The sequence below is a fragment of the Pantherophis guttatus genome, chromosome 3 (genome assembly GCF_059756535.1).
Source record: "Pantherophis guttatus breed Tessera chromosome 3, ASM5975653v1, whole genome shotgun sequence".
Classification (NCBI taxonomy): domain Eukaryota; kingdom Metazoa; phylum Chordata; class Lepidosauria; order Squamata; family Colubridae; genus Pantherophis; species Pantherophis guttatus.
Window position 1 is genome coordinate 69,454,057 of NC_142065.1, and position 118,478 is coordinate 69,572,534.

A 118,478-nucleotide genomic window follows, 5' to 3' on the forward strand; every position below is an offset into this window, starting at 1 on the left:
CTAGGACAGCTCTTGAAATACAAGAGGATTTCATTAGTTATGATGGATAAGGGGGAAATGTTGAAGGTCAGTTTTAATTCAACCTGTCACCTGATATTAGCCAGACGTTCTAACATGTGCATTTGTTGTTACATTAAAACCTAACAATGCAGGCAGAGGGATCTCTACACAGTTAACATAAAACACTACATTACTTTACCAAAAGGTTGGAGGAATGCATTTATCCCTGAGCTTTTACAGAGTTTGCTTAAATCTGGTTTTGATTCCCCAGACACCCTGATTTTTTTCCTCTCCCACAAATTAAATAACAAAAAAGAGAGGGAAGGTCAAAGTTTGTGAAGAAGTTCGCTCTCCATTTTTAACACTTTTTCCTTCTGAAGTGTTTAAAAACTCCAGATGCTTTCTTAGCTCTCGCAGGTCATTAAAAAAAAAAAAGACTTAGGAATAACTCTGTATAATATAGCCTTGTTGTGGTGAAACATTAACCCACTTTCGCTTCAAGGCGTTTTTCCCTTATCTTGGCCATCTCGACGGCCACTTCCCTCAACTGCCTTGACACGCAGCTCTTAAGGAGCGAAAGGCGTCAAGCTTATTGCTCTGCCGACAGGATGCCAGCCTTTTTTTTTCAAACCTACGAATCCAAAGTCCCCGGATAACTCAAGAGCTGGCTAGCGGGATTTCTAAAGGGAGGCGGGAGGCGTCTTCATCCCTTTCTCAGGCGACCGACGCGCGGGATCTTTCGCCCCGCAAGCATCCCTCCAGGGCAAGAGGGAGCACGAAGCGCGCCCAGGAACTTCAAAACCCGGGCAGAGGGGGCGCGCGAGCCCCTCCTCGCGCTTCCTTTGTGTCCCAGGCGGCCGCGGCTGACCACCGCCGGCTGCGGAGTTTTCCTTGCCCCTCCCGCTCCGACCAGCCCGCCCTGGCTCCCCTCCCGCCCACCGGCTTCCCCTGCCCTGGCGGAGGGAGAACGTGTTCGCCTCTGGGCCGGCAAGATGGCGGCATCGGCGGGGTCCGGCCCCGGGGAGCCCGAAGTGGGGGCGGGTGTTGGGGAGCCCCGCGCTCTTTCCCCGGAGGAGATCGCCCGCAGGCTGCAGAACACAAGGCGGGAGCTGAGCAACAGGCGCAAGATCCTGCTGAGGAACCTGCCCGCCGAAAGCAGCAGCCAGGTGGGTGGAGAAGTAGCAAAAGCCGCGGCGGGGCAGAGGAAGGCGCGGAGCCCCGGCGGTGAGGAGAGGCGGAGGGCCAAACCGGGAGCCGGAGGGATGGTGGGAACCGCGACGGGGATCTCGGGAAACAACTTGGTGCCCCCCAGAACTACAATTGCACTACCATTCCCTCAAGTTTCCACTATGATGTTTGGGAATTATGACCGATAGTTCAAAGATCCGGATCGTCCCAGTGTTGGAAAAGAAACCTTGAGCACTTTCCATATTGAGTCGGGAAGAGAGAGTTTTCTATGGGGAGAGATGACACCCAGACTCTCCCAGGTTCTTTGATCCCTGTTAAACCCGACTAGTCAATGGGGCAAGTGCCCCTCATAGAAGAAGAGTCGTAGGTGCCCAAGTTCCTGGAAGGAGAGGAGGAAACCTTTATCCTAAAGGTGCTTTTTTTCAAGAGGCAACTGGACTTTCTGGTTTTTCTTGGAAGACGTTTGGCTTCTCCTGCAAGAAGCTTCTTCAGCTCGGACTGGATGGTGGGGAAGAGAAGAAGTTGAAGAAGCTTCTTGGATGAGAAGCCAAACGACTTCCAAGAAAAACCAGAAAGTCCAGTTGCCTCTTGAAAAAAAAAAAAGCATCTTATCCAGGACAAGGGTGACTTGGATGATTGAGAATCTCCATAGACCTTGAAGAAGACGTTGGATCTCTGGAAGGGGAGATTTAGATAGCAGGAATCTACTCATGAGAACAGTTAGGAAAAGTGCTAACCCTGGAAGTCAGAGATAGGGGAAAGTAGTCCTGTAGGCAAGCTGCACTTCACAGTTTCTTGTAACAGAATGCAGTGTGTCAAAGAAACTATCTCTGCTTTAGTGGCAGCAAAATATACACAGCTCTTGCCGGCTCTCCCTGTAACTATAGAGTTCTCTGGCAATAGAAGAGCGAGTGTGAAGCATTATTATTGTGTCTGATGACACAGTCAGCCCCTATGTTCAGACTGGATTTGGCATTTTTATCGCTCTCAAGTCCTTCCCAAGGATAGGCAGATGTTGTTGTTTGATAGCATTAAAGCTATCCTTGCAGGGTGTAAGGTATTCCAAGTATAGCTGCCATTTTCCTTTTTTAAAATAATAACTTCTCTGTGTTTGGGGGATTATGCTGTATATTTTGTTGAATAATACAAATAGGAGTCGTCGTTCCCCTTTAGATTGAGACAGACATCCCATAAATGGAAGCGCAGTCAGGCGCTTAGACTCCTAGAGTAGTAAAAAAAAAAAAAGAAAGAAAGAAAGAAAGAAAGCAAAAGGAAATACTTCTGTTCTCTTGTCTGGATAGCAGATGTAACCAATATCTGGACTTTATCTTATTGAGTCTTTGGAAATGCATCTTGCATGTTCTCCTTCTCTCCAAATAAAACATTATTTATGCTGTCTGAGACCATCTCTTTCTAATTCACATTAGAGATACAAATTCTCAAGACTTCTATTTATTTTATTTTTCATGAGTGAAATGTTAATATTGATCAAGTTTTTAGCTCCTACATGTCATTTTTCTTCTATGTGATTGTGAAATATATTGGTAATATAAAAATATTCAAACTTACAGGGCCCATCTGTATAAAAGAATTTCAGAGTTGACAGGTGCTATTACATTACAATTTGAAATAGTAACTTTCTTCTAAGTCTGTTATAACTAAAAATTAAAAGTGCAGAGAATCTTGGCACTAATGCATTATTTGTCTCTATAAAGGTAATTAAATTACTGATGAACAAACGTTTTGCTATTTCTGGGTATTTAAACATGTGTTTGTAATTGGTGGCTCATCTTTTCAGATGTACAAAAATTATTTGTTTTATGTTTAGAGAAGATTCATAATCTCTATGAGCAACCGGAGCAAATCTGCTTTTGTTTTTATTTTTAAAAACAGTGTGTGTGGGTTGTACTAACAATGTTAATCCACAACATTTTCTTCACAATATGAAGTGCTTGCACAGTTATAACCTCAAGAATGATATTTAATTTTTGCAAACTTTTATCCTATATAGCAAATGGCTTTTAAAAACTCTTATTTTGGAAGAGATTGTGAGACATTTAAAAAATGTATGCCTGAAGTATGGAAGTTGTTGTACAGGATATCCAGGATAAAGGTGAAGAAAAAATTCTGGTTTTAATAAAACCAGAAGATTAATTAAGACAAAAATTGCAGTTAATTGTTCACTTTTTCCAGACCCTTATGGTTCTATTTTTTTTCATAGTACTATATTTTATTGTGAATGACAATAAAGTATTTTGCCTAGTACTTTACACAGTACAATGTTTTATTGTGACATTGCAAGCACCCAGGATGGAGAGTGTGAGTATAAGGTCTTATAATATCTTTTTCCATTAAGTACCAATTGAGTATCTCTGTAGGGATATGCTGAACATAAGAAATATTTCCAATGGCTTTCATTTCTTGTGAACACTAGTTCAATTAGCTTTTTTGCCTGACTTTTTAATATTGGTAAAATAATTATAAAGGTATCTTACTTTGAATTTTAAAATTTCCATTACAATTTTATATCACAATAAACTGTTCTGTATTCCCTCATAATACTTTAAATATTATTTAGTAAAATATAAATGCCAGTGCTACCAAAATTGGTCGATTAGGTTTAGATTACTTAGAAGAATTTGAATAAACTTCATTTTTAGCCCTACATAGAATCACAAGATTGCCCATTCTGAAGAGGAAGCACACAGTTCCCTGCTGACCTCAGGTGCTTTGGCTCATGAAACAAACTGGAACATTAAAACTATCTAAATATCACGTTAAAGGTTTATGCTTTCTGCTTTATGACTGCTGACACTTACAGGAAAACAATTTCAAAATACTACCTCAGAAATGGGAACCAGTAAAAAGTTAGCCTGGCAGGATGTTAAACATACTGCATAGAAATAATGATAATTATTTTTTTAAAAAAACCCTGAATCTTAAGCCTCCAATAAAAATTGGCTGGGAAACTTTGGGCCTGTCACTGTTTCTCTTAACCAATGGTGGGTTGCTACTGGTTTGCCCTGGTTCAGGCGAACCAGTAGCAGCAGCAGCGGAAAGCTCCGCCCATCCACCCGGACGTCTTCCAAGTTCGCTCGCGTGCGCGCACAAGAAAACCGGTAGCAAAAGTAAGTGAAACCCACCCCTGCTCCTAACCCATCTCATAGGATGGTTGTCATGGGGAAACAGAGGCAGGGGTATTAAGTATGCTCCCTTCCTTGAACTGATCAGTCTTTTGTTTTTAAAGTAGACTTAAAATTAACAGCAGCAGCAAAAAGCAATGATGCTTTGTCTGCATAAAAAACCTGTAGCCACTATTGATATGACCCAGAGTACTCTAGCTGTTTCCTTTCAAAGCCCAAATAATCAGACACTTGATGATAATAGCAGTGAAGAATCATCACATTTTTAGAATGATCCCTTGGAAAGAAGAAGACAAAGATTCCACATCCAAAGAATCTCTTTAGGATAGCTGCTTTCCAGCTTGAGAAGGGGAGACAATGAACCCACATTTCTTTCAATAATCCTCTTTAAAATCCTTATCTTCCTGCTTCTAATGGAAGGGAGAAGGCAATAATCTGGAGCACAGCTGATGGAAAGGGAAAGGATGTGGCTGAATCTCTGCGGCCCATGGCAAACACCTGTTGTAGCCACTGGTTGAAGTAGAATTTCATCATTAATTGGAGCTACTGAGTAGCTGTTTTAAAATATAATTTGACACAACAATTTTCCTGTGAAATGGGATTTAGATTGCAAATTGTAAAAAAAGAAGAGTTATTTGCCAGATGTTTGCATTTTTATTACCTGTGAGATCTGAAAACACTCATATGGTACTGTAGTGTATTCTTTATCAAAATTGTTTTCCTGAATATGGATTTAAATATTGACCAGAAATAAGAACAAATAATTCATAGCAAACTAAATCTTGCACTATTACTACACCACTTCAGATGATAGTTAGAATAATTTTATTGTCACTTTAAATGTACGCTAACTGGCATAGATTAAAATGAAATTTCATTGTATACATAGTTACGACAGACTGTTGTTTCCTGTTATTTCAAAAACATACTTTAATCCATCATATAAAATTAATATATGTTGTACACATGTGCGTGTGTGATTAAAGCCAGAGGAAGACAATCACAATTAGATATTGTGAGAAAATTGCTGCCCCAAAAGAAGTGCTGGAGTTGTATATAAGACAAAAAGCACATGTTTTTCCCTCTTGTGCATATTGCATGATTGATTCATTTTCCTTTAGCAGTTTTTGATCTAACAAGGAAATGTACAGTTTTTTTTTTTTTTACAAAATCTATAACTATAATCTCATTGTACATAAACAAATAAGACAAGTCTATTCCTATTGAAATCATGACAATTCAAATAGGTACGCATGGGATTAGTTTGAATTCTGATGCAATCTTGTTTTAAGAGTGTCCCAAAGGTACACATTGTAGATGGTTTGTGTATGTTGTTCATTTGAGAATTTCTCTGCTTTAATGAAATGCATGGGGGTAGGGGGAGCACTGGCAGACAAACCACCAGATGCATATATATAGAAAAGAATCCCTATGGGTAGATCTGTCCAGAGGCCCTTAAGGACACATTGGCCCAGAAAGACACAAGAATTTAACACTTATGTGGCAATATTGGTCTGTTTAATGGTTAAGATGTTGTGTTGGAATAGAGGAGGCTCAAATCCATTTTTCTCTTTCAAACACTCTAGATAACTTTGGCCCAGTCTTGGCACGACCAGTCTTATAAATTTGTTATGTGCATAAATGGAAGACGAAACGATATTTATTCCAGGTTAAACTCCTTGATGGAAAATGTCACATAACTCTAACAAATATATAACAGCAGGGAACAGACTGAAGCAGCGGAAATGGGCAAAAAGAGACATAAAGGGGGTAGAAACCCCCCCATTAACTCCATTGTCTGACCTATTAACTTAAATAATAATGATTGCAACAATTTGATGTTACATCTTCTGTGAAGTATTTCTTTTTCTAGTTCTGAAAAGTCAGAAATTAAAAATATTCTTACATTTTATGCTGAAATTGTATAATTCAAGGAAAGAAATCTTTCTGAAAATATGTAGCAAAAATCAGGAAGTTCCAGTTTTAATATAATCTTTATTAAAAATTCATGGTTACTTGGTGATTGAGGCAGAATACAAACTGATGAATAAATTAAAAAAAGAGTCTACTGAACCATGAGAGGGTGGCAAATAAATTATAGGTAGGTAGGTAGATAGATGATAGATAGATAGATAGATAGATAGATAGATAGATAGATAAATAGATAGATAGATATGAATTCATAGATAGATAATAGATGGATAGAGAGAGAGATAAGGTAGATATGGTAGATAGATAAATAGATAAGTAGGGAGAGTGGGGAGGGAGGGAGGGAGAGAGCTCTGAGACATGTCTAAATGACTACTTGGGTTCTCAGAATGCAGAACAATGTTAAATGTTTTACCAGATTCTTGTATAAATTCTCATAGCTGATTACAAAAATGCAAGACAAGGTACAGTTAGTGTAGTGTCATAGCTAAAAGTGCTGAACCTGGATTTTCCAATCCAAGTTTAAGTACCCTTTGAACTTGAAGCTTGCTGGATGACTTTGAATCATTTATTTTCTCTCTGGCCATTCTATTGTTGTGTGGATAAATTTAAAAAGATTCCAAATATATTATCTGAATCTCTCATAGAAAGATGGTTATTCTTGCTACCTTGCAAGATTATGAAAAGTCACCTGTAATCTGAAAAGGTTGCTAATGGTCTCAAGGAAGTTGTTGTCTCTCAACTCCCTTTTCTGCAATATAGAAAATACAATATTGACATAGGCAGTGTCTCCCCTTGCGTTGTATACAGTCTTACTATTAAAGCATCAATGGCAGATAATTTATTAATAGTATTTGCTTTAGAGATAGGTAGTTGTATTTTTAGAATAATAGAATTTGAGATACCGTAAATATCTATATATTGCTAAATATGCATTTAAGAAATGTTTGGAAAATGTTCTGTTTTAATATAGGGTTTTATTTTGGTTGCAAAAATCTTAATTATGATAGAAACGAATATAAACAAAAAAATTCAGAAAATAATATTGTAATACATTATTGATATATATAACGTAATACATTATGAGTTGCTGAAATACAGTCTATATTATTTTATATTTTTGCTCATTTTCAATATTGGGTTTTTTAAAATAATTAAAATATTTGGCTCAAAAATGAAATTGAAGGTCACTATTGCCCAGCTGCATTTCTTTAAATGATTTGTGGTTTTGGTTCACAAAAGGTAGAATTATATAATTTTGATATTGCTTATCTTATTATTTCCCTAGGGCACTGAGGAACCTCACATAGTATAGCAATAAGTAGCACTCCAAGGATCTTTAAGTAGGATAATAATAATTATTGTATACATGAGATTTCTCCCTTTGTAATATTTAAATAGTTTAGCTTTGAAATGGAAAAAAATGTTCGTCTTTTTCCTGTAAGTTTTTTCCTGAGTGTGTCTATTAGCATTTAACCTATTTAACTTAATATAATGTTTTTTATCCCAAATGCCTGGTTGAGTAGCTGATTAATTGCTCCTTAAGGCCACATTTTGTGGATTACTTTTCTTTTATACCACTACAATAACTACCACTTGATCTATGTATAAATGAAATGCAATATGTTAATAATTTAAACAAACAAATACATACATAAATCACAGTTGAGACTCTAAAATGGGTAGAGCTGTACTGAAGGGAATAGAGTTAACATCCTAATTCCCAAGTGACTTTGGAAATTTTCTTCTCCTTGTTCATAATAGCTCATGAGAATAAAAAAGTAGGTATAAAAAGTAGAATAAAAAAGGAAGTATAAAAAGTACCAGTAAGGTAGTTCTGTGCAAGTATAAACTCTAAAAATATTAATAAATAATTTGACATTTGTTGTGTTTCTCCATCATCCATTAGTTTATATCCCGGTTTGTTTCAAAGAATATGAGAACTTTATATGGTATTTTTCTACAAGCATATCACACTGAGATACAATCCTTGATTTCTTATGGTCCCTTATTTGGAACTGTTGAAATAAAACAGGCAATCTGCAGTTCAAGAGTTGGAGATTCTGACAGCTATATTTGTAAAAACACAATGACTACCAAGCTGTACAACATTATTTAATTACACGGAGAGTTGCTGAGTAGCAGAGTGTATTTTCCATGATCTAAAAATAAACTTAGCAGATAAGTGTAATGTACTTTGTTAATCCCTTTTTAACATTTGATTTTATAGATGTCAGCTGGATATTGTTTTATTTGATGGACTATCCTCAGAAGAATGATACATGGTAACAAAAGCAGTTGTCCATTATGCAAGTTTCAGGCATGTCTTTAAATAGTAAATAGTTCATCATAGCATCAAGAAGCTGTTCTGTAATTGCCTTTCATGGAAAGCATTTTTAACTCCTAACTTTGCAAATAAGATTTCCCTTTCTCTTTTAAAATTCTGCCCTCTCATAGGAAATTGGGCAGGTCTGGTCGATTACTGAATAAGAGCAATAACATAGTATCACTGCGTAGATCCTCCAAAAAGCAGCATCATGTTTTATTAACATGGCATTTGACAGCTGTTAACCGATGAAATAAGAGACCAGTGTTCAATTTGACTAAAAAGAAGATACTTGATCCTGCCATTAAACTACATATATTGAATTAGCAGATTGGCAAAACAAGAGTGCATTATGATCTTGGACTCAGGTCGTTCGTTTATTAGAACTGTATCTGGAGGCATATGCATATGACCTTGAAGATGTGCATATGTGTAGACAATATACCATCGTTGGCATCAAAGGTACTTTTAGTTAGTATACATAAAACTGGTCATGTAGGCTCTAGGAGCCTTATCTCTACTAGGATGTGATACATGAAAAAAATGTAAGATACATTACTCTTGGTTGCACCAGTTTTCCTTTCAAAAATAATGTCATTAAGTTGTTGCAGGTAGTCCTTGACTTACGATCACAATTAAGCCCAAAATTTTCATTACTGAGACAGTTGTTAAGTGAGTTTTGCCATTTTACGACCCTTCTTGCCACAGTTGTTAAGTGAATCACTTCAGTTGTTAAGTTAGTAACATATTTGTTAAGTAAATCTGGTTTCCCCGATGAGTTTGCTTGTCAGAAAGTCACAAAAGGTGATCACATGACCCAGGGACACTGCAACCCTCATAAATACATGCCAGTTGCCACGTGTCCAAATTGTGATCATGTGACCATGCAGATGCTACAACAGTGTAAGTGTGAAAAACAGTCATTGGTCACTTTTTTCACTGCCTTTGTAACTTTGAATGGTCACTAAATGAATGACGGTAAAGCCAGGATTCCATGTACTTCTCTCCAAAATTATGTGTTGAGGTATGAATACTAACTTTGGAACTGCTCTCTAATAGGTAATATACAGCTTGTCTCCTTCTTTCCATTTTTCCCTGATGTGATTTCTGTATTGTGTCTGTGATATGCAGTAAAATGTGTATTCTGGTTATGCTGGAATGAACATAAAATATCTCTCTATCTATCTATCTATCTATCTCTCTATCTATCTATCTATCTATCATCTATCTATCTATCTATCTATCTATCAAGTTTATATACATTTATATATTTTTATTAGATAAGCAATGTTTTTGATTAAAGTTTCAGCTTTTCACTATGCACTTAATCTGTAACAATACAAGCTAAGTCACACAACACACTCAGACAACATTTTTTATTTGGTGTTGTTTTTTAATGTCGCATAGGCTAATTAAATCAGGGTTTAATTTAGCATGCTATGTAAACCGAATCAGTTGTTGTTTATTCAGTAGATCATGGTTAAACAAACCATTGGTTAATACAGTGCATTTACCCAATCATAATTCATTGATAATGAAACTTGATCATATCAGTACTTGGAGTAGGTATTGTTTTTCTGCTACGCTCTTATAATGGGAGTTATTCAAAGTACGAATGGGTTTAGTTGTCATCAGAGACTGAGGATCTTCCCACCATTTTTTGGCCCTCCTTGCAATATGACCAAGTTTCTTCAGCTTGCACATGTGGACATTTGTATAATTCTGGCCATTTTTTGGATTGTTATCCTAATTAGAAACTATACAACATTTAGCTTATTTTTATAAACAAAGAATCTCAAAATACTGTATATGAACTTGTTTGCTTGCTTAATTAGTTTATTATTTATTTTTTAAATGATTTAGGGTCTTGTTAGGAACCTGCCCGGTTATGTTCTTTCCAGAGAGATGCATTTAGCTCTCATATTCCCAGCATCTAGGAAATGATCAAATGGCAGAAATTTATTTCTTGTATCAAACTTTAGTTATTGATACTATTGATTTTAATGTTGTTTGTACTGATTCTTCTTAAGTGGTTGAAATATTATAAAACTGCTCTGAGTGCATATATAAGAAAAAAGACATGGTGTAAAATTAATACTAATAAACATACAAATAAATAAATAAATCTGTACATACCGGTACTTAAATACGGACCACAAGGGAGCATATTTTTTGAAACAACTCAAATTTAAAAATTCCTAACAATAGAAATCTAGCATAACTCTTGCATTTGACAAAATTTAAATGTGCTTCTTAATCTGAACTAATGCTGCCCATTCTTTTACTTTAGTATTCTATCACACACAGTCATATTTTTGCATGTGAAAACCTATTCTCAACTCAAGTATCCTAACCTCATCCAATTCAATCCAAATCCAATCTAACCGAAATACAATTTATTTTGCTAACACTGTTGAATAAGAAAACAAATTAGTTTATTTGTATTCTGTGAACTGCAACTACTCTTGACCAGATATCTCCTAAGCTTTTTAACAGATGTCCCAAAAGTGCTTTTTCAGGAGGACTTCCTTTTTTTTGTTTGAAGATATTTCGCTTCTCGTCCAAGAAGCTTCTTCAGCACTGACAGCATAGTGAAGAATGCAAGGATTTATATACATTTCCCCACTATCCTGTCAGAGCTGAAGAAGCTTCTTGGATGAGAAGTGAAATGTCTTCAAAGAAAGTCCAGTTGCCTCCTGAAAAAGGCATGGGACAACCATGACCTGGATGACTGAGAATCTTTACAGACTTTTTAATAGATAGTTCCTGTCATTTTCGCTTCTGGAAATCGTTCTCCAACTTTTTCAAATTGCCTATCTTAAGTATAAGATGTACAGACTTTGTTTCTCTAAACCTCAAGATTACTAATTCATTTATTATAGGTGCTTCTGTGTCATTTCAGTTAAATTGCAATCTATCCAATCTACAAACGCAAACGTGACCAAAATGACATATAATATCAAGAAATCACAACTGTGTAGCAACTGACTTTAGGATTTCTAGTTGCCAAAACAAATCAAGAAACACAGAGTATAAAACAACTTACATTGTCTGTTGGCACAAAAAGTATCTGGTGAACAATAATGATCATTTGATGAAATGGAATTTCATCAAAGAGCACTAAACAGCTTAATGAGCCATATCACTTTACAAAAATAAGTCACCATTTATTAACCAGGCCATTTGTGTATTGACCTCTATTAAAACAGAATATATAACATAAAAACTTAATTCAGTAAAGACATACCTATAAGGTATATAAAGAGGCGGTAGCCAATAGATAATTCCTCCATTTTGCAACACCCAGAGCAGCCACAGATTGCACTGTGGCAAAAGCAGAAGTTTTCAGCACTGTAATTTAATAGCAGAAAGAAAATAAGAGACAAAACTTCCAATCCTCAACAACACTAATGACATGTGATAAAATCCAAGTACATATTTATTGCTTATTTTAACTAAAGGATGGGGTCCAGGTTACTTACAAGATGGTATAAACAAACTATCAAGTAAGGCTGCTCTACTGTTTACTATCTTTTCTCTCCTGGACTTCAGATGAGGTTGACTCTCATCCAATTCATAATCACACAAACTAACAAATATAAGAAAGATACAAATTTTGAAATTACTGTAACGTTTGAAATTTTGTATTCTCAGTAGAACAGAGTGCTGTTTGTTCTACTTCAGTGGAAGCTGAGTATCAAAGTCAGATTTGACTGTATCTTATCATTTATCTTTGAGATTAACTGGATAAACTCAGTTAGAGGTCTGATGGGTACACCATTGGAAAACCTGAAGAACCAGGCTTACCATGAAGAACCAGGCTCACCATGGAGAAAATCTATATGGTTGCTAAAAGGTGACACTGACCTGATGGTACATAATTTGTCAATCAAAAACTTTAAAGCTCAGGCCCAACCCACATAAAAAAGACAGATGTTTTAATAGTTAAAGTGATGGACAAAGACTAGAGAGAACCCAAACACATTAAATCATGGAAACTCATCTGGTGGGTTTGCATTAGTCATTCTTTTTCAACCCAGTCTTCCAAAACTTCTAATGGAGATAAGATTAAAGAACATTTCCCAATTGTCTGTCTGGAGAAAAGGTAGAATGTAACTCCAATAAAAAAATCAATTAAAAAATAATAATATTCCTTCTAGAATTATCTTAATATTATCACCATGACTATGTTAATCACATGAATTGCAACAAGTACACCAGTCTATATAACAATAACAGTGGTAATTCATAATGGTATAAGTGTGACTTTTATGAATTATGGACTCAGTATAAAATCAATATTTAGCCGGAAGCCTAGCTCTGGAAACTGCAGCATTGAAATGTTTTTCTCTGCTGATCCTTTTCTTATCAATACACTAGAGAAACAGGATGCAGATGCTAGTTATTGTATTCCATGAGGATTTGCACAATACAACTAATTATAGAGGACGAAAAATGCTTTACAGCAGAAGAGAAAGTTAATAGAAATGGGGGGAATTTTTCTACTGCTATGCAGCCTTATTTCACAATAATAAGCAGGTTTTCAAAATTCAATACTGATATGTCAAACGATGTTAAATTCTGGTAGCAGATGTTGTGGCAGTTAATTGGCTTGAGCTTTAATTTCATACATTTCATGAAACATGAGTGGTTAAGTTTAGATTTTGAGGATTGGTATTTCTGGTATTCTCTTTCTCCAAAGAACATATAATGTAGCTGACAGAAAATATCACTGTGAGGAAATGCCTTTCAACTTCAAATTTTTGTTTGAAAGCTAATCTTTGGCAAATGTTGGCATTTTTTAAATAAGATGTTTTGAATTCAGCTGTTCAGAGGGTCTTGCTTACTGCTGAATTGCATCATGCTCATATTAATACTTAACTAATATTTTCTGGCAGCATGTCTCCAGAATAATTTTTACCTGGAATGTTTTCAAGTCTCTAAGCTGAAATAAAAAGAATCATTCCATTGAGTTTGTATTTAATCATGTATTGTTTTTCTTTTAGGAAATCCATGAGTTATTAAAAGACTTTGAGCTGAAGTATTGCTATGTGGACAAACATAAAAGAACAGGTAAAAACTTGCAATATAATATTTATGCTAATAGATTTGGCTATTTTGATTAATTTTAGATTTCACAATTTAATAACAATTTAATTTAATAACAATTTAATTAAATTGTTGCTTTAGTGTGCTTATGTGTGTGTGTCAGAAACTGACATTTACCTCATATTTTTTTCTTGCACATTTCTTGCACATTGATTCTTTTCTTAATATGCACAAATCATATTGTACAAGTTTGTTTGAATAACAAACAATGGCAAACAAAAAATATATTTGAGTCAGTCTAACATGATTAAATCTGAAGTTATACTCTTACATAAACATTACAATAAAAAAATTTATAATACGTTCTATTTTGGATTTGAAAGGGGTTAGGAAACATTGGAAACTCTTTTTTAAAAAAAAATAGGGACAAATTTTCAGCCTATAATATTTATTTTACAAGGGATCAGTTTAGAAATGCATATTCATAATTTAATTGCTCAGTGTCAATAATTTGAGTGTGCTGAAGGGGAAATTCTATTAGCAAATTATTATTGATCAAATTTATATAGCTGCCTATCTCACCAATGGCAAATCTTGCCTCTAAGTTAATGTTACATTGAATTTTGTAATTATTAGGTTACTAGGAATTTTAATCTTTGTTTAAAAAATTAATGAGTGACAATCCATTTTAAAGTGCTTTTGCATTATTGATACATGAGAATAGAATTCAATGATGGTTAAAATTGTGTAAGCCTTTTACAGTTCGGAGGCAATAAATAGTTGAAACAGGGGAGTTGTAGTCCAGAACTTCTGAAGTGCAAGTTATTGTCTACCATTGTTACAGTTGGACAGTTATGGTGGGTAACTTAACTATCAAAATTAACTGACACTATTTTTGTAAACTGCTCTTGTTAGCTTTTTGAATATTACTATGAGAAAAAATAATTTGAATCTATTTGTTTAGGATGATATTCAGTGTCAAGGCCAACTTCTACAAGAATAATCCTCCTCCTCCTCCTTTCCCCCCTGCCAGACTTTTTAAAACTCCTCTCCAGGGGACATAATAGATATCAGAGTGGTATTTTATAGGGAGGTAATGGAAATGAAGAATTGTTTGGCACTGAAAACCTTGCCTACAATCCAAAATATGCTGCCTGATTTGGAGTGATTCTTCTTTCCCATTGTATTTCCATAAGGTAGAGTTTCCAGTAGAGTTTTATATCAAATAAATCTGGATTGTATATAAATGGTATAGTGGTTAAGGCATCATGCTAAAAGCCAAGAGACTGTGAGTTTGAGTTCCGCTTTAGGCACAAAGACTGACCTTGGGTCAGTCACTTTCTCTCAGCCCTTCAAAGGAGGCAACGGCAAGCCACTTCTGAAAAACCTTGCCAAGAAAACTGTAGAGATTTATCCAGACAGCCTCCGAAAATTAGACATGATTAAATGGAAGAAAAAAAAAAACATTTTCCAGGATGATGACTTGTTTGGTCTTTGATTGACATATTGGGGATGAATTCCAACAAGAATGTGAATAGGATAAAAAAAATTATATTAAATTAAGTAATAGTAATATGATTGCTTGTTGGCTGTTCTTAGAACTTTAAGACTTGATTAGAACTTAGAAGACCTCTGGAATTCAAAGGTAGTAATCTAGACTAGGAAGTTGAATGAATTGTGTATTGCTGTTTAAAAAAATTATGGTTGTGCCCACATAGCTGTTATGAGCCTTTATTAAAAGAATTACTTCCTACGTTTTTTAAATGTTCTCATGCTATATTCAGAAGTCATTTTAACTATAACTTTGAAAGGACTTTAAGAGTTCGGTTGCACAGCTCTGATATAAGAAACTTGCCTTTCATTGTAACCAGTTCCTCTATGAGACTTCCGTTTATATTTTATTTAGTAAACCTCTTGAGTAGACTACAGGATAGTATAACCTTTGATTATTCAGGCTTGAAAGAAGATGTTAACATTCCTGATTCTCAGTAGTATTGTCTTACCATTCTATTTTGCTTCCACTTGAGTTTTAGTGTTCAGTAGAAACAGATGATTAATAGGCATGCAGGAATAAAAGATGTTTTTGGTTTTAAACAATAATCCTGAAACCAGAGCTTTCTGGAATTGAATTTCAGGAAAAGTCTATCGAAATATGATATGTAGGCAATAACTTTAAAAGGTTATATGTGCCAGGCAACACTTTTACCTTCCAATGACATCATGCCAGTTTTTAACCAAACGTAATGAGGAGGAATGTATACCTGAGGAGAATGAACAGACATTAATGTTAGTTTAGAATTTGGTTTATTCCCAGAATTTGCCTGAGAGTATTAAAACATGAATATAATTTTATTTTAAAAATCAGCATTGTTTTATACTTTGATCGTAAAATGTCATATCATAAAACTGCAAATTGTATGTTTTTGGCCAATGCAATGGTCATATAAAAAGGTTTTCTTTCCTTCTTCTGTACTGTGCTCCACCACCATCCCATCCCATCTATACATCCCATGAATTTGATCTTGAGATGGTTCCACCTCTTGACCTTCTGGTGAATCACCAGGAAATGATGGGAAGAGTAGAAAATCCTGAAAAAGTCCAATGGAGAGGATCCATCTGAGCCAAGTTTCCACTCTTTAGTGAAAGAAAATGGCTAATATCGTGAATTTGTAATATTGATTTTAAATTAAAATCAATACTATCACAGTGTTGCATGTTATGCCTTCTGCATATATTGGAGTTTCACAAAAGTTAGTCAACTAATCTTTACGAAATTACTGGGCTTTTCTTAGTCCAACAGCAAACAAAAAAGTTGTGATAGCACAGTTGAGGGTAAAAAAAACCAGAAGAAAATAACACTACCTTTCCTAAGTCATAATAGCTGAAATGGAGAATGCAGAGAAATGGGTTTTTTCTGTGAAAGGGTTGTGAAATAATATCAGTTTCAAGACACCTTGAGCTTAGAAATCACAAGGCTTGATAGTTCCCAAGAGCTTAAAACCCAATCCAGTCACGGAGTTTACATAAAACTTTTGTCTGATTTGCTGTTTTTCAGCTTTTGTTACTCTGTTGAATGGGGAGCAAGCTCAGAGTGCAATACGGCTATTTCACCAACATTCCCTCCGAGGAAAAGAAATATCACTGCAGCTTCAGCCAACCGATGCCCTGCTCTGCATTACCAATTTGCCCCCTTTCTATACGTTACAAGAGTTTGAAGAGCTAGTGCGACCTTATGGGAATGTTGAGAGACACTTCTTGGTATACAGTGAAGTCACGGGCTATTCCAAGGGCTATGGTTTTGTGGAATACATGAAAAAAGATTCTGCAGCAAAGGCTAGATTGGACCTTCTTGGGAAATCATTAGGTGAAAATGTCCTTTTTGCACAGTGGATGGATGCTAATCAAATAACTTCAGAACTCATACATTCAAAGTGCCTTTGTGTGGAAAACCTTCCTATAGACTATACTGGTGATGACCTCTTGCAAAATTTCTCAACTAATTATAAACCTGTGTTCTACCAAGTAAGTAAAATTCATTTTCTTCAAAGTGAAAGCTGTCTTCACAGATGTCGTGATTTAATGACGTAGCATGGACTTTTCCTTGATTTGCAGATGAATATGGTCACATTAATGAGTAATTATATATTTGTAGCTCTATGCAGTATTAATTAAGATTTGACAATGATTGCCATCTATAACTCACCTGGAAATTACATAAATGAATATCTCAACTAATATGTCATTGACACAATAGTAACTTATTTAAACATATTAAAATTGCTATTCAAGAGAAATGTTAGGAATCGGGAAAAAAATAAATCTAGGAAAATCTGAAGTTCTGAGGGATGGAGTAGGAAAAAAGCTTCTTCATTATATCAAAATATTACATTTGTAAAACTTGTATTTTATTTTGATTTTTTTTAATTTTAATATTTATTTTTTAAAATGTATTTTTGGCACTCACAACACTGCACAAAATTGTACAATGATACCTTCTTCCTAAAATGTTATTGATCCCTTTCTTAAGATACAGTAACACAGCATGAATTTCCATTAAAATATACTGGGAATCATAGCTGGAAGTTTTTCCATCCAAAATGAGTGATGGGAAATGCTAGATTAGAAAAATCAATGGTTTATGTCCATTTAAGGCAGTTCCTACACATAGCCAGGTTTTTGTTCCCAATTTAGAACATGTGATCTTTTCTCTGTTCTTCCAACAGAATAAATTTTTATTGCAGTTAGTGCTATTTATTTTTTTCCTAAATTATATGGTTAGGGACAAACAATTGGAATTGAAGAGATATAAATGTTGTTTTGTTAATTGCAGTTCAATATTAAGGGTTAACAAGTGAAATAACAAACCAAACTCCCATTTATATACAGGTTGGTTGTGACCTGGCTTTGATTTACCAGAAAAAGCAATGCTATTTACTGTATAACCACTTGCAATACCACATAGTGTTCCATTACCATGACTCAGAAACTTTTCTTCAAAAACAATCTAATGCAGAAGGGGGCTAAATGTTAAGCATAAGGAATCAAGAATAGACTACGACAGAAAACGTGAAATTAAGGGCCCTTTGGAGGAAAAAAAAATAAGGAGTTTAATCATACCATAGAATAAACAAGTGCTGTCCAAAGAAACCGAATGCTTCACTGAAACCTAGGAAATTCAGGATAAATATGGAGAAGTGCATCTTGATCAGGATAAGTTAGAAATAGTGACATTCTTTGCTACCTTCTGGGAGAAAACTTTGTGGTATCCGACGCAGATCATCCAACTTCAGCCACAATTTTGTTCCATACAGAATCAACCTTGTGAACTCTCAAACTTCCTCTTTCCGCTATGTATTAAAGATGGACAGTGATTAGTATTTATATGTATTTATATGTTAGGATGTAGGTATATACATATGTAGGTATATAGCATTTCTATATGTGTGTTATGTATGTGTACATTTTTGAGAGCAGGCAACAGAATTTCATTTTTAATGTGGGCCAGAGACCCACAGAAAAAAATGACAATAAAGATTTTTGTATCTATTTAAAATTACAAAGCATAGTGATAGAAATATTCATGGAAGATAAGATACTGATAGTTGCTAGTTTTAATGTCTATATGTTGCCTTCCATAAATGGAGGCAATGTACATCTTGGTGCCAATAGTTGGGAAAAAGTGTAGAAAGATGTCCCTGCACTCATGTTCTGCTTGTGTTCTTTCCAGAGACATCTACTTGGCAACCGTGGGAACAAAATATTGGGCTAGATAGACTTACATATGATCCAGCTGTCTTTGCTCTTCTTCTGGCACGTTACAAAGATATTTATCGTAACTGTCCTTTCAGCTGCAGGCTGTGTTATTTCACAGTTGTTATTTTTTTAAACGTTATTCTGATTTTGTTTATAGATAGTGTTTTGTTCTGTGGCAGAATGTTATTATCTGAGGATATATTTTGCATTTTTTCCCAGTAATGTTTTACTTGTGAATCTATTTTGGAACAATCCTAGTAGCTGGCATTGTTTTCTAGGAACTTTCATCCACTTTGACAAGATTTGCACAGGTGGATTATACCTATTTATGTTTTTATATTGTTCTAGAGAGAGTTTATAGGGCTGAATGAACAGCTGCTACTTGTTTATCAAAGGGGAAAAGTTCTCAGTTGGCATGAAATGAGTATTGCCGAGCTCTATATTTCCTGTGGGGGTTGAGCGGATGAAGATTCTTTAAGACCTTTTGAAAATGATGGATAAATAAATTGCTGTGACATTATCAATCATGGACTGGCAATATCAGTACAAATATTGACACTTTTCACTTCCCCCCCCCAGCTGTTTTTATTAAGAATGTTTTAATTCTCTTGCTAAATACTGAAACAGGAAGGGGAAGCACACTTTTGAACAATGTCTGCCTTTATTAGTTACCGTGTTTCCTCCAAAACAAGACCGGGTCTTATATTAATTTTTGCTCCAAAAGATGCATTATGGTTTATTTTCTGGTTAGGTCTTATTTTGGGGGAAATAGAGTACTAAACGCCTCTGTCTGCTGACGATCTTAACTGGGGCTTATTTTTGGGGTAGGGCTTATATTACGAGCATCCTGAAAAAAATCATGCTAGTGCTTATTTTCTGGTTGGATCTTATTTTCGGGGAAACAGGGTAATTACATAAAAACAATGCCATTCATACTTTATTTGGAAACAGAATGGAACAGAAAAAACCCAAAAGAGAATCTGCACCTTCCATGAGGAAAAATTAAGTATAATTAAATAAATATGCATGTTGCAAACATATTTATACATTTTCACACAAATGATGGCTCTATGGTTAAAGATGCTGAGCTTTTCAGCTGGAAAGCTGACAATCCAGGGTTCGAGACCCAGGCGCCGTGCAATGAGGTGAGCTCCTGTTACTTGCTCCAGCTCCTGCCCACCTAGCAGTTTGAAAGCATGCAAATGTGAATAGAAAAAAAGGTACACTTTTGAAGGGAAGGTAGCTAACAGTGCCTCAGTGTATAGTCATGCTGGCCACATGACCATGGAAATGTCTTCAGGCAACGCTGGCTCCCTCAGCTAAGAAACAGAAGAGCACCACTCCCTAGAGTCAGAACTGATTGGATAGGGAAAACCTTTACCTTTTCTTTACAAAACAACTATTATAACAGGATAAAGTACAGTCTGCTGTCCACATGCTATGACAATAATGAGCAATTTCTCAAAGACCACAATCTTTTTTGTTGTGCTTTTTAAAAAAAATTATAAATGACCCTCAAAGAGTTTTTGGTTAATCTTCTGTTGTTCTTTCTTAGATCTATCAGACTTTCTTCCAAGTGGAAGATTATGAGGCTGTTCAAGAATTGAACCTCCAAAGTGAGCATATTTAGCATCAAAGACTAGGGAGGGAGAGGAAATTGGGAGAATAAATATGCATGCGTTGCTTCTTTGGTATTTCCACTCTTTCCTGTACATTGGGGTGGGAGACAGACTGAATTTCAAGTGTTTTCACTTGACTTTCACAGACTGTTTTCAAGTGGGTGATGCCCGGTGAAAAAATGAAAGCATCAGCAAGGAGTAGTGAAGTGAATATGAAACAGGGAAAGCTACAGAATGGGGGGCGAAATGATGTGGGTATTACTCCCAACCACGTTCCTAGACGTTATTCTTTTTTCACTTTGAGAAATATATAAAATATATTTTCATTAATTGTGTATGAATGCCTTAGACATAGAGAAAAGATGAAAGAGATTTACCTCAGGAGAACAGAAAGTGCAGTTGCAGCCTTATTGCAAATCAGTCTTTGACCAGGAAAAAAAAATATCCTTATTCCCATATCTAAGAGAGAACAAGAAATATGAGTAGTTCTTGCATTCTGAGCCTTCCCTCAGAAAGATACTAGTTTTCTTAATATTATGCGTCTTATCAGCACATGCTGACGTTACTTGGGGGGAGGGGCAGAAAAGGGAAGGACTGCAGTTATAGATTACCCAGAAGCTGGCCACTAACCCCACAGAATTTAACTTGTTTTTACTGTCTTTTTTCTTCCAAAAAGCTGAACCTGCTATTTATTTGCTGTTACACTGCTTTACACTTCAACCCATCTGCTGTAACCAATAGGCAGGATACTTCATCATCATCATATTTTATTACATATAATAAAGTTTATTGTCATTGTACGTGTATACACAGTACAATGTACGTGTATACACAGTATAACCATACAATGAAATTCACATAACACCCAGAGACCAGACCCAACTCGCATGACAATCCCCAGACACACCCCCACCCACCAAAAATTCCCCACCCCTAAAGCCACCCAAGCATCCACACAACAGACCAAGTAATGCTGTCCCAATAGCTCACTGATGGTGGCCCTTTATTCAGGCAATCATATGATTCTGCTGCTTAACAAACCATAAACCCTATAAGCATATCTATGGGATTGCTTACTCCAATAGTATCTGCCACTGATAAGATCAGGTAGAGTGGGGTCCTTCCAATTCTCTTTACTCAAGGAATGACACCTCCAGGGACTCAAAGAACCAAGCTTTCTCAATTGCTGCTCAACTTCTGTGGAAGAGGACTCCTTCCAGATATCAAAATGGCTTTTTTCCTATTAGTTTTTCTAGAGCCCATTAAAATGTGGTTATTCCATTAGACTTTGGAGTTTTGAAGATTGTGAGCTTTCTGGCTGCAGAAAGCTTCCTTTTTGGCTGACTGAATTGATTAACTTGTTTAAGGTTCTCAATGTATTTACTAGCCGGCTTTGTTTTAATGTTATTGTTTTAGGCTTATATCATTTTCAGTCAGGTGTCCTTCTGCGCGTCCCTTAAAATAATAAAAGCATTTGTCTCATTATTTCAGGGTGCAGATTGCTAAAAATCCCTAAATTGTAATGATAAACTCCCTCTTCACCTATCTCCAAATCAGTGTGGAGAAGGGGAAGAGAAGAAATGGATGGTGAGCACATAAGGAGGTCCTGTCCACATTGCCATCTTGAGAATGATGGCCTAAAATAAATTGGAATATATGTAACTCAAAGTCATTTGTGATTGGAATGGTCTATGTGTCCAGGAAAAAAATGAGAACGTAAATATTAACATATTTGGCAATCTGTGTTCATTTCAAAATTCATAAAACAAATGCAACTGAGGCTTATCTTTAAAAGATCGCAGTTTGACATGATCACTCAAGTGGTGCAGCCAGGCATCACTTCCAGTGAAACATTTGCTCTATATAGATTTATTGTGCTCTGGCAAGATAAATTATCTTCCTTACTGAATTCAAACATATTCTATTATTAGAGTATTTTGATTCTGGTAACTGTTGGGGAGATATTTCTACTGTAATGCTACAAAAGAAACAAACAAAACCTATACCTTGCACAAAAACGTATGTAGATATTAAAACTAATCAAGTAAAATTTAATTGTATTTCATGCTTTTAAATAAGAAAGTGTGTCAATACAATTATGTTTAAAAGCCAGTATGTATTTCATAGTAAGAATAAAATCTCAAGGAAATATATGCTCATGATTACAAAGTTGTTCCTAATTCTGTTTCTTCTTGCTCCATAACTGCCACCAAAAACAATATTATAGCTCAGGTTATTCAGTATCTATTGTTTTCATATATATTTTATTATATTTAGTATTTATTGGGGGATGAATATCAGCCGATATTTGTGTATTAGATTAACTTTGAATCGAGAAATAATCTGCATATTAATTTATCAAATCCAAGACATACCGGTTATACAGTTGGAATAATGTAATGGTTTTTGGAACAGCTGAAACAGAACAGGCCTCTTTTCATGGTGTTGTGAAATGTCCTTCCAGCTTGCTCAGGATGAAGACAGCTCTGTTGGTGGCTTTGCAGTAATTGAGTATGAGACAGCAGAACAAACAGAGGAAGTGCAGGAAAGCACAGATGGTTTGACTATCAACGAAAAAAGAGTCCATGTGTCGTATTGTGCTCCTGGAGCTCCTGGCCGCAGTACTCTTGCTACACTTATAGCAGCACAACGAATGGTAAAAAAAATTATACTGTAAAAGCAAACACAGAACATTTATTAGATTAATTGTATATGACTATTACCACATTTATGTGTAGCCCGAAGTTAATGGATCTGTGATTCAGGTTTTGTTTCCATGTAGACTTGTGACTTTTCTCTGTTTGATGGTCTCTATGAATGTAAGATTTGCTCTGTGTCTGCATAACAATTTTCTTTTATCAGTTTCTTCTGAGTCAGAACTGCTTCTGCAAATTGAGTGAAAGGCAAAATATCCTGACAATGTTTGCCTTTCTGGTCTGGGTTTAGCCGCAGTTATCATTATACTTTGTCCATATGATTTTATTTCTTTATTAAATTTTTGTGCTACCCAGAATCGCTTTAGATAGTGAGATGGATGGCATATAAATTTAATTTTTAAAAAATGAGATCCAATTTGGTGTAGTGATTAAGGCAGAGTAGAGCAGGAAAATTACTTCCTGCAATCTGGACCCTTTGCTCTTCTTAATGTCCTTCAAGATGTGTTGGCCTTCTTTGCAGCTATATATATATATTCCTTTTCTTTTCTTACTAATGGCATGACTTTAAATTTCTCCCTGTTAAATGCCATTGTTATTTGTTTTTTTCTACTGTTCTAGCCTGTATTTTTGAATTCATTCTTTCTCCTGACAAGTATTAGCCAATCCTAGCTTTGCATCAACTGCAAATTTGGTAAGCATTCCTTCAACTCTCTCATCCATATCATTTATGAAAAACATCAAACAATACTGGGCCCAGGTCAGAGTCCTTTGAAACCCCAATTCAAGATGTTCTCCAGGAAGATGTGCTGTTTATAATTATCATTTGACTACAATCATTGGAGCCAATTGTGGATCCATCTAATCACTGATTTGTCAGACCATATTGGTCCATTTTGTTGGTAAGGATCCTATGAAAGACTTTGTGAAAAACTTTGCTAAAATCAAGATATATTATATCCAGAGCATTTCCCTGGTCAACCAGTCTAAGGAGATCAACTTAATAAATGCTAATGTTAAGCTCCCAGGTCCAGGTTCTGTTTCTTCCCCTTTCTGAAAATAAGTCCTTCTCTAGTCTTCTGGGAACTTCCCTTTCTCCAGGACTTTGCAAACAGAGAGTGGTTCTGCAATTAGCCATGTCAGTCTTACTTCTTTCCCTCCCCCCAAACCTGTTTGTGTAATGAAATGTTGAAACTTGAAAGCTTTGTTGATTCTATAGTTTCATCTATCCTAAATTTTGCGGGTTTTTTTGACACTGCTGATTTTGGATTTTTTCATTGCTATTTTGTGCTATTTATGCACAGTGAAACCACTTGAAAGGAATAGATATTAGTATCCTTTTATTGTGAAACTCAATTTCTTTTTAATTTCTCCTTTGTTCAAGATGAAAAATAATCGAAAAGGGTTACTTCCAGAACCAAATGCTGTGCAAATCATGAAAAGCTTAAATACTCCAGCCATGTTGCAGATGTTGTTACGGCATCAGATGCATGGATGTGCTAATAAACTTGGTAAGGTTTGATAATATGTACTCTGAAATAATTTAGAATTTCCATTGTACATAAAGCAACAGTGTTGGGTGGGAAGGAACCAAAGCAATTACACACATTTTCTCTTTTTCCACTTTTTAAAAAAATGTAAATATTTATCATTGATCTCAAATAACTTGAAGTTCCCACAGATTGAGTGTGGAAAACCTGAATTTATCTCAAATGATATTGAAAGATTTTCAGGGGACCAGTTGAAATATAAGCAGACCTGAGCCCTGTTTTTTTTGCTCTAAAGGAGTGAACATCCTTTGTCTCATAGGCACCCTACTAAAGCTTCCTCCAAAAGGTGGAGCTGTGAAGCTCTGTGTGAAGCTCTGAGTTGTTCCTATATTGGAATAAGAAACTAAATGGAAATAATACACTTTTACAAAGTTTGAAAATTAAAAATGAAGTTGTCAGTCGGGCTTAGAAATTAGCTATATAGGTACAGAAAATTTTACAGATGGCTAGAGAAAAGGAAAATATAACCCAAATTAGAACAGGAACTATATGTATTGAGAAACTTATATTATACGAGTAAAGTGAGGTCGGATAGACCTAATTGTTTTATAAAGATATGTAAGATGTTCTGTCTTCTCCGGATTATAATATAGATATACAGTACCAAGTACTAGGTTATCAAAGTACTGTTTATAGGTATGCTAGCTTTGTTGGTTTTTGTTGTGTTGTTTTGTATATTTTGTTTGTTATTTATATATTATGTTGTTCTCTTTTTGCTTTTAATGGTAAAATGTAAATAAAGATTATTTTAAAAAAAAGAAGATAAATTATCACATATGTTGCTGAAGCTATAAATATGAGCAAAGCTTGCAGAATTCGCTTTTTTGTTTCGGTTTTTTAAAAAAAGCCTTTCTGCTTCTTTAGGGAGGGAGGGGCAATAAATAGTACATAATTATATCCATCTCTCCAGCTTTTAATATGTGTATCCTTAAAGATTTGGGAATATAGGAAAAGGTGATGCCTTATCTTCCTGGCAAAAGCCAAACCTAAATTGTACCAAAGTTCCCTATAAAACTGTGTACATTATTTCAGCATTATTGCACTGCCATAGACGTAGTGAGGATGGTTTCCATGTCACCTAAGAGAAATTATAATGTCTGACAGTCAGCCATTTTAGACAAAAACAGACTCAAGCAACTCTGCTGAAGCTCAGTTATTTACATGTCTGATTATACAGAATTATTGCAAAAGATAAGCCCTTTAAAATAATGTTTAGCTATTCATACATTATCTTAGCATAGGTATTATAAGTAAATTTACGATAAATCCGGTTATTTTTTGTTCTTCCTAAAATAGTCCTAGGAGCTCCCATGAATGTGCCTCATCTTGTAAATCCATCAGTCGGTCCAGCCTTTTTGCATTTGAATAAAATTCATCAGGTATGTTTATAGATAACATATATTGGTGAAGCAGATGTATGATACCAGTAAGAATTAGAATTTTAGTGTATTATCATAATAATAGCAATAGGAGGTAATTAGATGCTCCAGTATGGAATGGTAAATTATTACAGTATTTATCTTGACTTCTTAATTGAAACATCTGTTTTATGTATTCTCAAATTTAATTTCTAGAATTTGCTCTCTAGAGAGCAAAAGAGACAAAACATGATCTTGATTTTCTTATTAAAGTAACAGATACAAGAAACACATGAGAAGTTGTTATAAATTAAACTGAATTATTGATTTGTCTCTATGTCATATTTGTGCTCTTTCTAGCTTGAAGGAAAAAAACACTGTACATAACAGAAATCATACTGCTAAGGTTATTATTTCATCACCTTACTTGCATTTGATATGCCTTACACCACAAATAACCTTTTTTTTTTTTTTTTTTTGCAGTAGAGCAGTAGAAAGGAAGATTTCTGGTGTTAAAGATATCTAAAATCTGAAGTTAGCTATTAAGGCTATATTTTTTTTTCATAGCACTCTTGTGATACTTTCAGAGAAAGTTTTTATTTTTATACTTATACTGAAAAACCTGTCATTCAGATTTCTTTGGAACTCAGTGACTCCCCATAATTGGCCAAATAAGTGCTTTGCCACAGTGTTACTTTGTTTTAAAGTGTGTTTTAACCAGGGGTAAAATCCAGCAGGTTCTGACAGGTTCTGGAGAACCGGTAGCGGATATTTTGAGTAGTTCGGAGAACCGGTAACGGAAATTTTGAGTATTTCAGAGAACCGGCAAATGCCACCTCTGGCTGGCCCCAGAGTGGGGTGGAAATGGAGATTTTGCAATATCCTTCCCCCAGGAATGGGGAAGGAATGAGGATTTTGCAGTATCCTTCCCCTGGAGTGGGGTGGGAATCGAGATTTTGCAATAGCCTTCCCCTGCCACGCACATCAAGCCCCACCCACCAAGCCATGCCATGCCCACAAAACCGGTAGTAAAAAAATTTGAATTTCACCACTGATTTCAACTATGCATGGGAAACCTGCTGCCCTTTCAGATGGTATTGGAATCAAACTCTTTACCAATCCCAAACAACAGACTTATTATTTCACTCTTCTTTAGAATGAATGGTCAATTAATACAGTAGTGGATAACATCTATTTTCTTAATCCTTATTAACCAAGATGTAGAATAATAAATAACTAGACCCAGTTTGGTCTAGTGATTAAGGTGCCAGGGTACGCATTGGGAGAGTGTGAGTTCTAGTCCTGCCTTAGCCATGAAAGCAGCTGGGAGACTTTGGGCCAGTCTCTTAGCCCAACCCACCTCACAAGGTTGTTATTGTGGAGAAAATAGTAGGAAAAAGGTGTGTTGGATATGTTGGCTGCCTTGAGTTATTTGTAAAAATAATAAAGGTGGGATACAGATACATACAAATAAACAAATAAATAAATGTATTTTCAAGATTATATAGTGACATAGTATGCAATGTACTTACTTAATAATGTAGAGAATATCTTTCCTTAATCTCATAGACTGCATGTAGTACTACCCCAAAGTTTGTCTTGGTGAATTTTGGCAGCAAAATAGTTTTCTTCTAGCATCATCTTTTGGAGATTAAAATTCTCCCAAAAAAAGGGGGGGGGGAGAGAATGGGATTCAAAGGACTCTGGGAAATGAAATGTTTCCCATGTAATCAACCCTTAAATCCATTGAAAAGAACAAAAAGCTTTTCTTCTGCCACTTCTGGTAATGGCACCAGAAAGCTACTAGGAGGCTACTAGTTGGAAGTTGCAGTCTCTGACATAGAAGAAGTTGTGCTGGTTTCTTCTCTGCACTAGAAAGAGTGCAGAGAAGAGCAATGAAGATGATTAGGGGACCGGAGGCTAAAACATATAAAGAATGGTTGCTGGGATTGGGTATCTCTAATTTAACGAAAAGAAGGACCAGGGGTGACATGATAGCAGTGTTCCGATACCTCAGGGGTTGCCCCAAAGAAGAGGGAGTCCATTCTCCAAAGCACCTGAGGGCAGGACAAGAAGCAATGGATGGAAACTAATCAAAGAGAGAAGCAACCTAGAACAAAGAAGAAATTTCCTGACAGTTAGAACAATTAACCAGTCGAACAACTTGACTCCAGAAGTTGTGAATTCTCCAACACTGGAAGTTTTTAAGAAGAGATTGGACAACCATTTATCTGAAATGGTTTAGGGTTTTCTGCCTAAGCAGGGGGTTGGACTAGAAGACATCCAAGTCCCTTCCAACACTGCTATTCTATTCTATTCTGTTCTAAACTTTATAAAACAGGGATTTTTTGATTATTTTAAATTATGGTTTGAATCTTTGTTTGTTTAGTTGCATATATTCGGAAATAGATAGTGTATCTATCTTAAAAAGTAGTTCCTCTCAAATTAGGCCCTTGTTGTTTTCTTAGCAATACAGGTAGACTTTGACTTACAACCACAATTGAGCCCAAAATTTCCATTATGAAGCAAGGCCGTTGTTAAGTGAGTTGTGCCTCACTCATAACTTTTTTGCCTCAGTTGTTAAGTGCATCACTGTTGGTATTGAGTGAATCACACAATTGTTAAATGAATCTGGTTTCAGCTATTGACTTTGCTTGTTAGAAACGATGCAACTGTCATAAATACATGCAAAATCATGTGATTACATAATCATGGGGATGCTGCAATGGTCATAAAGTGAAAAATGGTCATACGTCACTTTCTTTGGTCCATTGTAACTTTGAATGGTCACTAACTGAATGGTTGTAAGTCAAGGATTACCTGTAATACAGAAGTGCATGGCCACCTTCTGGTTTATTTTTTCAACTGTCCAGTCTAGCTTACAGACCCAGTATTTACTGGTAATCTGCCATCTAAATAAAAACTAGGACTAACCTTATTTAACTTCTTATCCTGGACAAGGTCAATCAGTTGCTTGCACTTGTTAAAAAAACAACTAGTTTTAAATTTTCAGTTATTTACATTTATATCCATCCTTTGAAATAGGAAGGCACATCTGTAATATTATTTCTTCCTAAAATTGGAAAATAATCAAATTTGTAGTGGAAAACTAAAACAGCGATAATGTGATTGTTTCCATTAAGAGGAATGTGTTTACATTTTTTAAAAAACTTCACTTATAGGTGACATATTTTAGCAATAGCACTTAGATTTATATACCATTTCACAATGCTTTACAGCCCTCTCTAAGCAGTTACAGAGTCAGCATATTGCCCCCAATAATCTGGTCCTCATTTTACCGACCTCGGAAGGATGGAAGGCTGAATCAACCTTGAGCCGGTCAGGACTGAACCACTGGCAGTTGGCTAGCAATTGGCAGAATTAGCCTGCAATACTGCATTCCAGCCACTGTGCCACCATGGCTCCTACATTTTACCATCTTTTAGAAAAGTAAAATGAACAATAGGGGTATGTGTACTAGTTCTCAGAAGGAAAATTTAGTAGCTATCCCAAAGAGATATGCAGTGACCTATATCAGTAGTTGTCATTTCACAAATATGTGATACATCTTTATTGTTGAAAGGAATTCTGAATTTTGAAGATTGAATCATATAGTTGGTGAAATATATATGAAATGAATTTTTATCTTTATCTCTTTCTCTTGTTTGGAATAATATTTGTTTCAAATATTCAATTGTCTCATACATAATTCTATTCCTTTCAATCTTACAGGGTCCTGTTTATGGAAATGCATCAAATTTGTTGCTACAAAATTTATCACCTCTACATATGGCACCACTATCAAAGATTGAGAATATACAACCTAATAGTGTGAGTTAAATAATCTTGTACTTACAATTTAGGCCAAAGACTTGGCTAAAATGAAGAATGAAAATATCTTCTAATTCATATTTTTGTTGCCAATAATAGTAGCAGTAGTAGTATTTCCTTTTTTTTTTTTTCTGTTATCAGCTAACATGGTAAAACAGAGTGTGTGCATTGGAAATCCTTGAAACAATTTTAATCAAATACATTTAAAAAAATAATCTATAGCCTTTTTTCTTTGTAGAAACCAAGTTTGCTTGGAGAGCCTCCAGCTATGTTGCTTCAAACAATGTTAGGAATGGGGCCTTTACCACAAGTGGCCACGGACATGGGGAGTCAAGGAGAACCATGCAAGTGACATTTTGTTATCTATTATAGTAGCAGAAATTCATTTTGAAAATATAGGTAGTTCTCGCTTACTGACAGCTTCATTTAGCAACCATTTAAAGTTACAACATTATAAAAAAATTGCTCAAATTTACAACTGTCACAGCACTCGATGGTCATGTGATAATTTTAGTGACCCAATTTTAGGGGCATAATTCAATATTATTTTAATAGCCAGATATATGAGTTAATTATTTTTGCCCAGTGGCAGAAACAGTGGCTCTAACTTTATACATTTATTCAATTTGTATAGCCACCCATCTCAAACCATGAACTCTGGATGGTGAACAATCATAAAAACCTTTTAAATCATTAAAACATAATGCAAAAAATAAAAATAAAATTATATTGTGTGCGCTACATTTACCCACTACATTGTGCCCTCTTATTCAGATTTATTAAAAAGTTGCAATGTGTTTAATAGACTTTCTGTCAGATAAGTCTCCCTTAGTGTTGCAACCTGCTGCAGAAATTTTATACTAAATAAAATCCTTTTATTTTATATTTTTCCTTTCAGAGATAACAGAAGTTTAAAACTATTATAGTATTCTTTAAAATATAGTTATCATTAACAGTATTTCAAGAAACAAATGGTATATGGATGTCATTTATTAATTAGTGATCAAACTAAATATTATTGTACATTTCAAAGAGATCAACATTGACTGTTTTGGGCATAGAAAAATAAGATGACTGCTATCATCTAGAATTCCATTCTTAGGGCAAATCACAAGCAGAATTTTCTTCCAAAATTGGTGTATAAAAGGTGAACAATATAGTGTGCACATGTATTCAATAGGCTTGTACAGTATGTAGTAAGTAAGTATATTTAAATAATTTGTTGCAAATATCAATGTGAACCTTAGTGCTTTTCATGTAGTAAACCAGTGTTCTATTCTGTAACAGTTTTTTCTATTTATGACTGATTCTACAGTATCTCATCAGACTCCAGCTCCAACGGTGGTGGCAGCAGGGATGGGCTTACTGCCATTCTTCCCAAACCAGCATGTAACTGGGCAAGCAGTGCCAAGGCAAACTAACACCCAAGAGAAATTGCCATCTTCACTGGGACTGACAGAAGGCACTGGTTCTGCATCTCAAGCATATCTACAGAACTTAACAAATGTTGCTGCAGGAGGCCTTCAGGGAGGACAACTTCAGCAACAGAGCCAGCCAAAGAATACTGACTCAAGCATAGGTGTAAGAAAATTGGATTCAGCTTTTTTTTCTTTCTTTCTCTCTTGTATTTACATTCATTAGCGTTGAGCCAGTGAGACGTTTTACAATTGTTTTATCAGCGTTCAAATCTTAATTGCAAAAAGCATTTTCAAACAGATTATTATTTCTAAATTACAGTGAAAGACTAATGGCTCTTATTAAAATGTAGAAATGTAATGAAAAGTGTTTCCTGTCATTTTCAATTAATTGCTTTATTTGCATTAAGTATAGTTAAATATCAGGAAGATGAAATTTACCTATCGTGCTAAACCATAATGGGATTATGGTTTGCAAACCATATGTCTTGGATGTAATTGAAAAAAGTCAGTTAAGGTTTACTTAATCTACTTTAGTGAAATAAACCATGATCTAGCATGACACCTAATGCAGCCAAGTTTTTTGCAGTTGATCTGAAGGTGAGTTCCTTCCTAAACCAAAATTTGAAATCTGAACAGCTTTACTTATGGCAGGATTGATTTAAGATTCTCCTTATAAGGCTAGACATTTCTTTGCGTTTATCTTTAAACTGATATAATAACAAAAATGTAGGGCTTGGAAATATATTTTAAATCATGGTTCATCATTTTTTAAAATTATATACATATTTTGTATGTATGTGATTTGCAAGGTAACTGCTAAATAATATGTCTATATTTCACTGACAAAATTGTAAACAGACCTGTGAAACTTTTCATTCTGCTTCTGTCTTCATTTTCAAGAAACATTTTCTGAGATAAAAAAGGCACTCATGGTTTTCATCAATTTAGGACAGGGATGATAGGCTTCAGTGCGTCATCATCACGTGACATATCGCAACTTTTTCCCCCTTCGCTAAACCGGGGGTGGGCGTGGCCAGCGTTAGATGCATCCAGCCCATGGGCCGCAAGTTTGACACCCCTGATTTAGAGAATATTCATTCAAAAATACACACTTTTAAAATGTGGTTTTTCTTTTGTTTCATACTAATAGCTGTGTATTCCTTTTTTCCTTCTCTCTTATGTTTTCTATACATATCAATCAGCAGTTATTCTCTTAAATCAATTTTCCTATCTTATTTTACTTAGCAAACTTTTTAATACTTTCCATTATCATAACTTTACATGGTTTTTGTAATGTAAATTGTTTCAGGCAGCTTCCATTTCCTCTTTCCTATTCTGCTTTTTTTTATGTGACATGACTTAACCTTAGTGCCATATCAAATTTGTGTTATCTCGCTCTTCCTGTTCATAGAGACATTGCTTTGATATAGCTCAGAAGAGAGTATAGTTAATATACTTCCCTGTTTTCCTTTTAGTAGTTTGGTGGATAAAGACCTGTCTCCCAGCCTATAAATTAACTGGCTAATCTGGTTTTACCAGTCTGGTTTAAGGTTGTCTAAAGTAAAGATGATTATATAGTCATTCGTTCTGCCTTTAAGAAGGAAGGATTATATTCCGTATTGGCTCCTAGATTAGTTTCCTTCAGTTGCAAATATCCAGCCTGCTCTTTAGTAGAACAGAAAAGTATGCTACATTTTTGTTGTCTAAAAGGAAGAGACATTTGTTGATTGTTGCATACCAACAATTCAGCTTGAAAGAGAGTTTACCCTTCTGGCTTTCAAGCTTTTAAAGTTTGATGAAGATTTGGGGGGGGATAATAAAGATCCAAAAGGCTTTTATATTATATGTGAGAATAGCCAAAACAGTGTCATGGTTTTTCTATATATGCTTTACTTTTGTTTGTCTTTTATTTTTATCTCAGATACATAAGCAAGACCTTGAATAGTACTTATAAGAAATTTATAGCACAGATAAAGTTTTTGTGTGTGTCTGAAGTGGTAATTATTGTGTTGTCCTTTAAAAAGAATGGATAAATTTATAGATAAATAAATAAGAGTTAAAAATTGTAATGACACTTCTAGTTAGTACCGTGAGAAGTTTTCTAATGGAAAATCACATTGTACTTCAGCTGCAGTTATGTGATGAAATATATTTATTTTATAGAGTTGTTCCAAAAATCAAACCTCTCTACTTGGAGAACCTCCTAAGGAAATACACCTCAGCACAAATCCCTATTTGAACTTGGCAAGTGTTCTGCCTTCTGTGTGTCTTTCAGGTAAGCAGTACTTGCAGATAATACAGTTATATCATTTGATATAAATCTGGAACTTGCCTTTAAGAAGAGTTTACAATAAAAAAACCTGCTGTTGTTTCTGCTGCTGCTGATTATCATACAATCCACTGCAGCATAGCAATAGCAATAGCACTTAGACTTATATACCGCTTCACGGTGCTTTACAGCACTCTCTAAGTGGTTTACAGAGTCAGCATAGTTCCCCCAACAATCTGGGTCCTCATTTTACCCACTTCAGAAGGATGGAAGGCCGAGTCAACCTTGAGCCTGGTGAGATTTGAACTGCCGAACTACAGCCAGCAGTCAGCAGAAATAGCCTGCAGTACTGCACTCTAACCACTGCGCCACCATGGCTCATTAAGATGGTGCCTTATTGAAGAGCATGGATCATAATCTACCATATATGTCCAGTGTGGGTTGGCAGATGTCTGTTTTACAATTCCCAGAATAGGGCTGAGAGAGTGTAACTAAGATTAAGTCCTTTAAATTACAGTGGTACCTCGATACTCATTGTTAATTGGTTCCAGAAGGCTCAACGAGTACTAAAAATCACATGTGCCAAACAAACAGTGACCCTTTGTTCACTTCCTGTCTGTTCCTTTTCCTATGTCAGCAGCCTTTCCAGCATGGCCGACTTCCTGTCCTCCCTCTCTTGCACTATCACCCTCTTCCGTTTGCAGCAACCTTTCCTGCATGGCTGACTTCCTGTCCATTCTCCACAGTTGTCCCCCTTTTCTAATCATACCAAACAAACAATGAATACTGGGACAACATTTTTGCTTCAAAATGCATCGAATACCAAATTTGACGAGTTTTGAAGCAGCCAAGTACCAAAGTATCACTGTATGCTAAATAGTGCCTTATTTTATTTTGTTTTTAAAAGAATAGCTCTATGAATTTGTTCAATATTGTACTGTGTACATGTAGAAATGTACCACTCTAAGGGCCTTTGCGGAAAGGGTTACTTAAACCTTGTTATAATTATTAATAAGTTTATAATTTCTTCTTTTAGGAGCAGTCCCCAACAAAGCTAATAATACTAAGCCACAATCTGTAGCTGCAAGTAACTCAGTCAACAGTGTAAATGCTCAGGGAAACACACCACAGCATGCAGTGGAAAACTCCTTTAACTACTCACGACAATACAGCGATTACACACAGGTATGTGAGAGATATATAATGTCACTGCAGCTGTGGACAATGCACTCTTCTTATGAAGGCTAGCATTAGTTCTCCAGACTGGTGATAACTGAGAACCATCAATCAGCAAGATTTGCAAAACATGTCAGATTCTCAGTGCTAAGGACTGGAATACAAGTAAATAGTGATATTGTTGTCCTGGAGGAAAAAATGTACTGTAACCAGTGGTGGGTTGCTCCTGGTTCTTGAGAACCGATAATAAAAGTGGTGGGAGGCTCTGCCCACCCACCCGGACGTCATAAGGTATGATTTGTGCATGCGCAGAAGTGCGCACGCGCGCTCCCATTGCAAACTGGTAGCAAAGATAAGTAGAACCCACCCCTGACTGTAACCATATGGTACTAAGATTCAAAAGAGTTCTTATAGTGAATTCATGCGAATAAGAAATGAAATGACCTGCAAATTGGAGGTCATACTTGGTATAGTATGCCTATTCCTTTTAGTTGTAAAGAGCTATTAGCTGTTAATTTAACAGCACAGTAGGTTGTATAGAAGAAGAAATAAAGTGCGCATATAATTTATACAGATTCGGAATCCCATTGCCAACAGCTATAAGAAACTCTATTGTACGATTTAGAAGCACAAAGAGGCAGATGGTTTTCAATTGGGATGGTACTACAGTTAGCACCCCTGGAATCAGCTCTAGAGCTAAAACCATCATTGCTTATACAAGAATTTTCTGTCACTGATCTGTAATATAACTGTGGCATGCATAAGAACATTGGTAAATGGAGCTGATTTGGCGGGATGATATTTGAAATTATCTTCTATTCCCAAGAGAAACCCAGGGAAGGCACCCTCTTATTTAACCTAGGCCATTGATTTCAGATTCTGGATATTTTAAATTTGTTGGAGAGCCTTCTCCTTTGACTTATGAGCTAGCCAAGATTCCCAAACCACCTCTCAAACACACAACAGGTATTTGTATTGTATTATTAAAAAAGCACAAATTGCTGACTCTATAAAGTAACATAACATGCCACTTAGGAAAAAGCTGGTATGATGAATCAAATAGAACATTGTACTAAGGACCAATTTTAATACAAGATTAAAAAGGCATAACATTAACCATAAAAACAGATCAAGCAAACTCTTTCTTGGTGGAAAAGTTGTTTGTTTATTTTCCATTCAATAGGGTCTGGTTCTCAGAGACCTCTTAGATAAATCCCTGACATTTTCTTGGCAAGATTTTTCAGAAGTGATTTGCCATTGCCTCCTTTCTGGGCTGAGAGATAGAGACTGGCCCACAGACACCAAGGCAGGACTAGAAAGCATGGTCCCCCGATTTCTAATCTTAACCACTATACTGTACTGTAAATTGAAGCTAGTATTCTCTAGTTAGCAAATTTGAAAGTATTCAGGGCAGACTTGAAAGTTATATTGGAAGTTTGATATCATTTGGCAAAAAAAGAATTTGTGGCTACAGTTTGATTATGTATTGTTTTATATGAAATGTAATTTAAATATTGCTTTTGCTTTAAATGAAACAACACAAGTTATAAAAATTGGGGTAGCTGGTTTGCAAAACTTGGTGTTAAACAATTGACAAAATAATAATTATGAAAAATAAATAAATAATGCTTTTGCCGTTTGTAGGATTCAGTCCAGCAGTGGTATCAGCAGTATGCTCAGGCCTACCATACCATTCAAACTAAAGTAGGAGACTTAGAAAACAGTGGCTCAGACGTAAGTTTGTTTCATTTGTTTATTTGCTGGGTTAATATCCTGCTTTTCATTTTAGGAGCTAAAGATGATGCTTTTCTCTTTTACAGTTATCTTAAGGTATTCATTTCCTCAATGTGTTTGGATCAGAATTTATTTCTAGCACATGAAAATAAATGATATTTCTGGAGTGCATCCAGGAAACTTATTATTTATTATTTTGTTACATCATTGAAAAAGTCTTTCAGACGCTAAGGAGATCTGTGTGCCAAGAAATGTCAGTAGGCAAATTTGGTGGCTTTTTGCTGACTTGAATTTTTAGAAAGAAAAAAAAAAAAAGACTATTTCAGCCATGAGACTCATGGAATTTAGCAGGATTTTATGTGCTGATAATTTATTAATACAATGTATATAAGTAACAATTTGTCAATTATACTATCTTTCTTTTAAAAATTAGATACAGTTTTGTTATTTTCATTTTCTGATTTTATATATAATCAAAGAAACAGGCCATTGTTATTTTATTTCTTCCTATTACAATCAAATTCACCTGGACCATTGGAGTCTAGCAGAGCCATGTCCCTTGCTGCTTCTGTTCGGGTGATAGGAAATTGTTCAGAATTGGCTTCAGAATTTGGTGGGGAGGCAGGAGTAAATGCATTGCTTCTGCCAACTGCATATTTTTTGCTGTAGTCTAGAAAGAAATTTAATTCAGAGGAGTTTTTCCCCAGGGTGTGAAGTGGGAAGCAAAGCTATGTACTATTATAATTTATGCATAAATAACACTTCAAGTTGCAAACCTGTGTTTTCATTTTCTCGTTTATGTGCACTGTTGGGTCTTTTCAGCAATCCTTTTTCATGCTTCATTGAATTTCTCACATGATTTATCAGAAAACTGCCTCATATCACATTGTCCATTTAGCTCTATATTGGTTACAGTCACTACTCTCCAGGGCTTCAGACTGAACCCTTCCCCAACCCTACCCAAAAAATCAAAGAATTAAACCTCTGTTTTTGTCCTACGAAGCAGCAGCAGCAGCAACTCTGCCCTAGGCAACATTTCCTGTCTTCGTGTAAGGGATTGTGCAAAGTGTAGCAGAGTAGAGTCTCCGGGGAATGTTTTTTTGCAGTAGGGATGGGATGAAATGCACTTGTCCAGAGCTTGAGCTTATTCTACATTCACAATGTTGATCAGGGATCAGATACCAGGCACCAGTTAGTAGCTTATGTGTCAATTTTACATGACTTGCAGCTTCCAGAAACTCAGGACTAATCCCTTGCAGAGTGAATTGAAATTCCAAAGTCAGGGTGTAATTAAGAATGAATAGCTTTCTAGTGAAACGTGTTGTGACAGATTCCTGGAAAAGCTTTGCTTTGGAGTTTACATACAGTATATTTCTGTCACCTAGACTTTATTTTGTATTTTGGTTTTCCTAGCTATACACCATTAAAACTCTCATACGTTACACCCCTTCATTTGGGTGAAACAGTTCATACTCAAGAAACAAGCATTTTTTGAATCAATGTACCTCGAATGGGCTAATTACAGAATACATCCAAAATCCAGGACCCTTGACTCCCCTGGGACTGAAATTTGGCAAGGTTGCAGCTGCCTTTTGATTACACTTCCCAGAAACCCATAGATTCCATGGTGCAAGGGAAAATGGGATAAATGTAAGTCCGCCCACTTTCCTGCCTTCCTCTGGCCTTTGCACCCAATCAGCTGTCAGCAAGGCTGAATAGGTGAGCAGCCATTGGCTCCTTTTGAACTGAAGCTTGAAAGCTCTGAGGAAAAATAAGAGTCATTCGGATACCTGCTGGCAAGATAGAGTTGGCTAAGGAATGCTGATGGATGAGCCCTATTCCTCCCTGGAATGAAGGTGCCTTTGGGGGACAGAGTGGGGTGGAAGCAGGGATGAAATGCTACCAGTTCGCACTGGTTCAGGCGAACCAATAGTAGTAAAAGCTACCGGTTCGGGTGAACCAGTATTAAAAAAATGCTACCAATTCATCCGAACCGGTATTTCTGATGATTAGCTGTGCCGCGCGATTTATATTCGCTAGAAAGCAGGAAATCCTGCTTTCTAGTGAATCTAAATTGCGCGGCACAGCTGTTCCCCCCCTTGCTGTTCTACTTACTTTCTTAAGCCTTTTTCCACGCTGTGCAGTAGCGCCTGTGGTGCGTATGTGTGCAAAGTGCACATTTGGCACGCACTGTGCATGCACACACAGTGCGCATTTGGCACAGATACAGCATGTGTTTGGCATGCGCCATGCATGCGCGCACAGCAAACTGGTGGCAGACCTCGGAGGATTTCACCACTAGGGGGAAGGGTGCCCATAGTTGCCTTCCCCCCAACTCCCCAGCAAAATGTAGGCAGTTCCTTAGTGAGGAGAAGGAAGAGGAGGAGGAAGCTTTCTTTTGGGACTCTCCTGAAGGGAAGGGAAATGACACAAATCTATATTATATGAAGAAAAAAGAAGGATGAGGGAGCAACTGAGATGCCTGCTGGTGAGGCAGGGTTGGCTGGATGGTGCTGGCGAAAGGTCAACCATGTTCCTCACAGGAAGGAGAAGGAATGTGGAGCTGGTTTCCTCAGGGTTCACAGCTCCCTTCCCCAGCAAAGTGGCAGGCAGTTCCATAGGAATCGATCAGCTGAGGAAGAGGAGGAGGCTTCACCAGGACTCTCCCCTCCTGTCATGAAGGGAGAGGAAATGGCGCACACTTATGGTATATATGGAAAGAAGGCAGCCCCAACGAAGACAAAGATCACGAGTTATCAAGGGGAATATAAGGTAGTGCCTACTATATGTAATTACTTTATTTTTACAACAGTGCTATAACAAATTAGGCTATAGCAATGGCAGCCAGGTTAACTAGTGAACTTTAGAATCTAGAGAAACTTAAGACAACAATCTCTTCTACTCCATTCTTCAAGTATTATGCCAGAGATATACTTCTCTTTCTGAAAATGTATGTTATTAATTTCTTGCAGTAATTTAATTTCTTAATTGGTTATCAGCTTCCTAACACACATTTTTATTTTCCTGTTCTGTAGGAATCCAATGGAGGAGTTTATGGTGATTATGGTACCTATTTACAGGTTATGCCTTCATATTATGCTGCAGCTCAAGGATTCTTCCATCCAAGTGTCTTGCCGTTTACACCTCAAAATCCCCTGAAGGTAAAAATATTTCTGCTAGAGCCTAAAGCTATGGAATGCATCAAACATAACCAACATTTAAGTACCGGTAGCTACAATCCAGAGCTTCCGAAGTCCTATATCATGTGAAGATACATTGAAGGATAAGTAGCAAATAAAATTTGTAAATTTGTTTTTTTCATTACTACATTTTGAACAGATGTGTATTCTCAGTTGAGATCTTGTGCTACCATTAAGAGTTCTGAAACAGTGCTAATTTATTAGAGTTGTTGTGAATGCTATTTGTCTTCGTTATTTTGGTAATGGAGCTTTTCAGAGTGACCATGAAATTGGAACCAATTTAGGTCTCCTGGTGTCAGCAAAATCCTACATTGGATTTTTACTTGTGTAGTCCTGGTCTAAAAAAATTAACAGATCCTTGAAGAGCTAGTGTTCTCGAAGGGCAGCACTGGAAGCTTCATATAAATTCCTTTTCCACCAGCAGGAATAGTTTATACAATTCCATCCAGGAATACATAATTCAGGGGATAAAGCTCTGGAACCAACTATTTATACTGTATCTGTTAAGATCACTTTCTTGTGTGAATCATGGTTAGAGTTTATCAAATGTCAAATTCAGCATTCTTTAGGTGCTGCACATTACTATAATTGACTTTTTATGATCCTTAGATGACGCCAGTAAAAAATGAAAAGCGGAGCTCTTCATACCTCATCACAAATCCAGAAGACAGTCCAGTGGAATATGTTGGCCCACATACTGAGGACTCCGGAATGCATTATACAGAACTGTACCTTAAAAGAAAGCGTGTCTATTAAGATTTCTATCTAATTGAAATCAAAATCACTTCTTGTGGCATTCTTGCCACTGTTATCTTTTAATATATATATTGTAGATAACATGTGCAATAGTATTGCAGAAATTAGTTTTGATAAGGAAAAATGGTATGGGGAAAGAGGCTCTTGTCTTCCGGATTAATTTTGTTGTTGTTTGGGTTGACAGTAACGTGTTTTAGAAGAACAGCAATGTTATGGTGTGAGAGCTACTCTCAAAACAATGAAATAATGGAACTTCCTAATGTCTTGTTTAGAAACTGCACCGATACCCTTAAAAAGCAATAATGCTGGTCAGTAATGTTACAAGAAGTCTCTTTGATGACTTAAAGTCCTGGATTGAAGAAGATTCGTTATAATTCTATTGTCTGTTTCAATAATAATAATAATACAATATTATTGAAATGATTGGGTTTAGATTCAAAATGTAAATAAAATTAGACAACTCTCCTAGCAGTAAGTTAGGAAAATGTCAAGATACACATCTTATTGAAAATAACATTGTTGAAATATAAAGTATATTATGACAAAGTTTCTGTGGAACTGAAGGACTGATGCTAGATTTACATTTGTAGATGCTGGCCTTTAAAATTATAAGTTCTAAATCTAGAGACAATATTTAAACACAGTTTCAAATATAGTGTGTATGAATATATATTTAATATCCAGTTGCAGTTGAATTTATTACAGTCACTTGCATTTAATTAAAAGAATATGCTTTCCAGATGATTCTTGCAGACACCTGATTTATCTCACTTCCAATTTGAAAACTCTTTTTTGTCCCACTTTTTTGACAATTTGTGGGGACGTTCCCCAGAAGTAATACTTTGTATATACATGAAATGCTTCTGTTGATATGCTATCTTTTATTTCTAACTGGTCTACTTTTCTTGTGAGTGAAAATGTGTTTGAAACAGGCTTATTTACCACTGTGTGCCCAGTATTGAGAACTATAATATGACTGTAATATGGCTTTACTTATAAAACTAAATGTATTTAAATCTGATTGAAATGTTTATTGGGGTTGTGTCACTGAGTTCAATAGCAGCTTAATTGCCACAAGTAGCTGTTCTGTAGAATTAGACCTGTCATATTTTGACACTAAGCAATGGGTTTTTGTTGTATGCTCCTGGAAGAAGGAAGCCACTTCTGGCAGCACTTAGAGTGCAACCTTAATTGGATCTACTATATTTATGTATTGGTCTCATTACATTTCCGTTACCATTTGACCAATCATGCTCTTGATAAATAAACGGGCAAGTAAATGTTCTTACAAGCCTATATAGTTTAGTCCACTTTGCTCATACAGGAAGAGGTTAAATCAGCTGAAGAATGTACACATTTGGCAATCAACTTTTTTTACCTGCAATGTTACAGAAATTTAGGAAATAAGCAAGTATGATAAAATTGTATTGCCTGATTATATCTTCATCAAGTTACAGTCCTTTAGATGGTTTACAAAGTGAACCTCATTAAATGTATGCCTAATAAAATTGTATTTCTGTATGGCTTTGTCCATAACTTTAGTTCAAGAGTTTCAAACTCGATTTCATTGAGAGCCACATCAGGGTTGTGGTTGACCTTGGTGGGCCGGATGGGGCATGGCCAGCTCAACATCACTTGTGTTGAGCGGGCGCCTGTGGTAGCCTGGACAGGACTGGGGGAATCCAGTGTCTCCAGTTGAAGAAGGCAAGACCAGGGTGAGTGCCAAACCCTTGTCCTCCAGAGGAGCCTTGCTTCTCAGGCCATGTGGATGGCAGTGCAGGCTGCCCGGAGCCCTGGGCAGCAGAGGGCAAGCACTCAGTCGGCCCTCAAATTCCCAGGGCACCAGGACTCCCCAACCCAGCCCTGCTTCCCCAAGGGGGCTCCCGGCTGTGCTTACCTCCTTGAACTCCTGCTGGAGTGCAGGGTCATGCCTAGGCCCCGCCCCCTGGGCATGCGCAGAGGAGTCGAGAGTGAGAGTGCCAGCGTCGTGAGTCAAAGGGAAGCGCGGGGATGCCAGGCCACACTCGCTCACTCTCTCCTGTACTACCCGGTTGTAGATTGGCCCCACGGGTCAGATCTAATCACCTCACGGGCCAGATCTGGCCCTTGGGCCTTGAGTTTGATACTGCTGCTTTAGTTCTATTGATAGATCACAGCAGCATGAATTATTATTTTGTCCATGCCCTCAAATTGCAATTTTCTAGGCATGTGCTAAACTTGAATAGAAAAAAAAAAAACCCAGTAGAAATGCAAAAAAAACAAAACAAAAAAAGTGTCTCATTCATTTGCCCATACAAGTTCAAACAATACTGCACTTCTTTGATGGTGAGCAGCTTTATAAAAGGCTTCTTTGTATACATTATGGGAGGTGAAATTCTACACAGAAGTCCTGTAGTAGGTAAAATAAGAGCCCCTGTGGATTTTACTCCACTAGTCATTTCCGAGGTGGTGCTTATCTCCATTTCAAGGGCCATTGAGCTAGTACTGTCTGAAGATGTTTCCGCAGTCATGTGGACAACATGGCATTATGGTGCACTGTTACCTTCCCACCAAAGTGGTACCTATTTATCTATTTGCATTTAGATGCTTTCAAACTTCTAGATTTGCAGGAGATAGCGCACAGATAGGTGCTCAGCTGACAAGCCCAGTGTCTTAATCACTGAGCCATCATGCCGTAGAATTAATTCAGTAGAACTAGACTGAATTTACATCATGTATCCAAAAGTAGACCAGCTTTTTCATATCCAACCATTCTTTATGAAATAGTGCATGCAGCACCCTTACCCCAGTGGCTTCTATGAAAACCTTTAAAAAAAAAAAAAAATCCTACGCTGCTTTTGACCAAAGTTAACCAACTGCAGACATTCAACTTGATATGCATGAATAATCATAATCTTTTTTTGGGTGTTCTTTGTTACACATAGCCCAGTGAGTCATACCTGACCTTGTTACACATAGCCCAGTGAGTCATATTGCGGGGCTCTATAAATACTGTATAACAAATAAATGAATAAAATGAACAGCTATCAGGGAAATGGACATGAAAATGACAAAACACAAAAATGGCCGACTGAGATGGACCAATCACTTCAAAGTATGTGGAGTATAGGCTGGAGCACAAAGTCTTTATTTGGAACATTTTTTTTAAAAATGAACATTTCTGGATAAAATCAACAGGGTTTTCTTTAATAAAGAATAACAAAGTGCATATAGAATATGTATAGATTACATAAAAGAACAGGCAATTTGAAAGATGGGTTAGGATTAAAACTACATTTTACATTATTGCAAATCCTGAATTACTCTGTAAATGCAATATTTTATTTTAGGAAAGAATAGCTTCCTTTTAAAGAAGAATGCCCCTTATTTTATTTTTTTTAACCTAAAAAAGACTTGTGAATTGACAGCGAAAAGGATAATCTGATAAATCCAGTATCATGGTTCCTTTCCATGTATATGCATATTGCCCTTTTCCTTCAACTAAAAATATAGAAGGGATCAGGTTTATTTAGATTCAACAGATTGGGTTAAGTATACTTAGAATTGACCAATGAAATAAAGCACCTTTCTTTAACAGTGATTAAATCTGGATCCAGCTCAAGAGCTTTTCAAATCTATAAAGTTCTGACTATTTCCTTTATAAACTACAGATAAAATACATACATTATTGTTGAATAATGTATTGTATCATATTTTATCTGTGGCAACATCCTTGTGCAAAAGGGACGTTGCAGTTCAGAATAAAAGATACACCCAGGTCACTTCTCTGGCTAGCTGCTTAATTTGTTGGTTTGCCTCATGACATTTACTAAAAATATTATCAGGCATGAGGTGTGTCACTTCAATATTGATATAATGCTTTTCCATTTACCTACTATTTGGCTCACATATAAAAAGACGGGCATATAAAAATCCTGCATTCTGCATAGGATGCAGAACACCTACTGTATATAAAAAAATTAAAAGTTATTTGAACTGTTTCATTTGGAAATTTCCCTTCATAGTAAAAGGAGCGACCGTTGGCATTTGGCCCTGGCCCAAATATCCTAATTCAACATTCTTCCCCAACCAAAAATGACAATTTTTAACAGACGATTTCCTTAGCTTTCCATTTAGAGGGAAGTAAATAAACGAAAACATCAAACGATGTCCTAGGGATGAATGACTAGCAGAGGTCTCGGCTTTATACATGTGATGGAGGCTAGGTGGCACCAAGCATATAGGAGACAAAGTTTACAAATACACAATATACAAAAAGAAATAGGCTGCGAAGTAAAGAACTAGTGAGTTCCGCAACAATATGCTTTATAGTAATTTCTTCCTATGAATAGCAAGTATCCATAATATGATATAAACTTTCCCACTTTTAAGATGAGTTCAGACGTATCCTACTCAAGTTACGCGGGTAACTGAATTTGAAGGTTACAGATCCATATCCAAGCCTTCCCAGTGAATAGGAATATTTGTATGGCTCTTCCAGCAAAAACAGCATTAGCATTTTTGCACAATGTACATTTTCAGAGGCTTTCATGAAGAAGCAATGTAACATGCTGCATACCTCCAGGCCATTATCCTGACAAAACTTCTGTTTTCTTTTAAACATTTTGATAACATTCATATGTTGCACAAGCCAATCACTATTTTCACCAATTTGAACCTAAATGAATGGAATACAACAGTTCTGGCCATCACACAGAGGGCGACTGCCAAGTACTCACTGGGTTGACTGAGTAGCAAACTCTTATTTCCAAGCAAAAAGGAATTGCTGAATTGCAAAATTACAAAATGTAGCAACAGGCTGTCTTTTTAAAAATATTCAACAATAGCAGTATAAAAATGTTGGATTATAACTTCGCAATGAGTGTTTCAAAGCCTTGAATCAGATTGTGAAAAGTTGTCCTCTCACCAGGGTCCTGTACCCAACACTTCCTCATCAGTTGGTTAACCTAGAAAATAAAAGGCACAAAGGTTCTTACCACGACATTTGCTTCCTGAGGTTGTGACAGCACACAAGACACCTTTTTTAAAATCCTATATTAGCTAAAGAAGCAGGAAACCCCACGTCTGACTTGCTTTCCCCCCTCCCTCCGTTATAGGAGTTTGTTTCTATAACTATCTTAAGGGAAGCCATTTAAGAAAGAGACTCTAATTATGTTTTAAGTGTCCTGTAATTTGTAAGGCTATTAGAATATGCTAAAATTGATTATCATACAGAATTATTACATGCTTCATTCCATGCTTGATGAAGAAACTGAAAAAAGAAAAGGGCCAAATATGCCATTAGTAAGGCTGTAAAAATTGTAACTAAAACTTGCAATAAAATGATTACAAAAAAGGTGTTTGGGGAATAATGATTAAGGCTGGAATGCTCAAATTTATTATAAAGAGGATATTGTTTTCCTCCGAATGTTTTCTCTATAAAATAATGAGATCCTACTTATTTGTCATCAATGGATTTAAATATGGCATTCTATCCCTGCGTCCAAGTCCTGGAGGCAAATCACAACTCAGCCGAAGTTCTGCAGAAATTCTTGGGAAAAGGAAATAGATCACTTGGATAATTAAAGTGGAAAGGGGGACATTTACAGTGAGTTGACTCAATACTTCGATTACAGTGAGAGGAGTTGATCCAGCCTTACCGTGTAACTAATTCAAATTTGGGCAAGTGACGGATTTTCCTGTGACCCAGGGCAGGAACTTTCAGACAGCATATAAGGAGGGGGTGTACCTATGCCTGAGAGAACCTTGCTAATTAGACTTAGATTTGTGTAAATCTGTTATGGTTTAGTGCTTAAAAGTGTTGCCATTTTGATGGCAGTTAAAAAACGCTTTAGAAATCGGAGGCCCTTTTATAAAAGGAACAAAGGCAAAAACATGTTTACCTCTTCTGGACAGTTTTTAGGACAAGGCAAACGCTTTCCCTCTGCTAATATGCGTACCAGCCGCGTGACTGTCATCTGGCCTTGCGTTGGGCCAATCATATTCAGGAATTCCTGTAGGTTACAAAAATATATACTAAGCAGCATTCCTCCTGATAGGTCCAATAATATGGGCATTAATATTAGCAAAACTTTATGTTGATAACTTTGTGCATGCTGTTCCTTCCCCCAATAAATTGACAAATATAACCACAAATACCAATTGGCTTAAAAGGTCTAGAACTGCGGACAGTTCAACCTATTCAATTTAAACATTTAAAAATATATTTGGTAGGTAAAGAAAGGTTTCCAGAAAAATGCCCTGAATATTTATGCCACCCCACTTTTTAAACAAATTATGGGAAATTCAGCATCTCGGAAACTGCCTGCAAGGAAGAATCCCCTGTGGGATCATGAGCATTACACTAGGGGGAAAAAATATTTCACTGCTACTTACTGCCATTGGACTACACTCAGAATCACAGTATGTTAAAAGTTCATACAGGGTCACTCCAAAAGACCAGACGTCTGAAGCAATATAGAATTTGCTCTGTAATAGGCATTCAGGGGCATACCTGCAAACATAGGAGATTTATTATTATTATTATTATTTAACTGGTATTATTTAGCATTGTTGCCCAGCATTTACCCAATTAATACTGGGAAATGTTTGATTTCTGGGTTGTAGAGATAAAGTCATCACAATGTGCTTTGTTAATTTAATCCTAGAACCGTGATGGTGAACCTATGGCACGTGTGCCAGAGGTGGCACGCCACACCCTTTCTGATAGTCGCTCCAGTTCAGCTCCACCGGACATGTACACGCTCCTCCCGCCAGCCAGCTGGTCTTCGGGTCTCTGCTGTGCATGCATGGGGGGCATGTGGGGGCCACGCACACATGTATGGGGGCCACATGCATGGAGACATGCAGGGGGCCGCGTGCGCATTGCATTTTGGGGGTTTGGGCACACATGCGCGTGTGCACTTTGGGCACTCAGTTCAGAAAAAGTTCGCCATCACTGTCCTAGAACAAAGGGTTGAAGAACAAACACAAGTGCTATGCATCGGTTGAAGAGAAAACAAAAAGGAAACTGAATTGAAGAACTGAAATGTTAAGCAATAGGTTACTGAAAATAAGCAACTGTTACAGCAGAAAATAAAAGTTTTTAGGAGATGAGACTAAGGTTTCTTTAACAATTCCGGTGCTTAGGCTAAAGTAGGTAGGCAATTTGATGCTCTCCTAACACCTCTGGCACAACAATCACTTTCAAAGTTGGTTTGTAGCCATTTGGGGGATGGGGTAGATGCTTGCCTCCATCTAAACATTAATGGAAGTAAACCATTAATGGAAGTTATGCCTTTATTTGTACTTATATTCATGTAACAGTAATCTTGAGATTGTAATAGATTATACAATATTCTCATTTTAGGTCAAATCCATATAATTAACTCAAATGATTTTAACCAATCATGTCTTCCAGTTACAGGTAGTCCTTGACTTACAAGAGTTAATTTAGTAACTGTTCAAAGTTACATCATCACTGAAAAGGGTGACTTATGACCGTTTTTCACACTTACAACCATTGTAGCATCCCCATGGTCACATGATTGACATTTGAATGCTTGACAACTGACTCACATTTATGACAGTTGCAGTCCAGTAATCACGTCATGAAATCACGTTTTGTGACCTTCTGACAAGCAAAGTCAATGGGGAAACCAAATTCACTTAACAACTACTGTGTTTCCCCTAAAATAAGACATCCCCTGATAATAAGCTCAATCGGGCTTTTGAGTGCATGGCAATAAGGCCAAGCGCTTATTTCAAGGTTCAAAAAATATAAGACAGGGTCTTATTTTCGGGGAAATACGGTATGTTATTAATTTAACAGCTGCAGTGATTCATTTAACAAATGTGGTAAGAAAAGTTGTAAAATTGGGGCAAAATTCACTTAACAAATTTCTCACTTAACAACATACATTTTGGACTCAATTGTGATCGTAACTTGAGGACTTCCTGTATAATGGGGTAGTATATTTTAAAAAATTTTTTAAAAAAAAATTCTTGATTTTTTTATGTATATTCGTTGTTTTTAACAGTCGCTTGGTCGACTGTCGTTGTGAGCTGCCCTAAGTCCTTGGAGATAGGGCGGCATACAAATTTTATCAAATAAATAAATAAATGGGGATATTTTCCCTGCTTACTCTACCCAATCTTTCCGGCTCTGCGAACAGGCAGCAGCAGTTGTGGGGGTTGTACAAATTCAGCTTGCATGGCCCAGTTCCCAATGGGCTGCAGCTGACTGACTACAGAATATCACGACAGTATCACATTGGACCAGGAAGCCTAGGATTATACAACAGAATAGTCCACAGTGACACAGAAGAGGTTCATTCACTTTAGCCAACTCCTTTCCTTGAAGGAAAAATAACTGCTTAGGTTCCTACTGGCCATCTCTTACCAGAACACAGGGCTGTCTCGATCATCATTCACTTTGTAATATTCCTTATCAGTTTCAATGGTTTTGGTCAGCCCAAAGTCCCCAATCTTTACTCTCTGCTCATTTTCAACCAGAACGTTCCTCGCTGCTAAGTCTCGATGAACATACTGTCGAGATCCAAGATAATCCATTCCCTGAATGAAGAAACAAACATCTGAAGTCAATTTTATTTTCTTCTGGCCGCAGACCAACCCCTTAGAACAGTGGTTCTCAACTTTTTCTTCATCATGGATCCCCTTTAAATACCTTTTGTGGCCATGGCCACAGACCCCCCCAAGACTTAAGATTTAAATCATAACATTTCTTCAAGCCTTCATCGACCTCCTCTGACAAAAATCACAGTCCCCCCCCAGGGATCTGCAGACCATAAATTGAGAACCACTGATTTGGAACATTTTTTTTCTTTAAAGGTTTTTTTAAAAAAGGTCTATGCCAAATTCCTTTATTTTCATTAGGTGGACTGTTTAAAGAATCAATGATTTATAGAAGTGAAAAGTATATTGGTTAAAGAGAGCCTTGCTACGTATGCAAATGTTCTTTTAATGCAAGGGTGCATAACATGGAACTCCTCCCCTATCACAGAATGCTTTTATTAATCTTAATGCTGCCTCCGTATATGTTTTAACATAGTACTGCCTTCGTGGTTAACTTGATTTATTTTTTTAAAGATTATACTTTAAATGGCCTCATGGGGGATTACCCTAAAAGGGGAAATACACTAAATAAACATTCTAGGAGAAACTAAAGTGTTTTTTATGACTAATTATTTCAAACACCTACTTAATATGCTAATTGGAAATTAAAGTTTCTTCGTGTCTGCTATTAAATACCTACCTTGCAGATTTGCACAGCGTATTTCAGTTGTTGTTTCAGGAAGATTTTACTTTTGTTTCGAGGGAGATAGTCTTTCAGGCTTCCAGAAGGAAGAAATTCCATGATAAGCTTAATTCCGTTACCACCTTGTATTTAAAAAACACACACACACAAATTATTTTAACCAAGTGTAGGAATTAATACCACTACCTATTTTAAATGTTCTTCTTGATATTCTGTCACTTAGCTAATAAATCTACATTCTAAAACAGAATTCTGGAGCATAAAGGAAGGTTGGTACTGGCGTTCAGTATAATCACAGTGGCAGATTTACAATAATGACAATCATGGAGATTCTCATAATTTAACAGAATATGAGTTTTGCAATGATGCAGGTACAATTTATTGAAAATAATTTATTTTAACTGAGCCACTCCTTAATTGAGATGGAAGGAGGATTTCTCTCATCAACAGGTCATCCTCTAATATGGAAAAGGAACATTTTATAAAAGTAGAAACAAATAAAATAATTTCTAGACATTACCATCTTCGGTGCAGATTCCTTTGTATTTCACAATGTTTTCATGATAAAGGTTCCTTAGAATTTCAATTTCCTTCTTAAGATCAGCAATATGATTCCCGCCACAATCAGGTTTCAGTGACTTTACAGCTACTTGTTCTCCTGTGTTATCACCTTCAGGGTCATACCTGCAGAGTTCAACTTTGCCAAAATGGCCCTGGTTTCACAAGAGAAAATAAATATTGATTCGGAATGTATTTTATGCTCGTCTGCTCAAGATAGTTACAAGTTATTGTGACAATAGTCCATAAATAGTCTGTGTTATTTAAAATAGTCATGTAAAAATTACCCCCATACACCTTTACTCCATGTGGATGCCGTAACCTGCCCAATCCTTTCTGGTTTTCCATCTAATAAATCCTACTGGACATTTCATACCATGGTTTATTGTCACAAAACTGCTTTGCAATATAACCGTTTCCTTACTTACCAATAAGAGATGGTAAAACATTCAGAGAGTTTTGAGCCCTCCACACCCATCTCTAATAATATTCTTCTTTGCTGTCACAAGCCTTCACAAGAATTTATATTATTTATAATCCCATTTGTCACAGGGAACGTTCCATACTTGACCCAGTCATAAAGATGTAGACAGGACATTTCCCAACAAGAATGATTCTATTATAAAAGACTTTTGGGAAGTAGTAGGAGCCCACTATAGCATACTAATCATAGTAAAAGAAAAACGTAGCTACATTTTTTCAAACACCTGTTACAAGCTCAAAGGAAGAGAATATCCTTGCTGTTTCATATTGCTGCTCACATACTATTAGCTTTAATAATCAATACTGCAAAATAATAATAATAATACCTCTCCTAAATCACGGATCCGCTTCAAGAAACGCTTTTCAAATATTGTAGGATCAATCTCTGCATTAGGCTTCTTCTCTGAGACAATATCAGGATCTGACAAAGACAGAAACATGTCTACATAATTACTCAGATTTCAAAAATTATTCTATATTGTCCCATATGCTGCTGGCTGTTAAGATGTACCACATTTATTTTACTGACTCCTCTTGATACTCCCAGCCAACCACAGCTGCCATTTTTTCCTCATATGATGGAAAACTGTTTTCAGAAAGAAGGCAGACAGCTTCAAGTGGCAAAGGGAAACTAGAAGCAATGGGCTAGTGATCAGAAACCACCAGCTCCTATCTGGCCTGGTAGGTTAAACTTTGTGTTCTTTTTCCAGAACTAACAGTACAATTTGTTGCAGCAAGGCAGCAGAATCGCAACGAAGTTAACAGATAAGACCTATTAAGTGTAATTGTAGTAGATACATTTCAATGTTTCAACCACTGGCAAGAGAGAGTAACAAAGGGAGTTACTGTATTCAGGTGAAGCATACTGAATGTGTTTTCTTTGCATTTCTGCAAGTTGCTTCCAGAACTGTTAAAATGTAGGATTTTACTCCATTTTTGTAGGATGTAGGATTTTACTCCATTATCTCCATGGAGATAAAATCCAAGTCATGATGTTACTAACCTTAATATATGGGACTATTATACTTATACTTGCTGACCTGCAGTACTTTCTCTGGCTCTAAAGAACTCTGCCAATAAGGATTTCATTTGTTTCTTTGAATTCTGAGATGACATTTGCACATTTAGCTTTGTTACAGAATGCTATTAAGCCCAGGAGGTACTATTTGCTTATTATTAATGGGACGAGAAGGAAGAGTCCTTACTTTGCTCTTCTAGCTTATTGATATCCCGCATAATTGCTCTAAAGAACGGCCTCTGACTGGGGTCATAGTGCATGCACTGCTTCATCAAGTCAGCCAGCTCCTTGCATGATGGGGCTGGAAGTATGAAGTGACCTTCATAAAATCTCTCCTTCTGCAAAAATGAAATGAAAGCAATGGCATTATTCATAGAACTAGGAAATAAACCTCTCAATAATATTCCACAAAAGATATCTACAGGTAATGTTTTCTGAAGCGTAACTCCTATCACAGAATTGAAGATTTTTTTCAGACCCCCATTGTAATTCCAATTACCCACAAATGACTGAATAAAGTTCCCTTCTAAAGTTGCCAGTGAATACTCACTTTTCAATGTTAGTGAATACTATGAATGACACAGATATTGGATGTATTAACTAATGCTGTGAGATTGTAAAATCTATTACACTCTAAGAAAAGTTCACTTTTCCACTTGTGTTGCCAATTTTCAGTGGGAGAACTAAAAGGTGTTTCCACACACTAAAGACAAACAAGAAGAGAGTTTCTTTCTTCTTACTTCGGTAGCAAGTCATCAAGAAAAGAATGCCTGCTTGACTTTCCCAGAACCTCACCTCTGCTAAGGTTTTGTCTTTAAGTGGTACTTCTCCATTGTAGCAAATTTCCCATAAAGTGGTCCCGAAACTCCATTTATCTGCTGCCACATTTAAATTTTTGGAATCTTCCACACATTCTGGAGCCAGCCAAGGAATGCGCTCCACACATTCTTAAAGGAAAGAGTGAGAGAAAATTTGGAATGAATTGTTAACTAGTGGTATTCTGCCTACCACAAACTTGATGCACCTGAACAGTGGAGGGCTCTTGCTCTGGCATGATGCCAGGCCCTCCCCTCAGCTATCCTTGAAGGCTGATATAGGAAGGGACAAAAACCCTGTGACTCTGGGCACACAGAAACAACAGAGCATGTATTTCTCCAGTGCCAGTATTACAGAGACATTTGTACGAGCCACATCTTACCAGTACTGCATAAATATCCAAAGGGCTTAGGAGAATTCTATTCCTCTTGCTACTGTCAGATACCAACCCTACTGTAATGCACAATTATAAAATCTATTAAAAGTTCACTGAATTCCACTTGTCCTGCCAATTTAGAGCAGGTTGCTTGAAAACTCTGCCCACTTTCCCCACTTGGAACATGATTCAACTAGTGTCAGTGAGGAATAATAAAAGTTAGCTAAGGTAAAGGCTGAACCAGTTAGCAGTGACATGCAGAAGTAGTATTCGTATTTCAATAAAATTAGAGGGTATTTTTCTCCATATGTACAAATAGTTTTACCTTGTCTAGATAGCACTGTAATTGGAATTCCTGGATCACTTAGCTTTATGAAAGGTCCATATTCGTTTCCGATTCCTTCTCTTGCTAACAGTATATTTTTTGTGCACACATTCCCATGTACTAAGTTTTTGTCCTCCTGCATTTCAGAGAGATTAATCAATATTTCAACCGCATGTTAAATACTATCAGACAGCATGAAAAGGTGCTGAAAGAAACAGGTTCACAAAAAACAATGGCTTGGATTCTAGGAGAAGTTATCTAATCAACATTCAAAGAAGAAACGTTTCCTATTCCCCCCCCCCACTCCTGATGATTTCAATGTTCAAGCCTCTATTGCAGAGGTCTTCAAACTTAGCAGCTTTAAGACTTGTGGACTTCAACTCCCAGAACTCCTGGCTGGAGAATTCTGGGAGTTGAAGTCCACAAGTCTTAAAGCTTGTCAAGTTTGAAGACCTCTGCTCTATTGAAAGACTTTGGGAGACTCAAAAGTGCCAGTAAGGAGTAGGCAAAAGATATACAAAGCTATCTTTATCACAACTTTCTTAAATTTATTTTAGGATCCAAGCAAACAATCTCTTTTTCAACATGGTACAACACCAGAAAGCACCAAACTGCACTATGAATTCAAAAAAAAAATGGATTTGCAAAAGATACTAAAGATTCATATTCTATTTTTGAACTCAAGCATATCAACAGCCATTTCTTCTACGGCCTAAATTCCCACATTCATGCAATGTCTCCAACATTCGCAGATGTATTAAAAATTCCATCTTGACATTTCTAGACAAGAACTGAGCATGCTCAGTGAACCTAGAATGTTGATTAAATATGGCAGGGCAAAAACAAAAAAGGAGGGGACAGAATGTCTTAAAATCTGGGAGGGGGGAAACCAGGCAAAATTTGACCACCTTGTCTTCGTATCTACATTAAAACAATGCAGATAATTTAGTTACAGAGCTGAAGGAATTTTGGCCAAGATCACAATAATTTAAATCTAATTTAAAGCAAACAATTTACTACTTCATGACATACTAAATGTAAGTTGCTAAAACCTGAAAAAGGCTTACTTAGCAGCTATGAACCAGGAGTCAGAATAGCTATTGGTAGATGATATCTAGGACTTACCAGGTAGCTCAAGGCACTTGCCAACTGTTTTGCTACTTTGAATTTCCAAGGTGTTGTAAGAGCATCACTCCTACGGTGCATAAAAAGATCCAGAGGTCCAAACTCAACCAATTCTTCCACCATAATGTCTACAGCCACAGGAAAAAATATATAAATTAGACTAAAAATAGAATAAAAATACAGTTCATGTCATTCAGTCTTCAGTGCATTTTGGTTAGGGAGAGAAATCACATGAAACTGAATCTTCAGGAAAGTTTTGTTCTAAAAATATATGACTCGGTACGTAAATATTTTTCTGTTTAAATATTTGAGAAAGATGAGTAGGAAATTTCAAGACAGAATTAGGACTGTTGTCAATAGGCTGACTTGATCCTAAGCCTAAGTGGGGATTCCAATATCACCTGTGTCGTTTGGAGACCCCCCTGCCTCCACAAACCAGAGTGGGCTCCAGATACTAATCACTGGGAAGGGGCAAAATTAAATTGAGGACCTCTTGCAGTCATAAACTATCACTGTTCCATATACCTAATTAAGTCATTATTTCTGCTTGAAAAGTTGTATTCGGAGAGTTTACTTACTTTCTACATCACGTACACAAACTCCATGAAGTAGGACAATGTGCTTATGGGATATCTGCCTCATCATACTGGCTGTCTCAAAAAACGCCTGTTAAAACACACACATTTCAGGGGTGACATCAACAAAATTGAAAGAATGATCCACAAAGATTTATCATCTCCCCAATACCTTTATCAGCCCCTACTAACAATTTGGGAAGGCTCATATTTAACTATTGTAAGAAGAGACAGCCCCGTCTATAATACTAACAGGTAGGATTCCCAGCACAAAGGTATCTAATGGAAGAGGAACGTTTTGTTCTGCACTGATAGATATTCAGAAGCACTGAAACAGTCTCGAAATTATGGATAGTTGTGCAATCCCACAAAAAGTCACAGCAACAGGTGTTCCATGTCTGACTCTCTCCCCAACCTTCTGAGTCACCTTTTCCTCTTCAGATCTGGCTAACTAGCTGCACAACTCAAGTGAATATATGGTTACACATGTCAAGGACAAATGCTTGAAACAGTTTTCAGTTTATATTTATAGCTTTTTTGTTTCAAACCCAACATTAAAGGTATCATACAAAAGAGAACCATCAGTAATATCAGTAATACTTTTACATAGTAACCTTAGAGAAACCTACCAGGGAAATGTCTCTGTGGCTTGGATCCAAAACTTTCAGCAGAACTTTCATCTGTGTTTCTCCCTGATAACTTTCATCGTCCTTATAGCTAAGAATTCCAGAGTAAATCTGTGTTCTTGTTCCTCTGCCAAGATGTTCACCCTAAAATACAAGACAAACCCAAAAATTGCAATCTGTATCAAATATGCATGTTTGACTTTTGACTGCTAGTCCTGCAAAGGGGGGAGGAATTAAACATTTGTTTTGCAGTTTCATTATTAATAGACAGTAAATGTACAGTATTCTTTGCTAAACAGAACAGTAGAAATAGTCAGATGGCTTTAAATTTAATTGAATTGACTGTGCTAGATAAAATTAGATATATTTAATGAACAGCTACCTCCATATTATATTTATGGGACTTCAAACTAATAGTCATTGTCTTTTTTTGTTGCCAGTTAATTTGTTCAAATATATTTATGCTAACCGTTAATTTCTGAAGCATGAAACTGAAAGCTACAAAACTTCTGATAGTGCTAGAAAAGGATATTGGGAAGATAGGACTGATCTCATGTAACATTAAACTATGGTTTAACATATCTCCAGATCATCCCTATCTGTACATATCTGTACTTAGCAAGAACGTGAATCTCATAGTGTATACTTTTTGATATGAATTCAATATTTCCCTTTTTGTTTGCTACAAAACAAACTTTCATAATTAGTCTGAGTAAATAGATTATGCAATGAGTTTTGCTAGATTTTCTTCTTCTTGCATCACTGCAAGTCTTCGGGAAAGAATGCATTTGTAAAATTTTAAAAGATTTCGTAACCACTTACTTGCTTTATTTCGTCTTTAAGTATTCGATGAAAACTCAGTTGACCTAAAGGACAAACTGGCTGCCACTCTAGGGACTTTTTTGTAGCTACTAGCAAATTGGAAATTTCTAGAAAGAAAAAGAAAACCTCTCACATATATTTGAAACAGATTGCCATCCAGATTTATTGCAGAACAAAATAATAATTAATAATTCTTAATAATGATTAATAATCCTTCAAATGATGGCCAGCATTGGATATTTTCCAAGTAAAGAAATACCAATATATTTTAGGATTAAATGTATTCCACAGAAGGTAGATGTTGAATTTGATTGTTATTACAAAAATCAACTTTCAGTTACAAATTTTACTAAATAGTTTGATATAAGTTACTGTCTCCTTCAGCGCAACTTCATATCTCAAAGCAGTTGTTGAATTAGTGCACTAAATGACATGTCCAAAACAAATCTACATGAATTTAAATTTATAGTTGCTAACCAGAACACTTCTACCATAGAATAGTTTGTTTTTACTGAAGCATTTCACACAGAAGATTCACTTCATTCAACTGCACTCATATAAGCCTTTATTGTTCTGTTGAATGTATAGTCCATCCATCTCTAAACAATACCAGAATGGCTGTTTAGCCTCACTGAACACAATGTAATATATGTGTGGCTGAACTATTGTGTCTTTCCTAACAATATCTCCTAAAGCTTGTGATGTCTAGAAGGATCTGAATTGTACTGGGATCATTATTCTGTCTGTTAATATCAAATTAACATGCTAATTAATATTAAGGCATGGGAGTTTAGGCACTTGTTGCATCTTTTGGGATTATTAGCTCCAGCTGCAAAACAAATATTTAATTAATTAATTTTATGCCATGCATCTCACCTACAGGATGATTACCTTTTTATAACATGTAATTCCTCTCTTCTATATTAAGTACATTCTTAATATCCAATCCTGGCCTTTAGCTCTGAACAAACCTCAATTATTTTAAAGAGGACTGATCTGTTTGGGATTGAATAACCTCAGTCTAAGAATACAAAGGCATCTATTATTTATAATATCTATATAGTTGCATAATATAGGATCCGGATGAAACAATATATTTTGGTGAAAAAAAATGTTAATATGAATACATAAAGCTAACTTAAAAACTTTACCTCTTGGTTTTGGCTGAACACATCTCTTGAGAGTGAAGACTATCATATCTGTTCTCAAGAGCTGCCCTTTTAAGTGGTCCATCAACTCTTTAAGTGATGGAAAGAACTTATCAGATCCATGCAGGAGACATCCATCCTTCTTCATTTCTATCTGGAAGTTCTTATACTGTTTTGGGAGATTCATTGAGTGCTTTGGAGAATGAAGGAAAAGAAAAATTAAAGAAACCACTAAGTGAATTCAGGTAAAATGTAGATTTATGTTCTTGTCTGGAAGAGAATGTAGTGAATGAAATAAAATCCCACTTGAGAACTGATCCAGCCAATATTTGCAGTACCATCTGGTGAAATCATACTGACCATATACTGGAAACCTTGATAAAACTAAAAAAAAAGTGTTATGGCAGTTTAGACATAGACAAGTTAATGTGGTCCAACAGATATTATGCGAATGCCTATGTTTGCCTCAAGTCACATTTTGCTCTTTGAATCCAGGTAATTACACAAATACGTTTTCTGTAATCAAATATCAAGCCTATCAATAGTTTTAATATAAATCATAAATTAAGATACCAATTACTATGGATGACAGGAAATATGTGATTCATTAGTGGAAATGTCAGTCAAAACAGAGCAGCTAAACTGTTCATTGTGACATACATATTATACCACTTCTTTGCTATGACATTGGTTGCTAGTCCATTTCTAGACCAATTCAACATGCTGGGTTTGGCTTTTAAAGACTTAAATGGCTTAAGTAACTAGATACTTTCACCCTTGGGTGTGTGAATCACCCTATGATTCACCCAATCATATAATGAGGTGTGTGTATTTTGTAATGAGGTGTATTTTTAGTCTGCATTTAAATATATATATATATATATATATATATATATATATATATATATATATATATATATATATAATATTGCTAAAACTGTTTTATTGCAACCTGCCCAGAGAGCTTTATTCAAATAGCTACCAAACCTCCAATTAATATATTAGCAATATATGCTTTCACTCCAGGAAGAACAAATTAAATAAGACTAGCATTGGCAAATCCCTGTCAATATTTATACCCCAATGGAAAAATAAGCAACAGAGATTAAAATCTGTTTAAAATTGCCAGTTACCACCTTAGAAACTGACAGGAAGCTCAGCTATTCCACGTTTGCTAAGAAAGAAATTTCACACTCATTTTTTTGAACCATTAATGGCAAGAGTATTATTTCTCAAGCCAATTCTTCAAAAATTATATTGCCTAGATCGAAGGTATTTAAAGAGAAAATTACTGGACTCCCATCATACCTCTGAATATTCCGTACATATCACAGTCAAGAGAATGTTGTTGAAGTCTGTACAGCTCCATCTCAATACGTACGTCCCTTCTTCATTGCCTTCCTGTTTCAGCTTATTAATAGCATATTCTGTGCTGAAAGACGTTTGAGAAAAGTGATTAAAGCTTACTAAATGTGGACAATTGACCATTCCCTTCAGAGCGTGCCCGTCTTTCTCTGGTTCTGCCACACTTGAGGTGGTTGAATTAATCCCACCTCTCCCCCTCCATGATCATGCTGCCCCCTCCCCTATCCTATGATCATTATTTTACCTTAATGGCATTGTTTTATTGGGTTAGGAATATTTATAGTTGATTATATTAATGTTTTTATGCTGTAAGTCGCCCAGAGTCACTTCATAGTGAGATGGACAACAAATAAATTTAATAATAAAAATAATAATAATAAATCTTTATACTGTTCTTTGTTGTTAGAAATGTAATGGCAGGGGGCATAATATATTTGAAATGTTGAGAGTTTGTTACAAGTTATAAAATGGCTTTTCCCTAGCCAAATGAGCAGAGTAGTTCAGTTTTCATGAGCCCAAAAATTGAGAGGCTCAAGAGGGAAGCTAAAATAAAAATAAAACTATAAAATATTTTTTAAATATGTTTTATATAAAAAAGCAAGTATTTTACAAGCTATAATGACTGGTTACAAAAAATATTGTTTCTGAAGGGAGATAGCTGTTTCAGGAAAAGACAATATGTGCCCCTTAGTTTCTAAGTGAACTTAATTTTGCTTACTAAAAAAACCACAATACCTGCTTCTGAAGCTTTAGAATACTGAAAACAGACATCTGGGGTGGGGAGGGGGGATGGCAAACTACTGTATAGTCAGCTCCATTGAAAGTGGAGCCAACGACCATGGTGAAATGAAGAAACAAAATGCAGACCAGTTCTTTGTAATTCCTCTCCAGACAAGGAAAAGACTTTTAGATCACCCAAAAGTGTTTCAGACAGTTGCTCCTCACAGGGAGATTGCAAGATAGTGGTCTCCAGCCCTTGGAGTTGAGGAATTAACCATCATTGCTCGAATTGCAGTCAGTGCCTTTCAAAAGGACACTGGGTTCACATACTTTCTTTTCTAATTGCTTTTGGAAATAGCTTGTTAATTGCTTCTTAGCTATTACGAAGCTTTGGATCAACAGGTTTTACAGCCTCAGGTGAGTTTCTTTCATTCTTTAGCAAAATAACTTTTAAATACAAGTTTAAGGACTTAAAAACCTTTTTGAATAAACAGCAAAAGGACTATTAAAATTTTATTTCTGAAAGGTGAAAATTTGAATTAAGGATTTGAATTAAGATTTTGGGATTAATTTGGAATCCTCCTGGTGGGAAAAAGCTTTTGTTATCAATTCTCTTTTTAAAAAACTGGGTAGGATGAGATCTTTAAGGCTGGACACTAGAGAGAATGAGGAGGAATTAAAGGTTATAATTAAATGGAAAAATACTTAAATTTGACTAATACAGAATGGAGCAAAATATTTTAACAGTGCTTCTATAGATAAGTGTTTAGAAAATATTAGGGAAGGAAAGCATGTTTTACCAAAGAAAAAGAGTGAGACTGAATGTAGATTTAAAAATGATATGCAACAAGAATGCTATGCAAAATGATGCTATATTGGATATACAAAAACAACTGCTGTCTTACTAATTAAAAGTGATATACAAATAACAAGCCAAATGAGTGAGCAGGATAACTTTCCATAATGTATGCACAACAGAGACTTGTTAATGCTGTGAATCATTTTGTGAGAAGGGCTAAAGAAAGAATGAAAAGAAATCAAGTCCGAGGACATTTTTTGAAGAGACTAAAGTTAAGGATTGTTGAAAGTAAAAGGAAGGAATATAAAGTTGATTTATCTAATCAAGGTTATTATATAATATATATATATATTGTTTATTAACTAACCAAATTGGGCCATGGCAGCCATTTTTAATATTGTGTTCTATCAGAGGTGGTGCGATATCTGTGCAAAGAAAGTGATGGGCATCAGCAGTCAACCTGAAGTATCCATCCACCAAAGCAGAAAACGACAAAGCTTCTTCACATGAAGACAATTTAAATTCCTAGAGTTAAAAAAAAAAATCTGAAGAGTTCTTCCACTTCAGGTAAGACACAATAACCAACTATTACAACTCCACCTTCAGGGATGGTCAAAAACGTTGGGCTGCTGAAATGAAGAGGAAGGCATGCTCTACCCAAGTACACAAATTAACCTAGAATGGCAGTTAAATCTATACCATGGTTGACAATGAGGTACAGGTAGACCTTGAGGTACGACCACAATTGACCCAAAATTTATGTTGCCAAGTGAAACATTTGTTAAGTGAGTTTGCCCCATTTTACAACCTTTCTTGCCACAGTTGTTAAGTGAATCATTGCATTTGTTAAGTTAGTAACATGGTTGTTAAGTGAATCTGGGTTCCTCATTGACTCTGCTTGTCAGAAGGTCGCAAAAGCTGATCACCTGACCCCAGAACACTGCAGCTGTCATAAATATAAACCAGTTGCCAAGCATCTGAATTTTGATCATATGACCATGACTTTCACACTTATGCAATGGTCATAAGTGTGAAAGTCATAAGCATGGCACATTTGAAAAATGGCACATTTTTCAATGCCATTGTAACTTTGAATGGTCACTAAATGAACTGTGTTGTAAGTCAAGGACTACCTGTTCTCTAAAACAGTGTTTCTCAACTTAAGGAACTTTAAGATGATTCCCCATGATGTTGGGGAATCCTGGAAGTTGAAGTCCTCTCATCTAGTTTCTAAGGTTGAGAGACACTGCTCTAAGGGCAGGGATTTAACTTCAGTTTACTAAATGCACATCTTTTAACTTCTAAAAACTTGGAAAAAATACAATATAAGCAAGAAAACAGAAATGACATCTTATCTCTTTTGTGCTGAGATGATAGGTGTGCCCTCTCTTCTAACCTTATCTGTTTCTATTTCTCTTTTCTTAAGTATACTAATGTCAAATGCAGGTTATCAATGCAGGTGTTTTAGGTTTTTTTTGTAAATTACTGCTTATGAAAATTTCAATATTTTTGCCTGGACTCAGTAATGGAATGTGTGGATAACCTTGCAAGATTCTATTAATGTATCTTTACAATAAATAGAATTCATCAAGTCATATTTCCTGTCTGGTTTATCTGGGAGGGCTGACATCAATCTTGCAAATCTGAAAGTATAAACTTCTGACTGCTGCTTTTGACTACCGTACTTAATCCATTAGGACTTTCCTAGGTTTCTTTCTCTGACAGTTAAGCCATTGAGGGCTCCTGCCTCTCTTGTGGATTGTTTCTTAGGCAGCATCTTTTCCCCTCGTTCCCCAAAGTCATTCCAACATTCCATTACAGAATCTCATGAGACCCATAAAGTACAATGAAATCTCATTAAAAATTCCATTTATTCCACACACACTTTTTGCTACAGGTAACGAGATGCTAGGGAAATCTCAAATTCAAATGAATGTTGAATCCTAGTCAACCTTATTATTATAAAAGTTGTTATAAAATAGAAGTTGCTAAGAAGTTTAGCCCACATATATAAATGAGCAAAATGCTGATATACACAAAGATAATATCTCTTCTTTCAACACACAGTATATTAACAGTAGATTACTAATTGTGTTAGTGATTGAGGCTACAAAATCAAGGGGATGCTACTTTGGAGCATTGTTAATTCTGATAGCATATAAAATAGCATATAAGTTAATTCTGACAGCATATAAGCATAAATGGCTTTATCAGACACTTACCATCCTCTTGTTATCTTGTTTATAGATGCAGACAGTAGATTCCTTGATCACAAGATGAGTTATTTCAGGAAAGTAAGAAAAACTGATCCATTCCTCCCTTTTGTTTTTTTCTTCCTTTTTCTCAACTTTGTCAGATTTTTTTTTCTTAATTTTCGGTTTTTCTTTTTCACTCTGTGTAATCTGATGAATAACATCATGCACCCTGAATAATTTGATTCATCTCATGTCTAGTATCTTCTCCAATCTTTCTCCAAATCTCTCTCTCTCACATACACACACTCTCTCTCATAAACACACAGGCGGAAGTTATATATTAAAAACCTCAGATTCAGTTATTTGCAGTAGTTGTTAGATTTGTTATTGTTACACTATTGTAAAACACTGGAAAACTAAAAGGCATGTTTCACTATATCAGTAGTATCATACCGACGCAAAGCATTATGAAAAATCCTTCAATAAGGATAAAATTGTATCACCTTATATAAATAAAGATAACATTTTCCTTAAAAAACACCCTTGGTTATACAAATGTAATTTTGAGCTGAAAAATTGAATAGGGATGGCTAAAATACTTTTATTCCTCAGATCAAATACCTGTGTTTCCAATTAATACATGCATGCATTTATTTATGTTAGATTTATCTCCTGTCAGGAGTTCAAGGTAGCATACAATTTCTTTCTCCCATTTTTTTCTACTATAACAACTTTCCTGGAAAATGGGTTAGACTAAGGTAATGGCTGTCCCATAGATACCCTATGAGATTTTGGGAACAAAGGGGAACTAGAACATGTATCTTCAGGTTTGAATCCAGTACTTTATCCACTACATCACATTGGCTCACACACATACAACCCCTTCCCCCACACACATAATGCCGACAGTCTTTTTTCTATTTTATATCTTTGCAACTTTGCACAGACTTTTTTAAAACTTCAGTACTGCAAATAAAATATTTATGTTACTAAATAATATATAATGCACCTATACTGGATATTCTATCAGTCATTTCCTTCTTCTAATCTTTTTTTTTTCAATAATGAGGTACAATTTCCAATCAGTTCACCACTAAAGGTCAGGCAGCTCCAGGAACCACAACACATTTCAAGGATGCTAGCTATGCTCCCTAAACTGCAGTTTCTCATCCTTACTCTTTTATTCCTGTTACAGCAGTGATGGTGAACCTATGGCACGGGGTCCATAAGTGGAATGCAGAGCCATCTCTCCGGGCATGCCAGTTGTTGCCTGTTGCTCTTCCGGGTTCCGGCACGCACATGCGGCCAGTTGGTCTTTGTGCACGTGGGAGCATCAGAAACTGGAAGAGCAGCTCCCTGGCACGCATGTGCAGGCTGGGAAGCTGAGCTTCTGGTTTCCGGCACGCACATGAGCACCAGGCAGCTGGTCTTTGGGTGCGCATGTGTACCAGAAACCAAAAGACCAGGTGACCGGCATGCATACACATGCTGGAAACTGAAAGCTCAGCTTCCTGGTGGGCACATGCATGCCAGGGAACTGCTCTTCTGGTTTCCGGCACTCCCGCACATGCACTCTCTCCCGTTTCGGCACTCAGTGCCAAAAAGATTCATCAACATTGCCTTACAGAATTTTCAGCCAGAAACATGTCTTCCCTTTGTGTAATTTGCTATATTCCTGCTCTCAACATAGTTTCTGTTGAATTTGAAAGAACCAGATTAAATAGTATTACCCAAGTTAAAACTTCTACTAGTAGCTTTGACTCCTGTTGACTTCATGGATGTGTCCATGTAGTGTTTTGGCAACAATATAGAACTAATTTCTTGTTTGTTTGTTTTTTCCAGAATATTTTTTTACATTGTACAATCTACCTACAGGTCTGAGATTTCCTCAATTTTCATATTCTCATAATATTTTCATGTCATTTAATTTTCATAATTTTTTTATAAAACCCAAACACTATTCCATTCAAATGACTCTTAGCTAACCGAACTAGTAAACAAAGGACTTATGATACTCACATCTGGTTTAAGTCGCCACTGGATTCCAAGATTGCCTGCTACCATCACTTCATAACATCGCATTTTTTCAGAAGCATCCAAGTTAAAGTTCTCATTTTCTGATGAAATTAGCAGTGAGGATGTCTCAAATGTTTCGGCTCCATAATTCTTTGTCAATGTCTCCATTGTTGCTAAGTATTTCACTTTCAGATCATGTGGAGAAACGCTGCTGTCAGAAATGGTCTTGTTGTTAAATTCCTTGAGAAAGTCCCTGAAAACATTATTAATTCGTATTCTTGTTAAGATATTCCTTTGTCTAATTTTCTTGTTCAGTGTTTCCGGAATATACCGCTTATAGCTGAAATGAGATAGGACACAAAAACATACACATTTATTTTCAATAGCCTGATATAAATTACAACAGGTATATTTCATTTAGAAATAAACACAGAAAGAAAAAATCAAAAACATTACTTGAAAATGTAGATTGTGATGCATACATGGATAATATGCAACTCCTCTATTAAGATTTATTTCTCTAACTAAATGCAACTTCTCTTACAATAGGCATTATAAATGACTATTTAATGTTTAAAATTCTAAAACTGGTCAGGGAATATTTTGCAGCGAAAAAGCAGTACTAAATAAACTTCATAACAACATGGTGGAAAATTAGAGACTGCCTTATTATTTTAGTTGCTGCTCCAGCAAAACCAGTGTTTACTTTTTGGAAACAGCATTAACCAATTGTATCAACTGCAATTAAAAGTCCCTCCGGACAACAATTTTTGTTGTCAACTTTTCTTTTTTTCTCCATAGAGGCACTAATGCCAGATGAGTGCTAGTAACAACCCATAGCAATGTGCTTGTGAAGTAGGTTAGAGATGCCATGTTGGAGTGGCTATAAAAGGTGGTTTTTTTAAAAAAAAATAATCTGGATCTTCTTTGAGCTACGGGCTAGTACTCTAGAGATCAGCAATGATTGTGGAAAGACAATCATCTTCAGACTGATCTCCTGGGTGGCCAAAGAGGAAGGGATACTTGGTGGTGTGTGATGTATTGAGAATCACCTGAGATTGTGCAACTAAACGGGTCACTTGGGGAGCCAGTGAAAGAGTGGCAGCAATGCTTGTGTTGGACTAAGGGCTAGAGATATGCTAATCAGCTGCTGAATAGCCAGCAGTAGTGTCAACAGAGATGGCAGCGTAGCCTAATTTGGTTGTGATTGCAAAAGTATATTTAGCAAATGCTGATCTCCCAGCAGAGTGGCAACAGGGCTAGTGATCCAGAGATGCCTGATTTGGTGTTTTGGAACATGTGAGCATCACTGAATGGTTGCAAGAGCAGGATCGCTTAATTTTGAGTGAAAAGGTAGACCTGCCAACAATTAAGGAGGTAGTAATCCAACTCAAGAAGCCATTGCTGAATCTGATGGTGCCAGACAGTTTTCATACTGCCCTTCAACTTTTCCTTTCTTACCTGGTCAAGCTGTAACTTCAAAAATAAGCTGCGGCAGCCCCAGTTGTTCCTGCCACTCAGCTGACCTCCACTTTCTTTTTCCTCTCCAAGTAGCATTCCCTTCCTTTCCTTCTGCAAGCCAGCCAGCATCCCATTGGAAAATGGCTATCTTCCCCAGATCTCACAAGAATGGGATATGTGGTTTGAAGGACAACAGGAATCCTGTTTTGTTTAAATCCTGTTATTTCAAAAGTGTCATTCCCCATGTCACACCTTTCCTTCTTTATATCATGAGGGATTGCAGAAGGAAAGGGAAGCCTGTTTGCAGAGGTTGGTCACCTAACAAATACTTCTTTCAGATGACCAAGATTCTGGTCCCAGTTGTGATTGTATGTCAAAGACTACTTGTAAATAATAAGAACTGGACATGTGTCTTTCAGTCACAGTTTATACATCTAGGGATGGGCCTGATATGGTCAGAGGAGCCACTACCTCCTAGAAGCCATGAAAGCATATTTCCATGTACATGAAAATCAGTCAACTCTCTCTGTTTTGCCTTACACAGTTTTCCCCCACAAACTAGGCCATTTGTGCATTAGAAACTGTGGAAGCAATCTTTCCACAGTTCACCCCCATTTTTCCCAAACGGTGTTCCATAGTTCACCCCCATGTTTACCAACTGGTCAGAAGAAATACAACACACAAATAATTCAGACTCACCTGATATCTCGGGGAAGTTCTGGTAACCTCAGGTTTTTTTTAATTGCATAGTGGGATATTGCAAGTACAGCCATACCCAAACATTCATTTTCAATTTCATGTGATTCTTGCTCATTCTTAGCTTCCCGAAGAGGTGCAAGACCTTTTACCAAGTCATTTTGACCCTAGATTGGACAATAAAGATAAATAGATTTTTAGCAATAAATGGTTATTTCAGTTCATTCACTGAATACCCAAAAACAAAGCCTTCCATATAAAAGTTAATCAACAGTACCCAGTTTCCCCGGAAATAAGACATCCCCTGATAATAAGCCCAATCAGGTTTTTGAGCACATGCGCTAAAATAAGCCTCCCCCTGAAAATAAGCCCTCCCTGAAAATATTTAAACACAGAGCTGGAAATCAGGTAAGACGGCAAGAGGAGCCCCATCTTGCTCCATGCGCCTCAAAATAATAAGACCTCTCCGAAAATAAGGCCAAGCGCTTATTTCAGGGTTCAAAAAAATATAAGACATGGTCTTATTTTTGGGGAAACACGGTATTGCTTCTTCCTCCTGCAAACATACAACATAAATTGAGATAGTGCCACAGAATAATACCTCAGTGAAAAAGTATTATTCAAGAGAGTTTTCAACACAATGCATTTTTGTTTTTTATCTTATTAAGGACTACTGTTCTGTAAATATGTACTCATAGTACTACTAACTAGACAATACAAAAAATAGCACTGATGAATATTTGGGGCAGCATTCACAATGTATTTCTTTTATAAATATTGATCTTCAATTACGAGTTTATACATATCTTTTTAAAAAAAATCATCCATATTCCATCTGAGAGAAATACCAGTAACAATGCTTCCTAAAGATAATGAAATGTAACTACTACTATAATACTGTACATAAAATGAGACGGAATTCTTTTATAAAGTACTTGCCTGAGCAAAGAGATATTCTAATGAATTTGCATCAAGGAGAGGTGTTCCTTCTTGTACTGATCTCTTTTCGTAAGGATTCCTCCTCTTTGGAGAATGCCTCCAGACAGATGGCTCATTCTCAGTTGTTCCATGCCAATTAGTAAAATAAAACCTTGAGCAAATAATTATAAAGATTTAAATTAGATAAAATATGCACAAATGGACTTTATATAACTAGATAACAGGAAACCAGAAATTCCAAAAAATTTTCAAACACGGAACTTATTGTTATTTTTTTTTCAAGTCTACTCAGTCATATCCACTAAGAATAGCAAGGCCAAGAATAACTATCCCTTACAGGGTCCTTTCAAGCTTCACAACAAGAGCATTTTTGCCTAGTTAACGAGGTGAAGCTCACAGCTTTTCTAACACAGGATTTCCCATTTGATACATGTCCTTCGCAGAAACTGCTTCCCTGAGATAGTGCTGATCAGAGTAAAAGTCACACAAATATTAATTTGGCAGTAAATGCAATAGAGTGGCCCGAAGTAAGCTATCATACACAGCCGTTTTGGTGCTATTCAAAAACATACCTTGTTCAGCACATATTTAATCTTTCAAGTTCAATGGGATTTGAAAGTTTTAAAATTTTGTACTAAAGTACCATTTCTTATCAGATTTCTTTCCAGGTACTGAAAAAATTAGGATTTCATTGATGATGTACTACTGGAGAAAGAATTTCTACTGATACCTATTGCTTTCAAATGCCTAGACCCGTGATGGCGAAGCTGTGACACGCAGCGCCTCTCTGTGGGCACGCAAGCCGTCGCCCCAGTTCAGCTTTGCCGCACATGAGCACACACCTCCCCCTGGCCAGCTGGTCATCAGGTCTCTGCTGCGATGTGCAAGGGGTGGGGCACATGAAGGGGGGCTGTGCGCAAATGTGCAGGGGGCAGGGGCGTGCAGAGGCTGCACGCACATGCACAGGGGGGGCACAGGCGGAGGGCTGCACGTGCATGTGCAGGGCATGTGAATGGGGCATACACACATGCATAGGGGTGGGGAACATGTGTGGGGACCATGCGCGCACTGCATTTGGGGGGTTCAGGCACACATGGGCACATTCGTGCATGCTTTGGGCACTCGGTCTGGAAAAAGTTAGCCATCACTGACTTAGACCATCTATCACCTATCAGTGGGCATAACTTGATACTGAATCAAATTGAAAACAGTGACAAGGTATTCTTCAGTTAATCTTCCTGCCTGATGTATGGGATCCCAGTTGTCCAAATGTTTTTATAAATGACTTATTTGGGGAGCTTCCTGAGCAGATCCCCTAAATTATATTATAATAAAATCTCAACTCAGGATTCTATATAGCCTTTAAAGTCTTAAATATATGTACTTTTTCCTTTCATAAATCTATACTTGACTAAATATTTATGAGCCCAAATGACTAATTGATCCAATCATTATATGGTTCACTTGCTGTAGATATTTACTGAAACTCAAATTGCTTATTTTTATTTTTTTTTTGTCAAGGGCAGTTTATTTAATAGCCAGTATAGCATATCTGAGTTTGGCTCAGAATATTAAGTACAGATTATTCAGGAAGTCCTCATACCTTTTACTGGAACAATATTTCTACAAATGCAATAAAATGTTATTAAGAAAATAATAAATGCTTATTTAAATAAATAAGTGGTTCTTTCTGCATGGAGTTAAACAGAGCAACTGCAGCATAATGAGAGGGATGTGAATGCACATACATGCATAGCAATCATATTATTTACTTTTGGGATAAGCAGCATTATGCAGAATAAAGGGAGTAAGAAATATTAAACAAAGAAAATAAGGACATGAGAAAGGAAAGAATAGTGTATATACCAACACCATTCCCTATATTTCTCCATATCTTTTTGTTCTTAAAAGTCATCTTCTCTCATGTCTATATACTACTTCATACATTGCCTTTTGTTCTATAAATTTCTCGCCTCTTGCTGTGGGTCTTCAGTTGCTCCATCTATACTGATAGTCTTAATGGTTTTCAACATTCTCAAACCACTTATTTTTTTGTCTTTTTTTTCTTCTTGTAATTTACTATAAATTACAGTGTTTGTTTCAATTCCACTTTTCCAACATACTGTACCAATGTCAGTCCGTACAAATTGTGAAATATTCCTTCCAGCTTTTCTTGAATTCAGTTTCATTTGAGTCATTTAATTACTTCCATTTTAAATTCCATTTAGTCTACTAGAGGCTCTTGGTTTAACCCTCTTCACCAACTTCCCATCAAACTCGCTCTGCATTTTCTCTTTTATTCTTTATAACCCAACAGAATGCCAGAAAGAAATTAAGTAAAGGGGCTAATGCCCTCATGCTTTCTGTAACTTATTTAATCTTAATTGTTCCTTGCTCTTTTTGATGATATTCTTTGCCAATATCTTTTTCTTACTAAATACATCATACATAGTTCTCACATTCATTTTATTTTTGCAACACTCTCTTTTATGCTACTTTATGCAAGCTAAAATCTCTAATCTGGAGACTACCTGTGAGTCAACATCCCATGGCCTACATCCCACCAAAAATACATTCAGTATTTGAAGATGCTTTAAGAGACCTTCTTAACATTTCAAAAATCCCCTTCATATTCTCCTATATAGTGATTATAAAACATCAGTCATAAGCTTAGCTTATGTACCAAATTATGTCTGTACCAAATCAATTTAACTCACTCATTTCATTTATTTATATGTAATTATTTAGTAGACTTATCTGGCTGCTTATGACAAATACATGCCTCTGTATTTAAAACAATTAAAAAACCACACAGAAAACATAAAACCCAGAGCAGCCAGGAAAAAAAAAAAAACTGTAAAAGCCACAATTAAACATTCAACACAACCAAGCAGCAATCTCTGTCACACATCTGGAACCCCAAACTTGAGCACAGAGCCACGTCTATGGAAGGCCAATGGGGGACATGGCCAGTCTAATTCTGGAGGGATGATATTTCTGAGGCGCCATATCTGAAATGGCTTCCCTCCTGGGCCCCACCAGCCAAGTACTTCCTACCATTGAGCATGCCCTCTGGTTGGATGGGATGGGACGGTAGAAAGAATTGGGGAGTTTATTCAATTTAGACCTGCTTTTCTCTAATCTGTGTCATGAAGAGCAAAACTGCAATCTTTCAAAACTGCTCTAATATGAAATGCATTTTAGCTGTGGTTTCTTGGAAACAAGGTGAAGTATTTTAAAAGCAAGGGAATTAAATGCCTCATGCTAAAGCAGGCCACAAAGTTACTATTGCACCAATTGTATTTGAGACTGTCATAGTTACCTCATGCGATAATGAACACGGAGTGATGTTTTCTCATCAACGTAGAAGATGTGATTTGGTGCATACCAGATCTTTCTACTTTCATCAAACAGGGCAAATAAATTGTGGCACAGAGGAGAAATAGCTGGTAAAAGAAAGAAAAAAAGAAAAAAATAGTTCAATGAATAAACACGATATAAAATTATATTATTTACTGTTAAATTACTTTGTGCTTTCAATTACACAGTAGCTACTTTTTAATATAAAAATGTTCAATAAGGATTATAGCTGTTATTGTTTGCCTTTATTCAATGAGACTATAAAGCAGAATCACCGTTTTAGCTATCTTTATTGTATAACTTTGTAAATGATAGCTTATTTGCATGTGTCTATTACAGCAAGTAAAGGGTTAACTGAAGATTTTGTTGTAAGAAACGTGGGGCAAAGGTTAGAAGGAACTGGAGGAAGAAAAAGGCAATTGGCATAGTAAACACAAAGGAGCCACCAACTGATATATAGCAGGAAAGGAAAGGCAAACATTGGTGGAGCTTGTGACATAAAAAAATAATTCCTTCCCTCAATGGCTAATATAATGCACTATTGGAAAAAAATAGATAAGAGGAAAAAATACCTGGAATATAATAACTTTAAGCATTTTGGGTGGGGCAATGAGTTCTTAAAATATATTTATTTTCTCTCCCATCCATTGATTATTGCACTTCTGCTTCAATAAATGTGCATTTGCAAAAAGCAACACAACAGGTTTTGCATGTGATTTACACTCAGTAGTGCAGTTTGGCAACAGTCCACAGCGCACATACATACACAAACAAATCTAGAAAAACTAATATCGAGAAGCTAAGGACTGTTTCCAAACATTTCTAAAGCAAGATTCAGGGTGGATTCTGGGCATTTTTCCAGAGTTTCTCCTCTCAATTAAACATAGAGAGAAATAGTATCTTCTTTGGTTCTAAGGACAAACTGAGAAAATCCTGCTTCAAATTAACCAAAATGTATTCACAATTTATTGCATTGAAGATTGACTTAAGATCTTAAATCACTTTTAAAAACTGGAAAACTAATGTATAATTTTCAGTTAAATATAGTCAGACTGCAATCTGTATATACTAGCAAGGAATAAAAAGGGGTGATTTTTCACAGCGGCATGACTTCTACCGTACTTTAAAGTTTTTAAATAATTTGGAAGCAATTGCCTTATATGCTTGCATGATTGGCTACTGTGCTACACACAGCCTTTAAACTCAATTAGTATGAATAATATATGGGCTTTTGAAACGTTCACTGCAGTTTATAATAAAAAGTTACTCAGAATAAGTATATGAATTCTTGAAGTCCATTCAAGTGATTTTTGTTCTATCCATGAACCATAAGCAAAAAGAAAGAGAGAATCTACTGGAGAGATGGGACCACATTAGTGGATAAAGTTCACAGAAAAGCAGTGATAAACACATTAATTGAAACTGTAATTACAGTAAGGAAGGAAAATAGATATATCTAGTAGCATATCTAGACCAAAAAGGCATGTGAAATATTAAAACAGAGTAGCTACTAGCAGGAAGTATGTATCTTAAAGAGAGTCATCTTGTTTCTGTAAAACAATGATGTCATGTTACAGTAAAGATGTTTGGGTCAAAGTTAAGACTGCTAAGATAGTAGATGTAGCATTCTAAATTCTGAAACTAGTAATTTACACACATTCTTTGCCTTGTCTGTAATTCACATGTGTGCTTTGGGGCACTTTTTCAAAGATTATCCTATGGGACGTTTTTCATAATTCTACACACACAACACTCCATGAAAGCCTTGCGTGAAAAGCTCTGACTTGATACCCTCAAACGGAGACAGCTATTGCAAAGATTTAAGTCCACAAGAAAAGACACAGTGACAAACTGAGTCAGAAACAAAGGTAACATGGTTCCTGTCAGTAGCAGAATTCACAGGGCAAGGTCATATTTGCAATCCATTAGCAGTGCTCCTTGCTGTCTTCTTTACTAATTAAGGGTATGGCTTCTACTATTTTCTTCCATGATGTTCTGTTGACTTCTTCATCTAGTTGTGTGATTTCATGGCAGTATCCCATTCAGCTACTAACCTGGCCCTGCTTAGGCTTTTTGTTTTGGGATTTGGCTCTGATACTGGAGGCAATTTAATTTTTAAGGGCTATTTTAATATATTTTACAAGTGGTCCTCAACTTAAAACCATTCATTTAGCGACTGTTCAAAGTTATGACGGCACTGAAAAAAACTGACTTACAATTAGTCCTCACATTTGCAACGATGCAGCATCCCTGCTGTCAAGTGACCAAAATTCAGATGTTTGGTAACCCGCATGTATTTACAATGGTTGTAAATCCCAGGGTCACATGACTGTCCTCTGCAACCTTTCTAGCTGACTTCCAATCACCAGTCAATGGGGGATACTGAATTCATTTTACAAGAGTATGTTTCACTTAACAGCTGTGGTGATTGACTCATTTAACAACTATATTACTTAGAGATGGAACTTGCAGTCCCAACTGTGCTTGTAAATCAAGGACTACCTGTATTCTAATGTTATCTTTTCAACACAATCTGGTGCAAAAGTATAGTACAGCATGACAATGATAAATAACGTGATAATTAGATATAATTAGAAGTCACAGGAAATTCATTAACTCCCTTTAAATTCCCTTTAAAAATCATTATTGTTTTATTTTTATTTAATAAAACTAAACTTTTATTTAAACAAGCTAAATAATAAACGATACTGCTGAAACTCACAGCATTTTTTTGCCGCTTCAATGCAAAGTTCTTCTGCTGTGTACTTGCCGCTTGTATAAGGAAGGGAAGGCTTTTCTTGTAGGTAGAACACTAGTTCCAGCATTTGCTCCTGAACTTCTGCCTTGAGTTCATTTTTCTTTGAACTTCTCATTTTTGCACAGAAAGCCATCGCTTTACAGTCTTCTTTTACATACATATACTACATACACAGAAAAGAAAACTATCACAACAAAGTAGACAAACTATCGAATACTTTCCATTAACATTTCATTTCTTGAGGCATCTTACAGAATTAGCAAATGGATTATGACATAAATTCAACAGTAAAAACACACACCAGAAAGCAATAAACTAAGAGTAAAATTAATTCTTATCCTTATTTTACAACAAAATGATGTCAACTGGATCTGTTCAGGATATTCAGCATAGCCTATCAGTGTTTATTATCCAACTTCTGCAATTAATTTAGTATCACTGTCTTAAACACTGTAACAGTGTTTTCAACAGTGTGAAAAACAAAACCCTGCAAAGTAATTTAGATCATTGTAGTAAAACCTGAGAGATAAAGTCTATGAGCAATTCAAGAACATGGGACATTGGCAGAAGGCTACGTATGTGTGTTATGATCTATGATGTATAAGGATTCTGTTAAAGAGATAAACATCTATTTCGTTATCTTGATTTTAAAAAGTACCAGATTCTCTTCTGTTTTTACTGTTTCACATCCTAATTCTGGTTGCCACTTACTATGTAATGTAGATGTCCTATAATATGGTACACAGATGGTATGTAAAAGGTTACATTCCTTTCTTTCTTTCTTTCTTTCTTTCTTTCTTTCTTTCTTTCTTTCTTTATTTATTTATTTATTTATTTATTTATTTATTTATTTAAATTTATGTACCGCCCTTCTCCCAAAAGACTCAGGGCAGTGAACAGCCAAAGATAAACACACAGAATACAAAAATGTAAGAACAATTTGACAGATAGAGAGAAATAACAATACAATAGTCAAATGCAAAGATACAGTTTTACACTTTTTGTATTAATTACTGCTTCAGAAGTAATTTTTAGTATAAAGAACATACCTGCATTTATATGGATTTGTGACTTCCCAACAAGAAAATGTGTGTCTTTTCAAAATATCAGAGAATCTGATTAAAAGCAAAGGAAAAATAGAATCAATTCACAAAATAATGTATAGAAACTGTAGGACTAGAGGGTGATCTTTTGACTGAATATCTTGGAAAAGCAAGGATCCATTTCAAAGTCAAGTATTAACAAAACAAAGTACTAAACCATTTCCTTTCAGCCTGTAGTAGGTTCAAACTTCAAATAAAATGGAGAATGGATTGTAAGGTGAAAGCTAAAAACAAGAACCTGGCATCATATATTTTGGGTTTTACTTAGCATATTGTATATACATAGCATATTGTATATACATAGCCCCTAAAATGCATATCATTAGGTCTTCGCAGCATGGGCGAACTTTACTAAGTGGGGCTTGTACAACAAACTATGATTAAGTAAATCATGGCTTAATGTACGTGAAGTACATCTGAGTAGCAGCGAAAAGGATGCTTAAACCTTGTCTAACCATTCATTCATATAGGGATGGACAAGACAACTTCAAAAGATCTATTATATTTCAGAATTTTGCAATTTGATGTGTTCCCTCTCATTTCTCCACCTAACGAGTGTTTTCGCAAAGCTGGCTAAGGAATTCTGGAAGTTGAAGTCCACCAGTCTTAAAGTTGCCAAGGTTGGAGACCCCTGTTTCAGAACACCTACTGGCAAGATAAAATTCTCATGTTTAGACGAAGAAAAGAACATCTAAAGACAAAATATTGTTATATATATTGTTATATATCTTCTGAAGAAGGTTATGAGAAATTAATTTAAGCAACACTTACTGGCTTGACTTTGGGACATTAAGAGTCTCCTCTAAATGCAGAAAGGGTCCTAATTAAAGAAGCTTACATCAGATTTTCCCGATGTCCATCCATTTACATTTTGTTTCTCTTGATCCTAAGCCATCTGGAAACCAAGGAGACAGGCAATGTCACAAAGTAAAATGGAGCACAGATTACAGATTATATTTTCTCATAATTATTACTCACGAAGCACAGATGTATCACAATGTGTCATTCTACAGTATTTTCACAGCAAAAACTAGTCCTTCTTTCCAGGAACTGCAAAAATCCACAAAAAGTGGGAATTGTCATTTTTAGCAGCATTTTAATAAGGAATGTATCTAAAAGTAGAGAACGTTTAACCACCACAGCAGGGACAGTGGGAGGAGAGTTGTTAAACTAGATTATCTCAATGATTACTACCCACTTGTGATCATAATGGGCAGGCTCTATGGTAAGCCTAGGACTACCTATATCAAGTCATAAAACCAAATTTTAATGTGTTTAAAAGTTAAGCAGAATGTTCTGCATGATGAAAGCCTAGAAGTACCAAGCTTCCTTTCCCGGAAGCTTTTCTGAATGATCATGCCCTGCTTCCACCTCCTGCTTTGGCAGGAGATCCTACTGCTTAGTAGATCCTACTGCTACCATATTACAATGAGCATCTCATTGGCATCTGCCCAATTCAAGAGTGTTACAGACCATCTGGCTTTCTGACTATTAAAATGCAAACACCAAGATGATCTCAAAAATGCTACCGCCTAACTATACAGCATAGAGTCACCAGAGAATTTAGTTCTTCATTCTTCCATTTGGTAGATAATCTAATCTTACTGGAAACAAACAAAATCAATTTTATATATTTTTTTTAAAAGGCTAATATATAACTAACCATTTTAACATTAATATATTTTACTGCAATTTTAAACATTAAAACTCAAATATTCAGCGCTGAACATCAATTATATTCAACACTGACAACTTATTTAAAAAAAGAAAAATCCCAAAGCAGATCCATCGCTCTAGACCGATCACAACATGGCACTGGTCTGTTACAAATGCATAATTTGCTACCTCAATTATTATAGATTACAAAGAATTCAAAACACTACAGATCTCAAGAAAATTCTAAAGAAAATATTGCATCTTCGAGGATCAGCTGAAATATGCGTGAAGGTTGATATTAAACATTTAGTTTTATATTTTATTCAGGGAGATGGAGAATATGAAACTTAATACAGCAAACAGAAATTAGGAACAGTACAATTCCTGGCTAGAAATAACATACCGGTAGTTCTGGAGCAAAGAAACCTAGAATATTTCTAGAAAGCCCCAACTTCTTGGAAATTCCATCTGTTACTCAGAGACTAGAGAGAAAAACAAACCCTGCACAATTCATCACCTTCACAGATATATCTGGAGTTCTGCCTAAGCTTTCAGTATCACCAGCAGAGGGAGAAAGTAAGATAACCAACAGTACGTGACAAAGAACATGGGAATGTGTTTTGCATGTCTGAGTCTACAGGCTGGCAAGCAGCATATGTTTAAAACTGTAATGTAATGTATTTGTGATGGGTTTTTTACTATTTTGTGGGATTCCCCCCCTTTTTTTAAAAAAATGTATCTAGGTAAAATAAAAATAATAAATGTTTTCCATTTGCCCTTTTTAAAAAAACTATGTAGGGCAAATAGGCATTAACCTTATTTTTTGGGAGAATCAGCAGTTTCCTTCAATACATGCTCACTTCCTAGTGACCTTATTGATGGCTGCGTTTACTGTGCTTAAATTCAAGCCCTCCCAAAAGGCAGCTAATGGTAAAACAGGCACTGGGAAGAAGTTAGAGGGAAAATTAGTTGGGTATGCTGTAATTAATACAATCATGGGAGTGATAGGGGCAAAGATGGTGTCTGAGAAGAGTAATAGGAGGCTGGCTGGGGAATTCTAGGAGCTGAAGTCCACAAGTCTTAAACTTGCCAAGATTGGACACTCCTGAACTATACATTTTTCTCACACACTCAGCAATTAAAACAGTTTAAATTAATAGGAAAAACTTTTCTTACATAGCCTCCAAAAAACTCTGCAAAATATAAAAAGCAAAATACAAAATCCAATCAGTTAAACTCAGGATGAATAATAAAATCAATAAACTTTAAAGGCCTGCTAAAAAATGGAACTTGGAACACTGAAGTTTTTTTTTTTATTATTATTTTTATTTATTTATTTTTTAATTTGATTTATATGCCGCCCTTCTCCGAAGACTCAGGGTGGCTTACAATGTGCTCAGCAATAGCCTTCATCCTTTTGTATATTTATACAAAGTCAGCTTATTGCCCCCACAAACTGGGTCCTCATTTCACCTACCTTAGAAAGGATGGAAGGCTGAGTCAACCTTGAGCCTTGGCGAGATTCGAACCCTGCAGTAATTGCAGGCAGCTGGTCTTAATAACCAGCTTAATAACAGGGTGCCTTAAACCCCTGTACTACCAAGGCTCTTACCAAGGTTTTATAGGTTTATTAGTTCATAATTGTTAAGATCAACTCCTTTGAGAGAACACTTGTAATGATTAGGTTATGCACAGTCAGTAAGCAATATTGAATCTCTCTCTTTCCAAGAATGTCTATTTCTCTAGTGCTTTTCAGAACTGGGGGATACTCAGGAAAAGATTTAGGGAAGTGTGGGAGGAGAACAAGTAAAGGAAGAAATCTGACACTGAGGGTTTTTTTTATTTTATTTGATTTGATTTATATGCCGCCCTTCGCCTCTATTTTATATTTTATGACAGCAATTCCTCCTTTCCTCTAAGCTTAAATTAATAATCAATACCCAGATTACGGCTTCTGGCCTTTCAAAGTCTGCAAACAACTGTCTTAACATGTCAGAACTGAATAGCAAGGCCCACACACAAACAAAAAAAACAACCCCCAAGAACATTATTCTAAGTAATATTATGTAATTTCATATTATGCAATCCCAAATTATGCAATCGATGCCATACCGATTGGTTAATTCTAATGAAAAGACTGTTTTTCAAAATCCCTGTTTTAGCTACCAAAACTGGAAAATTCAGGAGCAAATATGAAAAGTAACCTTAATCTTTCTGGAAAACATGAAACTGTAACTTGACTATTTTCTGTCCATAAAAACAACCCCTAACTGATTCCATGATACAGTTGCTTCACAATGTTGTATTAACCTTGTATATGAGAATGGTAGTAACATTTGTGCTACAGTAGCATTAAAATGGCAGAAAGTGAAGAGGAACTAAAGAACCTCTTGATGCAGGTGAAGGAGGAGAATGCAAAAGATGGCTTGAAACTCAACATTAAGAAAACTAGGATCATGGCACCCGGCCCTCTCAATTCCTGGCAAATAGATGGGGAAGAAATTGAGGTAGTGACAGATTTTATTTTCCAGGGCTCCAAGATCACCGCAGATGGAAACTATAGCCAAGAAATTAAAAGACGCTTGCTCCTGGGCAGGAAAGCTATGGCAAATCTAGATAGCATACTGAAAAGCAGAGACATCACCCTGCCAACAAAAGTGTGTATAGTTAAGGCTATGGTTTTCCCAGTTGCAATGTATGGCTGTGAAAGTTGGATCATAAGAAAGGCTGAGAACCAAAGAATTGAGGCCTTTGAACTATGGTGCTGGAGAAGACTCCTGCAAGTCCACTGGACTGCAGAGCGATCAAACCAGTCAGTCCCAGAGGAGATCAACCCTGACTGCTCTTTAGAAGGCCAGATTCTGAAGATGAAACTGAAATACTTTGGCCACTTAATAAGAAGGAAGGACTCACTGGAGAAGAGCCTAATGCTGGGAACGATTGAGAGCAAAAGAAGAAGGGGACGACAGAGAATGAGGTGGCTGGATGGAGTCACTGAAGCAGTCGGCAGGAGCTTAAATGGTCTCCGGGAGATGGTAGAGAACAGGAAGGCCTGGAAGAAAGTTGCCCATAGGGTCACAATGGGTCGGACATGACTTCACAACTAACAACAAGCATTAAAATGTTATTTGAACTGGGAATGTTAAATCATTTTTAAGAACAAACACTAATGGGAAAGAATGTAACACAGAAACAAAAATGTATCCCCAGCTCTACAGGTGAAAAAGCCCTTGACATTTGTTCAATAGGAAAATGGAATGGAAAGTTAGCATTGAAGCCACTTAATAGTGCCAGACTTGAAGGCTGCAGTCTTTCTCATAACTCTGTTTCCCTAGACTGGACTCAGATCTGTGAAATTGTCTTTATCCACCTGGATATTTTATTCGAAAAGCGTGCTTGAGTTTAGTTTGAAACTTATCCATATGTCATGGTATGTCAAGACAGCAGCAGGGATTCGACCGGAAGCGCCACGGCGAGATAGTCAGGGAATTTGCGGGCTCTGATGAGCTCCGCAAAAACCCGGTCTGACAAACCGCTGCCAGGGGGTCTTCGGACTGGAACCGTCCTTTAGGGACGGGGATGAAGGAGAGGCACCTCGGAAGACCAAGAGGAACAGGCAAGTTCCTCGATGGTCAGAGGTAGCTCTCTATGACTTGGCGGCGGGGGCGGCAGCCATTGCGGCTGTCACGAAGCTGGGGCAACCGGACTAAGCATGGAGCAGGAGTGGTGAATTGAACAGTTTTTGGAGCTGGGTGAATGTTAGCCAACTCATAATAAGGGAATTTTTTAAAAAAAACCTGAAGACCCCTAGCAAGAAAATGGCAACGAATAAGCATGGGGGGAAGAAAAGAGGACATTGGAGCATATTTTTAAAGAGACAAAAAAAGAACCCGAATAGAAAATTGATTTTTGAACAGAACGATTTGGAAAATAATGTGGAAATTGTTAAAAATGAAAGAAATTACCCCAAGATTGATTAAAGTTCGAATCTTGCCAGGCTCAAGGTTGATTCCATCCTTTCTAAGGTAGGTAAATTGAGTACCCAGTTTGTGTGGGCAATAAGCTGACTTTGTATAAATATATAAAAGTATGAAGGCTATTGCTTAACGCATTGTAAGCCACCCTGAATCTCCAGAGAAGGGTGGCATATAAATCAAATTAAAAAAAAAAAAAGGATCGGAATGGATACTTGTTAAATAACCAGAAATTGTGGATTGCAGAGAGACACCATCAGGAGCAAAAAGGAACATTGTAACTTGGTCTGTGTTGTGGAAAATCATGAACTTTACAGATAATAGCCGTGAGAACTTTTGGGGAAGATCCCTTTGTTTCCAAGTGGCTTGACTTTTTTTGGGGAGGGGTGGAAGGAATACTACTGAACATTGTTCTCTTAAAATGTAGGACCATTATATGCATCTTATATGATGTTGCTCAAGAAAGCCTAACAGAGTTGTGCATACCTACATCTGAAAGCTTCTGAATATTTTTGATACATGAGAATATTCTCTTAATATTATTACAAGCTCATTTAATAATATAGAAGTTACCTTACATTGATCATCTCATAAATAATTGTTTCAAGATAATATTACGCAACATCTTATGAAAGAGATGGTATAGCGATTTTCAATTTCACTGAATCCCCAAAGTCAGATCAATTTCATATATCCAGTACTCATCTCTAACTTTACAACTGACTTAATCTACTATGGAGATATTCTCCTCAGATAACTTAATTTGGCCATTTATTTACCAGCATAGTAAATCACAAAGTTTAGTTTTAAAGTTCAATTTCTTTCCCACTTTACATTTTCACATTGCTAATGATAGAAGGAAAATATTTATAATGATGGGTGTTTACTTCAAAGCTCAGCAGATGACATCACCTAGATGACACAGTGTCCTATGAAGCCAAAAAGGTGTTTTCTGATGAGTACTTGATATAAGAAAATCAGGACCTCCCAGAGTTGTAGGCTAGAGCAGACCCTCGGGGTCTGTAGACCAGCACCGGTCCGTGGCATATCAGCAACGGGGCTGCACAAAAAAGCCTCACCCACTGGATACAGGCAGCACGCAAAACCTCTGGTCTATGAAAAAAACCTTTCTCCACAGAACTGGTCCCCGGTGCCCAAAAGATTGGGGGCTGCTTGGCTAAAGAGTAAACAATGCAGCAGCAAACAACTTCTATAAGATTTCCAAGCATAAATACAGTAACTAGGAGTTGAGCTCCACTTGAGATTGTCCTTGATTTTTGTATGTTTCAAAATGGATATAACAAAACTTTTATTGGATAGTGATCAAATCTATTAAAGCTATTTTGCGTTTTGAGACGTTAGTTTGGCCTATCACTGCTATGAGCACAATATTTTACCACAGTTAAAAGTACAACAAGTCAAATGAGACTGTGGCCAGTTTATATGTACAGACAAGAGGTATGTGAACTTGGACTGTTACAATTGCACTGAGTTCATCACCGAGGTAAACAAAGCCTTACTTGAGAAACAAAAATGCCGATATTTAGTGACAACATAATGTACTGAAATCAACTGTGGGGATAAGAGAAGAGTTTGGTGACTACAGATTTCCCATAACTTATGACTGTAATTGAGCCTGCAATTTCAGTTGTAAGTTGTGACCATTAAGTGGGTCATCTTGTGACCACACCAATTTTATAACCTTTTTATGGCAGTTGTTAAGGAAACTCAACAGTCATTAAGCAAACCCACTGTTTGCTATGGGGTACTTTTCGCTGGAAATTGGAAGTAAACATCGATTTCCAGCAAAAACATGATATATCATGGTCACATGACCATGGGGTGCTGCAAACAGCCCCAAATCTGGACCAATTGCCAAGTCGCCAAAATGCAGTCACATGACATGGGGGAGTGGTTGCTGGACGTCAAATCTGTGTTGTAAATAACTTTTTCATGGCCTACTGTAATTTCAAATGATCACTGAGCAACTAGTCACAGGTCAAGGACTATCTGCAGAATTAATCTGTGCTTACATGAGAACTACCGTATTTTTCAGAGTATAAGATGCACCTTTTTCCCCTCTAAAAGAGGGTGAAAATTTAGGTGCGTCTTATACACTGAATGTAGCTCCGCCCACCCAATGGCCCCCACCTTTTGGCCTGTGCCTTGCAGCATTTACCTCCTTGAAAGCAAACAGCAAGAAAAAACAGCTCGTTTCAGCTTCAGCACAACCTAATTAGCACAAGTTGATTGGATCAGCCTCCTGACTCTCAGCTGATTTGCTCTCAGCTGTTTTGCGCAGGGCTCTGCTGCTTGCTGCAAAGAGGTAAATTGCTGGAGCAGATTTTTTTTCCCCTTGTGCTAATCAAGCTATGCTGAAAACGAAAATGAAAGTAAAGCAGACTGTTTGCTGCAACATTGCAAAATTAGGCAGAGGCAGATTTCTTTTTCTTCTTTTTCCTCACCAAAAAAAGGTAGGTGCAAACAATGGAAAATTTAGGGCAAAAGAGGAGAGTTCAAGATTTTAAAACACAAAAGAAAAAAAGAAGAAAAAGGCAAAAATAAAAATGGGAAGGGAGAAAAAGAAATGAAAGAGAAAGATGTTATACATATTTAGAATTGAAATATGAATAGTAGTAAGAAATAAATGGGAAATCATGATTGTAAAAATGAAATGAATAATATTTGTCTTTGTATTTTTGAAATCTAGACAATTATAAGTTTTTCTTTTTTTTAGAAATATGAATAAGTATAAACTGTAACAATTGAAATACCTTTAATGGTATATGGTGGTGAAAGTAAAAAGGATTAAGTTGTAGCTTGGATAACAGCTAGAACATTTTTAAATTTAATTAGGGAAATTGTAACAATTGAAATATTTTTAATTATATTCGATCCGGCTAGATCAGAGCAGTTAACCCATACCTGACCACTGGCCCCTCGCTCACTTAGAATAGAAATGATTAAGTTGTGATTTGGAGGATTATATGGGCAAAACTATTTGGGTTATTGGGAGAGTTTAAGATGTGAAAATGAGTAACATAAGGGGAAAGCTCTATTTAAATAGGGAATTGTAATAATTGAGATACTATTAATTATATATTGTGCTGAAAGCAGAAATGATTAAGTTGTGGTTTGGAGGAATATATGGAAAAAATTATTTGGTTTTTTATTATTATTGGTAAATGTAATTAATTGATTTGTAAGAAATTGGATTGCATGGAAATAATTGGAATATTCATGTTCATATTGATTAATATACAGAAAAAAGATAGTTATATAACTAATTGATTTATATTAAAATGTTCAATTTGTATTAAACAATTGTAATATTACATAATAAACCAATGTGAGGATGGATATAAAAATAGATGACAATGGGAAGGGTATAATATGGAAGGGAAAAATTGAATTTGGTTAAGATTAGAGATGACGATGAAGGGTAATATTGGTTTTTTAAAAAAATAGATGAGGAATAAATATGGCAAAAAGGAAATATAGAAATTGTAAATTTAATTGAAATGACTAAACACTGTTTAAATTTGTGAACCGGCCAAATACACTGTTCAAAGAAAATACATTGTATGTTTGTATGTGTGTTTGTCTAAAAAATAAAAAAAACTTATTATAAAAAAAAACAAAACAAAAAAGGTGCGTCTTATATTCCGGTGCGTCTTATACTCTGAAAAATATGGTAACCTGCATTACAAGTAAACAACTAGAGGATATGGCAAGCTATTTTTCTCCTGCACAAGAGAAATAAGAGAAGGCAAAGCAATTTATTTTCTGATACTGGACAGATAAAACAAGAGATACCTGCTAGATACACTATTTCTCTCCAAGCAAGAAGACTTGCAAATAAAGTTAACTTTGACTCCAAAATGGCCAAATATGACTCCTACTTACAACTCATTTATTTGTTCTAGAATTGGCAAACTGGTCACTGTCTTTAACATTTTAAATTCTAATCCTTTTCTCTTTTTTTCGCAAATTTGAAATAATTTTAATCTCATTTCCATTTGCTTTTTACCAGTAGCATAATTTACTGGCGCAAACCATGTTGAAGCGGAACTTTGTCCTGAGCCCCGACTGTCTAATTCAAAAAAAATTATTTTCATTGCAAATATTTCCTTCTGAATCAGTGCAGCTTGAATAGAACAAAAATGGTCACATTTAGATGTCATAATAAGAGAGCTGAAGATGCTTCTTGGATGAGAAGCAAAACATCTTCAAGAAAAACCAGAAAGTCCAGTTGCCTCTTGAAAAAACACCTTTGGGACAATCATGACCTGGATGACTGAGAATCTCCATAGACATAATACGAGTTGCTAGTAATTCTGATTTATCATTTATAAATGGGCTCATCAGCAGAAATAACTAAACAATGTTGGCCTTCAGTGTAAAATACAGGATTACAGAGTTGTGTGTCTCTAATCAGCATATCAAAGAATTATAGTCTGGATAAGATGAGCAGGAAGGATGAACAAAATTAATTAGGAAATTGATCATCCAATTATGTCTTAATCTAAATTCCTAATTTATCACTTTTTTGAAATCCATTGGAAGCTGATTATCTATTCTGTTAACACAGGGCACAATATGCCTTTTTTAATAATTTGATCTAGAAAACTTTCCTCCTTTCATAACCTGGAGGCACATCCTTTGGGTGGCTAGGAGCAGAATGATATCATGAAAGGGTAGGGGAGCAATTTTTAATTTTATTTTAATTTTAGGGCTACAGGTCACTTCATCAGATCCACAGAACCGCTAAATTGATGTAGTATTTAAACCAGAATGAGGCAGGGGTAAGAAAGGGAAATACATTGCTTAAGCATTTGGATTTTTTTCCTTAGCACTCCTAATTCATTTTGATTACTCTTTTCTCCACTTCTGACAGTTTACAATATAATTTCTGAGCTGAAGTGATCAGAATTGTACACACAGTATGTATGCATAGGTGTGTCCATGTGCACATTTAAAGAAAAAAACAGTTGTCTGCCCTTCACGTAATTGGTTCTACTGCAATATTACTGATGCAATTATAACACTAATTGCATCAGTATAATTGACTGTCAACTGCTATGGGAGTAAATTTCACCTGTTAACTTACTTCGTTGGAGGGAGGCTCCTCTGGTACAAATCATGTGCAGTTTGTAGTTGTTTTTTGGGGGGGGGACACATGAAATATGCTATCGGTCTTGTCCCAGAATAGTTATTTTATTTGAAGAATAAATCTGTTACTTAATAACATGCACACATTATGAAATTTACCCTAGAGTCTGCAGTGGATATTCTTTTAGCAAACCAAAAGATTTATTCTGCAGCCCTGAAGCAGTATCATGTTAACAACAGTCTTCCTGTTTGAGTTTACTTATTATGACAGACCTCAGGATACAAACTTAAAGACTGGTCAGCCTACACAAAAATCTTTGAAAGAGAACTTTGAACACTATTTTTAGTCTTCTAGTCTGCAGTGGGAGGGAAGTGGGGAATAAACATAGCAAATCGTCTGGGACTCTAGCAATTTGAGGCTCTTCTTTTACAACCGAGTTTAAAATATCAACCGCTTCCAACAACACAACATTACACTGATTTTGCTGTAAGACTAATAAGATAAAGGTAACATAAGGAAGCCAAGTTTTAATGTTATTTTTTTCTGGTAGCTTGTAGCTTTATATAATTTATAAACTTTATAAAGATTTATAAAAGAAGAATTTTTGCAAGCCACTATATTTCGGACCAATTGAAGTTTCCAGGTACTCTTCAAGAGCAGCCCCATGCACAGTGCATTACCAAGGCATGGGAGACTGTTAGTCCAGGAAGGGAATAGTTGGCGCACAACACAGCAAAGGTCTTCCTGGTCACAACTGCAACTTGCTCAAGCAAGAGATGCAAGTCCAAGAGAACCTCCAAATTAGGGGGGGAAATCTTGAAAACATTTCAGTAAAACCCAGAAGTGCTCATTTTGAGCCAAACCACCATAAAACACAATCATATCCCTCCTTTTCTCCAACAGCTGAACATGTTTAGCCTAGACATCTATATTTTAACAGCTTAGAATAGCTAGGAAAGCTGAAGAATAATTAGTCGTTTGGAGATGACTAGAGGGACATGTGGTTATATCAAACATTTGAAAAATTCTCATGCAAAATGTAGAGCAGAGCTATTCTGTTTCAGCACATGTTCAAAGTTTACTAGGTAACAATAGTTAAAGAGAGATTAGCTGAGCTTCTGGATTATTATTGGCCACAGGCCCTTTTTGTTCTTCATTTTGAACATAATCCTTATTTTATTAAAAAAAAACACAGAGGATAACTAAAAGCCAAATGTTTGGAGAGATTGACTGTTGTTTTGCCAAATGAAGAAAATGCTCCATCCCTAATCTCCTGGTTCTACTGAGCAAATCTGAGCAAATTGTATTATCTAGTGGCTAAACTTTATAATGACCCTGGCATTAAGATTAAAAGTGCAGATGTATGCACATGTGTTTATATCAGTGTATAAATGGGATTACATGAAAAAGGCACTCTTTGGAAGAAATTAAATTCCATTTTATTCTGTGTTAGAGTGGGAATCCTAAACCAGAAGTTTTAGGATGCACTATTGAGCCACACAAAAGGAGGTTGATCAAATAATGACTGTCAATGTTAGCTATTAGAAACATTCAATTAAAATAAGTCCTGGAAATGTAGTCAAAATCCAGGTTCATTTTATCATATTTTATCATATGTGATGGTCTTTCATATATGTGAAAATATACTGGATAAACATAACAATGCCAATGCCAAAAATATTTAAGATACAAATATTAATGAAACTCGAAGCTTTTCTTTTAGGTATGATGGACAAGTCAATTGAAAAACAATTTGGGAGGCTATTCCTTCACATGGTATTGGCTGTGAGGATTGTACTTGACAAACACTGGAAAGAAAAAGAGATGCCGACTGTTGAAGAATGGATTTTGAAATTAACTGCTTTGATTAGAGATAATGGACTAGACAGCTTTATAAGAGACTGGAAACCATTTGTGGACTTTCTATGGGCTAAATATAATAACAGATGGTTAACAGAAGGATTTGAAGATTAATGTTTAGCTCAACTTGTTGACTTTTTCTTCTCTCTCTCTCTCTCTCTCTCTCTCTCTCTCTCTCTCTCTCTCTCTCTCTCTGTGTGTGTGTAAGTAAAAGGGGAGGAGAATTTGTTTTTTTTTCCTTTCAGCACCCAGCCAGGGTGGATCCTATATGTTAAATTTAAGCTGCCTTTCTGTGAAAAATAGGAGAAATGTAGAAAAGCAGACTTCAAGCTGAAGCCATTTAAATGTTATTGTAAAACAGAAGACGTGTTATGCTTTTGCTGAACCTTATGCTACAATATATGGTTTAAGTTTATGGGCTTCAGTGGAAAAGCTTTATGTAAATAATTGTCTTGAGATAATGAATTAGGACATATTTGAGGGGGTTCATAATAACCTATGAATAACAGTGTTATTATATGAATAACAGTGTTACTATAAATAACAAGTTTCTATGTAAACTTACTACAGTAACTGCTCAGTCCTTTTTTGTAAGTTTGAGTATCCCAATTTATGTCATATGCTAATATTGCAAATGAAGGCAAATATATGTGTCCCAGGATAATGTGGTGGCGCAGCGGTTAGAATACAGTACCACAGGCTGCTTCTGCTGACTGCCAACTGCCAACTGCTAGCAGTTTGGTAGTTCTATTCTCACCAGCTCAAGGTTGACTCAGCCTTTCATCCTTCCAAAGCCGATAAAATGAGGACCCAGATTGTTGGGGGCAATATGCTGACTCTGTAAACCGGTGTAAAGCGCTGTGAAGTCTATTGCTATAATATTGCAGTTCCAATCTGAATCGGCCACCCCGACCAAAGGTTTATTCTTCCAAACTTTCGGACTCATGCTGGGGAACTTCTCTCTCTCCAGAATATAGACACATGTAGAGAGACAGAAGCTCCCTGAGGACGGGCTCCAGCACGCATCCAAAAGTTGGAAAGAATAAACCTCTGGTTCCAGTGACCAATTCAGATTGATCCTACAATATACTAATATTGATTAATATATACTAATAGTTATACTGCTTTGCAATCCATAGGACACTAAAATAAAACATTCTTATGTATGTCATTTGGTGTCTGAAATATTTATAGCAAGTTTGGGTAATGAAATGTCTGCAAGAAAACAATTAAACTCAAAGAGCACCAAGGACCCCTCATTGTAGCAATGAAGCAGGAAAAACAGACAATATCTATGAAATATATCCCGAGACTTGTTATCCATAACGTAGTGTTTTAACTGAAATTGTATTTTCTGTATTAGAGAATATAGAATGAAAAATTTAAACAGGTAATGGTAACATGTTTTAAGGGGTTAATTTACAAGCAAGAAGATATGGGCAGTTTTATAAAGAAGACTGATAATTTAGAAAAATTGGTTAAATTTCTACCTAAAAAAAGAGACTGGTAAAAAAGACATCATAGATGTGAGGAGAAACACAAAAATGACTAAGTAACAAATTATGTGATGTGGTCAGGGTGGATTTGATTTAAATTGAGTCGATTTAAATCATGATTTAAATCATGATTTAAATCAACTCGATTTAAATCATAATTTTTAAAGAGCAACTGTCATCTCTGCTACTCCTTTGACCCGCTGTTGACTCACCGATAGTCCCAGTGTTGCAGAATACTAGCCTTGTGCTACATAACTAAGCTCCATTTCATGCTGAATAAACTAAATTATTTATGTATCTTAAATAGAAAACTATCTTACGATAGATTTTTACCTCAAAAGTTTTTTATTAAAATAAATTCAATAAAAATCAAAAAAATCTGATTTAAATCAAAAAAATCCGATTTAAATCAAAAAAATCTGATTTTTAAAAAATTTTTTTTTAAAAATCATTGATTTTTATCCACCCTGGATGTGGTTGAAGTATTGTCCCTGTGCATGGAGGTTGTAGGATTTTTGATGGCTTCAACTGAATCCTGGCATGACAGAGTGGTGGTGTTTTTTCGTTTTTTCTGCGGGGGTGCGGGCGGGGAGGGGGGAACCTCTGATTCTTTTTACCATATTTGGTACTGGATGCAGTGGCACTGCTCCAGACAGATCTGGTGTGCCATCGGGGAGCCCTTTTAGACTTGGGACTCTTGTTGGAGTAGCAGTCTTAGCTAGGAGCGCCCTTGCACAGTTTCCTGTTGTGTGCTAGTTGGGCCCCTTCCTGGACAGTGAGGCCCTACTTTCAGTCACTCATGCCCTGGTTATCTCCAGAATGGACTATTCTAATGTGCTGTACATAGGGCTACTCTTGAAAAGCATCTGAGGGGGATGGGTTGTTAAGAAATATGAAACAAATAAATCTGGAAGCTTCAGCTGGTTTGGAATGTGACTGGGCAGAGAGTTATGTGGGCCCCTAGGAAGGTCCGTATTTCACCTCTATTCTAAGTGCTGCATTGGTTGCCAATTTACACCTGGGTAAAATCCAAGGTACTGTTTTTGACTTTTAAAGGCCTTCCTGACATGGGATCAGGTTTCTCTGAGGTAAAATATGGACCTTTGGGCCACAAACCTAAATTGTGGCCCCAATGAAGTTCCAGAAGAGTGAACTGCGTTTGATTATTTTCAGCTGCAATTGTAATTCTTGTGCTTGGATCTTTATTGCTATGGGGATGTGGTATCTAGTATGATATCCTAGATACCACGAGGGGGTGGGGTGGGGAATACCATGTGGGGGTGGGGTGGGGAATATAGTCATATGGGACAGCAGAAGGCCAAATTTTGAAACAAGTGGAAGAGGAGTAGGGAGGCAGACTATTTTCCAATAACTTGTCTTATAAACGATGGACATAAAGTAGATACAGAAGAATGCCTGGAAACCTCAAGCTGACAGTGAAAAACGAGGTATGTGTACGCCTAGAACAGTGCATGCTATACCTCTGCTCCACAAGCTGCATTGGTTGCCAGTTTATTCCCAGATCCAATTCAAAGTGATGGTTTTAACCTTTAAAGCCCTTCATGGCATGGACTGAGGGGCTGCTTCTCCCTGATTATATTAGCATATCATACTAGATCTGCCAGACAAGGCATGCCAAGTGAATCATCAGCTAGGAACCTACATTTGATAGGTTCCAGGAGATGTGTCTTCTCTGCCTTGGTGCCTTTATGCTTTATGGAATATTCCTCCTCCAAGATTAGATTGGCTCCATCTCTAGACATTCCAGAAATCCCTCAAGACCTGTTTCTGTTATCAGATCTGCGGCTCTGAAGACATACTTTGATGGCTTTATTACTGAGGTAGCCATTTTTACTCTCTCTCTGCCTAAGGTTTTTATATTATTTTTTATAAATTATCTTTTAATGTGAATTTTACACTTATTTTATATTTGTTGTTTTATTTGATTGTTGTACGCTGCCCAGAGTAGCTCTTTGTGAAATGGGTGGATATACACATTTGATTCATAAATAAGAATGTTTCATATCCATGGGAACTAGATTGTATTTTATTGGAATTCTCAATGACTTTGGAGGCTGTTAACTATTTTATCCTTATCTTCTGAGTTTCTCACAGTTGATTTAAGGCATCATTTTGTGAGGGTACTAAATTTTGCTAAAATCAAGTCTCTTGCAATAAGTTTACCTTGAGTTTGGAGTCATCTTCAGCTTATTTATTTATTTATTTATTTTATTTAAATTTGTATACCGCACTTCTCCTGGTGGACTCAGGGCGGTGCACAGCCAAGTAAAAAAACATCCAATTCAAAATTTAAAAATGTAAAAGAATTATACCCTTTGGCCGAAAATTAAGAACCTTACGACTAAAACCCATTAAACAATTAAAAATCTAATATCTCAAAAAGGCCTTCAGACATCTGACTTGACTCTTGTCCTTGAAACTGCTGGGAAATGTTATGCAGAATTCCTGCATACATTACTGTACCACTGGTGATGACAGATTTATTTTTTTTCATGTCTGCTTTTAAAGCAGTCTGCAGGAATCATAATGAAATTTACCTAGCTTTAATTAATTGAGATTAAATCCAGACAAAGCAGAATTAGCTTTCAAATAGTCCTAGGTAGCAAGCAGGCTGGTAGGTGGCTGGTAAACAATTCCTACAGCAAGGCGTGAATGTAGTTGGGTGGGGTGGGCTGTTGCCAACTGCGGGAAGGCATGCCGATGGATGCCATGGTACAATTGCACCAAGTATGGGGGAGTGGCTACTGCCTAATGTGGAAGAGCACACAGGTGCCTGATGTGGCATGAGTACATGTGGATGGATGATGCAGAGTGCAAATGGGAGGGTGCTGCTGATGCACACAATACACACATTGCATTCCCTGAAAATACGACCCAACCAGAAAATAAGCCCTAGCATGTTTTTTCAGGATGCTAGTAATATAAAATAAAGCCCCATTTAAGATTGTTAGCCAGACGGACGCATTTAATGCTCCACCGAAAATAAGACTTATCTGGAAAATAAGCCCTGATGCATCTTTTGAGTAAAAATATAAGACCCAGTGTTATTTTTGGGGAAACACAGCTAGTGACATACAGCCATTCTTCATATGGATATAAATTATAGATACATCGTTGAGTAGACAGGAAGCTCACAGGATGTGGGTTATACTTTTAGTTGCAGCAAAATAACATTTTATGGTCAATTATAAGTAAATTTGGTATAGTGGTTAAAGAATCAAGCTAGAAACCAGGGGATCGTGGTTCCCCTTTAGGAAAAGCCAGCCTGGCCTAGTCACTCTTGCTCAGCCTTAGGCAATGGCAAAACACTTCTGAAAATCTTGCCAAGGAAATTGCAGGGACTTGTCTTGGCAGTCACTAGGAGTCAATACTGATTTAAAGGAAAGCACAAAATTTTCAAGAAAAGAAGCCCCACATATTTTAAGAGATCTTGTATGGAAATAAAGTCTAAACTTTTCTAGTAGATGTCTACAGGAAGAGTTTCTGATTTCTATATTCAATCATTTAATTTTCTAATAATTTATACTGGAAAAAATTTAAAGAGACAGGAAAGAGCTGTTTTGTTTTTTTTACTATAAACTAATAGTTACTCAATTCTGCCATTTTCTACCAATTAGCAACACTATTTTAATATTTTCTAATTTTAACACTAGCTTTTGCAGATAGACATGGCAACCCCAAAATGATGAAACATGTAATGTCACAACACAAACCCCATACTTTTTATTTGCATCATGGCCTTACATATAAGTACATATGGCATAGGCGTTTACGTCACAGGTATTTTTTTCACTTGCCCACCTCTGCTTTTTAATTTGTAACAGTCAGAATGACCAATCTCTTTCCCCTAGGCCAAATTTTACAAATTGGAAAAGACATCTTAGAGTTGAATGTACCATTTGTGCATCATTTTCTACATAAGACAAATGGTGCCTTTTATTTTTGAGTTAAATTACTATGGAGCCTTTTTTCCATGACAAAATTTCTAGTCTGCAAGACTGAGAAGGCACTGGTTCTTTTTCCTAATTATCTTCCTCCTATTTGTTCTGGCTTGATGATATCTTTCCTTACTCCCACTATATGTGAGGGATTTCCCAGTGTTTTATTTTTTTAATTATTAAACCTACTTTGCACAAAATTCAGGGAGTATACATCATAAATAACAGTACAAATCAATACCACATAATAAAACAAAGTGTAATAACCACTATGCAAGGCTACATAGAAACACATAAATGCTGGAAGAAAAAAAAACCCGTAAAAAACCATTCACCCAGCAGCTTACTTACTCCCGCAACTCAATACTTGGGTGAAAAAAACCCACAGACCTTTAAAGGCAGGTAGTCTAATTGAACATGGAAGGAGGGATCCTCCCTCAAAAGACAGGAGCATTTGATATACAGGTAATCCTCGACTTACAACAGTTTTTTTTTTTTTTTTTTTTGATTTATATGCCGCCCTTGTCCGGAGACTCAGGGCGGCTTACAAGGCGTTAAGCAATAGCCTTCATACTTTTGTATATTTTATAAAGTCAGCTTATTGCCCCCACAAACCGGGTCCTCATTTTACCTACCTTAGAAAGGATGGAAGGCTGAGTCAACCTTATTTTTATTTATTTATTTATTAAATAAATAAACCTTGAGCCTGGTGAGAATTGAACTCACAGTAATTGCAGGCAGCTGGAAGCTAAATACTACCTTTAACAGTAGCATTGGTCTGCTGCGCCACTCAGGCTCAGAACAGTTCTTTTAGTGACTGTTCGAAGTTAGGGCACTGAAAATAGTGACTTATGACGGTTGCAGCATCGCCATGGTCACATGATCAAAATTAAGTGGCATGACAACTGGTGCGTATTTATGACACTTGCCGTGTCCTGAAGGGTCATGTGATTACTGTTTATGACCTTCTGACAAGCAAAATCAATGGGGAAGCCAGATTAACTTAACCGTGTTACTAATTTAACAACTGCAGTGATTCACTTAACAACTTGTCAAGAAAGGTTGTAAAATGGAGCAAAACTCACTTAACAAATGTTTCACTTACCGACAGAAATTTGGGGCTCAACTGTGGTCATAAATCGAGGACTACCTGCATCATATTTGCTCTTTTTAATTTATCCCCTTAATTACTAGAGCCATGGTGGTGCAGTGGTTAGAATGCGGTTCTGCAGGCTAGTTCTGCTGACGGCAGTTCGAATCTCACCACTGGCTCAAGGATGACTCATCCTTTCATCCTTCCGAGGTTGGCAAGATTGTTGGGGGCAATATACTGGCTGTGTAAACCGCTTAGAGAGGGCTGTAAAGCACTGTAAAGCGGTATATAAATCCAAGTGCTAGGCTACTACATATAGCAAGACAAACATGGTTGGCTTCTGAGCACATAAAGCCGACCAATCTTCAGGAAACAAAACCCAATTAAAAATATGCAACCCAGAGGGAAAGTAGTTGCAAAAGCTAAATAGATTTCTTAAATCCACCATGTTGTCAGTTAGTGAAGACCTCACTTTTATCAACGTCTGTGGTGGTCACCGATCAGGAATAGGAACCCTCCCCTAGGGGGGGAGGGGGGACACTGACAACCTGCATGATCAGAATTGATCCTCTTGCGGCCAAGTCCAAGAAGACGTGAAGAAATTGAAGTTGGGGGGTGGGGGGTGGGGAGAGGGAGAGACACTTGGAAGAAGCAGCAATCCAAAGAACAACTTTTATAAACAGGATGTCTGCCAGAGCCACCGGAGGGGCTGTTTACAGCTAAGAGGAGAACTTTACACGTAAAAAGGGAAGGAAGCGGCTTCGCTTCCTTTTTTCTTTCTTTCTTTTTTTCTTCCTCTCGCTCGTCTTCTTTCCTTTCGCTACTAAACTTCTTATCACACTAACATTATTCCTCCCGAGGAGTCCTCCAATCCCCTGGCTCTTTCCTAACCCCGGATCAATCTACCGCCTTCGGAGAACAAGGCAGCCCTGCCCCCACCCCCCACCCGCGGGAGGAGACGGTGGGGTGGGGGGGGGAAGGAAGCAAAATGGAGCGGAAGGGAGGAAGGGCTTGCGAGGCAGGCGAATGCCCGCGCCGCCCAGGGAAAGCGAACGGGGGACGGCGTCCGATTAAGCCTCGCTCCTGCCCGGGTTGGGGATGGGGGTCGTGGGAAAGTTCCAGCCTTTGCTCTCGGAGGGGGGGAGAGAAGAGGGGGCTGCCCCCTCCCGCTACCCCACTTCTTTCCCGGGCTCCCCGTCCGCCCCCTCTTTTTTTTCTCACGCCCCCCCCTCCGGAGTCCAAAGCTGAAACGAAGGCACAACCCCGCTTACCCCCCCCCCGCCCGCCCCGCACTCACTCACCCCTTCTGACGTCTCCCCGAAGAAAAGCGGGCGCGGGCCACCACCAGCACCACCCCGCTCTCACTCCCTGTCCGGCATATGCCCTCTTCTCCAGCCTTGACGACGGGGGTTTCCAAATCGCTGTCGCAGCCCCTGCGTTACATCCGAAAGCGGCGACGACGACGCCCCCGCTGGATACGGACTGACCCGTCGAGCCGCCAGCGTTCTTTGGTCCCTACGAAGACGCCACCGCTGTGTGGAACTCTGCGCATGCGTCGGGGATTGCCCCGGAGCAGGCGCACTGAACACTACGAAGCGAAGCTTTACGGATTTTCAAGGTGGTGTGTTTTTTTTGTGGGTTTTTTTTTTTAACCCCGGGATATTCTATTTCTTAGACGGATATCTCTCTGTACTAAGACTTCAACCGAAGGTGGCTGATCCGACGTCAGCCTTTTTTCCTTTTTTTTTCTTTTACCGCATCGCCAGGCAGTGGCGCATTAAAAACCTAAGGAAGAATTACGATGTGGCTTATAAAAATAATTTTTTTTTAATTTTTAAATTTTTATTATAGTTCAAAAAAAACAAAAAAAACAAATGTATAATAGTTTTTCTATCCCGGTGTAACATCACCAAAATATCCATGTATATATACACCAATAATCAGAAAGTAAAAATATAAATTATTTACATATTCTTATATACAAATTTACATTTCCAATACTTATTGATTACCATAATTATATCATCATCTATAATTATAATCCAACATTATAAAGGATAATGTTGGATTATAAAAAACATTTTTTTCAAACTGCAGCTTCTTATCTTAATCAAATTCAGGATTTACCTATTTTGTTTGTTTGTTTGTTTAAATCCCAATTTTATAATTTTGTATAAGTAACTCAAGGCAGCGAACATACCTAAATACGCCTTCCACTATTTCCCACACAAAAAAACAGTCCTGTGAGATAGGTTGGACAGAGAGAGAGTGACTGGCTCGACTTTCATACCTAAAGGGAAACTAGAACTCGCAATCTCCTGGCTTCTAGCCTGAAGCCTTAATCACTGCATCAAGCTCACTCATTCTTAACTTATTAATTACAGTAGGTATTCTTTTTCAGTATGTGCCTTTTGAGTCAATGCTACTTGCTGCAAAATGCTTAGATAAGTCTTTTCAATTTTCTTGACAAGATTTTCAGATGTGGTAGCCATTGACTCCATCCTGAGGCTGAGAAAATGTGACTGGCCCAAAGTCAGCTAGGTGGCTTTCATGCCGAAGAGGGGGAGGTAAGGGGGACTCGAACTCAGGCTCCTGGTTTCTAGCGTGGTACCTATTCTATTCTGGATGGAAGAAGCACCAGGCAGCATCTTGCAATAAATAGACCTATGGGATTATCTAAACCAAGAAAGTGAGGAAACAGACAAAACAAATATGCATCGTCTAATCCCTTCTACCTGTGTTTCTTAAAAGTGTATGCCCGCAAGTCCCCAAGACCCTTTCAGGGATTCTTAAAATCAAAATTATTTGCCAGCCCATGTTGAAAAATAATACAATATTAAAATCCCAACAAACATTGTAAAAAGCAGTAGCAGCATCTAATACATCAATTTTGTGAGCTGCGCAGAGCTGTGTTTAACGTGGGCAGCAGTACAAATCTTTAAAATAAATAACTTTAATTTTTAATGTAGTAAATATAAATAAACATAACCTTTATAAACAAGCTGTCTTAAGAATCAGTTTGGAGCAGTGGTTAAGGCATCAGGCTTGGAGACCATGAGTTCTGAATAAAATAGGAATGGAATGGAATGGAATGGAATGGAAATAGAATAGAATGGAACGGAAATAGAACAGAACAGAACAGAACAGTTGGAAGGACCTTGGAGGTCTTCTAGCCCAACTCCTTGCTTAAGTAAGAGATCTTATATTATTTCAAACAAATCGCTGTCCAATCTCATCTGAAAAACCTGTAATGATGGAGCACCCACAACTTCTGAAGGCAAGCCATTCCATTGATTAATTGTTCTCACTGTCAGGAAATGTCTCTATTTTTAAGTTGGAGGTCTCCTTCATAAATTTCTATCAGTAGTTGCTTGTTAGTCACCTTTGCTGTCCAAGGAATATGCAGGAACCTTCTCTAGCACTGCAGCTCTCAATATACACATATACATGTATATCATACTACATATGTACATATATACATCTATAAAATGACGGCAGCTGTGAGGATTATGGGGTTTGGGAGGGCAGTATCTGGAGGACTGTATGTTGGCTATTCTATATAATTGTGGGTATCTGCTGCTGCTGAAATAATTTTGCTAGTGGCACCCACTCCCCATTCCACTGGACTGATAATTGAATCTTATTTAACAATGAGATACAGTTGTATTTGCTATGATTCCTAAAATAGCAGGAAATTTACTGGAGTCAGAAGGTGAGATATAGCTAGGAGCTGCCATTTCTGTTCTTCCAACATCCTGCATTTCACTCAGCATAATTCTAGAGATGATTTCTGTTCTACCCATCCCAAAGCATATCAAGTTTACTCAGCACAGCAAATACATGTTTATGGACTAAAGTATACTTATAAATCATTATAGGCCTTTCAAATTTTCAGAGGACTTCATTATGGTTCTCGGGGACAGCAATAGTCAACTAGATGGTCTGAAAAGTGACAAAGGATTAGTTTTAGGTAAATTCCAAGAAATTGCCAGCACACAATACATTTGTACAAAACCAACAGATGTTTTTTTAAAAGAAACCATATATACACCAACTTGTTTATTAAAATGTGAAGAATGAATGTAATATAGACATATATCTTCTCTAAAAGTAATTATCAGTTACAGGGAATGAGCTCCTTCTTTATTAAAATTTGTTTACTTATATAAAGTTTTGTTTTAAAAACAACAGAAGAGCAGAAAAATGGTTTGTATGATGTATACACAGTAATATTCCATTTGAACCCTTTTATTTTATGGAAAACCATCTCATTTCTCATTTTGGACAGTTTTTCGCAAAATGTCCATAATGAATGTGATCTGAAATTCAGGACAGAGCTAGCCATTTAAAAGGTCTAGATCAGGGCTGTCAAACTCCTGGCCTGCGGGCCAGATGCAGCAAACGCTGGCCACGCCCATGCCCAGTTTAGCAAAGGGGGAAAGGGTTACGATATGTCACGTGACACTGCTGTGACGACATGAGTTTGACACCCCTGATCTAGATAATTTCCCCTTACTTCTTAAGCAACTTCTCTTGATTAAATCACAGGTAGATTCAGTTCAAAGGAGACAATTGTGCAACTCTCTAGGGATCTATCATCAAAGATTTTGAACAGTGGCATCCAATGCAAAATCTTGTTCTGTGTTATCTGCAGGTTCCCAGAAATCTTCAAAGGCAGCCGCAAGTAAAGAGTTACACAGATAATTTGTGACACCTTTTCAGAAATTTGTTCCCAACCATCCCGTTCTTCTTTGTACCCTTTCCTGTTTGTCTTACCCTTTATTAAAATGTAATAGCCCACGTTTTTCCTTATTACATTTAATTCTTTTAGTTTCAGAGTACTGGATTTAGAACTAAGATGTCTGTTATTGCTTGTTTGTAGATTTCAAGTTTATTCTAGATTGATAGCAACCTGCTCCACACTTGATGTTTTCTGAATTATATGGGAATTCTGTCTGGTACTTGTCCTACATAGCTGGAAAATGTACTGTAGTTCTAATGGCTTATTCTGGGTGCCACTAGACGTGTTTTGTGTTTTAATGGTAATAGCAGGTGACTATCATGCAAAATCATGAGGATTCACGCCATGGGCCAATTTTGGAGGGTGTTCTTTTTTCTAATAATGATTTTAATTGCTTACTTTGTGCAAGCAAATGTGAATTAAGTTTTCAATGTGGTTTCACTACAGGAAATCATGAGAATTCATTCCTAACATCCATGTCCATGGCGGCACCAGAAATAAAATCTGTAAATAGTTAAGAAATAATCATACTTCATGGCTTTGCAGACAAATATGGTCTGCTTTGATAATAACTGCCACTGGTTCCCACACACAATGCAAAAAAGTTCCCACATAAAATACAAAACTGTGTGTCCTGATTCTGGTTCCACTTTTTAATCCCAGAGCGGCCCACAATAGTTAGAACTATGATGGTAATGGTTTGCTAGTGATTCTTTGCATATTGGATGTGATTCGCAAAGGGATTGTGTCTTTAGGCGGCCCCCCCCGTATAAAAATCGTGCGAGAGATATGCACTTTTAAAAAATCGTAACATTTGCTTCCTGCCAGCTCTTTATTTCTTTGCCTTTGCCTTGCAAATCCTCACAAACTGCCGTTCGAAGGAGTGAGAGTACGTGCTAGGACCCAGCAGCTACCGCAGAGGAGAAGGGTGGAGTCTTACAGCACTCGGCGTGACGTATACAGGTGCGTCACTGCCAGAAAATGGAAAGTGGGCGGGAGTATCTGCTAAGTAGAAAAGGGGCTTTACCGAAAGTGGGATCCTTTTGGCTGGGTTCAAATATGATATCCTGGAATTCCCATCAGATATCGATTTGGTTTTGAGATGAGCAGATCAAGTTTCATGCATACCAATGACATTCTCGCTCTGCGATTCTTTTGCCGGGTTTCAACAGAGAAGCCGATCAATCCATGGCTGATAACTTTCGCCAAGATTTAATCCTGCAATCGTCTGGGGTGAGCGGAAGAGGAAAATTACTCACGGCTCTTCCAGGAAAATAAAATAAAAGTTATAGGAATAATGATGCAGAAAAAAAAAAAAACTTCGGCGAACGAACGAGAATCCCTGTATTTGCCTGTTAGTCATCCTTCAGTAGAAATCAAAAGAAATCTAATAAAACTTGAATGAAGAAAGACATGGTTGGAAAACATGTTTTAAAATTAATAAATATTGAACAAGTGGGACTGGGCAGGATAGCTGGTGATGATTTAGAATGAAAGAGGTTCTATTTTATTTATCTTTGTAGCATAGAAAAATCTTTCATTGATTGTTTATAAAGAGGGAGTCTTATTCTCCCTTTATGACAATTTATTATCAATTACATACATACATACATACATACATGCATACATACATACATACATACATACTGAAAGTGAAATCAGAGAAAGTGTGAATTGGAAAGAGACCTAAAGGTTACCTAGTCTAATCCCCCATTCCCTGCAAGAATTTACTAAACTTATATTTGCTACATCCAACCCAAGTTGGACAATTTCCTAAAACAGAAGCATACCATCGTTCTGCACAGACTTTTCAACTATTTAATAGCACTAACTATCAGGAAATTCCTCCCAATATTCAAAATTCCTTCCTTTTAATATCAATCCACTGATTTTTATCCAGTCCTTGGTTTTAATAAGAGCAAGTCCTTGTGCATCAGAACTTTTTATACTATGTATCTTGTTAGGCTTCTGTTTTGCAAGTAAATTTCTTTAGTTGTGCCTTATGGTTTCTAATATCCTTGTCATTACTGTAGCTGAACCAACCATGTATCTTTTAGTCTGCAGAGTAAGAAATTTAATCAGTACAGATGGAAGGATCACCTCTTATGATATTGATGCAGTTAATGCAGCCAATATTTCATTGACTCTTTTAGTTGCTGCATAATACTGCGTGTTCATGGTTAGCTAATTGTTCTAGTACAGTACTGCATTGTTGATAAGCCAGGAATCCCTAGTTCTCAGCCTGTACATTTGATGTTACCATCCAGACTCTAGACTGTATGCATATCATGGTTAAACATCAGTTTTTAAGCTTGTAAGAATCAGTTTGAATTGTCTTTTTGTTCTTTGAACTGTTACAACATAGAAGAGAGTTGGAAGGGACCTTGGATGTCTTCTTGTCCAAGAAGCAGGACAAATGGTACAGGGGCTCAAGCAGGAGCCCCTATACCATTTCAGACAAATGGCTGTCTAGTCTCTTCTTAAAAGAGCACCCACAATGTCTGGAGGCAAACTGTTCCATTGGTTGATTGTTCTCACTGTCAGGAAATTTCTCCTTAGTTCTAGGTTTCTTCTCTCCTGGGTGAGTTTTCATACTTGTTTCTTGTTTTGTCTTCTGGTGCTTTGGAAAATAGTTTGGCCCCCTTTTCTTTGTGAGATTTGTTAGCCAATCTCTGTAGCAAATTTAATAACCATCTTTTTATTTACTAGATCATAAATCTAGTTGAATTACATTGGGCCAAGGCTAGAACCCTGCATTAAGGCAATACAGAATTATCAAAGGTCTCCATTGAACTGGGTAGAACAGAATTTGGAATGAATGAATATCTAGAATCACATTGCTTAGTGATTAAGATTTTGCATCTTCGATTTCAAAATTTATATTTCAGTTTTTATTTCATTTCTCTCCTACCTTTTTTTATAGAATTGAAGCAGCATATGTGCCAGATATTGCAATCTTCTTAAACTACGTTGTTACTGATGTGTCACATGCTCTGAAGCTATAGCCAAGGATATATCAATAAGTGTATGAGAATAGAAAGGAAAGCCAGATTGGTCCAGTGCAGGGGTGAGAAACTGGTGGCCCGCAGGCCAAATGTGTCATTTGGCCTGCGGGTACAAGCCACTCCCACCACAGCTCCATGAAGGGAAAAAACGTGAAACATCACGTGACGGCAACGTGATGCTGGGGTTTGACACCCATGGTCTAGTCTAGTGGTTAAGGCATCAAGTTAGAAACCAGGAGATAGTGAGTTCTAGTTCCATCTTGGGCATGAATCCAACCGGTGACTTTGGGCCAGTCATTCTCTCTCAGTCCATGACATTAGGCTCAGGTGACAAGCTGGTCAGTCAATTCCTGTCACAATCAATGAATTAATATTGAATGATCTGAATAAAAGTGGGCCCTGCACTTGGAGAAAAACGTTAGGAAGAAAAAAAAAACACCAGGATGGAAAGAATAGGACAATTCCAACAAAAGGAACTTATAATTCTATAATTTTCCAAGTATCACCATCCATAGAAGAGTGGAGTTCATATGATTTTTTTAACGCCTTATTCAAATCACAGTATAAGAATAAAAAAATACTTACGACATTCATGCCTAGATAAGCACAGAACTTTTATTTTATAGACCTATAGTTTCTTGGAATTGTTTAAATAATTAAAACCTTTCCACATTTTCCTTCTTAATAATGGATTTAATAAGTTGCTATATGAGAACCATTGTAATGTAAGTAAAATTGGAAACATAAGCTACCTGAAAATATGAAACAATAGAGAATCTATCTTAATGGTGACAAGACTTAATCAACATTGATTAAGTTAAGTGTGCTTGGACCTACTTAGTTCTAGAAGGGGAAATGCAGTAAGATACACTAAGAAGTAAATGATCAAAGAGGGGTGGGGAAAGGAAGGCAATTTCCATCTGGATGTAACCATCTGGATGTGTCCATAAATGGATCAGGAGTCATGCTCGATTAGAAGGAGACTTTTAATATTCTCTAAACCTGCTATCATTTAAGATGAGAAGCACTTTCAAACTGGCCCTGCAATATGTGCCAAGTCTGAATGTAAGTTGAATTGAGTTCACCATCTCCTATGGAGCTAAATAGGAAAATTAAGAATTGTCCCAACTAATCCCAACCCTAAGAAATGACAACTTCAGTGAACATGTTAAGAAAGAAATGGATGTACAAACACAATCTCTTTTTAGCTAATAAACATAATTTCTAGGACTGCCCAAGTATGTAGTAGTTCAGCTAGAACTTGTGACCCACTGCAAACTATCATAATTTGGATTTCTCTATGATGCGAAAATAGTATAATGTTTTTCTGTTTCTGTGAACAGTAGATAGATACCAAGTATCTCTTCACAATTATGTGTGTATATTACAATGATAGACATTTCCTGGGAAGACGTATGCAATACAATCCCCTACTGATAAGAACACTGCAAGAGACAGTTGCTGGTTAAAATAATCTTTCCCTCTTATCTTTGATGCTGTTACTTGTTTCCTATTCACAATGCTGTTCTATGATGAAGATCAGTTTTCCTACACTTTGGTAAATAATTCATGCATTATTTTGGTGTTCTGTATTGTCTTGTTAAATGTTCAGTAGAATTAGTAATCCATTAAAGTTCATTTTACTAAGCAAGGAGATAGTCAGAAAGTCATATTCATATTGAATCTTTGTCTTATAAAAATGGGGATGGGCAGGGAAAAACAGTTTAATAGCTCAGTAAGCACAGCAGGAGCATCAGATCATTTCTTATACATAAATTAACAGGATCAAGAAGTAATTTCTCTGCAGAAAACGTAAGCAATGCAGTTATTACTGGAATACAGCGAGGAAATACATCAAGTTGCAATATACATCATTTTACAGAAAATGTACTTTCTGGTAAGAACATGCTTATGGTTCTCTATTCCTTGAGGAACATGAAGCTTTTAAAAGAACTGTGAACACAGCAGCTCTGCTCTGAGGGAATGGAAGTTGACTGCAATTTGTAAGCCTCTAAGGATGATACATGTTCTTCTCCCTGCTTCAGTTACTGTATATGGTATTGAAGTAGTTTATTCAATCTGAAGATCAATTAAACTATTCCCCACCACCAATTTATTTCCACTTTTTTTGAAAAATGTAATTACTTGAAAATAGAAAAAGTGATGTAGAAAATATCAGGTTTTAAAGTTTACTGCATTCATAAACCACCATAGAGGTATCTGAGGTGATCAGGTAGATTTTCAAACCAGATCCAGATAAGAATGGCCATGAATGCCTCAAAACAGTGACAAGTAAGTTCTATATTCATAGCCTCTGCTCAGAGGACACTATATTGGCATTCATTCTTTGAAGAAGCCAGAAATTTGGTGTGGGAGCCAGTTTGGTGTAGTGGTTAAGGTGCTGGTCTAGAAACCAGAAGCCTGTGAGTTCTAATCCCATTTTAGACATGACATTCACTTTCTCTCAGACAACTCACCACACAGGGTAGTTGTAGGGTAAATAGGAAAAAGGAATATTATATATGTTAGCTGCCTTGAGTTACTTGTAATAAAGGTGGGATAATAAATAAATAAACAAATAAATCTAAGAAGTCATTTAAGGCATAAAACGAAGCAAGCCACGTTATAGCTTAATGCAACATCTGTAGCCTGAAAAAGTCTGAAATTGGGAAAATAGCCCAAAGAAGCCCAAAACTGGGAAATCAGGAGAGAGGTAGCCATTGCGGATGATTAATAACTCCTATAGAGATGATGGCTACCAAATAATTCATGTGATTACTAAGACATATTCCTATTCTCTGGAGGAAAAGAACTTCAGCTAATAAAACTCACTTGATATTAACAACATATTCCCTGTGGTATTTAGTCTCTCAGGTGAATATTTTTTAGCCTTTCTACTCTGGAGTTTTCTGACTGGAAATTTTAAACAATAATTCTGAACAATTTACATGCCTAGCATTCACAATGCCACAAAGTCTATGGAGATTCTCAGTCAGGAAGTCATGGCTGTCCCAAAGGTGCTTTTTCAAAAGATTGTTGAATTTTCTTGAAACTGCTGAAAGGACTGTGTTGTAACTTTCAGCAGTTCTAAGAAAAAAATAATTTGCACTGGTGACCCTGAGCGCACAGAAAAATCCCCAAATGGCCTCAACGACTCTCAGAAAGAGTGCTAACAACCAAGGAATATAAATCCTTCCATCCTCCACCATTCGGTCAGAACTGAAGAACCTTCATGGATTAGAAGCGAAATGCCTTCAAGGAAAAACAAAGCAAGTCCACTTGCCTTTTGAAAAAAAGCACCTTTGGGACACAATGCCATAAGTTTTTTCTTCTGTTTTGATTGTCTTGCTTAGCCTTTAAACTTTACAGAAATGTTTAAGGGAGTGAGTATATGACTCTATGTGATGCCTGGAAGTGCAAAATTCTCACAGACAATTGCTTTGTTCAGGTTCCTTCCTTAGTTTACCTGGCTTTTATTTATAAAATTACCCTACCACCACCATCTTGATTTGCAAGAATGCTGATGAGTCCCAGAATTATGTCTGAAAATTTGCTCACCTGTTCAGAAACAAGGTCAGAAGGAAGCAAGGGTAGTAGAGGATCTCTTGCCCAAAGTAGCAACTGAGGAAGTGGCTTTCTGCAAAACAATTATCTTGTGATTTGTTTCTTTCCCCAAAAGCTAGTTGGTGAATGAGCAATTACCCAGGCAGCATTTTGCATTAAAATTTAAAAGTCCAGTATATGAAACTCCACCTTAGCATTTATCAACAGTATTTTGCAATCTACAAAGTTCTTAACCACTGAAGTGGCTTGATAATTATTTAATAACTTAAGAAAAAAACTAACAGTGGTTAATTAACTTGTTATTGGGTATCTCTGGCTAACGTAAAACATAATTGTCTAACATCTATTGTTAATGTAAAGATAATAGGCTTTATACTGTGTAGAGAGTGTGCTGCTGATAATATTTATTTACTAGAACAGTTATTTAAATGACTGTTTAAATAGATTGTTTCAACTGGTATTTATTGAAAATGAAGAAAAAATTGCATATACTACTAAGGTTTCCATCATCCAAAGAACTGCAAGGAAAGACAGAATTGTGTGAATTTTAGTCAAAACATATCAAAAACTGAGGCAAATTCTAAGGAAAAATTGTTCAGATTATGTTGAAATGGTTGGAACTGTTTCTATACAGCAATGTAGTGTTGCAATTGTGAAAACCATTTGCTAAACAGTGAGGAGCCTGGATAGCTCAGCAGACTAATGCATTGTAATTAACATCCAGCTGTCTGCAATTACTGTAAGTTCGAATCTCACCAGGCTCAAGGTTGACTCAGCCTTCCATCCTTTCTAAGGTAGGAAAATTGAGGACCCAGTTTGTGGGGGCAATAAGCTGACTTTGTATAAATATACAAAAGTATGAAGGCTATTGCTTAACACATTGTAAGCCGCCCTAAGTCTCCAGAGAAGGGCGGCATATAAATCAAATTAAAAAAAAAAAAGACTTCCTATACCATTCAGTTTATAACCTCAGAACTGGTTATGATTCAGCTGAATAATGTGTAAGAGCAGGTTTTAAGATCAACAAACAGAAGATGAAGATGTTAACAAAGAATATGAAAACAGAAGACAAACAGAATTGGTGAATTGAAATGGGTTTTAAGATTGAAATGAAAGTGAAATATCTGGATATCACTATGACAAATATGAACTATAAGTTATTTCAAATTAACCATGTTAAAACATGGACTGAAATTAAAAAAGATAGGTTAAGATGAGAAAAAAACAGAAACTGTTGGGAAGAATTTCTGTGATAAAAATGAACATCTGGCCTAGAATGATGTGTTTGTATCAGACAATATATTTTTAAGCAACTGATACACCATTTAAACAGTAGCAAAAGGATATATCTAAATTTGCGTGGCAGGAGAAAAAAAAACATAGCTTAAATATAAGATGTTACAGGATGCAGATGAAAGAGGATGATTAGGTTTACCTGATTTAAAATTGTATTTTGCAGTTTGGTTTGGATGAAAGAGTGGGTGGTGCTGAGGAACAGAAAGCTTTTAGAGCTAGAAGTACATTTAAAAGAACATTTGTGTGGCCTGGATATTTGCAATAGGACAAAGTCATAGTTAATGAGGGTTTTAAAAATAATTACGTTAGTGGTAGCATATTGAGAATATGGAATAGATATAAATCCAGGTTATTCACAAAAACACTTTTGTGGCTTTCAGCACAAGAAACATTTTATAGAGGAAAAACAATAAGCAAATTCAAAGATTTCATTATCATAAAATACTATAATTTTCTTAAGGGAAATATAAAATAAAATCAAGAGAAGAACTGGCAGGGGGACATAGTGCCAGTGGTTTTCTTAGTTAGTTAAGAAAGATTTAAAGTAGACAAAATAGTATGTGATTTTGAACAAAGTCTAAGTTGGCAATGGAATTATGTACAAATAATGGACGTGTGATTGCTAAAATGTACAGTATCAATTTTTAATATAATTTGAAACAGAAAAACAAGTGAAAATAGCTTCAATTGCTTTACTGTTTCAAATTTTATTAAAAGTTTATAGTTTATGATGAAGTGGGATAAAATTTTGTTTATAACATAGAGATGGATCAATGTGAAAATATATGGTTGAAAGGCTTGAAATTTAAAGAGAATTTTTATAAAACAATGTACCATTGATCTATGTCACCAAAGAAATTGTCTAAAATGTATAAAGGCACTTCAAGTTCATCTTAGAAATGTGAACAAGAAGGGACATGATGCTTGGACGGATACACACACACACCCCTATTTCATTTATGTCACCATTTCAGAGATATTTACTCATCTAATTAGATCAACTGATAGATCATGAGTGGGAAAAAAAGCAGTAGAAACAGAAGCGACTTCTGACTTCCTGACTGCTTTCCCATTGACTTTTCTTGTGGGGAACTTGCAAAGAGAGAAAAGCAAGGAGGATTGTGTTGCTTGGGTAAATCTACATAAGCCACGTATCCTCACTGAGTCCTTCTGTGCTTGCACTGCACTGGCCACTTGCATACCCCCATACTCTCCCCCTATCCTATGCAACACTTACACGCACCCTCCCCAGCCCATGTTGTATCCCCACATACCTTCTCCAAGCCTAAACCAATGGTGGGTTGCCCCCAGTTCGCACTGGTTCTATAGAACCGGTAGTAAAATCGGCGGGAGGCCCCACCCACTGACCCTGACACCATGAAAACACTTCTGCGCAGAAGAGCGCACGTGCGCATGAAGCAAGCGTGTGCGGCCCCGTTGTGAACCGGTAGTAAAGGTAAGTAGAACCCACCCCTGGCCTACACCCTCATACACCTTCCCCAATTTGAACTGCACTGTCCTGCACCCTCCCTGACACCCCCCCACTGAACCTCTCAGATACCTCCTCACACCTACCCTGACCGTCACAGGACATCTCATGCACTCCTCACTCCCTTGCCCATCTGCAGCAGCCACTATCTGCCAGCTCTCTTTGTACTTGCAATTTGTTGCTTGCTTCCTCACTGACTTTGCTTGTGAGAAGCTAGAAGGCAGTGTTGAGGATCATGATCAAGTGTAGATGTCCTGCTAGCTTTCTCATTGACTTGGAGGAAGTTGTCAGGAAGTGTTGGAAATGACAATCATATAACCTCAGTGGCGCAGTAGCCAGGCAGAGCTAAAACAGTCATAACTTTACCAAATTTCAGTTGAACAGGAGTATTGGGGTCCCAGATTTTGTATGCAGTCTGTAAATTAGTCCATTTGAAATACCTTTGTTCAAAAATTGTTGCCCTATGGTGCATTATTTCACCCAATTGAAGTTTACAAACAGACAAATATGAGAATTGTAGCAGCATACAGATATACAATTGAGACCAGAGGTTTTTCTTTTAGGACTGATGGACAAAATGGGGTGGGGGGTGGGGGGTGGGGGAAGAGTCATGGAATTTTGTTTTCGTATGTGACAAGTTCAGTGAGATTATTGCAGGAGAAAAGATGTAAAGATTTGGCAATACTAGCAATGGAAGAATGGTTAGTAAACATGATGAAATTTATTGATATTGCCAAATTGACTTATTTGATTATAGAAAAGTCAATATCTATGTTTATTGCTGACTGGAAACTCCTTATGGACTTCTTACAGAAAACAAAAAAAATGATATATGGTTTTGATGGACAGTTTATAGAAAGAAGACAGATATGTTGTAACTTTAGAAAAAGATATAAATTTATAATTGCATTTCTTACTGCTATAAGGGAAATTAGAAACTACTTTGTATCTCTTTCCTTTCTTTTTCTATTTTCCTTTTTTAATTTTTAACTTGCTCTTTGCTCTTTTTTATTTTACTTTACTTTCTATTAGTTTTTAATCTTCCTTTTAAACACTTTTAATAAAATCATTTCAAAAATTGAAAATAGGGAAACCTATGAAATGTATAATAAAGTCTGTTGCGGACCCTGACTTTTTGTGCTTAAATGAAACCTAAATGGATCTGGCTGGTGTGTAAATGTTTATGTTCACTCTATTTCCTCTGTCCATTTTGAATTATTTAACATATCCCTCATACTTACAACTTCAGTTGTGAAACTGAAGAGGAGCAAAGCAAGATGATCATCCTGGGGAAAAAGCAATTAAAAACCAACAACTTTTACTTCCTCCATCCAGATGTGCTTGAAATAAGATGCACTATAACTGACAGGCTCTTTCATTGGTACCGACAAGCATCTACCAAATATAATAAGTATGTCTTAATGCAAAAAGATTGTGAGCATAGGGATGCAATCTGAATATAATACCGTACATAGCATATAGTAACCAGGATCTCCTTCGGAAATGTCTCTTTTTGTCTTTTTTCTAGATCAGACTAGGAATCCAATGTCATATAGGTCAACTATTTTCATGGTAAAGCTAAGGATAGAGTCTTGCTGATTTAATTGTGCTTCCCTCTTCCTATCCTTAATCTTCATGAGAACCAGAGATAAGTCTTGTCTGAAATGTTTGGTCAGGTTACATCTCTGCCCCATAATCAGTCCACTTTTATCTGGCTATTGTCTTAGTAGTCGCTTTTCCTTCTATTCCCTCAAGGCCATTCTTTCTTCCCTCTATACATTCCTTCTAAGAAGTTAAGAATATTGACTTTAAAAAAATTAAATCCAATGGGATAATCAGATGAGGACTTCTAATCCCTCTCTCCAACACAAGAGGATTTATTTGTTCCTGTATTTTTCAGTTGAGCTGCAAAAAAAAAAAAATTATTGCATGATTATCAGCAAAATTGTTTGCAGATTAAGCTCAGATGAAGAGACATAGAAGTGATTGGCTAAACAAAAAATATCAGATTACAGTAAATATAAGAAAATACGTAATATTATTTATTATTTCACGTGTCACAGAAATAAATACAGTTTATTTCTGTGACGTGGGATTTTTTGTACTTATTTTTGTATATTTATGATAAATAGAAGGGAAAAAATTATAAAGACATATGGTGAAGAGGTTTGATGTAAACTACATTTACAAGAGCCAGGCTGTTACAATGGTTAAGGCATTGGGCTAGAATCCTGGAGTCTGTGAATTCTAGTCCCAGATTAGGCACAAAACCAGCTGGGTGATCTTGGGCTGGTTATTTTCTCTCAGCCCTAGGAAAGAGGCAATGGCAACCACTTCTGAAAAACCTTGCCAAGAAAATTGCAAGGTTTTGTCCAGGCAGTCTGAGAATCTGACATGCATGAACAGAAGGGAGAAAAGAAGACTATACTGAGCTATGTTTACTTCTCCTGTTTTTAGTCGCATCTCAATTTCAATTTTGTTGGTTTGATATTTCATGCTCCTTTTTGGTATTTTATATAGCGTTGCTCACCCTGAAAAGAAATACCATACTATGTATTACATTTATGTGTTCTTTAAAGGCATGAAGTAACAAATGAGTCTCCGGAGAAGGGCGGCATATAAATCAAATTTTTTTAAAAATGGAAAAAATAAGCAAATATTTTCTCTAGTCACCCAGAAAAGTGACTTTTTTCTAGTCACTTGAAAAAAATATTTATGCAATACATTAATATTCCAGATGTCTTATATGCAGATGGACGTGCCAGAAAATTTTCCAGCCGCTTTCCGGAGCGATTTCTAATCCATAATACAGTAAGGATAGAATGCCTACAAGGCATTCAAACATAAAAAAACAGAGTAGCATGGATTCAGCCAAAAGCTGAATAAATGTATCTTCAGGTGGCACTAATGCAAATAAATGCGTTTTCATGTGGCACTGAAAACTCGAAAAAGGAGTCAGACTAACCACATACAGCAGGAGTTTTGACAATGATTTACCACTGTCTAGGAAGCATTATCTTTAGAGTCATATCACAAAGGCTACACCCAAGCTAACCTTAAAGTGGAGTTTGACTAACCCTGGCAAGTCAAACTCCATGCATTTAAATATGTGACTCTAGTTTACAGAATATATACTAGAATCAACACCTGAATTGAACCGGTAGCCGTTCTGTGTTTTCAGAAATAGTGCTAGATAATTCCAGTTTTGGATTAACAATTAAGAAAAGTAAAAATGTCTTTGGGACACCAAGGGAGTGACAAACCAGAATGTTTCCCCCTAGTGATCATGCTTTAATTCTTTTACTACCGTAGTAACTCAACCTTAGTTTCCAGCACTTATTGAGACTTATTGAGTCAACTAAAGCAATGGAAGAGCCCCTGTGTTTAGGGCAGGGGTCACCAACCTTTTGGACCTCAGGGACCACTAAATTCATAATTTTAAATCCCGTGGACCACTAATATGATCTGCCTAATGACTGGGTGGGTGGGCGTGGTTAGGTGGGCATGTGACTGGGTGGGCATGGCCAACTTTATGTCACTCATGTTGAGGGGGTGCCTCACCAGCCTCTACTTGCCCCTCCCCTCCCAGCCACTCCTCGCCTCTCCAGCCCGGCTCCTTAGGGCCCCAACAGGAAGCAGTTCTTGGAGATAAGCAAGCCACCACAAGAAAGAGTTGGCAAAACAGCTCAGTTCAAATTGGATCTGACCAAGGAGGCTCAGTAGAAGCACCTCACTGAGGACTATGAGCATAGGATTTCCAAGTGAGGGAAGACCTGCGGGAGTGCAAGGCCAGGTACCGGCACTTGGAAACTCAGCAGGCTGATATGGTCAGCCAGTTCCAGGCCATGATGCAGTCCCACTGGAACAAGGCCCTCTGGCTCTTCGCCACCAGCAGCACTTCCCTCCAGCCTTCGCCCAAAGCCCTGCACCAGGAGGCTGAAGTGGCCATGTCAGGATTTCTGTTCCCCTCCGACCCACACAAAAAGACCCCAAAGGGGGAGACTCTCTGCAGCAACACAAACATTCATTGCACATATCCGGCCCAGGGGCCATGTTCTGTCCCCGACTCAAAAACGCACACAAACAGATAGCCAGGGGTTAAATAAAACTGGCAGACAACAAATTCTTTCGATAAGAGGATTGGCAGCAACCCAGTAGCTGCTTGCCAAGAACTTTACTCATAGAGGGAGGGGTTGTTCCTCTGTCAGATAAACCCAAACAAGATACACACAGTTCAAGAATTGTCAAGTCCAGTCCGTATTAAATCCAAGGCAGATAACGTTGTTTCAAAGATACAATGTGACTCGCTAGTAGTTAGTTTCGTCACAGAGTCTGAATGGCCACCTCACCCCCTTTTATCCCCTGTGGGGTGTGGTCCAGTGACTCAGCTTAATCTCTGGCATGCCTCCTTTTCTGCTGCGTGCGCTTGTCTCTCCGACGCTGGCGTGGATCCAGCCAAGACTTATCTCCGTCACTGTCCAACTGCAAGGAGATACCTGGCTCCTGGCCAATTTCTTCTCCTTCGGGAGACACCTGAGACATTGCCAGAGAGGAGGGTCCTGGAGAGGGAGGCCTGGCCAACTTGGTAGTACAGGGGTTTAAGGCACCCTGTTATTAAGCTGGTTATTAAGACCAGCTGCCTGCAATTACTGCAGGGTTCGAATCTCGCCAAGGCTCAAGGTTGACTCAGCCTTCCATCCTTTCTAAGGTAGGTGAAATGAGGACCCAGTTTGTGGGGGCAATAAGCTGACTTTGTATAAATATACAAAAGGATGAAGGCTATTGCTGAGCACATTGTAAGCCGCCCTGAGTCTTCGGAGAAGGGCGGCATATAAATCAAATTAAAAAAACAAAAAAACAAAAAACTCCTCTCCTTCATGTTCGGAGCCTTCTCCCTCCGATAAATCGGCCTCGGGGATCGGAGTCACAACAGGCCATAGCTTGAGGACCCCTGATTTAGTGCAATATAAAAAATGCAAATAATTTTTCTGTGGATCACCAAAATTTTCTCGTGGACCACCAGTGGTCTACGGACCACCAGTTGGTAACCACTGGTTTAGGGCATCAGTTGGCCTTAATCCAGCCTGGGTAATTCTATTTTCATACAGGTAGTCCTCAATTTACAACAGTGACCGTTCAAAGTTACCACAGCACCGAAAAAAATGACTTATGACCATTTTTCACACAACCGTTGCAGCATCCCCATGATCACGTGACCAAAATTCAGACACCTCACAATTGACTCATATTTGTTGCAGTTGCACAGGGTCATGTGATCACCTTTTGCGACCTTCTGACAAGCAAAGTCAACGGGGAAACCAGATTCACTCAACAAGAGTGTTACTAATTTCATAACTGCAGAGATTCAACTGTAGCAAGAAAGACCGTAAAATGGGGGGGGGGAAACTCACATAACAACTGTCTCACTTAAGAACAGAAATTTTGGACTCATAAGTCGAGGTCTAACCGTACTTCAGGCATTCTGCACAAGCTATGTATATACATGCAGAATGTATTGGAATAACATGGTTGTGAGATTATTAGGGCATGGCCTAACAAAGCTACTAAGAATAAATCATAGCTGGGTGTAACCACATTTCACTACTGAAGTTACCTGAACATATGAAGGCAGTTTTGCTTTCCTCATGTCCCTTAGACTGAATATTACAGTTGCTAAACAGATTGTCTCCCTAGTTCCTGAAACCCACTAATCTGCAGTTCCTCCATTTTATCAGGATTCATCTTTAGTTTATTAGCTTTCATGTAGTTTAGCACTGTCCATTTCTGGCTTTCAGTAGCAATAACATATTTTGTTGGCTTAGTTTTAAAATATTTTCCTCATATGCTTAAAAGAAAAGGATTTCAGCTCTTTTCAACTCCGAGGCAAAGTTTTTCTAGCCAAAAAAAGTGCAAGATTTCATGATACAGCTTTAATTTAGTATGGAAACAAATTTACTCTTATCATATTATTTGTTTTAAAGGAAGCATAGCAGGAAGGAAGTGCTTCATTGCAAAAAGGAAACACGAGACAGCGTCTCAGTAAAGTTGCACAAGACATAGTAAATTCTTTGTGTTTCCATTATTATTATTATTTATATAAAAATGTGAAGAGGAGCACTTTAGAATTTGAAATTGAATTTTGTCTTCAATTGAAAGGACCACAGAATTGGAAGAAGAGAACCTTCTAACAACTGAAAATTGGAAAGGAATGACAGCAGACTTTTTTGCCAGGGCTAAATGATCTTTTTATAGGCTGTCTTGATGGCTGATCTTTTAGTACCCTCACAGTTGCTGTTCCTCTGTGTATAGGTTTTTATTTGGCTGAATTTTTCTTAAAATGTAAGATGTTTAAGAAGTTTTTCTTAAAATGGATATGATAATTAAGGATCTGACTAGTGTTAAGCACAATAAAGTGAAATTGTCATTTACACTTATCCAGAAAAGGTACTTTGGTTGAAATAACCTAAATTTTGTCAACTTGTAGTTATGTTCAGTATTGACTATTGGTTTTGACAGAAGTACTGATGACAAACCATGCAACTTTGCATTTGTTTCTGTTAAATTTTGTTCTGCTATTTCTGTCTTCCAAAGTATTAGTTTAGTACTAGTTTTGTGTTATCTACAAATTAGCTAAGCATTCCATCTTCCCATTCATGTCATTAAAATATTTAAAAATTGGATAGTTGCCCAGAATTGCCTGACAGTGTGGAATCAAATGCAAGGCCCAAAATCAATAATCTGCAGTAAATTATTCAGTACACATTGGAGGAATTCCCTCCAGAAAATAACAAGAGGGACTCCTACAGACAAAAGGATGCACTCATATTTATACTTTTCGGATAAGGAGGATAAATAATAATTGTACATATGCATGGATAACAGATGATGTAAGCACAAATATTCATAATTAGTAAACCTCAAGTTTGCTTTCCCACATATCTACTATCCTCAAGGAAGTTATTGTCTTAGTAAAGAGAGAATGTATCATGTCCGTTGCCATAGCAATTTTGATAAAGGTACAATTTTGATAAAAGGTACTAAGAACTGAAGATTTCCCATTAGCACACATTTATGTTTCCATCTTGCTAACCACTTCCCCAAGAATTTGGATATAAATTTAATAAATAAATAAAAATTGCACAAGAGTAGTGGTCCCTGGGGGCACTCCATTTGGCAACTTTCTTCAATGTGAGCACTCTATTATTTTTCTGCATTATAATCTACTTACCTCTCCTGCCATCCAATCCATACTCAATGAGTTTGCTAATGAAACTTTTGTGGCAATATCTAAAAAATTCATCATATTGGATTTTTGGAATCAGCAATTTCCCCAATAAATGCTTTGAGTCTCAAAAAGCTTCTGTGATAAAGAAGTCATTAGTTTAAGGTGCTATAAAGCTAATGTTTTAATTTATTGTATTTGTTTCCTGCATACTTCCAGAAAGATCAACACTCAGTGCAAATACTAGCCTGGACTGCCTTTTGGAATAACTTGTTTCTAATTTCTTTTAATTGGAAACAGCAGCTCTGTTTATAAAATTCATTTGACTAAATCAGCCATGTTTATGACTCATTTAGTAAAATCAACACAAACATGAAAAACTAGTTCTGAATTTTGGTTTACTTCGATAAAACTTTTTAAAGTGGATTGCTGTTTCATCTATTACGATGTAACAAAAAGAGAGACAATCTTTTAGAAATACCTTGAAAATAAAATAACTACGCCACATGTTATGTGGTATGGCATGCCAATACTTTTGAGGTCAGCATTTAAGGCAGAGGTCTTCAAACTTGGCAGCTTTAAGACTTGTGGACTTCAACTCCCAGAATTCTCCAGCCAGCATAACATAGCTGGCTGGAGAATTCTGGGAGTTGAAGTCCACAAGTCTTAAAGCTGCCAAGTTTGAAGACCTTTGATTTAAGGCTTTTGGTGGAGCTTTTAAGACTTGAGGTCAACCCAGGAGAGAAGGGCCCAAAAATTTCGAGTGGCTGCTGTTAAAAGCAGAGTCCTAATTTTAATGCGAAAGGACCAAAAGCAGCTGTTTAAAATGGACATATGTTGCCGCTGTGCAAAAATCTTACTTTAAGTTAAAAAGGGCAGATAAGAAATAAAAGCAACCAAGGTGGAAAAAAGTGTTGTGAACCAAGTGTGGGCTGCAAGCGATGATACTTCCTTAAAGTGGCACCTTAGGCTTCTGTAGTGATTGTGTGATCCCAGGAATCTTCACATTGGCATTAAGGAGGGCTCTGGGGCAAGATAATTTAATCCAAACAGTAGCCTCCCTCTTGTTTTCCTGCAAATGTTTGGCACCCATGTGCAATCTGTCTCTTCCCCCTGCCCCCTGCCCCCAAAAAAGACAGGGCTTCTTTGAAGAGCCACTGAGAGATCCTGCCAACTATGCATACATATACTTGGAGGCACCTTTTCCCAGGGGTGAAATCCAGCAGGTTCCGACAGGTTCTGGAGAACCAGTAGCGGAAATTTTGAGCAGTTCAGAGAAACAGTAGTAGAAATTTCAAGTAGTTCAGAGAACCGACAAATATCACCTCTGGCTGGCCCCCGAGTGGGGTGGGAATGGAGATTTTGCAGTATCCTTCCTCTGCCACGCACCAAGCTACACCATGCCTACCAAGCCATGCCCACAGAACTGGTAGTAAAAAAAATTGGATTTAACCACTGTCTTTTCCACTTCAGATCCCAGATGCACATCCTGAGGAGTTAGGGTTACAGCTCTCTTGATGAAGATCTAATCAGAAAGTACTTCTGGTAAAGTCACTAAAAGATTTCAGAGCCAGATGAACTGCAGTCTAGTGTGACAGCACGTAGCTGATCATGACTGATCTCACTAAGCTAAGCATAATTAGTTTCGATTATTTCATAGATGAGAGGACACTGAGTAATCCCAGGGCTGTAATAAAGGCTGAGAAATTTTAAAAAAAATATAGAAAACAAAAAACCGCTTCTGTAATCTTTCTAAAAAGCCACTAAGCCATCATTGGTTGAGGTGAACTCCAAAGGAGATATTAGCTTATAGAAAAAACAAGAGACAACACATGCATACACACACATCCCTATAGCAAAGATTTGAACATGATGTTAGGCAAATGTTTCTCTAGTCTTTTCCAAAATCAAAGACCTTGGAAAACTCAAGTAGTTCAATCCATTTGATCTGGATGTAGAACATTATACAATTTATAAAGTAAACATCTTAGCAGGAAAACAAGAGTAAATGTTCTAAAATGTGTCTTCTTTCAATTGGAATACTATCTTAGTGGTTTATAGCAATGCTGTCTGCATGGATTGTATTTAGTTTCATCAAAGCAACTGACCAGATTTCCTATCTTATTTAAGTTAATAGACTAATTATATATAGAATGAACAACACAATACATTCAGGCAGATAGAAAATTAATTGAAACAGTGCTCCTTCTGAAATTGTTGGTGGTAGTGGTAGGGGGTTAGAGTAGAGTGTTTTGGCCACAGAGCACAAGCATCCTCAAGGTCAGGTAGTAATCCTGTTTTCATTTTTTTCTGCTTCATCCCAGTTTCTGCCTGGAATTCTTGTACCCTGTAATGCACCTGTAGTTTTCACCAAATATCTTGCCGTATTTTTTAAAGCTGAATTTCAATAATGCCTCTTAAGGTCCACAAAACATTTTTCCTATGTTTATGCCCCTTTATAAAATAATAATTAAACAGAAATGTTATATCTGTTTTGAGTTTTTATTTGTGCCTGGAATGAGCTGGTGGCCTCTCTGGAGCTGTTAAACATTCTTCAGATTCTTCCCAGGAAAATGTAAATTTGTGGAAACACAAATGCTCTGACCCCCTCTTGTGGTCAGTTTTGAACATTGCATGTTTGGATGGCAAAAAAAACCTTTTGGACTTTTTTCAACATGACTTATTTGAGAAAGTTCATATATATGTACCTGATAAGTTTTAGACTCCCCCCCCAATCCTAAACAGGGAATCTGGTCAAAAAGTACCTTGTCTTTTCATGTTTCTTCTGAAATAGAGAGCTTAGCAGGATGGATAAACACATACTGGATTTTTCTTTTGGGTCATTCTCTCTAGATTTACAAGTCTTAACTGTGGTTAAGATAAACCAATTTATGCTTAATTTAGGACATGGGGCTAGTTATTAATTCAGAAATTTTTTTACTACTGGTTCTGTGGGCGTGGCTTGGTGGGCATGGCAGGGGAAGGATACTGCAAAATCCCCATTCCCACCCCACTCT

The 118,478-nt window shown here is 36.8% G+C and overlaps 2 protein-coding genes and 1 long non-coding RNA gene across 5 annotated transcripts; 1 reads left to right on the forward strand and 2 right to left on the reverse strand.

Moving 5' to 3' along the window:
• Positions 1-504: 504 nt before the first annotated feature.
• Positions 505-41,974, forward strand: RAVER2 (ribonucleoprotein, PTB binding 2). The gene is made up of 14 exons (XM_060689954.2): positions 505-1,166; positions 13,593-13,659; positions 16,691-17,157; positions 22,972-23,163; positions 24,546-24,672; positions 26,008-26,090; positions 29,802-29,900; positions 30,139-30,244; positions 31,216-31,481; positions 33,482-33,593; positions 34,624-34,772; positions 36,408-36,497; positions 39,533-39,658; positions 40,307-41,974. Exons 1-14 carry the CDS (start codon positions 993-995, stop codon positions 40,451-40,453), a joined length of 2,205 nt encoding a protein of 734 aa, XP_060545937.1. The 5' UTR covers positions 505-992; the 3' UTR covers positions 40,454-41,974.
• LOC117674997 (uncharacterized) lies at positions 10,402-18,476 on the reverse strand. 2 transcript variants are annotated; one of them, XR_004594083.3, is made up of 4 exons: positions 18,377-18,476; positions 15,842-15,896; positions 11,834-11,937; positions 10,402-10,519 (listed from the first exon to the last, which is right to left on the reverse strand). It is a non-coding gene; the product is annotated as an uncharacterized LOC117674997 (long non-coding RNA). The 2 variants fall into 2 exon arrangements; XR_015733124.1 differs by lacking the exon at positions 18,377-18,476 and adding an exon at positions 18,253-18,313.
• A 1,578-nt stretch (positions 41,975-43,552) lies between the features above and the next one.
• JAK1 (Janus kinase 1) lies at positions 43,553-95,931 on the reverse strand. Of its 2 annotated transcripts, none has more exons than XM_034433287.3 (26): positions 95,446-95,931; positions 75,765-75,888; positions 74,940-75,005; positions 73,855-74,053; positions 71,095-71,218; positions 67,773-67,923; positions 66,837-67,000; positions 64,680-65,016; positions 62,688-62,867; positions 60,833-60,990; positions 58,890-59,013; positions 57,585-57,774; positions 56,434-56,540; positions 55,615-55,755; positions 54,989-55,076; positions 54,411-54,538; positions 53,286-53,421; positions 52,564-52,715; positions 51,956-52,106; positions 51,077-51,171; positions 50,230-50,422; positions 49,707-49,831; positions 48,834-49,006; positions 46,829-46,946; positions 46,336-46,446; positions 43,553-45,399 (listed from the first exon to the last, which is right to left on the reverse strand). In XM_034433287.3, the coding sequence occupies exons 3-26, from the start codon at positions 74,943-74,945 to the stop codon at positions 45,298-45,300; spliced, it is 3,453 nt and encodes a 1,150-aa protein (XP_034289178.1). In that variant the 5' UTR covers positions 74,946-75,005; positions 75,765-75,888; positions 95,446-95,931; the 3' UTR covers positions 43,553-45,297. The 2 variants fall into 2 exon arrangements, with proteins under 2 accessions (XP_034289178.1, XP_034289179.1); XM_034433288.3 differs by lacking the exon at positions 95,446-95,931 and adding an exon at positions 75,972-76,044.
• Positions 95,932-118,478: the final 22,547 nt, after the last annotated feature.

Coding starts and splice junctions, on each gene's coding strand:
- RAVER2 (XM_060689954.2), top strand. CDS start 993: ATGGCGGCATCGGCGGGGTCCGGCCCCGGGGAGCCCGAAGTGGGGGCG. Junction 13,660..16,690: donor GGACAAACATAAAAGAACAG/GTAAAAACTTGC, acceptor GCTGTTTTTCAG/CTTTTGTTACTCTGTTGAAT. Junction 34,773..36,407: donor AATACAGCGATTACACACAG/GTATGTGAGAGA, acceptor TGCCGTTTGTAG/GATTCAGTCCAGCAGTGGTA.
- JAK1 (XM_034433287.3), bottom strand. Junction 57,775..58,889: donor TATGTACGGAATATTCAGAG/GTATGATGGGAG, acceptor CATTCTCCAAAG/CACTCAATGAATCTCCCAAA. Junction 45,400..46,335: donor CTAAAAACTGTCCAGAAGAG/GTAAACATGTTT, acceptor TTTATTTTCTAG/GTTAACCAACTGATGAGGAA.